The 144,179-nt window shown below is 44.8% G+C and overlaps 1 protein-coding gene across 1 annotated transcript; it reads right to left on the bottom strand.

Moving 5' to 3' along the window:
* Positions 1-28,004: 28,004 nt before the first annotated feature.
* On the bottom strand, positions 28,005-111,087 carry POLR1H (RNA polymerase I subunit H). Its single transcript, XM_053716332.1, has 5 exons — positions 110,980-111,087; positions 90,208-90,338; positions 66,943-67,046; positions 66,726-66,835; positions 28,005-28,921 (listed from the first exon to the last, which is right to left on the bottom strand). The coding sequence occupies exons 2-5, from the start codon at positions 90,335-90,337 to the stop codon at positions 28,897-28,899; spliced, it is 369 nt and encodes a 122-aa protein (XP_053572307.1). The 5' UTR covers position 90,338; positions 110,980-111,087; the 3' UTR covers positions 28,005-28,896.
* Positions 111,088-144,179: the final 33,092 nt, after the last annotated feature.

Genomic DNA, 144,179 nt, shown 5'->3' on the forward strand with positions numbered 1-144,179 from the left:
AGTAAACTGCAGAGAAAGGAAAAGGAATAGATCTTTGAAAATCTGACCTCTGATAGAATATTTTCCAAGATAGAGAAACTATTAAAGTTTCCAATAAATCACCCTTGTAGATGAAAACAAGGGAACTCTTCTCAAGATTTATTTCCCATCCATGGGAAAGAAAATTGGGCAAGATCTCTTGAAAGAGAGCCTGCTCGAATAAGGATGACACCTGAATAATAAATTGACCAAAAAGTCTTTCTAGGATAACAAGGCTCAGAAACTTGAGAAGATCCCAAATAATGGGAGCAATAAAAACTCATCCTTCAGGTCTATGTCCGTTATGCACAGGCCCTCTTGAACCAAAGGAGAATGGATACTATTTGAAGGTCAGAACCTGAAAAAGATAAATACCTAGATTCCATTCCCTGACTGGGACTGGATCTATCACTCCCAGAGAGGAAGGTCCTGAACCCAGTTCAAGGAATGCCTCTCGACCAGTCTGGAATACAGATACTCTTGATGGAAAAATCTGTCCCTGGAAGGAAATCTTAAATTTGACTTTAAAAGACAAGACTGACCCTGCAGAAAAAGGAAAAACCTTCCATTTAGTCTTACTCTCTTGACGCTTGGTAGAAAAATCTTTTTCCACCCTTAAAGTCAGAGGACAATTCTGCCAGGCCAAGTCCAAACAAGGTCCCATCCTTGAAAAGAAAAACCAGAAGCATTGATTAGGAGGAACATAAAATATTGAACCTGCAACTGCAGGACTATAAAGCCTAGGCTGTACCATTAAGACCCAGGTAGGCTTTTCGGCTGACCAGGTCTCAGCCACAATGCCCGGTGGGCCAGTACAGCAAGTCTAGTAAGACAAGGCATTGCTCTAATTGAACAGTTAACCCTCCAGCTTTTTATCCATGGATCCGGGAAGAACAACTACCCTCCCTAGGGATCGAAGTTCTCTGAGCCATAGCAGAACATCAGAGAAAAGATAAAGTTTACAAAACTTCCAAGGGTTGACAACGACAGGTGATCGATGTCGTCCAAGTAACTAAAACCTCCTTTAAAGTACACAAGGTGTGCAAGCATACATCTGAAGTAGACTACTTCAGTAGCAGATGAAGGAATTCTACTGTCCGAGTCTGAGATTTTTACCTAGCTACCGGCAAATCCCTCACCAGACCAGACTCCTTTCACAAAGAAATCCTAGTCTTATAAATGTTACTAGATTCTTTAGGATTGACGATGACAGGCGTATCAAAGTCGCTACAAATAGCCAAAACCTCCTTTCTCCAACATAGGTGTGTCCGGTCCACGGCGTCATCCTTACTTGTGGGATATTCTCCTCCCCAACAGGAAATGGCAAAGAGCCCAGCAAAGCTAGTCACATGATCCCTCCTAGGCTCCGCCTACCCCAGTCATTCTCTTTGCCGTTGCACAGGCAACATCTCCACGGAGATGGCTAAGAGTTTTTTGGTGTTTAAAAGTTGTTTCCAACAAAAATATTAACCAGGAGATAGTTGTACCTTCTTTGTGCCCGAATCCAGTTTCAAAGAAGGAACGTTTGTTACACAATTTGGACGTAGTCCATGCTCTAAAATTCTATTTAGAGGCCACTAAAGATTTCAGACAAACTTATTCTTTGTTTGTTGTTTATTCTGGTAAAAGGAGAGGTCAAAAAGCAACTTCTACCTCTCTTTCTTTTTGGCTTAAAAGCATTATCCGTTTGGCTTATGAGACTGCCGGACGGCAGCCTCCTGAAAGAATCACAGCTCACTCCACTAGGGCTGTGGCTTCCACATGGGCCTTCAAGAACGAGGCTTCTGTTGACCAGATATGTAAGGCAGCGACTTGGTCTTCACTGCACACTTTTGCCAAATTTTACAAATTTGATACTTTTGCTTCTTCAGAGGCTATTTTTGGGAGAAAGGTTTTGCAAGCCGTGGTGCCTTCCATTTAGGTGACCTGATTTGCTCCCTCCCTTCATCCGTGTCCTAAAGCTTTGGTATTGGTTCCCACAAGTAAGGATGACGCCGTGGACCGGACACACCTATGTTGGAGAAAACAGAATTTATGCTTACCTGATAAATTACTTTCTCCAACGGTGTGTCCGGTCCACGGCCCGCCCTGGTTTTTTTAATCAGGTCTGATGAATTATTTTCTCTAACTACAGTCACCACGGTATCATATGGTTTCTCCTATGCATATTTCCTTCTGTACGTCGGTCGAATGACTGGGGTAGGCGGAGCCTAGGAGGGATCATGTGACCAGCTTTGCTGGGCTCTTTGCCATTTCCTGTTGGGGAGGAGAATATCCCACAAGTAAGGATGACGCCGTGGACCGGACACACCGTTGGAGAAAGTAATTTATCAGGTAAGCATAAATTCTGTTTTTCGTACACAAAGATGTTTAAGCTTAAATCTGAAGGTTACTACTTCAGCATCAAACGAAGGAATTATACTGACCAAATCTGAGATTTCACCCTCAGATACTACTGGTGTATCATCATCACACCTATGAGTAAGGCAACCAGAGCAGTAGCAGGTGGTACAGAAACCTTACTATCTGAATCTCTAATTTTCCTCTTGCGATTTCCCTTAGTATAGGAAAAGCAGATAATGCCACACATACCACAGAGATACCTGGACAGAAAATTCTGCAGGTAAATACACTCCTCCAGGAGATTGAGAGGAACCACAGGGCACTGCATGTGACACCATTGAGGCTTGGGACGAATAAGGAGAAAACTGTGGCATTGCCTGAACAGTATCACCCTGATAGACCTTTGGTTCACCTAAGAAAAAACTAGCTAAGCAAGCAGCACATAACTGCATAGGAGATCAATTTGTGACTTAAAACATAACAATATAAAAACATACGTGATCAAACACAGAATTTACCATGTCGGGGGATCAAAATAAAAAACGAGAAAAATAAAATCCCTTTCTTTTAATATAAAAAAATAAAAAAATGTTGAACATGATACAACTGTTATTTGCTGTCATGACATTAATGTTTTCCATGTCTGGGGAAGAAAATGAGCCTTTTAAAGAGTCTACCTGTCCCTTTAAAAACACTGAAGAAATAATTTGCCAGTACAACCCTTGGATCTTGCTTGAATAAAACCACTTGTATTCCAAATTTCAACTTAAAAACATAGAAGACATTGTCATCCTTCACAAAGACACTTTCTCTAGGTATCAAAGTTTGCTTGTCATTTAGGCTGACGCGTTTCAGCTGTGTGGGCCGTAGTCATAGCAAAATTACTGGCAAACAAACCTTTGAAAACACTGTAATAAAGGACACTGAAACGGCTACTCATAATATGCCTCAAAACCTGGGCATTAAAAACCGGATTGAAAAAATACTAATTCAGCCATTGCCAGGGTTTTTTCCCTGCTTTGTTTGCCATGTGCTGCTGGCAGCCATTTTACTCATTTCTCTTGCTGACTCTGGTGCATACTGCGTGATACTGCTCATTTCCTGCACTTCCTTTTATGGCCAGATTGGTGTACATCATCCGTGTGAGACAGGATGCAGTCTCAGAATTGTGATGTCATCACTTATTATTTAAAAGGCCTCTGTTCAGTATGCTTTGCCCTTGTGTTGTTTCAGACCTGTTTGTGAGAGCTCCTGTGTATTACCTGGCTGTCTGACATCCCTCCTGGTTCCTGATCCTTGGCTTGTTCCTGACTCTGCTGTTCTCCTGGTTCCTGACTCAGCTCGTCTGACTACTCGCTTTGGCTCCTAACTCGGCTTGTCTGACTTCCAGCTCTGGTTTTGATTCCTGGCTTGTTATTTGACTTGTGGACTTATTATTATTTTTTGCTATTAATAAAGGTGTGATTATTTTTGCACTTCTCATCTCAGTCTGATTCCTGGCACCCTGACATTACGCAAGGGCCATGAATCCTGATGGTGCTAATAATCCACCTTTACCTGCCACCATTTCCAGGATGGATGAACAGGATCACCGCTTGGATCAATTTGCATTAGCCCTGCAAAAACTGCTGACTCGCACTGCACATTTGGACCAAAGTGTCCTGCAAGTTATGGCTGCTCCTGTTTCCGCTGCTGCACCTAGTCCTACCAGGAGCATGTCCGATTCTGCACCTCTACCTCAGCGATATGGAGGCGATCCTAATCAGTGCAGAGGGTTTTTGAACCAGGTGGGCATTTACTTTGAGATGTTACCTCAGGCGTTTCCCTCTGACAGAGCTAAGGTGGGATTTCTCATCTCGTTACTCTCTGACACAGCTCTTGCCTGGGCTAATCCTTTGTGGGAGACTAATAAACCTGTGATTTCAAATTACCCTGAATTTGTGGCCTCCTTTCGAAAGGGTATTTGGTGATCCGGCTCGCTCCTCCTCTGCTGCTAAACGACTCATGTTCATTCAGCAAGGTACAAGATCTGTTGCTCAGTATGCCATTGAGTTCCGTACGCTTGCCGCAGAGGTATGTTGAAACAATGAAGCCCTTGTTGCCGCCTCCTTTCATAGGCTCTCTGATGCGATTAAAGATGAAGTTGCTGCCAGAGATTTACCAGAAGATTTTGAGGCATTGATGTCTTTTTTGATCCTAATTGACATCAGACTAAGTGAGAGGTCCTCTTTCAAGGAGCGCTTGCAGAAGCCTCCTGTTCCGTTGTCTCCTACATGTTCATTCCCACCCATGCCTCCCTCTCCTCCCATGCCTCCTGGTCCAGAGTCACCAGGTACTGCTGAGCCGATGCAGTTGGGATTCACACGTCTCTCTGCGGCGGAGAGGGCCTTTAGGAGGAGGGAGGGGCTCTGCCTCTATTGTGGGTTACAGGGCCACCTTTTGAAGTCTTGTCCTACACGGCCGGGAAACGCTCACACCTAAGGACCTGTCAGGGGAAGACCTTGGGTGGTTTATCCTCGCCCCCGGAACCGCTAAAGGAAAAACCTTTGGTCACGGTTGTCCTTTCCTGGGTGGACTCCTCCATAGTCACCCAGGCTCTTGTTAACTCTGGTGCTGCGGGCTATTTCATTGACAGTGCTTTTGTATCAAAGCACTCCATTCCTGTTTTGCCTCGGTCCGTTCAGCTTGCTATTGAGGCCATTGATGGCAGGCCCCTTCAGCCCGCACTCGTTACTCACGAAACTGCTCCGTTGTCCATGGCTGCTGGGGCTCTCCATTTTGAAACCCTCCAGTTCCAGGTGATCAACTCTCTGCATTTTCCGGTTGTTCTGGGATATCCCTGGCTCCAAAAGCACAATCTCAGTCTCGACTGGCGCAGGTCCGAAATTTTGTCGTGGTCTCCACAATGTATTTCCACTTGTCTTCGGAAACCAGTTAAAGTCTTGTGCACTTCTTCGGTATCTCAATTGCCAGGGAAGTACCGAGAGTTCCTAGACGTTTTTGACAAGGTGCGTGCCGGTACGTTGCCTCCTCACCGGTCTTACGATTGTGCCATAGACCTGCAAACCGGAGCCATTCCTCCTCGGGCCGGGTTTAACCTCTGTCTGTTGCGGAGAATTGTGCTATGGAGGAGTATGTTGCCGATGCTCTGTTGCGGGGGATCATTTGCAAATCCTACTCTCCTGCAGGGGCTGGCTTCTTCTTTGTGAAGAAAAAGGGTGGTGAGTTAAGACCATGCATCGATTATAGGGGTCTTAATCATCTTAGCATTAAGAATGCTTACCCTATTCTGCTCATTACGGAACTCTTTGACCGTCTCAAGGGAGCTACGGTCTTTACTAAACTTGATTTGAGAGGAGCGTACAATCTAGTTAGGATCAAGGAGGGCCACGAATGGAAAACAGAATTTAACACCAGGAGCGGGCATTATGAGTATCTTGTAATGCCCTATGGCCTATGTAATGCTCCTGTTGTTTTTCAGGAATTTATTAATGATGTCCTATGAGATATGTTGCAACAGTGTGTTGTGGTGTACTTAGACGACATCCTCATACACTCACCCACACTTGAGGCTCATCGTTCTGATCTTACATGGGTTCTTCAGATACTACGTGACAACGGCCTGTTTTGTAAACTCGAGAAATGTGGGTTCCATCAGACTGAAATAACCTTCCTAGGTTATGTTATCTCCGTTGCAGGGTTCTCCATGGATCCTGACAAGTTATCTGCAGTTCTGCAGTGGCCTCCCACAGTTGGTCTTCGGTCTATTCAAAATTTTTTTGGGTTGGCCAATTACTATAGAAAGTTTATTAAAAAAAATTCTTCCTTGGTCAAACCTATCACAGACATGACCCGTAAAGAGAATGATCCATTTCATTGGTCACCTACTGCCATTAAGGCCTTTGATAGTCTTAAGACTGCCTTTGCTGCCGCTCCAGTTCTAGCTCATCCTAACCCTGTCCTGCCTTTCATTCTTGAGGTCGATGTGTCTGAGACTGGAGTAGGTGCCCTCTTGTCTCAACGTCCTACGCCTGATGGTTCCTTGCATCCGTGTGGTTTCTTCTCTAAGAAATTGTCTCCAGCGGAATGCAATTATGAAATTGGTGACAGGGAATTACTGGTCATAATTTTGTCACTCAAGGAATGGAGGCATCTTCTCGAGGGTACTAGCGTGTCAGTGCTCATTCTTACTGACCACAAGAATTTAACTTATCTTTCTGAAGCAAAACGTTTGTCGCCCCGACAGGCCAGATGGCCGCTATTTTTGTCTCGGTTTAATTATGTGGTCTCCTACTTGCCTGGTAGTAAGAATGTTAGGGCTGATGCCCTTTCTCAACAATTTTCGCCTCTGTCCAAGGAGGAGTCTGTACCTACTCCAGTTATACCTCCTGACCATATTTTGGCTACCATACGTACTAATTTGACTTCTCCCTTGGGGGAGGAGATCCTGGCTGCACAAACCAATGCACCTCCTGAGAAACCTAGTGGTAAGTGTTTTGTTCCTGAGAATCTTCGAACTAAACTTTTGCACACTTACACTATCCTAAAGTCACAGGTCACCCAGGCAAGAACCAAATGATTTGGTCTGTTACTCTACAATTCTGGTGGCCAGGTCTTCGTTCTGATGTTGCTGCGTGTGTTGCCTCCTGCTCAGTTTGTGCACAGAATAAGACTCCTCAACGTCTTCCTGTGGGTCTTCTTCAACCTATTGCTAATGGTGAGCATCCTTGGACACATCTTTCCATGGACTTCATTGTCGAGCTCCCTGTTTCCAATGGCAATACTGTTATCCTTATGGTGGTTGACTGTTTTTCTAAAATGTAACATTGCATTCCCTTGATGAAGTTGCCTACCGCTCAGGAGCTTGCTTCAATTTTTGCCCAGGAGGTCTTCCGTTTACATAGGTTATCCAAGGAGATAGTGTCGGACCAGGGTAGCCAGTTTGTCTCCAGAGTTTGGTGTTCATTTTGTGCTCAAATGGGGATCCAGCTTTCCTTCTCCTCTGCATATCATCCTCAATCCAATGGGGCTGCAGAACGGTCTAATCAAGCTCTGGAACAGTTCCTGCGTTGCTATGTCTCAGATCACCACAATAATTGGTCTGAACTGTTACCTTGAGCAGAGTTAGCTCGTATTAGTGCTATTAATGCTTCCTCCAAGTTATCCCCGTTCATGGCGAATTATGGGTTTCAACAATCCTTGTTGCCCGATTCATTCATGTTTCAGGGTATTCTGGCTTTAGAGGAGCATCTCCGGCAACTCCGTTCCACATGGGTGCAGATTCAGGATTGCCTTCATTGTTCTATGCAGTGCTAAAAGTTACAGGCTGATCATAGGCGTCTGCCCGCGCCTTCCTACCAGGTTGGTGAGAGTTTGGCTGTCCTCCCACAACTTGAACCTTTGTGTGCCTTCCAATAAACTGGCTCCCCGTTATGTTGGTCCTTTTCGATTACTTTGACGGGTCAATCCTGTGGCCTACGATCTTGACCTTCCTCCTGCAATGCCCATCTCCAATGTTTTTCCTGTCTCCCTCTTGAAACCATTGGTTTGTAATTAGTTTACCACTGTGTTGCCTCATCCCCGTCCTATCTTTGTTGACAACCATGAGGAGGTATGAGGTCAGCAGCATTATTGACTCTCGTATGTCCAGGGGCCGCGTACAGTATTTGGTTCACTGGAGGGGCTATGGTCCGGAGGAACGTTCATGGGTTCCCTCCTCTGATGTTCATGCTCCCGCCCTCCTCCATGTCTTCTATGCCCGTTTCTCCAATAAGCCTTTTGTCCTCCAACGGGGGAGGGGTCATTGAGTGGAGGGTACTGTCAGGGTTTTTTCCCTGCTTTGTTTGCCATGTGCTGCTGGCAGCCATTTTACTCACTTCTCTTGCTGACTCTGGTGTATACTGTGTGATGCTGCTCATTTCCTGCACTTCCTTTTATGACCAGACTGGTGTACATTATCCGTGTGAGACAGGATGCAGTCTCAGAATTGTGATGTCATCACATATTATTTAAAGGGCCTCTGTTCAGTATGTTTTGCCATTGCGTTGTCTCAGACCTGTTTGTTAGAGCTCCTGTGTATTACCTGGCTGTCTGACGTCCCTCCTGATTCCTGATCCTTGGCTTGTTCCTGACTCTGCTGTTCTCCTTGTTCCTGACTCGGCTTGTCTGACTACTGCCTTTGGCTCCTGACTCGGCTCGTCTGACTTCCAGCTCTGGTTTTGATTCCTGGCTTGTTATTTGACTTGTGGACTTTTTATTATTGTTTGCTATTGATAAAGGTGTGATTAATTTTGCACTTCTCGTCTCAGTCGGATTCCTGGCACCCTGACAGCCATCTCTTTCATTAAATAATATACAGGGAATGGTAATAATCCACTGCTCTATCATAGTATTAATAGATTAACTTAGGCTACCTATATTACAGTTGTCTGCAACACGGCAGAGCTCTCTGTCGATCGTAAACTATTAATATAAACAGGCGCCAATCCGCTGGCTCAAACTAAAGCGGAGAATCAGGTCACAAGACATTACTGAGCCGTAATGACCTCAAGCACATGCTTGCAAGTAAAAAAACTGAAACAAAGCAGCGTCCTTCCCGCCACGCAATGTGCAATGACGGAGACCGATAGATCTGGAGTGTCAATCTTCCCAAACACACTTCACATAAGAGACATGATCTCAAAACTGCGAGCCTCAGCAGTATTATAAGTATGAGCACAAACACCAATCACATGAAAACTTCACAAACTCACAGCAAACCGCTAAAATTTTTGATAGACAGTTCCCATAAGCACGATTGTGCATATTCAAAAACCTGCTTAGCTGAGCCCAAAGTAAAAAATAAGGGATAAACTTAATTATCAATAAAAGTTTAAACCCCAGCCTCAGTGTCACATGTATGCCTGCCCACTGCCATAAACTGATCCTGAACCCAGGATTCTAGTCCCATATAAAAAAATAGCATTTTTGGGTAGCTTCCCATCTAAACCCCTACATTGCCAGCCTCCTAGCCCCAGAAGACAAAAGGCACTTACCTGCACATCCAGCTGTCTGGCAGGAGGATAGCTACCTGACATGAGGGTAAGCCACTCCTCACAGAGACCTAGGATAGAAGAAATGAACAGAGTAACCCTACTCTGGTTTTTTGTTACAAGGGCAGCAACTTGTTAGGAAAACGCAGTGAGGCCCACCTCACAAGTTCTTAACTGCTTGAAAGCTACCACTTCCCTACTAACGTGGAGTACAGCTAGACCCTCTCAAACTAGGAAAGATCAGAGCAAGCCTGCCCTGGCTTTCAAAATAATAAAATCTTGATTGAAGAATTCAGACACCAAAACTTCACCTCCTCCTTGCACCGAAGGCAAAGAGAATGACTGGGGATTGTGGGAAGGGAAGTGATACTTAAACAGCTTTGCTGTGGTGCTCTTTGCCTCCTTCTGCTGGCCAGGAGTGATATTCCCAACAGTAATTGATTATTCCGTGGACTCACTGTGTCTTAAGAAAGAAAGTATATTATTATAACTGTGTTAGTTGTGCAAAACTGGGGAATAGGTAATAGAGGAATTATCTATCTTTATAAATAACAATTCGGGTGTTGACTGTCCCTTTTAAAGTGTAGGGAAACTAAGATAAATAGGTTATAGTTCCTTTTGAATTATTTGGAATGCAAGAGAACCTGACAAAGGGTCTGAACTCAGCTAAAGTCCGGCTCAGGATACGCAATAGTCCAGTGATACGTGCGTATGCAGCTCTAAAAGGGACAGTCTACACCAGAATTTTTATTGTTTTAAAAGATAGATAATCCCTTTATTACCCCTTCCCCAGTTTTGCATAACCAACACAGCTATATTAATATACTTTTAACCTCTGTGATTACCTTGCATCTAAGCCTCTGCAAACTGCCCCCTTATTTCAGTTCTTTTGACAGACTTGCAGCTTAGCCAATCAGTGCCTGCTCCCAGATAACTTCACGTGCACGAGCACAGTGTTATCTATATGAAATACGTGAACTAACACCCTCTAGTGGTGAAAAACTGTTAAAATGCATTCTGAAAAGAGGCGGCCTTCAAGGTCTAAGAAATTAGCATATGAACCTCCTAGGTTAAGCTTTCAACTAAGAATACCAAGAGAACAAAATAAAATTGGTAATAAAAGTAAATTGGAAAATTGTTTAAAATTACATGCCCTATCTGAATCATGAAAGTTTTTTTTGGCCTAGACTGTCCCTTTAAATGACTCACCATGTCCTACATTCAGATGTCTCTCCTATGAGGGTTTTTAGCTAAATGTTTATTTTGCACTAAAATGTCCATTTAACGGGACAAGCTACTCAAGATAAATGTATCTGATGCAAATGTGAAAAACAAAAAGGTTTATGATCTATACCTGCCTGGTTTTTCTTTATTCAAAATAAAGATCAACTCACTAAGGCCTAGATTTGGAGTTCGGCGGTAGCCGTCAAAACCAGCGTTAGAGGCTCCTAACGCTGGTTTTGGCCGCCCGCTGGTATTTGGAGTCAGTGATTAAAGGGTCTAACGCTCACTTTTCAGCCGCGACTTTTCCATACCGCAGATCCCCCTACGCCATTTGCGTATCCTATCTTTTCAATGGGATCTTTCTAACGCCGGTATTTAGAGTCGTTTCTGAAGTGAGCGTTAGAGCTCTAACGACAAAATTCCAGCCGCCTGAAAATAGCAGGAGTTAAGAGCTTTCTGGCTAACGCCGGTTCATAAAGCTCTTAACTACTGTACCCTAAAGTACACTAACACCCATAAACTACCTATGTACCCCTAAACCGAGCTCCCCCCACATCGCTGCCACTCGATTAAAATTTTTAACCCCTAATCTGCCGACCGCCACCTACGTTATACTTATGTACCCTTAATCTGCTGCCCCTAACCCCGCCGACCCCTGTATTACATTTATTAACCCCTAACCTGCCCCCCACAACGTCGCCGCCAGCTACTTAAAATAATTAACCCCTAATCTTCTGACCGCAAAGCGCCGCCACCTACGTTATCCCTATGTACCCCTAATCTGCTACCCCTAACACCGCCGACCCCTATATTATATTTATTAACCCCTAATCTGCCCCCCTCAACGTCGCCGACACCTGCCTACACTTATTAACCCCTAATCTGCCGAGCGGACCTGAGCGCTGCTATAATAAAGTTATTAACCCCTAACCCGCCTCACTAACCCTATCATAAATAGTATTAACCCCTAATCTGCCCTCCCTAACATCGCCGACACCTACCTTCAATTATTAACCCCTAATCTGACGACCGGAGCTCACCGCTATTCTAATAAATTGATTAACCCCTAAAGCTAAGTCTAACCCTAACACTAACACCCCCCTAACTTAAATATAATTTAAATCTAACGAAATTAATTAACTCTTATTAAATAAATGATTCCTATTTAAAGCTAAATACTTACCTGTAAAATAAATCCTAATATAGCTACAATATAAATTATAATTATATTGTAGCTATTTTAGGATTAATATTTATTTTACAGGCAACTTGGTATTTATTTTAACTAGGTACAATAGCTATTAAATAGTTAAGAACTATTTAATAGCTACCTAGTTAAAATAATAACAAATTTACCTGTAAAATAAATCCTAACCTAAGATATAATTAAACCTAACACTACCCTATCAATAAAATAATTAAATAAACTACCTACAATTACCTACAATTAACCTAACACTACACTATCAATAAATTAATTAAACACAATTCCTACAAATAAATACAATTAAATAAACTAGCTAAAGTACAAAAAATAAAAAAGAACTAAGTTACAAAAAATAAAAAAATATTTACAAACATAAGAAAAATATTACAACAATTTTAAACTAATTACACCTACTCTAAGCCCCCTAATAAAATAACAAAGCCCCCCAAAATAAAAAATTCCCTACCCTATTCTAAATTAAAAAAGTTACAAGCTCTTTTACCTTACCAGCCCTGAACAGGGCCCTTTGCGGGGCATGCCCCAAGAATTTCAGCTCTTTTGCCTGTAAAAGAATAAATACAATACCCCCCCCAACATTACAACCCACCACCCACATACCCCTAATCTAACCCAAACCCCCCTTAAATAAACCTAACACTAAGCCCCTGAAGATCTTCCTACCTTGTCTTCACCATCCAGGTTCACCGATCCGTCCTGAAGAGCTCCTCCGATGTCCTGATCCAAGCCCAAGCGGGGGGCTGAAGAGGTCCATGATCCGGTCAAAGTCTTCATCCAAGCGGGGCAGAAGAGGATCTTCCATCCGATTGAAGTCATCATCCAGGCGGCATCTTCTATGGTCTTCCATCCGGAGCGAAGCGGCAGGATCCTGAAGACCTCCAGCGCGGAACATCCATCCGGACCGACGACTGAACGACGAATGACTGTTCCTTTAAGGGACGTCATCCAAGATGGCGTCCCTCGAATTCCGATTGGCTGATAGGATTCTATCAGCCAATCGGAATTAAGTTAGGAATTTTCTGATTGGCTGATGGAATCAGCCAATCAGAATCTAGTTCAATCCGATTGGCTGATCCAATCAGCCAATCAGATTGAGCTCGCATTCTATTGGCTGTTCCGATCAGGTTAGGATTTCTTTTACAGGTAAATTTGTAATTATTTTAACTATTTTAGCTATTAAATAGTTCTTAACTATTTAATAGCTATTGTACATGGTTAAAATAAATACAAAATTACCTGTAAAATAAATATTAATCCTAAAATAGCTATAATATAATTATAATTTATATTGTAGCTATATTAGGATTTATTTTACAGGTAAGTATTTAGCTTTAAATTGGAATAAATTATTTAATAAGAGTTAATTAATTTCGTTAGATTTAAATTATATTTAACTTAGGGGGGTGTTAGTGTTAGGGTTAGACTTAGCTTTAGGGGTTAATACATTTATTAGAATAGCGGTGAGCTCCAGTCGGCAGATTAGGGGTTAATGTTTGAAGTTAGGTGTCGGTGATGTTAGGGAGGGCAGATTAGGGGTTAATACTATTTATGATAGGGTTAGTGAGGCGGATTAGGGGTTAATAACTTTATTATAGTAGCGCTCAGGTCCGGTCGGCAGATTAGTGGTTAATAAGTGTAGGCAGGTGTCGGCGACGTTGTGGGGGGCAGATTAGGGGTTAATAAATATAACATAGGGGTCGGCGGTGTTAGGGGCAGCAGATTAGGGGTATATAGGGATAACGTAGGTTGCGGCGGTTTACGGAGCGGCAGATTAGGGTTTAAAAAAAAATGCAGGGGTCAGCGATAGCGGGGGCGGCAGATTAGGGGTTAATAAGTGTAAGGTTAGGGTGTTTAGACTCGGGGTACATGTTAGAGTGTTAGGTGCAGACGTAGGAAGTGTTTCCCATAGGAAACAATGGGGCTGCGTTAGGAGCTGAACGCTGCTTTTTTGCAGGTGTTAGGTTTTTTTTCAGCTCAAACAGTTCCATTGTTTCCTATGGGAGAATCGTGCACGAGCACGTTTTTGAGGCTGGCCGCGTCCGTAAGCACCGCTGGTATCGAGAGTTGCATTTGCGGTACAAATGCTCTACGCTCCTTTTTTGGAGCCTAACGCAGCATTTGTTTGAACTCTCGATACCAGAGTTAAATTTATGGTGCGGCCAGAAAAAAGCCCGCGGAGCGTTAACAGCCCTTTTACCGCCGAACTCCAAATCTAGGCCTAAATCAACTATTCAATGAGCAGTTACCATCCAACTTCTGCTGTACCTGTCATCTCCAAGGTGTAAAAAACACAGCATCAGTTTGCGCTATTGTGATCTTGAGAGATTTCATGTTAAACTTCCTTAAAAGGAAAAGAAAAATAAAGTTACTGTGTCTACATATGTTTAATAAATGCTACAAATACGTGGCTCCTGAGGAAACTTTAAAAGGTAAAATATTTTTTTGTTCATGTGATATTTGCTACATGTACTATCGATACAGGCATTTACATCAACATTCCCTTTTCAAAAATATATAGGACGTTAGGCTACAGTACAGCCAAAGATGGCAGCACAATACCTACAATACAACCTGACCAGCTGTGTGCATATAAACCAGGCGGATACACTGGAACAGAGTTGTTTACTTGGTTACCCAAGGGCCCTTCTTCAATAACACAATAATATGTATCATTACTGTACCCAGCACACAAGCATGTACGTCTGTAGCACCAGAGGGTAGATCAGTACTGTCTGATATCATTTAGCTACTTCAGTAACACTATTGTGTATCATTACTGTACCCAGCACACAAGCATGTACGTCTGTAGCACTAGAGAGTAGATCAGTACTGTCTGATATCATTTAGCTACTTCAGTAACACTAATGTGTATCATTACTGTACCCAGCACACAAGCATGTACGTCTGTAGCACCAGAGGTTAGATTAGTACTGTCTGATATCATTTAGCTACTTCAGTAACACTGTGTATCATTACTGTACCCAGCACACAAGCATGTACGTCTGTAGCACCAGAGGGTAGATCAGTACTGTCTGATATCATTTAGCTACTTCAGTAACACTAATGTGTATCATTACTGTACCCAGCACACAAGCATGTACGTCTGTAGCACCAGAGGGTAGATCAGTACTGTCTGATATCATTTAGCTACTTCAGTAACACTAATGTGTATCATTACTGTACCCAGCACACAAGCATGTACGTCTGTAGCACCAGAGGTTAGATTAGTACTGTCTGATATCATTTAGCTACTTCAGTAACACTAATGTGTATCATTACTGTACCCAGCACACAAGCATGTACGTCTGTAGCACCAGAGGTTAGATTAGTACTGTCTGATATCATTTAGCTACTTCAGTAACACTAATGTGTATCATTACTGTACCCAGCACACAAGCATGTACGTCTGTAGCACCAGAGGGTAGATCAGTACTGTCTGATATCATTTAGCTACTTCAGTAACACTAATCTGTATCATTACTGTACCCAGCACACAAGCATGTACGTCTGTAGCACCAGAGGGTAGATCAGTACTGTCTGATATCATTTAGCTACTTCAGTAACACTGTATCATTACTGTACCCAGCACACAAGCATGTACGTCTGTAGCACCAGAGGGTAGATCAGTACTGTCTGATATCATTTAGCTTCTTCAGTAACACTAATGTGTATCATTACTGTACCCAGCACACAAGCATGTATGTCTGTAGCACCAGAGGGTAGATCAGTACTGTCTGATATCATTTAGCTACTTCAGTAACACTAATGTGTATCATTACTGTACCCAGCACACAAGCATGTACGTCTGTAGCACTAGAGAGTAGATCAGTACTGTCTGATATCATTTAGCTACTTCAGTAACACTAATGTGTATCATTACTGTACCCAGCACACAAGCATGTACGTCTGTAGCACCAGAGGTTAGATTAGTACTGTCTGATATCATTTAGCTACTTCAGTAACACTAATGTGTATCATTACTGTACCCAGCACACAAGCATGTACGTCTGTAGCAGCAGAGGTTAGATCAGTACTGTCTGATATCATTTAGCTACTTCAGTAACACTAATGTGTATCATTACTGTACCCAGCACACAAGCATGTACGTCTGTAGCACTAGAGGGTAGATCAGTACTGTCTGATATCATTTAGCTACTTCAGTAACACTAATGTGTATCATTACTGTACCCAGCACACAAGCATGTACGTCTGTAGCACTAGAGGGTAGATCAGTACTGTCTGATATCATTTAGCTACTTCAGTAACACTAATGTGTATCATTACTGTACCCAGCACACAAGCATGTACGTCTGTAGCACCAGAGGGTAGATCAGTACTGTCTGATATCATTTAGCTACTTCAGTAACACTAATGTGTATCATTACTGTACCCAGCACACAAGCATGTACGTCTGTAGCACCAGAGGGTAGATCAGTACTGTCTGATATCATTTAGCTACTTCAGTAACACTAATGTGTATCATTACTGTACCCAGCACACAAGCATGTACGTCTGTAGCACCAGAGGGTAGATCAGTACTGTCTGATATCATTTAGCTACTTCAGTAACACTGTGTATCATTACTGTACCCAGCACACAAGCATGTACGTCTGTAGCACCAGAGGGTAGATCAGTACTGTCTGATATCATTTAGCTACTTCAGTAACACTAATGTGTATCATTACTGTACCCAGCACACAAGCATGTACGTCTGTAGCAGCAGAGGGTAGATCAGTACTGTCTGATATCATTTAGCTACTTCAGTAACACTAATGTGTATCATTACTGTACCCAGCACACAAGCATGTACGTCTGTAGCACTAGAGGGTAGATCAGTACTGTCTGATATCATTTAGCTACTTCAGTAACACTAATGTGTATCATTACTGTACCCAGCACACAAGCATGTACGTCTGTAGCACCAGAGGGTAGATCAGTACTGTCTGATATCATTTAGCTACTTCAGTAACACTAATGTGTATCATTACTGTACCCAGCACACAAGCATGTACGTCTGTAGCACCAGAGGGTAGATCAGTAGTGTCTGATATCATTTAGCTACTTCAGTAACACTAATGTGTATCATTACTGTACACAGCACACAAGCATGTACGTCTGTAGCACTAGAGGGTAGATCAGTACTGTCTGATATTATTTAGCTACTTCAGTAACACTAATGTGTATCATTACTGTACCCAGCACACAAGCATGTACGTCTGTAGCACCAGAGGGTAGATCAGTACTGTCTGATATCATTTAGCTACTTCAGTAACACTAATGTGTATCATTACTGTACCCAGCACACAAGCATGTACGTCTGTAGCACCAGAGGGTAGATCAGTACTGTCTGATATCATTTAGCTACTTCAGTAACACTGTATCATTACTGTACCCAGCACACAAGCATGTACGTCTGTAGCACCAGAGGGTAGATCAGTACTGTCTGATATCATTTAGCTACTTCAGTAACACTAATGTGTATCATTACTGTACCCAGCACACAAGCATGTACGTCTGTAGCACCAGAGAGTAGATCAGTACTGTCTGATATCATTTAGCTACTTCAGTAACACTAATGTGTATCATTACTGTACCCAGCACACAAGCATGTACGTCTGTAGCACCAGAGGGTAGATCAGTACTGTCTGATATCATTTAGCTACTTCAGTAACACTAATGTGTATCATTACTGTACCCAGCACACAAGCATGCACGTCTGTAGCACCAGAGGGTAGATCAGTACTGTCTGATATCATTTAGCTACTTCAGTAACACTGTGTATCATTACTGTACCCAGCACACAAGCATGTACGTCTGTAGCACCAGAGGGTAGATCAGTACTGTCTGATATCATTTAGCTACTTCAGTAACACTGTGTATCATTACTGTACCCAGCACACAAGCATGTACGTCTGTAGCACCAGAGGGTAGATCAGTACTGTCTGATATCATTTAGCTACTTCAGTAACACTAATGTGTATCATTACTGTACCCAGCACACAAGCATGTACGTCTGTAGCACCAGAGGGTAGATCAGTACTGTCTGATATCATTTAGCTACTTCAGTAACACTAATGTGTATCATTACTGTACCCAGCACACAAGCATGTACGTCTGTAGCACCAGAGGGTAGATCAGTACTGTCTGATATCATTTAGCTACTTCAGTAACACTAATGTGTATCATTACTGTACCCAGCACACAAGCATGTACGTCTGTAGCACTAGAGGGTAGATCAGTACTGTCTGATATCATTTAGCTACTTCAGTAACACTAATGTGTATCATTACTGTACCCAGCACACAAGCATGTACGTCTGTAGCACCAGAAGGGTAGATCAGTACTGTCTGATATCATTTAGCTACTTCAGTAACACTAATGTGTATCATTACTGTACCCAGCACACAAGCATGTACGTCTGTAGCACCAGAGGGTAGATCAGTACTGTCTGATATCATTTAGCTACTTCAGTAACACTAATGTGTATCATTACTGTACCCAGCACACAAGCATGTACGTCTGTAGCACCAGAGGGTAGATCAGTACTGTCTGATATCATTTAGCTACTTCAGTAACACTGTATCATTACTGTACCCAGCACACAAGCATGTACGTCTGTAGCACCAGAGGGTAGATCAGTACTGTCTGATATCATTTAGCTACTTCAGTAACACTAATGTGTATCATTACTGTACCCAGCACACAAGCATGTACGTCTGTAGCACCAGAGGGTAGATCAGTATTGTCTGTTATCATTTAGCTACTTCAGTAACACTAATGTGTATCATTACTGTACCCAGCACACAAGCATGTACGTCTGTAGCACTGGAGGGTAGATCAGTACTGTCTGATATCATTTAGCTACTTCAGTAACACTAATGTGTATCATTACTGTACCCAGCACACAAGCATGTACGTCTGTAGCACCAGAGGGTAGATCAGTAGTGTCTGATATCATTTAGCTACTTCAGTAACACTAATGTGTATCATTACTGTACCCAGCACACAAGCATGTACGTCTGTAGCACCAGAGGGTAGATCAGTACTGTCTGATATCATTTAGCTACTTCAGTAACACTGTATCATTACTGTACCCAGCACACAAGCATGTACGTCTGTAGCACCAGAGGGTAGATCAGTACTGTCTGATATCATTTAGCTACTTCAGTAACACTAATGTGTATCATTACTGTACCCAGCACACAAGCATGTACGTCTGTAGCACCAGAAGGTAGATCAGTACTGTCTGATATCATTTAGCTACTTCAGTAACACTAATGTGTATCATTACTGTACCCAGCACACAAGCATGTACGTCTGTAGCACCAGAGGGTAGATCAGTACTGTCTGATATCATTTAGCTACTTCAGTAACACTAATGTGTATCATTACTGTACCCAGCACACAAGCATGTAAGTCTGTAGCAGCAGAGGGTAGATCAGTACTGTCTGATATCATTTAGCTACTTCAGTAACACTGTGTATCATTACTGTACCCAGCACACAAGCATGTACGTCTGTAGCACCAGAGGGTAGATCAGTACTGTCTGATATCATTTAGCTACTTCAGTAACACTAATGTGTATCATTACTGTACCCAGCGCACAAGCATGTACGTCTGTAGCACCAGAAGGTAGATCAGTACTGTCTGATATCATTTAGCTACATCAGTAACACTAATGTGTATCATTACTGTACCCAGCACACAAGCATGTACGTCTGTAGCACTAGAGGGTAGATCAGTACTGTCTGATATCATTTAGCTACTTCAGTAACACTAATGTGTATCATTACTGTACCCAGCACACAAGCATGTACGTCTGTAGCACCAGAGGGTAGATCAGTACTGTCTGATATCATTTAGCTACTTCAGTAACACTAATGTGTATCATTACTGTACCCAGCACACAAGCATGTACGTCTGTAGCACCAGAGGGTAGATCAGTACTGTCTGATATCATTTAGCTACTTCAGTAACACTGTATCATTACTGTACCCAGCACACAAGCATGTACGTCTGTAGCACCAGAGGGTAGATCAGTACTGTCTGATATCATTTAGCTACTTCAGTAACACTGTATCATTACTGTACCCAGCACACAAGCATGTACGTCTGTAGCACTAGACGGTAGATCAGTACTGTCTGATATCATTTAGCTACTTCAGTAACACTGTATCATTACTGTACCCAGCACACAAGCATGTACGTCTGTAGCACCAGAGGGTAGATCAGTACTGTCTGATATCATTTAGCTACTTCAGTAACACTAATGTGTATCATTACTGTACCCAGCACACAAGCATGTACGTCTGTAGCACCAGAGGGTAGATCAGTACTGTCTGATATCATTTAGCTACTTCAGTAACACTAATGTGTATCATTACTGTACCCAGCACACAAGCATGTACGTCTGTAGCACCAGAGGGTAGATCAGTACTGTCTGATATCATTTAGCTACTTCAGTAACACTAATGTGTATCATTACTGTACCCAGCACACAAGCATGTACGTCTGTAGCACTAGAGAGTAGATCAGTACTGTCTGATATCATTTAGCTACTTCAGTAACACTAATGTGTATCATTACTGTACCCAGCACACAAGCATGTACGTCTGTAGCACCAGAGGGTAGATCAGTACTGTCTGATTTCATTTAGCTACTTCAGTAACACTAATGTGTATCATTACTGTACCCAGCACACAAGCATGTACGTCTGTAGCACTAGAGGTTAGATCAGTACTGTCTGATATCATTTAGCTACTTCAGTAACACTAATGTGTATCATTACTGTACCCAGCACACAAGCATGTACGTCTGTAGCACCAGAGGGTAGATCAGTACTGTCTGATATCATTTAGCTACTTCAGTAACACTAATGTGTATCATTACTGTACCCAGCACACAAGCATGTACGTCTGTAGCACCAGAGGGTAGATCAGTACTGTCTGATATCATTTAGCTACTTCAGTAACACTAATGTGTATCATTACTGTACCCAGCACACAAGCATGTACGTCTGTAGCACCAGAGAGTAGATCAGTACTGTCTGATATCATTTAGCTACTTCAGTAACACTAATCTGTATCATTACTGTACCCAGCACACAAGCATGTACATCTGTAGCACCAGAGGGTAGATCAGTACTGTCTGATATCATTTAGCTACTTCAGTAACACTAATGTGTATCATTACTGTACCCAGCACACAAGCATGTACGTCTGTAGCACTAGAGGGTAGATCAGTACTGTCTGATATCATTTAGCTACTTCAGTAATACTAATGTGTATCATTACTGTACCCAGCACACAAGCATGTACGTCTGTAGCACTAGAGGGTAGATCAGTACTGTCTGATATAATTTAGCTACTTCAGTAACACTGTATCATTACTGTACCCAGCACACAAGCATGTACGTCTGTAGCACCAGAGGGTAGATCAGTACTGTCTGATATCATTTAGCTACTTCAGTAACACTAATGTGTATCATTACTGTACCCAGCACACAAGCATGTACGTCTGTAGCACCAGAGGGTAGATCAGTACTGTCTGATATCATTTAGCTACTTCAGTAACACTAATGTGTATCATTACTGTACCCAGCACACAAGCATGTATGTCTGTAGCATCAGAGGGTAGATCAGTACTGTCTGATATCATTTAGCTACTTCAGTAACACTGTGTATCATTACTGTACCCAGCACACAAGCATGTACGTCTGTAGCACTAGAGGGTAGATCAGTACTGTCTGATATCATTTAGCTACTTCAGTAACACTAATGTGTATCATTACTGTACCCAGCACACAAGCATGTACGTCTGTAGCACCAGAGGGTAGATCAGTACTGTCTGATATCATTTAGCTACTTCAGTAACACTAATGTGTATCATTACTGTACCCAGCACACAAGCATGTACGTCTGTAGCACCAGAGGGTAGATCAGTACTGTCTGATATCATTTAGCTAATTCAGTAACACTAATGTGTATCATTACTGTACCCAGCACACAAGCATGTATGTCTGTAGCAGCAGAGGGTAGATCAGTACTGTCTGATATCATTTAGCTACTTCAGTAACACTAATGTGTATCATTACTGTACCCAGCACACAAGCATGTACATCTGTAGCACCAGAGGGTAGATCAGTATTGTCTGATATCATTTAGCTACTTCAGTAACACTAATGTGTATCATTACTGTACCCAGCACACAAGCATGTACGTCTGTAGCACCAGAGGGTAGATCAGTACTGTCTGATATCATTTAGCTACTTCAGTAACACTAATGTGTATCATTACTGTACCCAGCACACAAGCATGTACGTCTGTAGCACCAGAGGGTAGATCAGTACTGTCTGATATCATTTAGCTACTTCAGTAACACTAATGTGTATCATTACTGTACCCAGCACACAAGCATGTACGTCTGTAGCACCAGAGGGTAGATTAGTACTGTCTGATATCATTTAGCTACTTCAGTAACACTAATGTGTATCATTACTGTACCCAGCACACAAGCATGTACGTCTGTAGCACCAGAGGGTAGATCAGTACTGTCTGATATCATTTAGCTACTTCAGTAACACTGTGTATCATTACTGTACCCAGCACACAAGCATGTACGTCTGTAGCACCAGAGGGTAGATCAGTACTGTCTGATATCATTTAGCTACTTCAGTAACACTAATGTGTATCATTACTGTACCCAGCACACAAGCATGTACGTCTGTAGCACCAGAGGGTAGATCAGTACTGTCTGATATCATTTAGCTACTTCAGTAACACTAATGTGTATCATTACTGTACCCAGCACACAAGCATGTACGTCTGTAGCACCAGAGGGTAGATCAGTATTGTCTCAGGAGTACAGTTACTGGCATCTGCGGTGTGCTGGGGCACTGAGCCTGCTGTCCCATTCAGGTGAAGCTTATAGACTATTATAAATAGCTTTTATTGGGCTGGCGTGAGGCTTATTTAAAATAAAATAAGAACAGACATTGCAGAAACCCACGTGGGAACAGGCGATTCCGTTTATATCACAGGCTGAGGGGAATCTTTTATTTAACGGAAAATTTGCCTCTTATCACCCCAGTATTGTGCTCTGTTACGGTACCAACAGGATACCAAGGGTTAATACCAGATGGAAGATGCCCTGAATGTGAGATCAGCAACTCACAACCCAGCGAATTCCCCCCTCAAACATGAGACCAGGCTCCACATTGAAGGTTAAAACAGAATGCACTTTATTGAAGGCTATATGCCCAGTATTTATGCAGGTCTGATCCCAGATGGGGGGTTGAAAGAATATTGTACATTAGATAGAGGGAAAACGCCCTTTGACATGCCACAATAGAATTACATTACTTAAGCAGATAAACAAGTTAAACACAAGACACACTTGAGCCTTTCTTATCACTTGGGCGTCTGCTCTCTGGATGGGATTAAACAATGTGAATGTTTATCACTTAAACTTAATTACAACACACAATAGCTGATGCCAGCAACCTTGTATTTAGAAAATAGCTTCTTAAAGCTGAACAAAGTTAACTCTTTCAGTACTGACAGAAGGGTCTGTCACATGGCTCCCCCCCTGGTGGAACACTCCGGCAGACCCGGCTTGACCCTTTGCCGGGTCAACTTGGGGATGACCGGACTAGGAGGTGGTAGGCATGTCAGTTTGCCGGGACAAGCCATCTGCATTCCCGTTTAGCTTACCGGGCCGGTAGCTGATGGTGAAGTTATAGGGTTGGAGGGCTAAACTCCACCGCAGCAATCTACCATTGTCTCCTGAGACCCGGTTAAGCCAGACTAAGGGATTGTGGTCCGTTATGAGGGAAAATTCCTGTCCGTATAGAGAAGGGTTCAACTTCTTCAGTGCCCAGACCAGGGCTAAACATTCCTTCTCTACTGCCGCATAACTTACTTCCCGAGGTAACAACTTTCTGCTTAGGTATGCGACAGGGTGCTCTCCTCCATCCTTCCCGACTTGACTCAGCACAGCCCCCAGTCCATACATGGAAGCATCTGTATGAATGAGAAAATGTTTGTTAGGGACTGGGGCAGCCAAGACAGGGGCATTCACAAGAGCCTGCTTCAGTGCCTGAAACGCGGCTTCACAAGCTGGAGACCACAGGACCTGTTTGGGGAGGTTCTTTTTAGTCAGGTCAGTCAGGGGCTTGGCGATAGTACTGTAGTCTGGGACAAAACGTCGGTAATACCCGGCCGTCCCCAGGAAGGCTAGCACTTGGGTCTTAGTGATAGGTGTGGGCCAGTTAGCCACAGCCTCTACCTTGGCTGGCTCCGGGTCTCTGGCTCCCACACCCCAATCGGTGACCCAAGTACTGTACTTCAGCCATACCTAGATGGCACTTGTCTGGTTTCAAGGTCAGGCTAGCGGCCCGAATCTTGTCCAGAACCACCCCTACATGGATAAGGTGTTCTTCCCAGGACTCACTGTAAACCGCAATGTCGTCCAGGTATGCACAAGCAAATTCCTGGAAGCCATCGAGGAGTCTATCCACCATACGCTGGAAGGTAGCCGGAGCATTCTTCATCCCAAAGGGCATGACCTTAAACTGGTACAGGCCGAATGGGGTGACGAATGCCGACTTGGGGATAGCATCCTCGGCCAGGGGAATCTGCCGATAGCCTTTACACAGGTCTATGGTGGTCAGATAGCGTCCCCTAGCAATACGGTCTAGTAATTCGTCTACCCGGGGCATCGGGTAAGCGTCAGTGGTGGTCCTCTCGTTGAGCCGCCTGTAGTCCACACAGAACCGGGTGGTCCCATCTTTCTTAGGTACCAGGACTACAGGTGAAGCCCAAGGACTATCGGAGTGCTCGATGACTCCCATCCGAGCCATCTCCTGTATCTCCTTCCGCATTCCTTCTCGGACTGCTTCGGGTATACGGTAGGGAGGCTGTCGCAGGGGATTCTGTCCAGGGGTCTCTACCTTATGTACAGCTAGAGTAGTGTAGCCGGGCTCTTGGGAGAACGTCGCCTGCTTGTCCCACAGGAGCTGTCTTGCCTGTACCCTCTCGATAGGGTTTAACCGGTCCCCTAGCTGCACAAGACTAGTGAGGTCAGTCTGGGGGTCCTTCTCTAATAAGTCGGGTAGGTGTAAATTCTCTGGGTCGTCTGCAGCAGGGGCACACACTGCAGTGACATCCTCTGGCCTCTCCTGATACTCCTTCAGCATGTTCACATGAAAGGATCGCTGGATCCTTTCATCTCTACAGCTGGCTATAAAATAGGTAGTATCACACACCTGAGATAACACCTTATATGGGCCCTGCCAAGATGCTTGCATCTTGTTGGTCTTCACAGGCTTGAGCACCAAAACTTTCTGTCCAACCTGGAAGACCCGCTGCCGGGCACCCCGATCGTACCACCCCTTCTGTCTCCCCTGGGCCACCTGGAGATTCTCTCTTACCATCAGGGACAGTTTCTCCATGCGGTCCCGGAGTTCCAGAACATATGGTACTATGGGGATCCCCTCCTGCTCTATCTCTCCCTCCCAGTGTTTTCTAATGAGATCCAGGGGGCCGCGGACCCTTCTCCCATAGAGTAACTCAAAGGGAGAGAACCCAGTAGATTCCTGGGGCACCTCTCTGTACGCAAATAGCAGATGAGGCAGGAATCGTTCCCAGTCTCTGCAAGTGTCAGTAAAGGTCCTCAGCATCTGCTTGAGGGTGCCATTAAAGCGCTCGCAGAGACCGTTAGTCTGTGGGTGATAAGGCGAACTGAGCAATGGTTTAATGCTGCACACCTTCCACAGCTGCTGGGTGAGCACAGCGGTGAACTGGGTCCCCTGATCAGAGACAATCTCCTTAGGGAACCAGACCCTAGTAAAAACCTTAACCAGGGCGTCAGCGACTGTCTCTGCCTCTATATTCGACAGTGATAGTGCCTCTGGGTAACGAGTGGCATAGTCCACCACAGTGAGAATATACTTCTTACCTGATGAACTAGCCCTGGCCAGTGGACCCACAATGTCAACGGCTATGCGGGAAAAGGGTTCCCCAATGACAGGCATAGTCATAAGCCTAGCTTTTGGGTGATACCCCCGCTTGCCCACCCGTTGACAGGTGTCACAAGTACTACAATATACCCTCACATCTCGGTTAAAATTGGGCCAGAAGAAATTTTGGGTGATCCTATGAGCTGTGCGGCGGGACCCTAGATGTCCAGCTAATGGTACATCGTGCCCAATCCGCAGAATCTCTTGCCGGTATTTCGCAGGCACCACCAGCTGCCGATTCTGTGGAGGGGCAGTACTTTTCTGGGCAGGTTTGGGGATTCTATATAGCCTATCCCCCACCCACTCATAACGTTCCCCATCTACCCCCTCTTCTCCAGCATCTCCCTAGCCCTGTACTTCTGAAGGGTCGGATCCTCCCGGGTTTCCCTCCCGTACGTCTCTGGGGTATCCCAGCCTAAGGGGGCCTGATCTAGGGTACAAGTCGGGGAAGAGAGTCTTACCTGGGTCTCAGCAGCAGGTGGGTCGGTCTCGGCGGCACGGGTCTGGGCACGGGTAGTCACAGGGTTAACATCAGCGGGACCCATGGGAGCGTAGGCAGAAACAAGGGGGGCCAAGTCATTTCCAAGGAGAACATCAGCTGGTAAATCCTTCATGACCCCCACATTCACATGTCTAGCGCCCACTCCCCAATCCAAATGTACCCGGGCAACAGGTAGGCGGAACACAGTGCCCCCTGCCACCCTCACAGCCACAGTGTCTCCGGTGTGCTGGTTCTCGGACACCAAGTTCTTTTGGAGCAAGGTCATAGTAGCGCCAGTATCCCGTAGACCACTGACCTCCTTCCCATTTACTTTAACCAGTTGCCGGTGCTGTTGTCGGTTATCCCGGTGGACAGCTTGCACGGGGTCTGCTTCATGTAGGATGCCCCAGCATTCTTCCCCCTCTACGCAGTGGGCAGCAGGCTGAGGGTTACGTGGGATTCCGCTGGCGGGTCTCCTCCAGGACTGTGCTTGGTTCGCAGTGTTTAGGGGACACTCCGATCTTTTGTGCCCTAGTTGCTTACATCCAAAGCACCGAATAGGCTGTGAGTAATCCCGTGAGGTGAACCGGGCTGTCTGAGGGTAGTTCGTGGCTGAAGGCGGTGTGGTATAGCGGTGCACCAGGGGTTGGTAATTGGCAGCTGCTGGGGTGACTGGGGGTCTGTACTCCACTCTAGCAGGGGGCTTAGTGGTAGCAGTATCCAGTTTGCGGGCATCCGTATACTCATCTGCCAGGCGAGCAGCTTCATGCAGGGTGGAGGGTTTACGGTCCCGAACCCACTCTCTAACTCCTGCGGATAACTTGTCAAAGCAATGTTCCAACAGGAATAGCTGCAGCACCTCTTCCCCGGATACGGCTTGGCACCCCGCCATCCAGTGAGCTTCTATGCGGTGCACCTTACATGCCCACTCAACGTAGGAATCACCAGCCAATTTAACAGTGTCTCTGAACCGCCTCCGGTATGCCTCCGGTGTAACCGCATACCTGGAGAGCAGAGCCTCTTTTACAGTATTATAATCCCCGACTTCATCTGGAATGGCCCGAAAAGCCTCACTGGCCCGGCCGGATAATTTTCCGGATAATATCGTGACCCAGTCCTCTACGGGTACCTTGTGTAGTGCACATTGCCTCTCAAAATCCGCAAGGTACCCATCAATCTCTCCTTCTGTTTCCAGGAAGTTTTTAAAAGCTGCAAAATGTACTTTTCTCTTTTCCACTGGGGTTGCTGTGACTTGGGCTGCTGCAGCGCCGCTTTGGCGAAGTAGGTTGGCCTCCACAGCTGCTATGACCCGGTCGATAATTTCGGCAGATGGGTTGGGGCCATAATGTGCCAGTCTAATTTCAACCGCCCAATCAAAGCTTGCTTCTTCGTGGGTTCTGTCTGATATGCTGGGCCCATTGGTTCCTTCGGTCCCTGGTACTCCTTCCATCTTGGTCAGTATTGTAATAATCCCCCTCTTCCTGAGGTTACTGGCTTGTGTAGTTGCTCTTCTGGGCGATGAGGATCATCCCGTCTCTTGCCACCAATTGTTACGGTACCAACAGGATACCAAGGGTTAATACCAGATGGAAGATGCCCTGAATGTGAGATCAGCAACTCACAACCCAGCGAATTCCCCCCTCAAACATGAGACCAGGCTCCACATTGAAGGTTAAAACAGAATGCACTTTATTGAAGGCTATATGCCCAGTATTTATGCAGGTCTGACCCCAGATGGGGGGTTGAAAGAATATTGTACATTAGATATAGGGAAAACGCCCTTTGACATGCCACAATAGAATTACATTAATTAAGTAGATAAACAAGTTAAACACAAGACACACTTGAGCCTTTCTCATCACTTGGGCGTCTGCTCTCTGGATGGGATTAAACAATGTGAATGTTTATCACTTAAACTTAATTACAACACACAATAGCTGATGCCAGCAACCTTGTATTTAGAAAATAGCTTCTTAAAGCTGAACAAAGTTAACTCTTTCAGTACTGACAGAAGGGTCTGTCACATGCTCCTTTCCCTTTAGCATTTTCTTACAGTGCATTGTATCGCAATAAAACGTACACACAGCAACCACAAGTGACACCGCAGTAATACATTTAAACAGACGTAGTTGTGCTATAAATTTGTATTATCCTGAGCTTTTATTGTGCAGTCAGGTGTGGTTGCTGTGTGTCTGCTTAGATACAGAGCTTGTGCCACATAAACAGCAATTGCCAAGTCTCTCATCACAAACACACTGTGTGGCTCTCTGCGCTTTAAGGTTAAACCTCTAAACTATATCAACTTAGTGATTTTGTGGAAAAGTTGAGCTGCCACGCTCCAGAGAAGCTAAAAAGCAAATGATTAGATTTTTTAGCTTATTAGGGAGCGTGGGACAAAGTGTAAGGTGTTTAATGTTCCTATATCAGCTGCAGTTACGGATAAAGTGCAGGAAACACAGATAAACAACATTTTATTAACAAGGATATACAAAGATATATGTGGCGAGAGATGAGCATTCTGGGACATCTTGTGTGGCATCAGTGAATACTCTCTGCATCATGAGTCCTCTTTCTCCTGGAAACTGTAAAAAGAAAAAAAAAAAGAAAAAAGTGTGTATTAAAAAAATTTGTAAGGAGAAAGTAAGAAGGGTGAGGTGTGTATACATATAATAAGCCAGAGTACAAGTAGAGCACCAGAGCACCAGAGCACAAGTAGAGCCAGAGCGTGAGGGGGGGGGGGGAGGAGAGCCAGAGCGAGGGGGGGCACACTCAGGAGAGCCAGAGCGAGGGGACGACACCCAGGAGAGCCAGAGCGAGGGGACGACACCCAGGAGAGCCAGAGCGAGGGGGGCACACCCAGCAGAGCCAGAGCGAGAGGGGGGGGAGGGGAGCCAGAGCGAGAGGGGGGGGAGGGGAGCCAGAGCGAGGGGGGGGAGGGGAGGAGAGCGAGAGGGGGGAGGGGAGGAGAGCGAGAGGGGGGAGGGGAGGAGAGCCAGAGCGAGGGGGGGCACACCCAGCAGAGCCAGAGCGAGAGGGGGGGAGGGGAGGAGAGCCAGAGCGAGAGGGGGGGGAAGGAGAGCACACCCAGGAGAGCCAGAGCGAGGGGGGCGACACCCAGGAGAGCCAGAGCGAGGGGGACGACACCCAGGAGAGCCAGAGCGAGGGGGGGCACACTCAGGAGAGCCAGAGCGAGGGGGGCGAAACCCAGGAGAGCCAGAGCGAGGGGGGCAACACCCAGGAGAGCCAGAGCGAGGGGGGCGACACCCAGGAGAGCCAGAGCGAGGGGGGCGACACCCAGAGTGAGGGGGGCGACACCCAGGAGAGCCAGAGCGAGGGGGACGACACCCAGGAGAGCCAGAGCGAGGGGGACGACACCCAGGAGAGCCAGAGCGAGGGGGACGACACCCAGGAGAGCCAGAGCGAGGGGGACGACACCCAGGAGAGCCAGAGCGAGGGGGACGACACCCAGGAGAGCCAGAGCGAAGGGGGCACACTCAGAGCCAGAGCGAAGGGGACGACACCCAGGAGAGCCAGAGCGAGGGGGACGACACCCAGGAGAGCCAGAGCGAGGGGGGCACACTCAGGAGAGCCAGAGCGAGGGGGGCACACTCAGGAGAGCCAGAGCGAGGGGGGCACACTCAGGAGAGCCAGAGCGAGGGGGGCACACTCAGGAGAGCCAGAGCGAGGGGGGCACACTCAGGAGAGCCAGAGCGAGGGGGGCACACTCAGGAGAGCCAGAGCGAGGGGGGCACACTCAGGAGAGCCAGAGCGAAAGGGGGCACACTCAGGAGAGCCAGAGCGAGGGGGGCACACTCAGGAGAGCCAGAGCGAGGGGGGCACACTCAGGAGAGCCAGAGCGAGGGGGGACGACACCCAGGAGAGCCAGAGCGAGGGGGGCACACTCAGAAGAGCCAGAGCAAGGGGGGGAAGGAGAGCAAGAGTGAGGGGGGACGACACCCAGGAGAGTCAGAGCGAGGGGGGCACACTCAGGAGAGCCAGAGCGAGGGGGGGGGGGGAGGAGAGCCAGAGCGAGGGGGGCACACTCAGGAGAGCCAGAGCGAGGGGGGCACACTCAGGAGAGCCAGAGCGAGGGGGGACGACAACCAGGAGAGCCAGAGCGAGGGTGGCACACTCAGGAGAGCCAGAGCGAGGGGGGCACCCTCAGGAGAGCCAGAGCGAGGGGGGACGACACCCAGGAGAGCCAGAGCGAGGGGGGACGACACCCAGGAGAGCCAGAGCAAGGGGGGATGACACCCAGGAGAGCCAGAGCAAGGGGGGGGAGGAGAGCACACCCAGGAGAGGGGGGCACACTCAGGAGAGCCAGAGCGAGGGGGGGGAAGGAGAGCCAGAGCGAGGGGGGACGACACCCAGGAGAGTCAGAGCGAGGGGGGCACACTCAGGAGAGCCAGAGCGGGGGGGGGGGAGGAGAGCCAGAGCGAGGGGGGCACACTCAGGAGAGCCAGAGCGAGGGGGGACGACAACCAGGAGAGCCAGAGCGAGGGGGGCACACTCAGGAGAGCCAGAGCGAGGGGGGCACACTCAGGAGAGCCAGAGCGAGGGGGGACGACACCCAGGAGAGCCAGAGCAAGGGGGGATGACACCCAGGAGAGCCAGAGCAAGGGGGGGGGAGGAGAGCACACCCAGGAGAGGGGGGCACACTCAGGAGAGCCAGAGCGAGGGGGGATGACAACCAGGAGAGCCAGAGCGAGGGGGGCACACTCAGGAGAGCCAGAGCGAGGGGGGCACACTCAGGAGAGCCAGAGCGAGGGGGGACGACACCCAGGAGAGCCAGAGCAAGGGGGGATGACACACAGGAGAGCCAGAGCGGGGGGGGGGGAGGAGAGCCAGAGCGAGGGGGGCACACTCAGGAGAGCCAGAGCGAGGGGGGACGACAACCAGGAGAGCCAGAGCGAAGGGGGCACACTCAGGAGACAGAGCGAGGGGGGCACACTCAGGAGAGCCAGAGCGAGGGGGGACGACACCCAGGAGAGCCAGAGCAAGGGGGGATGACACCCAGGAGAGCCAGAGCGAGGGGGGGGAGGAGAGCACACCCAGGAGAGATAGAGTCTGAGCGAGGGGGGGAACACAGGAGAGCCAGCACTAGAGCGAAGGGGGGGGGCAAAGGAGAGCCACTGTCTAAGTGAAGTGGGGTCACAGAGAGCAAGTGAACAGTGCTTTAGTGAAGGGGAGCCACACAAAACATAAATAAATTGTTATAGGAGTCTCACATTAACAACATTATGAAAATCCAGCAAGAAACACTGAGGATAGCACTCAAGTACTGTAAGGGGCGTAGTCAGTTATGTGAGTAAATAACAACTAGAACCTAATTGTACAAAAGTATACAACTTAGTAAAAAAGAGATAGGCTCAGCAAAAATAATAATAGGTAAACTCTGCAACTCTGATGTGGATATAAAGAGGATATTATTCCGTACCATTCATACTAATAATCTTTAATGTGAAAAAACTAGGAATAATCATTCATACAAAAGCTTAAGCTAAATTAAAAACACTTAAACCAAGGGGTAACGATAACGTATAGGTGCAAATAATATAGTCATATCATCAGCCAGCAGGCTATGGCAACAACTAAGCCCTTAAAATCCAAGGGCTAAATTAAAATGACTTCTATATTATGGTGTTTAATAACTGCTGAGCTGAGATTCACAAAGATAAATCTATCAATTTAACATAACCTTGGTAAGCAAGTTAAAAGAAATAAGAAGAGACGAAGCTGCTCCTAGGACCCCTAACGCGCGATTCACAAAAAACGCTTCCTCAGAGGGGGTGGGGCCGCTGCTAGTGTACGCTATTTGAGGCTTCATATATGATAAGACACAGACTACCAATATATTATTATATCTATGCTTCTTAGTAATATTCATTATCTTTAATGTTACAACTAGAGAAAATATACCCATAAATGATGAGGAACTGAATAATGTACTGTGCAAACTACACCAAACACTACACAAACAATCTAAAAGGTGGTGGAATTGGCATTTCTTTGAAAAATACGCAGAAAAAAATATAATTCCAAGGGGTCTAAGGATGAAGGTTTTTCCGGCCTTCACCCTTAACAATGAAGATCTTAGTCAACAGTGGGAAACTGCACTGAGTGCTCATTAAAGCTTATCCAAATATTAATCAAACATGATAAATTAGAGCTAACAAAACTAGATACTGAAATTGAAGAGTACAATGCCCAACTACCCAAATTCAATGATAAAATTGAATATAAAACTAAGTATGACAAATATCAGAAAGAACTGGATAAACTAGAGTTAGAACTCATAGCTACTAAAAAAAAGAAATTACAAAGAGATATTGAAGATTTTGAAAGTCAAAAAGTCTACCGCTGGGGCAACATTTAGGCGTAGAGGTAACAGGTATCTGGTTCAACAAGCCGAAAGCGAATCTGAAATTTCTGACAATGACACTGATATCAGTATTGTTAATGAGCCGACAGATAATGCCAATTACACCCCTATAGTGAGACCTAAAACATATAGCACGGTACAATCTGCAACTACTTCCTCTTCTTTTTTATCCAATGCTCCTCAGAACGTGAATCCCTCCATCACGCAGACCACAATATCTCACAACTCCAGAGGGAACTAACGCAAACTCTCAGGTCCTGTCAGACAATCCACAAGGAGGGAACTCAGTCTCTCCTCCAAGATAAAGATGAACAATTGAGAATCATTAATCTATCGGACCGTATACTTAATTCTGCACACAATTCAGTACTTTCTAGAGGGCTATCTTTTTGTCCAGTTAATTCACTGAACAAGTTTGAATTAAAGATGTTCATCTATTCTCTAGGAAACTATTACTGAAAAAGCTATATGCCCATAACCCTAATACTCTGAATGCAGAAAATTTGGTCACTGTAGACATTTTACAGGAATTAATGGATAATGTAAGGATTCCATTCCATCTATTTCTTCTCTCCTTTCAGTCACCTGATTTCCAGCTTCACCTGTACTTAAGGCATCATGTGACTGCAAACAGGTGCTTAATTATTGCTCATAGTTGCTATCGTATTTAGCATCGTTTTGCTCTCTGCTACTTATTTAGTTAACTACCTATCTTGGATTACAAACTAACAAGAGCCTGCCTGTCCCTTGGGATTTCTCATCAGCCAAGCACTACCTCCTGACAGTCTCAACCGTGCTGCTAAGAACCCCATCAGCTCATCTCCCGGCTCATCAGCGTGCACGCTACATTAGGAAGCCAGAACTTAAGGCTGCTGCCTTTCTCACAGAGAAACCCGTTACACTGGGTTTTCACTTATCCGCTCCGTTAGAGTAAGTGTCACGGCTTACCGGACTCCTCCCTCAGCTCATGTGCTAGCACTACTGGGCTTCAGTTCATACTGCGGTATTAGCACTAAGACCTCCCGGAGCTCCAATTCTCACTGCCTCTGCTGTACAGAACATTCAAGCAGTTAAAGGTAAAAGCCGTAGTTCTGCTGTAACGAGCAGTTTGTTTCCTACTGTGCTGGGTGCAGGTGTATTCCGGATTAGCACTGAAGACAGCCTCTGCAGCATACTGGGACTGACATATAAAATTAACCTCCTCCTAACTGCTGCACTGCCATTTGAAGTTATATACATATCTTGGCAGTATTTACACAGGTTCATTGCAATAAGGCTCTGTGACACTTTGACCACTCGGTCTTTAACTAGATATTTTGTTGTGCTGAAATAACAACCACCTCTACTTTATACCTTAAGTTGCAAAACAAGCCTTTGCTCTGCAACATATGTATTTATATAACAACTTCACTGAAAGCAGCTTGGTCTATGCAGATCAATAGCCCAATTGCTTAGGTGATACAACACTTTCATTTTTTCCAAGTCTGCAGTTGTGATCCACTCTCATTGTCTACAGACACATTACAGATAATGACAGATATTCAAACTGATATAACATCATCCGGTTCTAATATGTGGAAATCTAACTTGAAATCTAAGTCCACATATGTTCCCCCCTTATCTTTATCACCTGAGATACAAGTTTTTTGTAAAATGGTTTGCCAAAAAATTGAAGAACTGCCTACCTTTAAAACTAAGTATAATTTAACTCTCCCTGAATCACAGGCACTAAAAGAAATTGAATCCTGGCATGACATCATAATAAAACTGTCCGATAAGGGAGGAAATATAGTCCTCTGGTCACACCAGAAGTATACTGAGGAAGCCACTAAATTATCTAACTCTACCTGTTACAAACAAGTTATTTTTAACCCTCAGAGTTCATATGTGACTCAGTATAATAATCTGGTCCAAAAAGCATGGGAAGATAATATAATTTCTAACTCAGAAAAAAGTACCTGATAAAGGGATAATCCCAAAATAGCAACAATGTATTTCTTACCGAATATACATAAAGACTCTAAAATACCACCCGGTAAACCAATTGTTTCTGGGAATGAGAACCTAACAGAAAACACTAGTAAATTTGTAGACCAAAGATTGAGAGAGTACTTAACAACTCTACCTTCCTATGTACGTGACACCATGGAGGTACTCCAGATCTTACAGAACATAAAGTTAACAGATGAAATGTGGTTAGTAACAGCTAATGTTGAATCCCTGTATACCAATATCAGACACAAAGATGGAATGGAAGCCATTGAATATTTTCTATCAACTAATAAGTGTAATAACGGGGCACACAATACATTCATAATCCAACTGCTACAATTCATCCTAACTCATAACTTCTTCACATTTAATAACAGATACTATGTACAAATTCAGGGTACCGCAATGGGTACAGCCTGTGCGCCAACTTATGCTAATTATTCTTGGGGCATTGGGAACTTTTTTGTGTATTCTCTGAAGATTTAAAACTATATACTGAACATACACCATTATGGATAAGGTATATTGACAATGTTCTATTTATTTGGGAAGGTACATCCATTGAATTAGATAACTTTATGACCAGACTAAATATTAACAACAAGAACATTAAACTTACCTATTCAGCAAGCCAAAAGAAAATTTGTTTTTTAGATCTTACTATATTTAAGAATGATGATGGATTCATCAATACTACAATCTATCGGAAACAGCCACAAACACACTTCTACACAAATCCAGTGCCCATCCTCCTAATACCCTGACAGCTATACCCTATGGTGAATTTTTGCGTTTACGTCGTAATTGCTCCAGCACAGACATATACATTACAGAAAAGTAATACTCTAATGCAGAGATTGATTACACAAGGATATAGCAAAAAATCTGTCAAGAGAGCTAAATATAAGGCACTAAAAATTTAAAGAGAGGAATAATTAGTTCCTAAGGATAAAATCTCGAGTGAATCCCATCCTAGACTAATAACCACGTACAATCCTCATATGTCACAGGTGACCAAAATAATTAATGACCATTGGAAAATACTGCAAAATGGTCCAACCTTGAATTCAACAATAGGGGAGAGAATATCAGTAGGATATAAAAGACCTATTAACCTATGAGACAAATTAGTATCCAGTCATTATGTTCGAACTGTAAAGAAGAAAGATACAGATCCAGGGATGTACCCATGTAGTACATGCTCGGCATGTATGTATGTATGGAAAACCAAATCCGTAACAGAAAAAACAGGCAAGATATATAAACCAACATCTCGTTTTTCCTGTAGGACGATAGGAGTCATATACATACTTTTTTGTTCATGTAAAATGGCATACGTTGGGATGACCACAAGAGAGGTCAGAGTACGTATCCTAGAACATGCCAACAACATTAAGAATGCCACCAGAGATGAGAATTAAGGCAAAAAAATTACATCTGTGGCAAAACATTTTCAATTGCATCATAACAGTACAACGACTGGATTAAAATACACAGTAATCCAAAAAGCATCCTTAGGCATAAGAGGCGGCAATATAGAGAAGACTACTAAAAATGGAGTGCAGGTGGATTTATCTACTCAATTCAGTAAAACCGAAAGGTATGAATGATTTTTTGTATACATATAACAAACCACTACAGTGAATTATGTTTCTCCTTGTATATAATGATTCATGCCTAGCCTCACGTATATACACTTTAATTTACAATTTTTCATCATGACTTTCTCACTAATATAATATTTTATATAAATATTAATTTACATTATTATTATTATTCAGTATCACTGTTGTTTTGTTTTTTTTAAATGTCACAATCAACTTTACACACAGTCACTTTCAGGGCATTAAGCTATTTGTTCTTTATTTTAATGCTCTTAAACACTTCTTTTCAGTTTATATGAATTGATACATTATACACCTTGTCTATTTTCAAGTTTACAATCATAATCACTTTAATTGTTCTTCAATTGTATATTTTTTAGGAGTAGCTTATATGATATATTTTTGTGTTTTATCATAAAATATCTACTATTATGGTTTTTAGTGGATATCTGTTTCACCCATTTTTCGTTAAAATATGTCCTATTAAACTCTGCCCTCAATTACTATATTGGACATGAGTTGCCCCCTCATACCTAACTATTTATTAAGTAAAAAGTGGTTGACAGCAATATTGAAATAATATTGCATTCTTATAGTTTAGTTCGAATCGATGGTTTCGAATAATGTACCTACTAACATATTATATTAAGCAGACTAATGAATTTGATCCTACTTATAACTGATGGGATATTCTGCAATATAACATTTTATATCTGATTTTAACAACACAAACATTTGGAAACAAAGTGTACCATCATATTGCTTTAACACCAGAGTATCTCTACCTACCATTATTACTCACACTGTGAAAGCTAGGGGTTAATATGAGCAGTCAGTAATGGCAATTGATTATACATGTCATAATTATATCAAACATCTTGACACAACATGAATTTAAAAACATTTCTTGATCCCACTTTTTGCCTTTCATAAATCAGCTCGATGTGCTTACGGTTATAATGAATATTACTAAGAAGCATAGATATAATAATATATTGGTAGTCTGTGTCTTATCATATATGTTACTGCTCTATAAAGAATTTGATTGCGGATAGGCTGAAGATAATAAACTATATTCATTTTAGATTTTTTCTTCTGATAGATAAAAAAAACATTTGTGCTGTCAACTCTATTCGACACATATGTTTGTAAACATGATCAGCCAATCAATTCCATAACACGATAAGATGTAATTCTATAAACACACCCTCTTATGACGTTAGTACTCAGTCCGCTTTGGATTCGTTGAGGGATTTCTATGATCACGCCTGACATCTCACTCCCACAATTACGTTGCGTATCAGGTGTATTACTTACCTACATTTGACTATGTCACTGAATGACAGATCTTTGAACCAATAGTAAGGCATCAGTATTCCATATGGCTCCTATCACGTTCTGAGGGGGGACTTATGAAGCCTCAAATAGCATACACTAGCAGCGGCCCGCACCCCCTCTGAGGAAGTGTTTTTTTGTGAAACGCGCGTCAGGGTTCCTAGGAGCAGCTTCGGCTCTCCTTATTTCTTTTCACTTGCTTACCAAGGTTATGTTAAATTGATAGATTTATCTTTGTCAATCTCAGCTCAGCAGTTATTAAACACCATAATATAGAAGTAATTTTAATTTAGCCCTTGGATTTTAAGGGCTTAGTTTACTTGTTACCATAGTCTGCTGGCTGACAATATGACTATATTATTTGCACCTATACGTTATCATTACCCCTTGGTTTAAGTGTTTTAAATTTAGCTTAAGCTTTTGTATGAATGATTACTCATAGTTTTTTCGCATTAAAGATGGTACGGAATAATATCCTCTTTATATCCACATCATAGTTGCAGAGTTTACTTATTATTTTCGCTGAGCCTCTCTCTTTTTTACTAAGTTGTATACTTTTGTACAATTAGGTTCTAGTTGTTATTTGCTCTCAGTTTAGGCATCAGCGACAGGTTTAAATTCTTACTACACAGGAATACTATAACTATACAATTTAACACCCTATTATAGGGTAAATAATTCAATAGAATTACCTGTTTAATATAAACTCTGCTCCCCCTACCTACTGTGCAACCCTAACAGGTATGTAAGTGCCAGCTGGTTTGTAAACTTTTGATAAATTACTAGTTGACTAGACAGCCCGGGGGGGGGGGGGTGCTTGCATCAGGGGGATGTATCATCAGGGGGATTGCGTTGTCAGGGTGTGAGCTTGCATCAGGGGGATTGCGTTGTCAGGGTGTGAGCTTGCATCAGGGGGATTGCGTGGTCAGGGTGTGAGCTTGCATCAGGGGGATTGCATGGTCAGGGTGTGAGCTTGCATCAGGGGGATTGCGTCGTCAGGGTGTGAGCTTGCATCAGGGGGATTGCGTCGTCAGGGTGTGAGCTTGCATCAGGGGGATTGCGTCGTCAGGGTGTGAGCTTGCATCAGGGGGATTACGTCGTCAGGGTGTGAGCTTGCATCAGGGGGATGCGTCGTCAGGGTGTGAGCTTGCATCAGGGGGATGCGTCGTCAGGGTGTGAGCTTGCATCAGGGGGATGCGTCGTCAGGGTGTGAGCTTGCATCAGGGGGATGCGTCATCAGGGTGTGAGCTTGCATCAGGGGGTTGCGTCCTCAGGGTGTGAGCTTGCATCAGGGGGATGCGTCGTCAGGGTGTGAGCTTGCATCAGGGGGGTGCGTTGTCAGGGTGTGAGCTTGCATCAGGGGGATGCGTCGTCAGGGTGTGAGCTTGCATCAGGGGGATTGCGTCAGGGTTTGAGAGGGACAGATTCTCACTGGTTTCACTCTTGCATAAGTCACCACAACAAAGAAGCTTCTACAACTTAATGATTTTATCCATTTCTTCTACTAAACCTCCTGTTCAACCGTGCAAACTTATTTAAGGACCAGCGTTGGATACTCAGACATAAGTCTTGACCGGATCTTAAGAGTAACCTTGTGCAAGTGCAGGCACGCTTCTGGTCATGAAACTTTAAAGAAAAAAAAAAAGCCTGGCATGTCTTTTCCATCTATTCTTGAGGCAAACTAAGAATCTTAAGAATTACTTTCAGATTTCCAGTATTTCACCCGTACATGGCCTCAGGTAGCAGCGTTCTCTCTCTGAAAATATCCAGATGCAGCTATCAGTGGCCATATCTGGCAATTGTTTTATAATAACAAATGCTGAATGCATGCGTGTTACGGTATAACCCGGATACCAAGGGTTAATACCAGATGAAAGATGTCCTGAATATGGGATCAGCAAATCACAACCCAGCGAATTCCCCCCCTCAAACATGAGACCAGGCTCCACATTGAAGGTTAAAACAGAATGCACTTTATTGAAGGCTATATGCCCAGTATTTATGCAGGTCTGACCCCAGATGGGGGGTTGAAAGAATATTGTACATTAGATAGGGGGAAAACGCTCTTTGACATGATACAATAGAATTACATTACTTAAGCAAATAAACAATTTAGTCTTTCTTATCACTTGGGCGTCTGCTCTCTGGATGTGAGTAAACAATGTGAATGTTTATCACTAAACTTAATTACAGTACACAATAGCTGAGGCTAGCAACCTTGTCTTCAGAAAATAGCTTCTTAAAGCTGAACAAAGTTAACTCTTTCAGTACTGACAGAAGGGTCTGTCACATAGCTCCCTCCTAGTGGAACACTCCGGCAGACCCGGCTTGACCCTTTTGCGGGTCAAACTGGGGATGACCGGACTAGGAGGTGATAGGCATGTCAGTTTGCCGGGACAATCCATCTGTATTCCCATTATGTGAGAGAATTCCTGCCCGTATAAATAAGGGTTCAACTTCTTCAGTGCCCAGACCAGGGCTAAACAGTCCTTCAAAATCTCATCAGCTTCTTTACGTGGTTTTTGTACCTGCTCTTTATAGGTATCCACAATCCCTTCATACTGACATAGGGTGCCCTTGAGTTGCTGCACCTCACTATGAGCCAGCGTCAGCTTCTCCTCCAGTGTCGCTAAGTTTGTCTTTAATGTTTCATGTTCCACTCTCAAGCTGGTGTTTTCTGCAGTCTGTCGGTGCAGCTTGTCTAGCAGAGATTCCCGTGCTAAACGTGCTTTTTCCTCTGCGCTCCTCTTCTCTCCCGCTAGCACTCTTACGTGATTGTTTAACATGACCATTTCATCCTCTATTTGACTCTTCTCCTTCATCAGCGCATTGTAACGGGACTCCCACGTATCAATAGCGGATAGAGATTTACTGAGCTCAGCGTCCTGGGGCTCAGCAGCAGGTGGGTCAGTCTTTGCGGCACGGATCTGGGCACGGGTAGTCACAGGGTTAATAACAGTGGGACCCATGGGAGCGTAGGCAGAAACAAGGGGGGCCAAGTTATTTCCAAGGAGAACATCAGCAGATAAGTCCTTCATGACCCCCACATTCACAGGTCTAGCGCCCCCTCTCCAATCCAAATGTATCTGGGCAACAGGTAGGCGGAACACAGTGCCCCCTGCTACCCTCACAGCCACAGTGTCTCCAGTGTGCTGTTTCTCAGACACCAAGTTCTTTTGAAGCAAGGTCATGGTAGCACCAGTATCCCGTAGACCACTGACCTCTTTCCCATTCACTTTAACCAGTTGCCGGTTATTCCGGTGGGCAGCTTGCACGGGGTCTGCTTCATGTAGGATGCCCCAGCATTCTTGCTCCTCTACGTAATGGGCCGCAGGCTGAGGGTTACGTGGGATTCTGCCGGCGGGTCTTCTCCAGGACTGTGCTTGGTTCGCTGCGTTTAGGGGACACTCTGGTCTTTTGTGCCCTAGTTGCTTACATCCAAAGCACCGAATAGGTTGTGAGTAGTCCCTTGAATTGAACCGGGCTCTCTGAGGATAGTTCGTGGCCGGAGGCCGTGTGGTATAGCGGTGCGCCGGGGGTTGGTAACTGGCAGCTGCTGGGGTGACTGGGGGTCTGTACTCCACTCTAGCAGGGGGCTTAGGGGTAGCAGTGTCCAGTTTGCGGGCATCCGTATACTCATCTGCCAGGCGAGCAGCTTCATGCAGGGTGGAGGGTTTACAGTCCCGAACCCACTCTCTAACTCCTGCTGATAACTTGTCAAAGCAATGTTCCAACAGGAATAGCTGCAGCACCTCTTCCCCAGATACGGCTTGGCACCTCGCCATCCAGTAAGATGCTGTGCGGTGCACCTTATATGCCCACTCAACGTAGGAATCACCAGCTAATTTAAAAGTGTCTCTGAACCGCCTCCGGAGTAACCGCATACCTGGAGAGCAGAGCCTCTTTTACAGTATTATAATCCCTGACTTCCTCATCTGGAATGGCCCGAAAAGCCTCTCTGGCCCGGCCGGATAATTTTCTGGATAATATCATGACCCAGTCCTCTGCGGGTACCTTGTGTAGTGCACATTGCCTCTCAAAATCCGCAAGGTACCCATCAATCTCTCCTTCTGTTTCCAGGAAGTTTTTAAAAGCTGCAAAATTTACTTTTCTCTTTTCCACTGGGGTTTCTGTGACTTCGGCTGCTGCAGCGCTGCTTTGGCGAAGTAGGTTGGCCTCCACAGCTGTTATGACCCGGTCGATAATTTCCGCAGATGGGTTGGGGCCATAATGTGCCAGTCTTATTTTAACCGCCCGATCAAAGCTTGCTTCTACGGGGGTTCTGTCTGATATGCTGAGCCCATTGGTTCCTACGGTCCCTGGTACTCTTTCCATCTTGGTCAGTATTGTAATAATCCCCCTCTTCCTGAGGTTACTGGCTTGTGTAGTTGCTCTTCTGGGCGATGAGGATCATCCCGTCACTTGCCACCAATTGTTACGGTATAACCCGTATACCAAGGGTTAATACCAGATGAAAGATGTCCTGAATATGGGATCAGCAACTCACAACCCAGCGAATTCCCCCCTCAAACATGAGACCAGGCTCCACATTGAAGGTTAAAACAGAATGCACTTTATTGAAGGCTATATGCCCAGTATTTATGCAGGTCTGACCCCAGATGGGGGGTTGAATGAATATTGTACATTAGATAGAGGGAAAACGCCCTTTGACATGATACAATAGAATTACATTACTTAAGCAGATAAACAATTTAGTCTTTCTTATCACTTGGGCGTCTGCTCTCTGGATGTGAGTAAACAATGTGAATGTTTATCACTAAACTTAATTACAGTACACAATAGCTGAGGCTAGAAACCTTGTCTTTAGAAAATAGCTTCTTAAAGCTGAACAAAGTTAACTCTTTCAGTACTGACAGAAGGGTCTGTCACAATGCGTGTCTATGAAATACTTTTTTCCTATGAGCACACACATATATATATACATACATACACACACATATATCTATATATATACACACACACATACATATATATATATATATATATATATATATATATACTGTATATAATTAATATTAGGGATGCACCGAAATGAAAATTGTGGACCAAAACCGAAAATTCAGGATGCCCTTGGCCAAAAAAACGAAACCGAAAATGACTTTTTCACAAAATGATTTTAAAATAGTTAAAGGTATTCTTTAATTGCCTTGTTTGTTTGGCACTAGCACAGAAACAGATGTTGCTTTGCTGTGCTAGATATTTAATTTACTGTACCTCATGGTGCAGAATGGAAAGCATCCTAAGTTACCCAGCTGGTCTGTTAGTAGCACTTGCTTGTGTCAACTCCAAGAGAAGGCTGCAGGTTTGTCATTTCTTTTTTTTTTTTCTTGTGTATATCCTTGTACCCTCGCCCCTGTTTAGAATGCTGTCTTTTTTATTTTTATGCTAGACAGCGGACCTAAATAAATATTGTTCTTTGTTGATCATTATGTGACTCATTACTTTTGTCATCTAATTATTATCGGCATGATCGCTTGTCTGTACTGGATATAACACACGTGTGTGATTTTTAATGATTGCTATACCGCTTCCTGCTACACAGGGAAACTTGGGAATCGCGCAACTTTTTTTTTTCTAATTGGGATGAGAAGACAGGACTCTGGGCTTAGTGAAACGGCCCCTTTTGCTTGATTTTACAATAGCCATGGCATTCCCTAAGTTACAAACAAGATATATGGTATTTCTCGTCCATGGTTTTTATCATGTGACGCTTCATTCATTTTTATAAAAATGTGACATATTTCTTAAGCAATATAATACCACTATTTTAGGGCAGTATGACACCACTCATTCATTTGTTTGCATTAAATATGCTACCCTCATTTGTTTTTGCATTTACATTTGATATGATATCTCCCTAGTTCTTAAGTCAGTATTTACAATCAATATATGACACCCTCATGCATTTCTTAATTTAAAATGACACCCCTCATTCATTTCTTAAGTCAGTATGACACCCCCTCATTGATTTTTTTTAACAAACAAAATGACACAGCTAATTAATTTCATAATTATGACAGCCTTCAACTTTTTGCAACAAATATGACACCACATTCATTTTTAAGGTAGTATAACACACTTCATTAATTTTCTACAAACATGACACCCTTAAAGGGCCATAATACCCAAATGTTTAAACACTTGAAAGTGATGCAGCATAGCTGTAAAAAGCTGACTAGAAAATATCACCTGAACATCTCTATGTAAAAAAGAAAGATATTTTACCTCAAAAGTTCCTCAGTAGCCACATCCCATTGTAAAGGATTTCTAAGCAGCATATTAGTGTGTCTGTCCTGGGACAGCTGAAAGGATGAGCCTCATGAACTCTCATATTATTTCACCAATCAGGTAAAGGAAGCTTACTATGAAATCTCATGAGAGTTAAGTCAAATCTCATGAGATCACAGTAAGAGTGACTGCTCTTCATTTCTTCATTTTTTTAAAAAAAATTTTTTACCTGCAGCTGGGAGCAGCTGAGTATAACTTTTTACAAAGAACTTACTCTGCTGAGCTGAGGAGATTGTGAGGTAAAATATCTTCCTTTTTTACATAGAGATGTTCAGGTGATATTTTCCTGTCAGCTTTTTACAGTTATACTGCATCAGTTTCAAGTGATTTAGCATATGAGTATTATGTCCCTTTAATGTCTTAAGTCAGTATAGCATCCCGACAATGATTTTTTTAACATACAAATTACAATATGACACCCTTAATTTCTTTATGACACCCTTCAACTTTTTGCATCAAATATGACACCTCATTCATTTTTAAGGAAGTATGACACACTTCAATCATTTTTTTTAAACAATATTGACAATTTGTGCAATAAATATGACACTCCTCATTCATACTGATTTAACTGAGTGTTATAGAAACATGTCACATTTTTATAAAAATGCAGCATCAAATGTTAAAAACATGGACGAGAAATGTAACTTAGGGAAATGCCATGGATATTGTAAAACTAAGAAGAAGGGGCCGTTTTACTTAGTCCAGAAGTCAACCCTTTCGCCTTCCCAATCAGAAAAAAATATATACGTTGCGTGATTTCCAAGTGCCCTGGTGTAGCGTGATAATTAATTGTTAAAAATCACGCGCATGTATGTTAAACAGGGTCCAGGAATTTGACTGAAGCCCTGACGCATGCGGGCAGGAATTTATGCGCATTCAAAGGAAGTGACACGGTTCTCTGTTTTGTCCGAACACAAGCTCCTGGTATAAATACAAAACGCGCTGGAAGCGCACTAAGGGCAGAAGCTGCATCTCCTCCCTCACAGCCTACCGCATGTGTCCATATAACCAGATGTTTTCATTATTTCTAAGGAGGAGTAATATTCGGTCGGTTTGCCTCTCTTTCAACTGAAATGGGATAGGCCAATTTTCAGCCGAAAGTTTTGGTGCATCCCTAATTTATATATATATCTTCACAACAACAGCAAACAAACCAGGATTTCTTCAAAGTGAGTCAAGTTTACTGACGTTCCGGGGAGTGAACCTCCCCTTCCTCAGAACATAATGTGTACAAATACACACAAGTTTATATAAGTGAACTAATACACAGTAACCTCCTACATCCTGTTAAAAAAAGGCGCCAACATTACATCATGTCCGGTTACCCCCTAGCAAGACCCAGAAGTTTACATATCAACCATTTCCGGTGTCGTTACACCATTTATTATAAACCAAGTGTTCAACATCAAACATATTCATTAGCATAATCAATTTAAAATTGAAATATACAAATTTCTGTATCTACACAAGTATGCATCAAAATAAAATAAAATATCAGGAAACATCTTTTATTACCTCTATCACCTCAGTGATCGCTACTTACTACTAGCGTGTATCCAGATTCAGAAGTTATTTTACTTCCGGATCCGGTTCATGCGGATGTACGTCAGTACTGGCGTCATTCCGTCTTAATGTTTATCAACAATCTCGTGTCATATCGGTGCCTCCTACACATCACAAAATGTGTCATAAATGAAAACATTTACACCTTCACTGAACAGGTAGTATAATGTGGACACTACACTTGTGGACCAATGGGAATAGTGTCATCAAAAACAATAGTGAATCAAGCATACATAACATTGAAAGTTGTGACAAAAATGAACTAACAGACTGAACAAACAGGAAAGACAGGTAACAGCTTGTGCCATATACTTAATCACATGGACACCAGCACTGTACCTTCCAGCGAGGTTCAATGCTATTTCTAACGTGTCTCCAGCCCTACTTAGTTTCGCTTCATATAATGCAGAATACACATCACTTGTATAAATTCAAATACAACCACATGTTAGAATTTTAGGTATACAACTCTTCATTTAATTATCACATGCTGACTAATATGATGAAAGGCATGCGTAAACTTAATGCCTTTCATCATATTAGTCAGCACGTGATATATATATGTGTGTGTGTGTGTATGTATGTATATATATATATATATGTGTGTGTGTGTGTGTATGTATGTATGTATATATATATGTGTGTATATATATGTGTGTGTACATATATATATATATATATGTGTGTGTGTGTGTGTGTACATATATATATATATATATATATATATATATATATATGTGTGTGTGTGTGTGTGTATAACATAATTTATGCTTACCTGATAAATTCCTTTCTTCTGTTGTGTGATCAGTCCACGGGTCATCATTACTTCTGGGATATAACTCCTCCCCAACAGGAAATGCAAGAGGATTCACCCAGCAGAGCTGCATATAGCTCCTCCCCTCTACGTCAGTCCCAGTCATTCGACCAAGAATCAACGAGAAAGGAGTAACCAAGGGTGAAGTGGTGACTGGAGTATAATTTAAAAGATATTTACCTGCCTTAAAACAGGGCGGGCCGTGGACTGATCACACAACAGAAGAAAGGAATTTATCAGGTAAGCATAAATTATGTTTTCTTCTGTTATGTGTGATCAGTCCACGGGTCATCATTACTTCTGGGATACCAATACCAAAGCAAAAGTACACGGATGACGGGAGGGATAGGCAGGCTCATTATACAGAAGGAACCACTGCCTGAAGAACCTTTCTCCCAAAAATAGCCTCCGAAGAAGCAAAAGTGTCAAATTTGTAAAATTTGGAAAAAGTATGAAGCGAAGACCAAGTTGCAGCCTTGCAAATCTGTTCAACAGAGGCCTCATTCTTAAAGGCCCAAGTGGAAGCCACAGCTCTAGTGGAGTGAGCTGTAATTCTTTCAGGAGGCTGCTGTCCAGCAGTCTCATAGGCTAAACGTATTATGCTACGAAGCCAAAAAGAGAGAGAGGTAGCGGAAGCTTTTTGACCTCTCCTCTGTCCAGAATAAACGACAAACAGGGAAGAAGTTTGGCGAAAATCTTTAGTTGCCTGCAAGTAGAACTTGAGGGCACGAACTACATCTAGATTGTGTAGAAGACGTTCCTTCTTTGAAGAAGGATTTGGGCACAAGGATGGAACAACAATCTCTTGATTGATATTCCTGTTAGTGACTACCTTAGGTAAGAACCCAGGTTTAGTACGCAGAACCACCTTGTCTGAGTGAAAAATCAGATAAGGAGAATCACAATGTAAGGCTGATAACTCAGAGACTCTTCGAGCCGAGGAAATAGCCATTAAAAACAGAACTTTCCAAGATAACAATTTTATATCAATGGAATGAAGGGGTTCAAACGGAACACCCTGTAAAACGTTAAGAACTAAGTTTAAACTCCATGGCGGAGCAACAGCTTTAAACACAGGCTTGATCCTAGCTAAAGCCTGACAAAAAGCCTGGACGTCTGGATTTTCTGACAGACGCCTGTGTAACAAGATGGACAGAGCTGAAATCTGTCCCTTTAATGAACTAGCTGATAAACCCTTTTCTAACCCTTCTTGTAGAAAAGACAATATCCTAGGGATCCTAACCTTACTCCAGGAGTAACGTTTGGATTCGCACCAGTATAGGTATTTACGCCATATTTTATGGTAAATCTTTCTGGTAACAGGCTTTCTAGCCTGTATCAGGGTATCAATAACTGACTCAGAAAAACCACGTTTTGATAAAATCAAGCGTTCAATTTCCAAGCAGTCAGCTTCAGAGAAGTTAGATTTTGATGTTTGAATGGACCCTGTATCAGAAGGTCCTGTCTTAGAGGTAGAGACCAAGGCGGACAGGATGACATGTCCACTAGATCTGCATACCAAGTCCTGCGTGGCCATGCAGGCGCTATTAGAATCACTGATGCTCTCTCCTGTTTGATTCTGGCAATCAATCGAGGAAGCATCGGGAAGGGTGGAAACACATAAGCCATCCCGAATTTCCAAGGTGCTGTCAAAGCATCTATCAGAACCGCTCCCGGATCCCTGGATCTGGACCCGTAGCGAGGAAGTTTGGCGTTCTGGCGAGACGCCATGAGATCTATCTCTGGTTTGCCCCAACGTCGAAGTATTTGGGCAAAGACCTCCGGATGAAGATCCCACTCCCCCGGATGAAAAGTCTGGCGACTCAAGAAATCCGCCTCCCAGTTCTCCACTCCCGGGATGTGGATTGCTGACAGGTGGCAAGAGTGTGACTCTGCCCAGCGAATTATCTTTGATACTTCCACCATTGCTAGGGAGCTTCTTGTCCCTCCCTGATGGTTGATGTAAGCTACAGTCGTGATGTTGTCCGACTGAAACCTGATGAACCCCCGAGTTGTTAATTGGGGCCAAGCCAGAAGGGCATTGAGAACTGCTCTCAATTCCAGAATGTTTATTGGAAGGAGACTCTCCTCCTGATTCCATAGTCCCTGAGCCTTCAGAGAATTCCAGACAGCGCCCCAACCTAGTAGGCTGGCGTCTGTTGTTACGATTGTCCAGTCTGGCCTGCTGAATGGCATCCCCCTGGACAGGTGTGGCTGATGAAGCCACCATAGAAGAGAATTTCTGGTCTCTTGATTCAGATTCAGAGTAGGGGACAAATCTGAGTAATCCCCATTCCACTGACTTAGCATGCATAATTGCAGAGGTCTGAGGTGTAGGCGTGCAAAAAGGTACTATGTCCATTGCCGCTACCATTAAGCCGATCACCTCCATACATTGAGCTACTGACGGGTGTTGAATGGAATGAAGGGCACGGCATGCATTTTGAAGCTTTGTTAACCTGTCCTCTGTCAGGTAAATCTTCATTTCTACAGAATCTATAAGAGTCCCCAAGAATGGAACTCTTGTGAGAGGAAAAAGAGAACTCTTCTTTTCGTTCACTTTCCATCCATGCGACCTTAGAAATGCCAGAACTAACTCTGTATGAGACTTGGCAGTTTGAAAGCTTGAAGCTTGTATTAGAATGTCGTCTAGGTATGGAGCTACCGAAATCCCTCGCGGCCTTAGTACCGCCAGAAGGGCACCCAGAACCTTTGTGAAGATTCTTGGAGCCGTAGCCAATCTGAATGGAAGAGCTACAAACTGGTAGTGCCTGTCTAAGAAGGCAAACCTTAGATACCGGTGATGATCCTTGTGGATCGGTATGTGAAGGTAAGCATCCTTTAAATCCACTGTGGTCATGTACTGACCCTCTTGGATCATGGGAAGGATTGTCCGAATAGTTTCCATTTTGAACGATGGAACTCTTAGGAATTTGTTTAGAATCTTTAAATCTAAGATTGGCCTGAAAGTTCCCTCTTTTTTGGGAACCACGAACAGGTTTGAGTAGAACCCTTGTCCTAGTTCCGACCGCGGAACCGGATGGATCACTCCCATTGTTAACAGATCTTGTACGCAGCGTAGAAACGCTTCTTTCTTTATCTGGTTTGTTGACAACCTTGACAGATGAAATCTCCCTCTTGGGGGAGATAATTTGAAGTCTAGAAGGTATCCCTGAGATATGATCTCTAGTGCCCAGGGATCCTGAACATCTCTTGCCCAGACCTGGGCGAAGAGAGAGAGTCTGCCCCCCACTAGATCCGGTCCCGGATCGGGGGCTCTCGGTTCATGCTGTCTTTGGGGCAGCAGCAGGTTTCCTGGCCTGCTTGCTCTTGTTCCAGGACTGGTTAGGCTTCCAGCCTTGCCTGTAACGAGCAACAGCTCCTTCCTGTTTTGGTGCAGTGGAGGTTGATGCTGCTCCTGTTTTGAAATTCCGAAAGGGACGAAAATTAGACTGTCTAGCCTTAGCTTTGGCCTTGTCCTGAGGTAGGGCGTGGCCCTTACCTCCCGTAATGTCAGCGATAATTTCTTTCAAACCGGGCCCGAATAAGGACTGCCCCTTGAAAGGTATATTAAGTAATTTGGACTTAGAAGTAACATCAGCTGACCAGGATTTTAGCCACAGCGCCCTGCGTGCCTGTATGGCGAATCCTGAGTTCTTAGCCGTAAGTTTGGTTAAATGTACTACGGCCTCCGAAATGAAAGAATTAGCTAGTTTAAGGACTCTAAGCCTGTCCGTAATGTCGTCTAGCGTAGAGGAACTAAGGTTCTCTTCAAGCGACTCAATCCAAAATGCTGCCGCAGCCGTAATCGGCGCGATACATGCAAGGGGTTGTAATATAAAACCTTGTTGAACAAACATTTTCTTAAGGTAACCCTCTAATTTCTTATCCATTGGATCTGAGAAAGCACAGCTATCCTCCACCGGGATAGTGGTACGCTTAGCTAAAGTAGAAACTGCTCCCTCCACCTTGGGGACCGTTTGCCATAAGTCCCGAGTGGTGGCGTCTATTGGAAACATCTTTCTAAATATAGGAGGGGGTGAGAACGGCACACCGGGTCTATCCCACTCCTTAGTAACAATTTCAGTTAGTCTCTTAGGTATAGGAAAAACGTCAGTACTCGCCGGTACCGCAAAGTATTTATCCAACCTACACAGCTTCTCTGGTATTGCAACGGTGTTACAATCGTTGAGAGCTGCTAAGACCTCCCCTAGTAGTACACGGAGGTTCTCCAATTTAAATTTAAAATTTGAAATATCTGAGTCCAATCTGTTTGGATCAGAACCGTCACCCACAGAATGAAGCTCTCCGTCCTCATGCTCTGCGAGCTGTGACGCAGTATCAGACATGGCCCTAGCATTGTCAGCGCACTCTGTTCTCACCCCAGAGTGATCACGCTTGCCTCTTAGTTCTGGTAATTTAGACAAAACTTCAGTCATAACAGTAGCCATATCTTGTAATGTTATCTGTAATGGCCGCCCAGATGTACTAGGCGCCAAAATATCACGCACCTCCCGGGCGGGAGATGCAGGTACTGCCGCGTGAGGCGAGTTAGTCGGCATAACTCTCCCCTCGCTGTTTGGTGAAATTTGTTCACATTGTACAGATTGACTTTTATTTAAAGTAGCATCAATACAGTTAGTACATAAATTTCTATTGGGCTCCACCTTGGCATTGGAACAAATGACACAGATATCTTCCTCTGAGTCAGACATGTTTAACACACTAGCAAAAAACTTACAACTTGGTTATAATCTTTTTTAGCAAAAAAACGCACTGTGCCTCAAAGAGGTACTAACGATTAAATGACAGTTGAAATAATGAACTGAAAAACAGTTATAGCATCAAGCTTTAAAACAACACAACTTTTAGCAAAGGTTTGTTCCCATTAGTAAAAACAACACTAATTAAATTTGTACATAAGAAATAAAACAACGTTTTTATTCACAGTCACTATAAGGATTCTCACAGCTCTGCTGAGAGAATTTACCTCCCTTCAAAGAAGTTTGAAGACCCCTGAGATCTGTCAGAGATGAACCGGATCATGCAGGAAATATAAAAGTAACTGACTGGAATTTTTTGATGCGTAGCAAAGAGCGTCAAAAACGGCCCCTCCCTCTCCCACACAGCAGTGAAGAGAAAAGAAACTGTCACAATTAAAGCAAAAAACTGCCAAGTGGAAAATAATGCCCAAATATTTATTCACACAGTACCTCAGCAATGTAAACGATTCTACATTCCAGCAAAAACGTTTAACATGAGAATAGTTATTAAAAGGATTAGTGACCTTTAACAGAGTAGTTCCGGTGAAATACCATCCCCAGAATACTGAAGTGTATACATACATGTCATTTTAACGGTATGGCAGGCTTTTCTCATCAATTCCATTCAGAAAATAAAAACTGCCACATACCTCAATGCAGATTCATCTGCCCGCTGTCCCCTGATCTGAAGCCTTTACCTCCCTCAGATGGTCGAGAACAGCAATATGATCTTAACGACTCCGGTTAAAATCATAGTAAAAATCTCTGTCAGATTCTTCCTCAAACTCTGTCAGAGAAGTAATAACACGCTCCGGTGCTATTTTAAAATAACAAACTTTTGATTGAAGTCATAAAAACTAAGTATAATCACCATAGTCCTCTCACACATCCTATCTAGTCGTTGGGTGCAAGAGAATGACTGGGACTGACGTAGAGGGGAGGAGCTATATGCAGCTCTGCTGGGTGAATCCTCTTGCATTTCCTGTTGGGGAGGAGTTATATCCCAGAAGTAATGATGACCCGTGGACTGATCACACATAACAGAAGAAATATATATATATATATATATATATATATATATATATATATATATATGTGTGTGTTTAATTTTATATATATATATATATATATATATATATATATATATATCAATATTTGTAGAATGAAGGGCATTCTCAGGTTTTTTAGTATTTGCAAAACAAAGTTATTTATTTTTAGTATCAACAATTCTTCATAGTCGACGTTTCGGCTTTGACTGAAGCCTTCCTCAAGACAAACAACATCAATATCTGTAGTAGGACAGTAGGATGCTGTAAATGTACAGGGTGCACAACTTGCAGTGCACTAACTCAATGTACGGAGTTCATACATCCATGGACTAATAAGAAATTTTAGATTAAATATCGGGTGACCTGTACCACTAAATTTGTGATATATCTGTTACATTGTATATGTGGCAGATTTTATGTAGGCAAAACGACTGATTACCTGCGAACAAGAATGGCAAATCACAGGGCAGCCATACGGGCTGCAATTGTTAAAGGAGACTCTGATCAGCCTGTGGCAAGATATTTTGCCAAATATAAGCACACTGTTGTGGGCTTGAAATATGTCATCATTGATCATGTCCCCCCCACTCACAAGGGGAGGGGACAGGGGAAGGCTTCTGTTGCAAAAAATATCCAGATGGATTCATACTCTGGACACACTAATGCCAAAGGGCCTAAATACTCACTTTGATCTACAGTGTTTTAGCCTGTTAGTAGTTTGTAATATGTAGATCATGGGATACCTATTTTTGGGTATAAGTGTTTATAACATGCCAATGTACTTAAGGTGAGCAGTATATATTTACCTTGTTTTAATATGAACACAAAGTGTTTTTACCTGTTGTGTGGAATCTATATAGATTACACACCGGATAACACACATATGTCACATACTTGTATTTATTTATATAATTCAAGTTACAAATATTTATCATTGAAATGTTTATATTCCAGGTAATATATATACGACATAGATGTTTTCTGACTGATGTATAGTATTAATTGTGGCTGATAACATCGTTCGTGGCATATCCATTTTACAGACTTGCAGTAGTCTCAAAGGTATAGTGTTAAATAAGCATTATATGTGTGATGAAAAAAGATAAGACTATTGTAGAATGTTTAAGTGTTCTACAATAAAAGCATTTCATTTGTTATAGATCCATGATATACTAAGAATGGTGATGAACTTTCTTCTGTTTTCTGTTATGTGTATTATTACGTATCTTAGTTACGGTAATTTTTACTTTGCTTTCTCAGTTGGCCAAGTCGGGCTTCCATGGTGCTGCTCCACGCATGCGCAGTAGCAAGGGGGAGACGCCACCGGAAGTTCTGCTTGACAGAGCTGGATAGAGATATCGATGTGGGGTATAAAGTAAGGTATGTCACGTTTTCTTTTTGTGTTTGATAAAGGGGGAAACCCCGAAATGTTACTGGGAATAAATTTCACTTTGGTGGAACTATAAGACCTATGAGTGCGGTCTCTCATTTTGGATTATATATATAATATAATATATATTTATGTACCGGCACCTGGGCATGAAAGAGCGAGAGTGCTTGGTACAGGAAATTTGGCTATATATAACCAAGGGAAAAAAATTGCACTTACAGGACTTTTTCAACAAGTAGTCAATATACTTTAATGAAACATTTTCAGGGATCTTGTCCCCTTCATCAGCATAACAAGTGAGAGAAAATCACACAATTTATAGTGAATGCTAAACAAACAAATCTCATACCTAGCATGAAAGTGGCGCCAAAGTTTCGTACTGGAACGCATCTTGTGCATCAATGTTTAGCTAAAAAATGTTACAAACTATATACATTCAAAAAATTACACTTTCGGACTACACTGTGTTGTGTCATACTCATTGTATCATGGTGCTATGTTACATACTCATTGTATCATGGTGCTATGTTACATACTCATTGTATCATGGTGCTATGTTACACACTCATTGTATCATGGTGCTATGTTACATACTCATTGTATCATGGTGCTATGTTACATACTCATTGTATCATGGTGCTATGTTACATACTCATTGTATCATGGTGCTATGTTACATACTCATTGTATCATGGTGCTATGTTACATACTCATTGTATCATGGTGCTATGTTACATACTCATTGTATCATGGTGCTATGTTACATACTCATTGTATCATGGTGCTATGTTACATACTCATTGTATCATGGTGCTATGTTACATACTCATTGTATCATGGTGCTATGTTACATACTCATTGTATCATGGTGCTATGTTACATACTCATTGTATCATGGTGCTATGTTACATACTCATTGTATCATGGTGCTATGTTACATACTCATTGTATCATGGTGCTATGTTACATACTCATTGTATCATGGTGCTATGTTACACACTCATTGTATCATGGTGCTATGTTACACACTCATTGTATCATGGTGCTATGTTACACACTCATTGTATCATGGTGCTATGTTACACACTCATTGTATCATGGTGCTATGTTACACACTCATTGTATCATGGTGCTATGTTACATACTCATTGTATCATGGTGCTATGTTACATACTCATTGTATCATGGTGCTATGTTACATACTCATTGTATCATGGTGCTATGTTACATACTCATTATATCATGGTGCTATGTTACATACTCATTGTATCATGGTGCTATGTTACATACTCATTGTATCATGGTGCTATGTTACATACTCATTGTATCATGGTGCTATGTTACATACTCATTGTATCATGGTGCTATGTTACATACTCATTATATCATGGTGCTATGTTACATACTCATTGTATCATGGTGCTATGTTACATACTCATTGTATCATGGTGCTATGTTACATACTCATTGTATCATGGTGCTATGTTACATACTAATTGAACCTCTCATATGGCCAACATTATCTGAGCGCATATATTATCTTCTAGTGTGTTAAATATACCATACTAAAGCTCATGTCTGAGGATTTGCAACTAATGTATTCGGTGTATAACCCACCTAGATCACAGCCCATGATATATTACAAGCCATGCTCATAAGCTTGATATTTAAGCCAACTCTTAGTATAATCATATATATATCCAAAACTTAAAAGTTCATATACACTCGAATCTCCATATCCAAAACCACAGTGTCCTTATGCATGCTCATCCATACAATGATCATTTGGACACCTGATTGGGCACACCTTGTTCTGTTTAAACAGAGCATGAACAAATGAAATGATGCATATGTATGGAAAAGTAACTTGCTGTCCATGAACCGGTAGTGTGTATAATTTAGTGACCACCCACGTACACCTAAACTTCCACCCAGCAATCAGGATACAAAATGCTCCCAATGCTGTGTGCTGTCAGCACAGGGAAGACAGCGGCCCCAACAAGTGGGACCACCAGACTACCCTACGCCCAACAGAGTCCCAGCGCCATGAGGATGGAGTTACATTAGTGCTTTAAAATCCGGTACTGCATTCAATCCACCAGGATATATCGTGCCCAATCGATATATCCATCGAGCCTCAAGCAGCAAAAGCATCCTGTTTCTGTCTCCCCCTCTATCCAAGGCAGGGACATGGTCGATAAGAATGTACCGGATTGAAGACACTGGATGGCCTTCTCTGGCACAATGCCTTGCTACCGGTTGGTCACAGTCACCCTGTTGTAACGCCAATCGAATTGAATGCCTATGGTTTGCCATGCGTTCACTTAGTGTTCCTGAGGTTTAACCCACATAAAAACTGGAACATGAGCAAAACAATAAGTACACAACGTGTGTAGTGGTACATGATAGAGAGTGTCTGATGACATAGTTCTGGTTGGTATGTGGATGATGAAAGGATTTGGTGTTGATCAGTCCATTACATGTAGTACAAACCAATAAGCGATAGGATCCTTTTATGTTAGCCTTATCCTTGGTGGTATAACTCAGTTTGGGATCTGTTTTCACCAGCAGAGCCTTCAAATTGGTTCCCCGTTTGAAACCCACTATAGGGTCTAGGTTATTGGCAAAGTGGAGTTTTCGGTCCGATGTCACAATTGGACAGTGGGTTCGAAGTATTTGTCCAGTTTTCCTGGTACTTGGTGTAAATGTAGTAGCCATAATCAGCTTTTCCCTGGATTCAAGCTTTGGTTTCACAGTGATTAGGTCGGACTGGGTTAGGAGTGACACTTCCTCAATCATTTCTTTAACCAATCTTGGTCTGTATCCTCTTTGTAGAAACTTGTCACCCACTCCGGTCAGCTGGGAGATACCTGTGGATAAAACCTCAGGAACACTAAGGGAACGCATGGCAAACCATAGGCATGCAATTCGATTGGCATTACAACAGGGTGACTGTGACCAACCGGTAGCAAGGCATTGTGCCAGAGAAGGCCATCCAGTGTCTTCAATCCGGTACATTCTTATCGACCATGTCCCTGCCCTGGATAGAGGGGGAGACAGAAACAGGATGCTTTTGCTGCTTGAGGCTCGATGGATATATCGATTGGGCACGATACATCCTGGTGGATTGAATGCAGTACCGGATTTTAAAGCACTAATGTAACTCCATCCTCATGGCGCTGGGACTCTGTTGGGCGTAGGGTAGTCTGGTGGTCCCACTTGTTGGGGCCGCTGTCTTCCCTGTGCTGACTGCACACAGCATTGGGAGCATTTTGTATCCTGATTGCTGGGTGGAAGTCTAGGTGTACGTGGGTGGTCACTAAATTATACACACTACCGGTTCATGGACAGCAAGTTACTTTTCCATACATATGCATCATTTCATTTGTTCATGCTCTGTTTAAACAGAACAAGGTGTGCCCAATCAGGTGTCCAAATGATCATTGTATGGATGAGCATGCATAAGGACACTGTGGTTTTGGATATGGAGATTCGAGTGTATATGAACTTTTAACTTTTGGAAATATGTATAATTATGCTAAGAGTTGGTTTAAATATCAAGCTTATGAGCATGGCTTGCAATATATCATGGGCTGTGATCTAGGTGGGTCATACACCGAATACATTAGTTGCAAATCCTCAGACATGAGCTTTAGTATGGTATATTTAACACACTAGAAGATAATATATGCGCTCAGATAATGTTGGCCATATGAGAGGTTCAATGAGTATGTAACATAGCACCATGATACAATGAGTATGTAACATAGCACCATGATACAATGAGTATGTAACATAGCACCATGATACAATGAGTATGTAACATAGCACCATGATACAATGAGTATGTAACATAGCACCATGATACAATGAGTATGTAACATAGCACCATGATACAATGAGTATGTAACATAGCACCATGATACAATGAGTATGTAACATAGCACCATGATACAATGAGTATGTAACGTAGCACCATGATACAATGAGTATGTAACATAGCACCATGATACAATGAGTATGTAACGTAGCACCATGATACAATGAGTATGTAACATAGCACCATGATACAATGAGTATGTAACATAGCACCATGATACAATGAGTATGTAACGTAGCACCATGATACAATGAGTATGTAACGTAGCACCATGATACAATGAGTATGTAACGTAGCACCATGATACAATGAGTATGTAACGTAGCACCATGATACAATGAGTATGTAACGTAGCACCATGATACAATGAGTATGTAACGTAGCACCATGATACAATGAGTATGTAACGTAGCACCATGATACAATGAGTATGTAACGTAGCACCATGATACAATGAGTATGTAACGTAGCACCATGATATAATGAGTATGTAACATAGCACCATGATACAATGAGTATGTAACATAGCACCATGATACAATGAGTATGTAACATAGCACCATGATACAATGAGTATGTAACATAGCACCATGATACAATGAGTATGTAACATAGCACCATGATACAATGAGTATGTAACATAGCACCATGATACAATGAGTGTGTAACATAGCACCATGATACAATTAGTATGTAACATAGCACCATGATACAATGAGTGTGTAACATAGCACCATGATACAATGAGTGTGTAACATAGCACCATGATACAATGAGTATGTAACATAGCACCATGATACAATTAGTATGTAACATAGCACCATGATACAATGAGTATGTAACATAGCACCATGATACACTGAGTATGTAACATAGCACCATGATACAATGAGTATGTAACATAGCACCATGATACAATGAGTATGTAACATAGCACCATGATACAATGAGTATGTAACATAGCACCATGATACAATGAGTATGTAACATAGCACCATGATACAATGAGTATGTAACATAGCACCATGATACACTGAGCATGTAACATAGCACCATGATACAATGAGCATGTAACATAGCACCATGATACAATGAGTATGTAACATAGCACCATGATACAATTAGTATGTAACATAGCACCATGATACAATGAGTATGTAACATAGCACCATGATACAATGAGTATGTAACATAGCACCATGATACACTGAGTATGTAACATAGCACCATGATACAATGAGTATGTAACATAGCACCATGATACAATGAGTATGTAACATAGCACCATGATACAATGAGTATGTAACATAGCACCATGATACAATGAGTGTGTAACATAGCACCATGATACAATGAGTGTGTAACATAGCACCATGATACAATGAGTGTGTAACATAGCACCATGATACAATGAGTATGTAACATAGCACCATGATACAATGAGTATGTAACATAGCACCATGATACAATGAGTATGTAACATAGCACCATGATACAATGAGTATGTAACATAGCACCATGATACAATGAGTATGTAACATAGCACCATGATACAATGAGTGTGTAACATAGCACCATGATACAATTAGTATGTAACATAGCACCATGATACAATGAGTATGTAACATAGCACCATGATACAATGAGTATGTAACATAGCACCATGATACAATGAGTATGTAACATAGCACCATGATACAATGAGTATGTAACATAGCACCATGATACAATGAGTATGTAACATAGCACCATGATACAATGAGTATGTAACATAGCACCATGATACAATGAGTATGTAACATAGCACCATGATACAATGAGTATGTAACATAGCACCATGATACAATGAGTATGTAACATAGCACCATGATACAATGAGTATGTAACATAGCACCATGATACAATGAGTATGTAACATAGCACCATGATACAATGAGTGTGTAACATAGCACCATGATACAATGAGTATGTAACATAGCACCATGATACAATGAGTATGTAACATAGCACCATGATACAATGAGTATGTAACATAGCACCATGATACAATGAGTATGTAACATAGCACCATGATACAATGAGTATGTAACATAGCACCATGATACAATGAGTGTGTAACATAGCACCATGATACAATGAGTATGTAACATAGCACCATGATACAATGAGTATGTAACATAGCACCATGATACAATGAGTGTGTAACATAGCACCATGATACAATGAGTATGTAACATAGCACCATGATACAATGAGTATGTAACATAGCACCATGATACACTGAGTATGTAACATAGCACCATGATACACTGAGTATGTAACATAGCACCATGATACAATGAGTATGTAACATAGCACCATGATACAATGAGTATGTAACATAGCACCATGATACACTGAGTATGTAACAAAGCACCATGATACAATGAGTATGTAACATAGCACCATGATACACTGAGTATGTAACATAGCACCATGATACAATGAGTATGTAACATAGCACCATGATACAATGAGTATGTAACATAGCACCATGATACAATGAGTATGACACAACACAGTGTAGCCCAGAAGTGTAATTTTTTGAATGTATATAGTTTGTAACATTTTTTAGCTTACATTGATGCACAATTCACGTGTGAATTGCACATATTTAAATACAATTATGAGGAGACTCAGTGCATATGCCTGCAGCACAATATTGTGTCCACTATCATTTTGACTTAGCCACTAAGGTGGTTCAATCTTGTAGGTAGGCACCTACTAGGAGTCAAGATATGACAGCTTTTGTATTTATTTACTTATATTCTCATAGTTACCAGTGCATGTTTACTATACTTCTAATGTATGTACCGATGCTATGAGCACAGGGTTATAAATCAACTTGTTGGTAGATTTTGAGGCGTGCACTGGTACTTTAAGAATATCATTAGTAGCTGTCTATGTGGTTATTGCACTAATATAAAGTAATACATGTGAAGTATGCGAAATCCACTATCACTTGAGACACTGGTATAGTGTAGCTTTAGTACTATTTCTTTGTGATAACACCGATCAGTATAAGTAGATGACGGCAGCATTTTAATGTTGATTGTGGTTTCCATGGTAACAGAGTAACTTATCTGATTGGTAGGACATTCTTTACTTGTGGTATTATACACAGCCTTCTTTTTATGGCATCATTATATTTTGCACTACGGTGTGACAATTTGTATACACAATTGATGTTGTTTTATTTTCTTTGTTACACTACGATATGTTACATACACAGTTCCGGAAGTCATGTGATTACACTTCCGGTTCTAAGAGACAGTGGAACGCAAGATGCGTTCCAGTATGAAACGTTGGCACCACTTACACGCTAGGTATGAGATTTGTTTGTTTAGCATTCACTATAAATTGTATGATTTTCTCTCACTTGTTATGCTGACGAAGGGGACAAGATCCCCAAAAACGTTTAATTAAAGTATATTGACTACTTGTTGAAAAAGTCCTGTGAGTGCAATTTTTTTCCCTTGGTTATTACTTTGTATCATTGCACCCAGGCAGGTGACTGTTGGTGGGTCGTGCTGCAGTTTTGTATCTTTATCTATATATATACAATATAAGAGAACAAGAAAGGAGGTGAGGGGAAAGGGGGAATTAGGATACAGTATGCTCTATGCCATCACAAATCATATGAACTAAATCAACAGATATAAGCCCTCAAAGTGGATGTCAAACCTGTGAGTCCAGGGAGATATAGGCCCCTCTATATGCATGAAAAAACGCTAGTCATAGGTATATACAAAAAAACCATATATAACTTTAATATTGCAAAAATGTATAAGAGCGAGTAAAATATCCAATAAAAATTCTATAACCTAAGTATAGCAAGAATTACCGATCTACCAATGGCCATTGGGAAAAAGAGAAAAAATATACACAATGTCCGTGATGAACAATCAGATGTTGTCAGATGGTGTGAAGAGACAAGTCTATGTCATAAGTATGCAACATTTGAGTCCAAGGCATGCAGACAGTATTCAAAATGTATTTATGAGAGGCAGCAGCAGCAATTTATGTAAGTAATGTTATGCCAAGCAAGATGAAAATGAAGTACAGCAGTACAGCATAGCAGAATGGCAAACAGATGGTGTTATGAGTCAGGAAACGGTCATATAGCATTACAAAGCATAGTAACAGTTCCCAGAAGTACTTACTACAGGGTGCTACCTACTGAGGGATATATACATTATGAATACTGTCTGCATGCCTTGGACTCAAATGTTGCATACTTATGACATAGACTTGTCTCTTCACACCATCTGACAACATTTGATTGTTCATCACGGACATTGTGTATATTTTTTCTCTTTTTCCCAATGGCCATTGGTAGATCGGTAATTCTTGCTATACTTAGGTTATAGAATTTTTATTGGATATTTTACTCGCTCTTATACATTTTTGCAATATTAAAGTTATATATGTTTTTTTTTTGTATATACCTATGACTAGCGTTTTTAATGCATATAGAGGAGGGGCCTATATCTCCCTGGACTCACAGGTTTGACATCCACTTTGAGGGCTTATATCTATTGATTTAGTTGATATGATTTGTGCTGGCATAGAGCATACTGTATCCTAATTCCCCTTCCCTCCTTTCTTGTTCTCCTCATATTGTATAAATTACATTTCTATGCTCCCGTGCACCCCCAGATATACTTATTTACATATCAGAGGTTTATATACATTTTACTAAATTGGGTTTAGCTGGCTTACCGTTTGCTTTTTACATATATATATAAACACACACACATACAGTATATACACACACATATATACATTTTGACTTGGCAAGATTTGCCCACTTTTCTTTGCGAAAACACTCCAAATCTGTCAGAATGCGAGGGCATCTCCTGTGCACAGCCCTCTTCAGATCACCCCACAGATTTTGAATTGGATTCAGGTCTGGGCTCTGGCTGGGCCATTCCAAAACTTTAATCTTCTTCTGGTGAAGCCATTCCTTTGTTGATTTGGATGTATGCTTTGGGTCGTTGTCATAATGAAAGATGAAGTTCCTCTTCATGTTCAGATTTCTAGCAGAAGCCTGAAGGTTTTGTGCCAATATTGTCTGGTATTTGCAACTGTTCATTATTCCCTCTACCTTGACTAAGGCCCCAGTTCCAGCTGAAGAAAAACAGCCCCAAAGCATGATGCTGACACCACCATGCTTCACTGTGGGTATGGTGTTCTTTTGGTGATATGCAATGTTGTTTTTGCGCCAAACATATCTTTTGGAATTATGGCCAAAAAGTTCAAGTTTGGTTTCATCAGACCAGAACACCTTTTGCAACATGCTTTTGGGAAACTTCAGATGTGTTTTTGCTAAAATTAGCCGGGCTTGGATGTTTTTCTTCGTAAGAAAAGGCTTTTGTCTTGCCACTCTACCCCATAGCCCAGACATATGAAGAATACGTGCGATTGTTGTCACATGTACCACACAGCCAGTACTTGCCAGATATTCCTGCAGCTCCTTTAATGTTGCTGTAGGCCTCTTGGCAGCCTCCCAGATCAGTTTTCTTCTTGTCTTTTCATCAATTTTGGAGGGAAGTCCAGTTCTTGGTAATGTCACTGTTGTGCCATATTTTCTTCACTTGATGATGACTGTCTTCACTGTGTTCCATGGTATATCTAATGCCTTGGAAATTCTTTTGTACCCTTCTCCTGACTGATACCTTTTAACAATGAGATCCCTCTGATGCTTTAGAAGCTCTCTGCGGACCATGGCTTTTGCTGTAGGATGCGACTAACAAAATGTCAGGAAAGACCGACTAGAGCAGCTGAACTTTATTTGGGGTTAATCAGAGGCACATTAAATGATGACAGGTGTGTGATGACTCCTATTTAACATGGTTTTGAATGTGATTGCTTAATTCTGAACACAGCTACATCCCCAGTTATATAGTTTCTTCCCTCAGCCTAAAAGATTTCAGTTTGTTTTTCAATTGAGTTGTACAGTTTAAAGGTCACATTAAAGGTGGAAAAAGTTCTGAAATGATTTATCTTTGTCTCATATTTTTACATCGCAGAAACCTGACATTTTAACAGGGGTGTGTAGACTTTTTATATCCACTGTATGTGTATGTATGTATATATATATGTGTATGTATGTATACATACATTATATATATATATATATACATACACACACACACATATATATATTTGACTTGCCCTCTAGGCTGGCATTTTAGTTAAGGTCTAAGGTCTTGTCTGACACACTGTCCCTTGTCTAGTACAATGTACAAGGGAAACTTTTACACAATTATTTAAAGGTACATAATAATCTTAAAATGCTCTAAGCCAGGTATGACCAGTTGGCTCAACTACGGATTTGTGCCTTACTTTTTGTGGCTGGTATCAGGGAAAAAAAAGGGGAAATAAAAATGTGTGCTTTGGGATAACCACAACTCAAAAGGATCCCTTTGGAGTGGAGGCCGACAGCAGACAGAGGACACCTGGCAATGTTTAATAGCTATAAATGTTTTTGCGGCCCCCATGAGTAATGAAGTGGCCGTCACTTCTCTATCCATATTTAATTATTGCCCAAATGCTCTGCAAAAAGATTAGTTAACAGCAAAGAGTCCCGCGATAATAAACACTTATAGCGCATTACCACATTTTTATTAATGCATTACAGAGTCCTCATCTGCAATGACTTAATATCACTAGACTTTATTTTCCTTATTGCTTTTAGCACAATAAGTTTCATGACCTAGAAGCTGTATATATGTTTATATACAGTATCTCACAAAAGTGACTACACCACTCACATTTTTGTAAATATTTTATTATATCATTTCATGTGACAACACTGAAGAAATGACACTTTACTACAATGTAAAGTAGTGAGTGTACAGCCTGTATAACAGTGTAAATATTTTATTATATCTTTTCATGTAACAACACTGAAGAAATGACACTTTGCTACAATGTAAAGTAGTGAGTGTACAGCCTGTATAACAGTGTAAATTTGCTGTCCCCTCAAAATAACTCAACACACAGCCATTAATGTCTAAACCATTGGCAACAAAAGTGAGTACACCCCTAAGTGGAAATGTCCAAATTGGGCCCAAAGTGTCAATATTTTGTGTGGCCACCATTATTTATTTATTTTTAGTCTTGGAGGTGTGTTAATAAAATATTTACAAAAATGCAAAGTTACATATACTGGGCAGCAATGCACACAGCCCTCCGGCCCAAAACTCTTTAAGCAAGAGGAGAGTTGTTATTAAGTAGCAGATAAGCAGGACAGAATGCAGCGCAGCGGCAAAGGGTGACTGGCGTTATAGAGACAGGTATACAACATCAGGCACGGGAAGAACAATGAACAAATAAGCCCAGACCGGCCGGGTCAACAGGGACACAATGTAAGAAGCTGTAGATCTTACCAACCCGGCATCCAGCTCGATGCCGATCCCCCCCGGGTGTAGCTAGGCCTCGAATCCAGAGATAGATATAGATACAGTCGGGCAAAAAAGTATTTAGTCAGCCACCAATTGTGCAAGTTCTCCCACTTAAGAAGATGAGAGAGGCCTGTAATTTTTATCATAGGTATACCTCAACTATGAGAGACAAAATGTGTAAACAAATCCAGACAATCACATTGCAAATTATGGTTGAAAATAAGTATTTGGTCAATATTAAAAGTTCATCTCAATACTTTGTTATATATCCTTTGTTGGCAATGACAGAGGTCAAACGTTTTCTGTAAGTCTTCACAAGGTTGTCACACACTGCTGCTGGTATGTTGGCCCATTCCTGCATGCAGATCTCCTCTAGAGCAGTGATGTTTTGGGGCTGTCGCTGGGCAGCACGGACTTTCAACTCCCTCCAAAGGTTTTCTATGGGGTTGAGATCTGGAGACTGGCTTGGCCACTCCAGGACCTTGAAATGCTTCTTACGAAGCCACTCCTTCGTTGCCCGGGCGGTGTGTTTGGGATCATTGTCATGCTGAAAGGCCCAGCCACGTTTTATCTTCAATGCCCTTGCTGATGGAAGAAGGTTTGCACTCAAAATCTCACAATACATGGCCCCATTCATTCTTTCATGTACACGGATCAGTCCTCCTGTTCCCTTTGCAGAGAAACAGCCCCAAAGCATGATGTTGCCACCCCCATGCTTCACAGTAGGTATGGTGTTCTTTGGTTGCAACTCAGTATTCTCTCTACTCCAAACACGACGAGTTGTGTTTCTACCAAACAGTTCTACTTTGGTTTCATCTGACCTTATGACATTCTCCCAATCCGCTTCTGGATCATCCAAATGCTCTCTAGCATACTTCAGATGGGCCCGGACATGTACTGGCTTAAGCAGGGGAACACGTCTGTCACTGCAGGATCTGAGTCCCTGGCGGCGTAGTGTGTTACTGATGGTAGCCTTTGTTACGTTGGTCCCAGCTCTCTGCAGGTCATTCACTAGGTCCCCCCGTGTGGTTCTGAGATGTTTGCTCACCGTTCTTGTGATCATTTTGACCCCACGGGGTGAGATCTTGCGTGGAGCCCCAGATCGAGGGAGATCATCAGTGGTCTTGTATGTCTTCCATTTTCTAATTATTGCTCCCACAGTTGATTTCTTTACACCAAGCTGCTTGCCTATTGCAGATTCAGTCTTCCCAGCCTGGTGCAGGTCTACAATTTTGTTTCTGGTGTCCTTCGACAGCTCTTTGGTCTTCACCATAGTGGAGTTTGGAGTGTGACTGTTTGGTTGAGGTTGTGGACAGGTGTCTTTTATACTGATAACAAGTTCAAACAGGTGCCATTAATACAGGTAATGAGTGGAGGACAGAGGAGCCTCTTAAAGAAGAAGATACAGGTCTGTGAGAGCCAGAAATCTTGCTTGTTTGTAGGTGACCAAATACTTATTTTCCACCATAATATGCAAATAAATTATTTCCAAATCAGACAATGTGATTGTCTGGATTTGTTTCCACATTTTGTCTCTCATAGTTGAGGTATACCTATGATGAAAATTACAGGCCTCTCTCATCTTCTTAAGTGGGAGAACTTGCACAATTGGTGGCTGACTAAATATTTTTTTGCCCCACTGTATATACAGAGATATAGATTATATATATATATATATATATATATATAAATATATATACACACACACACACATACAAAATATGTGTGGGTGTGTTTGTTTATTATCAGTGAAATCTGGGTATGGTTGTTACAATTCTTACCGCACCATAGATACCTGGGACCACAAATTCTCATTAAAGGTAAACAAGTGAGTGTGAGCAGTAGTTCACTCACCGGCACTGCGCACACGTGTAGAAGACCGTCTGCCCTTCGTCTGCAGAGCGCATCTGTCTCGTATGATACACCATCTTCTCACACCCACAGCGGGGGCAGCGCCTGTCAATCTGAGAAACACAAAACATAACAGCGGTTACAGGGGTCAGGTTGGTGACAATAGACTTCATCTCTCCCAGCAAAACAACCATTAACTGTACGAAGACAGAGAATTTACCAATGGTCCCTTCAGAGCAGCCACCTCTTCGGTCTCATTTGACAGTGCAATGGTATCAAGTTTGTTAAATACTACAGACGACTGGACACATTTTCCCAGGAACTCTAAAAATGTGAGAGAGTGAGACAATCAAACCAACTCAGCACAGGCAAATCAACATAGTTTTTACTGCAATTTGTCCTTAGCCAAACAGGAGCCAACCCAGGCTTTAGTCAGCAGACAACAAGGCTAAGTAGGAAAGCAACTATCTAATATTTTCATAATTGATTAAAATCGGTCAATTGTTTTTTCGATTAATCGGATAAAAAAAAAAAATTTCAATTCAATTTTTAGGTATATTTAAAATAATATCCACAAACAGTTAGAAATAGAAACGTCAGACGAAAACTTTACAATAACACAACTGTTTAAGCAGCAAAACACATTTTTATAATTAAAGGGACATTTGTTCTGTCATGATTTAGGAAGAGAATGTCATTTTAAACAACTTTCTAATTTACTCCCATTATCTAATTTGCTTCATTCTCATGATATCTTTAGCTGAAAAGCATATCTAGATAGGCTCAGTAGCTGCTGATTGGTGGCTGCACATAGATGGCTCACCCATGTGCATTGCTATTTCTTCAACAAAGGATATCTAATGAATGAAGCAAATAATTTGAATGTTCAAAATATGTATTCTCTAAGAGTCTGATAAAAAAATGAGAGTTTAGTGTCCCTTTAAGCAAAACAAAACCACAAAACTGTTTCAAAAGAGTTGGAACTAAAAGAGGTAAATGGCAACGGTTTGTAAACAGCCTGTTATTCAGCAGAGAGGAAACGCTCAGATGGTGCTGAGGTGCCTGAGATGCTCCTGGCTGAGGCTGGCGCTCTTTTTACAGCTATATTACCTGCAGCAGAGAGGAAGCGCTCAGATGGTGCTGAGGTGCCTGAGATGCTCCTGGCTGAGGCTGGCGCTCTTTTTACAGCTATATTGTCTGCAGCAGAGAGGAAGCGCTCAGATGGTGCTGAGGTGCCTGAGATGCTCCTGGCTGAGGCTGGTGCTCTTTTTACAGCTATATTGTCTGCAGCAGAGGGGAAGTGCTCAGATGGTGCTGAGGTGCCTGAGATGCTCCTGGCTGAGGCTGGCGCTCTTTTTACAGCTATATTGTCTGCAGCAGAGAGGAAGCGCTCAGATGGTGCTGAGGTGCCTGAGATGCTCCTGGCTAAGGCTGGTGCTCTTTTTACAGCTATATTGTCTGCAGCAGAGAGGAAGCGCTCAGATGGTGCTGAGGTGCCTGAGAAGCTCCTGGCTAAGGCTGGTGCACTTTTTACAGCTATATTGTCTGCAGCAGAGAGGAAGCGCTCAGATGGTGCTGAGGTGCCTGAGATGCTTCAGGCTAAGGCTGGTGCACTTTTTACAGCTATATTGTCTGCAGCAGAGAGGAAGCGCTCAGATGGTGCTGAGGTGCCTGAGATGCTCCTGGCTGAGGCTGGTGCTCTTTTTACAGCTATATTGTCTGCAGCAGAGAGGAAGCGCTCAGATGGTGCTGAGGTGCCTGAGAAGCTCCTGGCTAAGGCTGGTGCTCTTTTTACAGCTATAGTGTCTGCAGCAGAGAGGAAGCGCTCAGATGGTGCTGAGGTGCCTGAGATGCTTCAGGCTAAGGCTGGTGCTCTTTTTACAGCTATATTGTCTGCAGCAGAGAGGAAGCGCTCAGATGGTGCTGAGGTGCCTGAGATGTTACTGGCTAAGGCTGGTGCTCTTTTTACAGCTATAGTGTCTGCAGCAGAGGGGAAGTGCTCAGATGGTGCTGAGGTGCCTGAGATGCTCCTGGCTGAGGCTGGCGCTCTTTTTACAGCTATATTACCTGCAGCAGAGAGTAAGCGCTCAGATGGTGCTGAGGTGCCTGAGATGTTCCTGGCTAAGGCTGGTGCTCTTTTTACAGCTATATTGTCTGCAGCAGAGAGGAAGTGCTCAGATGGTGCTGAGGTGCCTGAGATGCTTCAGGCTAAGGCTGGTGCACTTTTTACAGCTATATTGTCTGCAGCAGAGGGGAAGCGCTCAGATGGTGCTGAGGTGCCTGAGATGCTCCTGGCTAAGGCTGGTGCTCTTTTTACAGCTATATTGTCTGCAGCAGAGATGAAGCGCTCAGATGGTGCTGAGGTGCCTGAGAAGCTCCTGGCTAAGGCTGGTGCTCTTTTTACAGCTATATTGTCTGCAGCAGAGGGGAAGTGCTCAGATGGTGCTGAGGTGCCTGAGATGCTCCTGGCTAAGGCTGGTGCTCTTTTTACAGCTATATTACCTGCAGCAGAGAGGAAGCGCTCAGATGGTGCTGAGGTGCCTGAGAAGCTCCTGGCTAAGGCTGGTGCTCTTTTTACAGCTATATTGTCTGCAGCAGAGATGAAGCGCTCAGATGGTGCTGAGGTGCCTGAGATGCTCCTGGCTAAGGCTGACTCTCTTTTTACAGCTATATTGTCTGCAGCAGAGAGGAAGTGCTCAGATGGTGCTGAGGTGCCTGAGATGCTCCTGGCTAAGGCTGGTGCTCTTTTTACAGCTATATTGTCTGCAGCAGAGAGGAAGCGCTCAGATGGTGCTGAGGTGCCTGAGATGCTCCTGGCTGAGGCTGGCGCTCTTTTTACAGCTATATTGTCTGCAGCAGAGAGGAAGCGCTCAGATGGTGCTGAGGTGCCTGAGAAGCTCCTGGCTAAGGCTGGTGCACTTTTTACAGCTATATTGTCTGCAGCAGAGAGGAAGCTCTCAGATGGTGCTGAGGTGCCTGAGATGCTCCTGGCTGAGGCTGGTGCTCTTTTTACAGCTATATTGTCTGCAGCAGAGAGGAAGCGCTCAGATGGTGCTGAGGTGCCTGAGATGCTCCTGGCTGAGGCTGGCGCTCTTTTTACAGCTATATTGTCTGCAGCAGAGAGGAAGCGCTCAGATGGTGCTGAGGTGCCTGAGAAGCTCCTGGCTAAGGCTGGTGCACTTTTTACAGCTATATTGTCTGCAGCAGAGAGGAAGCTCTCAGATGGTGCTGAGGTGCCTGAGATGCTCCTGGCTGAGGCTGGCGCTCTTTTTACAGCTATATTACCTGCAGCAGAGAGGAAGCACTAAGATGGTGCTGAGGTGCCTGAGATGCTCCTGGCTAAGGCTGGTGCTCTTTTTACAGCTATATTGTCTGCAGCAGAGGGGAAGTGCTCAGATGGTGCTGAGGTGCCTGAGATGCTCCTGGCTAAGGCTGGTGCTCTTTTTACAGCTATATTGTCTGCAGCAGAGGGGAAGTGCTCAGATGGTGCTGAGGTGCCTGAGATGCTCCTGGCTGAGGCTGGTGCTCTTTTTACAGCTATATTACCTGCAGCAGAGAGGAAGCGCTCAGATGGTGCTGAGGTGCCTGAGATGCTTCAGGCTAAGGCTGGTGCTCTTTTTACAGCTATATTGTCTGCAGCAGAGAGGAAGCGCTCAGATGGTGCTGAGATGCCTGAGATGCTCCTGGCTAAGGCTGTTGCTCTTTTTACAGCTATATTGTCTGCAGCAGAGGGGAAGTGCTCAGATGGTGCTGAGGTGCCTGAGAAGCTCCTGGCTAAGGCTGGTGCTCTTTTTACAGCTATATTGTCTGCAGCAGAGGGGAAGCGCTCAGATGGTGCTGAGGTGCCTGAGATGCTCCTGGCTAAGGCTGGTGCTCTTTTTACAGCTATATTGTCTGCAGCAGAGAGGAAGCACTCAGATGGTGCTGAGGTGCCTGAGAAGCTCCTGGCTGAGGCTGGCGCTCTTTTTACAGCTATATTGTCTGCAGCAGAGAGGAAGCGCTCAGATGGTGCTGAGGTGCCTGAGATGCTCCTGGCTGAGGCTGGCGCTCTTTTTACAGCTATATTACCTGCAGCAGAGAGGAAGCGCTCAGATGGTGCTGAGGTGCCTGAGATGCTCCTGGCTAAGGCTGGTGCTCTTTTACAGCTATATTGTCTGCAGCAGAGATGAAGCGCTCAGATGGTGCTGAGGTGCCTGAGATGCTCCTGGCTAAGGCTGGTGCTCTTTTTACAGCTATATTGTCTGCAGCAGAGAGGAAGCGCTCAGATGGTGCTGAGGTGCCTGAGAAGCTCCTGGCTAAGGCTGACTCTCTTTTTACAGCTATATTGTCTGCAGCAGAGAGGAAGCGCTCAGATGGTGCTGAGGTGCCTGAGATGCTCCTGGCTGAGGCTGGTGTTTTTTTTACAGCTATATTGTCTGCAGCAGAGAGGAAGCGCTCAGATGGTGCTGAGGTGCCTGAGATGCTCCTGGCTAAGGCTGGTGCTCTTTTTACAGCTATATTGTCTGCAGCAGAGAGGAAGCTCTCAGATGGTGCTGAGGTGCCTGAGATGCTCCTGGCTAAGGCTGGTGCTCTTTTTACAGCTATATTGTCTGCAGCAGAGGGGAAGTGCTCAGATGGTGCTGAGGTGCCTGAGATGCTCCTGGCTGAGGCTGGCGCTCTTTTTACAGCTATATTACCTGCAGCAGAGAGTAAGCGCTCAGATGGTGCTGAGGTGCCTGAGATGTTCCTGGCTAAGGCTGGTGCTCTTTTTACAGCTATATTGTCTGCAGCAGAGAGGAAGTGCTCAGATGGTGCTGAGGTGCCTGAGATGTTCCTGGCTAAGGCTGGTGCTCTTTTTACAGCTATATTGTCTGCAGCAGAGGGGAAGTGCTCAGATGGTGCTGAGGTGCCTGAGATGCTTCAGGCTAAGGCTGGTGCACTTTTTACAGCTATATTGTCTGCAGCAGAGGGGAAGCGCTCAGATGGTGCTGAGGTGCCTGAGAAGCTCCTGGCTAAGGTTGGCGCTCTTTTTACAGCTATATTGTCTGCAGCAGAGGGGAAGCGCTCAGATGGTGCTGAGGTGCCTGAGAAGCTCCTGGCTAAGGCTGGTGCTCTTTTTACAGCTATATTGTCTGCAGCAGAGAGGAAGCTCTCAGATGGTGCTGAGGTGCCTGAGATGCTTCAGGCTAAGGCTGGTGCTCTTTTTACAGCTATATTGTCTGCAGCAGAGAGGAAACGCTCAGATGGTGCTGAGGTGCCTGAGATGCTCCTGGCTAAGGCTGGCGCTCTTTTTACAGCTATATTGTCTGCAGCAGAGATGAAGCGCTCAGATGGTGCTGAGGTGCCTGAGATGCTTCAGGCTAAGGCTGGTGCTCTTTTTACAGCTATATTGTCTGCAGTAGAGAGGAAACGCTCAGATGGTGCTGAGGTGCCTGAGATGTTCCTGGCTGAGGCTGGCGCTCTTTTTACAGCTATATTGTCTGCAGCAGAGAGGAAACGCTCAGATGGTGCTGAGGTGCCTGAGATGCTCCTGGCTGAGGCTGGCGCTCTTTTTACAGCTATATTACCTGCAGCAGAGAGGAAGCGCTCAGATGGTGCTGAGGTGCCTGAGATGCTCCTGGCTGAGGCTGGCGCTCTTTTTACAGCTATATTGTCTGCAGCAGAGAGGAAACGCTCAGATGGTGCTGAGGTGCCTGAGATGCTCCTGGCTGAGGCTGGCGCTCTTTTTACAGCTATATTACCTGCAGCAGAGAGGAAGCGCTCAGATGGTGCTGAGGTGCCTGAGATGCTCCTGGCTGAGGCTGGCGCTCTTTTTACAGCTATATTGTCTGCAGCAGAAAGGAAACGCTCAGATGGTGCTGAGGTGCCTGAGATGCTCCTGGCTGAGGCTGGCGCTCTTTTTACAGCTATATTGTCTGCAGCAGAGAGGAAGTGCTCAGATGGTGCTGAGGTGCCTGAGATGCTCCTGGCTAAGGCTGGCGCTCTTTTTACAGCTATATTACCTGCAGCAGAGAGGAAGCGCTCAGATGGTGCTGAGGTGCCTGAGATGCTCCTGGCTAAGGCTGGTGCTCTTTTTACAGCTATATTGTCTGCAGCAGAGAGGAAGCGCTCAGATGGTGCTGAGGTGCCTGAGAAGCTCCTGGCTAAGGCTGGTGCTCTTTTTACAGCTATATTACCTGCAGCAGAGAGGAAGCACTAAGATGGTGCTGAGGTGCCTGAGATGCTCCTGGCTGAGGCTAGTGCTCTTTTTACAGCTATATTACCTGCAGCAGAGAGGAAGCGCTCAGATGGTGCTGAGGTGCCTGAGATGCTCCTGGCTAAGGCTGACTCTCTTTTTACAGCTATATTGTCTGCAGCAGAGAGGAAGCGCTAAGATGGTGCTGAGGTGCCTGAGATGCTCCTGGCTAAGGCTGACTCTCTTTTTACAGCTATATTGTCTGCAGCAGAGAGGAAGCGCTAAGATGGTGCTGAGGTGCCTGAGATGCTCCTGGCTAAGGCTGACTCTCTTTTTACAGCTATATTGTCTGCAGCAGAGAGGAAGCGCTAAGATGGTGCTGAGGTGCCTGAGATGCTCCTGGCTAAGGCTGACTCTCTTTTTACAAGCTATATTGTCTGCAGCAGAGAGGAAGCGCTAAGATGGTGCTGAGGTGCCTGAGATGCTCCTGGCTAAGGCTGACTCTCTTTTTACAAGCTATGTTACCTGCAGCAGAGAAGAGGGGCTCAGATGGTGCTGAGGTACTTGAGATGCATAAGTAGGATTTTGACAATTTCACAAAGGTGGGATCTTTGTTAGCTCTCAACCAAGGTTTTCCAAGTTGGCAAGAGGCCTCTCAACAAAGTAAGCCTGGACTTCATTTGTAACTTAAATATCGATATATGCAGTGATAAAAAATCAGCTATTAGGTTAGGGAAAAAATGTCATCCACTCTTAAAGTAAGATATATATCCTTATAGAGGTTGAATCGGGTACATTATCACAATTTATTGAAAATATAAATAAAATCAAAAAAAGGTCCAAAGTGCTAAGTACTAAAAAAAAAACCTCAAAATAGTTAGATATGAGCGCAGAGCGAATTCACCAAGCTCCTGATAAAACCTAAGAGTCCCTAATATAGGTTATAAACAATAATAGTGTTTGCTCATTTATCAGCCGATTGCTGATTGATGTATACTGTATAACTGCGTAAGACTTTTTTTTTTAGTAATACAAATAAATGAAAGCAGGAGCGCTGTAGCTAAAGGTGAAACAAATTAAGTGATATTGCGTTTGTCTAGTAAAAAGTGATATCAATAATATTAAACGTGACTAAAGAACTAACATTGACTATATACCAAGTGTATTACTTCATATACCAAGTGTATAACTTGTGAGGATATCCTAAACCACTGCGTACATATATAAATTAAGAAATAAAGACTGACCAGTAAAACAATATATAAATATGGCTATGCCAAATTTATTAAAATACTAACACAGTAAAAAACAGACGTCTCCGTTAAAAAAGTAATAGGTTGCCACCATATATAAAAACAAATAAAAAATAAAATACGGCCTTGATATAGAACAAATTAGAACTTGACTCAGTCCAAGATAAGCATCCAAGGTGAAAGTTCCAAAGTGGAATATTAAGTATAGGATTGCAGGCAACCGCAAGCTTACCTCCAGCCTGTGTGTACTTATCGGTCTCTGCAAGTGAAATTACCGCCGTAGCGGGATGACGTCACCTTTATGGGCGCTGTCCTGGATCAACCGCTTGATTGGTCCTTTAGCGTAGCGGCTCCAAATGTAAATTTAAACTTCCAGCAACAAAGTATCTGCTCTTAAGTGCCTGTCGGCACGCAAGATACCTTATAGAGGATGGTGTGTGGGAGGAAACAGATTGTTAGCTTTCAGTCCCCAAATACAGAGAATCTGTGGTATCGCTGTGCGATGCAATAATCTGTCCTGTGCTACCTGTTAGACCTTGCTGACCTTATTTCCAATTTTGTCAGTTTCTTTCAGCAGGCTTTACAGGCTTCAGATAATCACTTGTGTTGCTGTACTACACAACTTGCATTGAATTGGATATCTCTGCCCAGTACGTGCAAGAGGAGCCTATTTGAAAATGGAAAGTAAAGCTACAGATGGAACAAAAATGTTTGCCTACACAGAATTTGATGCGGCCAGAATCACGGCCTTATCTAAAGGATCGAGAGACTTTTTGCATGCAGCACCTGCTGAAAATGTAAGTAAAACACTTGAACAGATGACATATAAAAATGCAAAATGGAGCCTGCACGTAAGCACCTTATCAGAATATTATAGAGTAAAAAGGATACCGAGAGGTCTTAGGATGAGCATCTGTCCCACATTACTAAGGGATAAAAAAAAGAGTATTGTGACAAATTTGAATCTATAATAAACAAATGCTCCTACGACCTAATGGTTCTGACAGTGGAGTCCCTAATTGAAGAAATAGCAATACAGGAGGGAAAGATTAAACAGAGCCGGGAGGAGCTGTCAAAAAGCTTAACATCGGAAGACTTTGAAACCCTGATTAAACAGATTGAAAATAAAACAACTGAACTGCAGAAAGTAATTAAAGATAGGAAACGACAAAAATTTCAAAGAGATGAAGCGGACTATCTTACCGGGAGAGTTTATAAGTGGAGAAACGGTTCCCATGGTAACAGTAACAACAATTATGGCAACAGAAGAGCTGGAGCACGCAGAGCCAATAGGGTTCGTGAACAAGGAGCACAACCGGAAGGGGATATGACAACGTCACAAGCCGAATCAGATGACTCCTCCCCTTTAGACTCAAGCAACGAAAGTCTTGGCATAGAGGTGGGAGGAAACACCGTAAGAAGCAGAGGCCGGGGCAGAGGTGGCCCGAGGAGATCGAGCAGGAGAGGGAGACAATTCCGTCACTAGTTACGGAAACAGAAGGGAGTAAAGACAAAGATGATACTTCAATTGGAAAACGGACTGAACTGCATAAAGGGGTAAGATCTGAACTGTCCACTATATTAAACATATCTGGGAAAGAACTGACTAAAGAAGAGCTAAGCTTGTTAGAGAAAGGACTTTCTTTTTGCCCTTATGCAAATACCAATTTCTTTGAATTAAATAAAGATCTGCAGAGGTTTTTTAGGAACATCAAATTGAAAACGTGGTTCCATGAGAACAAATATTTAGTATCTGAAAATATGGATGTGGAAATTGAAAGATTTATCTTTAAAAAATAAAAGCATGTTTAACCCATCTTCTAACAATCACAGTGTTAATACATTTATCAATCTGGTATGTAATGATATAGATAAATTGAAAATTAAGGATGAAAGAAGAATTCTAAAAAAACAGTATAAGAACAAAGTTGGAGGGTTTAATCTGACTAAAGGTGAACATAAGGCCATAAAAGAGCTGAAAAGTAAAACAAGAGAGCTTACCATTAAAATGGCTGATAAGGGTGGAGCTACCATAGTGTTAGATAGAACATACTATATAAATGAAATAGAGAACCAACTTAGGGATGATGAAACATATCAGAAATTAAATTACAACCCTGTAAGTAAAATTCAGAAAGAAATTGAATTAACATTAAATAAGGCTTTTGAGAACAAATTAATAGATAAGAAACTAAGGGAATATTTGTTTAATAAAGAACCTAAGAACCCGGTCTTCTATACTGTGCCTAAGGTACACAAGAATTTAGCTACACCACCAGGGAGGCCCATAGTCTCCAGTGTTAATTCTGCTTTAACAAATATCTCAACATTTCTGGATAAAATATTACAGCCAGAGGTTAAACAGATATCATCATATCTTAAGGATACAGGAGACTTTATGAACAAAGCTAAAGAGTTATGCTTAGAAACAGATACATTTTTGCTCTATACCATGGATGTAAAAAGCCTCTACACGGCTATTAAGCATGAAACAGGAATTGGTATAATTAAAAAAGTATGTAAAGTAAATAAGAAATGTTCAGATCTACAAGTAGAATTTATTGAGAATTTATTGAGGCTTATCCTTTATTGGAATCATTTTTTATTCCAAGATGATTGGTATATCCAAGTGAAAGGGACAGCCATGGGGACCAACGTTGCCCCATCATATGCCAACCTATTCATGAGTGAAATAGAAGAAAGAATAGTGTATGAAAATGAGAAATTCCGTCTGTATGACGCCACCTGGTGGAGATTTATAGACGATGTATTTGGCATATGGTGGGGCAGCGTTGAGTCCCTTATGGAGTTTGTTAATGAAATCAATGGAGCAGTCAAAGGATTAGAATTCTCTATAGAGTGGAGTGAGGAATCAGTAACATTCCTGGATACTAGAGTAACCAAAGAGGGAAATAAGCTAGTATTTGATCTGTATAAAAAGATACAGATAGAAATACATTACTAAGCTATGATAGTTTCCATCCAAGAGGGTAAATAAATTCATTACCCAAGAGTCAGCTACTCAGGGTGGACAGGATTGTCACTAACCCAGAAATTAAACAAACAAGAATAAAGGAAATGCAGAAAAAATTCCTAGATAGAGGGTACCCAAGTACATTAATTGAAAAGCACACTAACAATATGAGGAACAGAGAACAAAGTTCAAGAGAAAGGGCTAAAGAGGATAAGTTGATATTAGTCACACAGTTTAACCCTAACAGTGAAGAAATTAAACGTATTGTGACAAAGCACTGGCACATATTAAGAGAGTGTAATAAGGAAATTGAGTTGTTTAAAAATCCTCCGTTAATGGCTTACAAGAGAGTAAAAAACTTAAGAGATCAACTCACTAGTACAGATGTAGGGCCTAAGAAACAGGCGAGACAAACACTCATAGGCAATAAAAATAAAGGATCATTTCCATGTCTAGGGTGTATGAGTTGCCACTCTGTAATCAAAGGTAAATATTTTTTCCATCCAAGAACAGGGAAGAAATATGAGATAAGAGAACATTACACATGTGAGTCAAAGTACGTTATCTACCTAATAAAATGTGCCTGTTCTCTAATCTACATAGGGGAAACCACACGTATGGTTAGGGACAGGATATGTCAGCACCGTTCAAATATACGGTGCAAAAATCTTGAAGCCCCAGTGTCCCATCATTTTTTAAAATGTGGACACCAGATAAGCCAATTACGATGGCAAGTCATAGACAGTGTGGGTCCCCAGAGAAATGGTAGTAATCGGGGAAAAAATATTGAAAGAAAAAGAAATGTAATGGATATTTGAGCTAGGATGTATGGAACCAAATGGCCTCAATAGAGACTATGATTGGTCAATTTTCCTGTAATGAAATATATTGTAAAATTAATTCTATCATTCTCACTATTGTAAATATATGTATTGCTAATGTTCAAATCATGTAAATTTATTGTAAACAGGTCTGCATAAATTTAAAATGTAGTAATTCTCAAGATAGATATATAGGCAAACAGGTACTGATACTTGGTTATAGTAAATGTAACTAAGTAATGTTTTTAAGGTGTCATCATTTTGTTGCTCAGTAGATGGCAGCAGAGCCACTTAATGAAGTGGTTGGCGCCAAACTGAGGGCTTTAAATTTGTTTCAAATGACACAATGTATTAGCATGAATAAGAGTGGCAACACTCGAAACGTCGCATTTTATGTCTGTAACTTAAACAGAAAATAAAGAATATTTGATATAATAGTGCTGTGGACAATACTATTTGTATCATTGATGTTGGGGGACCCTGGCAGAACCCCTGTCTTCACGAGCATTATTCTCCGGTTGGTTGCTGTACTACACAACTTGCATTGAAGTGCATAAGATAGTTGGTCCCAACGGTGATCAAGTCCAAACTGATCGTTCCAGCTTCAAATGGAAAACAATCTCAAGAGTTGTAACACAGATGTGTTACAACTCTTGAGATTGTTTTCCATTTGAAGCTGGAACGATCAGTTTGGACTTGATCACCGTTGGGACCAACTATCTTATGCACGAGTGATTATCTGAAGCCTGTAAAGCCTGCTGAAAGAAACTGACAAAATTGGAAATAAGGTCAGCAAGGTCTAACAGGTAGCACAGGACAGATTATTGCATCGCACAGCGATACCACAGATTCTCTGTATTTGGGGACTGAAAGCTAACAATCTGTTTCCTCCCACACACCATCCTCTATAAGGTATCTTGCGTGCCGACAGGCACTTAAGAGCAGATACTTTGTTGCTGGAAGTTTAAATTTACATTTGGAGCCGCTAAGCTAAAGGACCAATCAAGCGGTTGATCCAGAACAGCACCCATAAAGGTGACGTCATCCCGCTACGGCGGTAATTTCACTTGCAGAGACCGATAAGTACACACAGGCTGGAGGTAAGCTTGCGGTTGCCTGCAATCCTATACTTAATATTCCACTTTGGAACTTTCACCTTGGATGCTTATCTTGGACTGAGTCAAGTTCTAATTTGTTCTATATCAAGGCCGTATTTTATTTTTTATTTGTTTTTATATATGGTGGCAACCTATTACTTTTTTAACGGAGACGTCCATTTTTTACTGTGTTAGTATTTTAATAAATTTGGCATAGCCATATTTATATATTGTTTTACTGGTCAGTCTTTATTTCTTAATTTATATATGTACGCAGTGGTTTAGGATATCCTCACAAGTTATACACTTGGTATATGAAGTAATACACTTGGTATATAGTCAATGTTAGTTCTTTAGTCACGTTTAATATTATTGATATCACTTTTTACTAGACAAACGCAATATCACTTTAAATTTGTTTCACCTTTAGCTACAGCGCTCCTGCTTTCATTTATTTGTATTACTAAAAAAAAAAGTCTTACGCAGTTATACAGTATACATCAATCAGCAATCGGCTGATAAATGAGCAAACATCCCTAGATTGCTGGGAGTTATTTGAATTGATGTGCACTATTATCCAAGTATAAATAATAAGCTTGGTACTAGATCATGCAAAGCGTAGTCCTAAATCGCTTGATTATAAAGAATCCTAATGATGACTCCTATTATTTCTGGGTTGCACAGGTGATCTAATGCACATAAGCCAGGGGTAGTTGAAAGCTAAAAAAACCAAACCCCCAAAACCTTCTACTGTCCTGAGAGAAAAGTAAACGTCTGCAGACGTCCTTTAGGCTAAGGACATAACCATAAAACACAATACCATCTGCAGGAGGAGTTCATGGGGGTGAGGCCACTGGCGCCGTGCGCAGAGCAAGTAATAGAGATTCTTTGACAACTATTTTTATAACCGATTATTAGGGATTATGTTTGTGATGTGAGTCACCAAGATCTGAGGGCCTGTTATGGAACATTCTTTGGGCTGGAGGTCCATGGGCTTAAGGATACCCAGAGACTGCATGGAAATGTGGAATTTTATATGCTGGACACCCCATGCATTTTCATAACTCTGTCTTATGTCCATGTCACCCTGTATCCATAAATACAGGATGGGTACAGGGTGTGAGTGCCCCTTGTGGGAGCAATTGTGACTCTATAAGCCAAGTGGGCATAAATGACTTAATAGTTAATAAGAGCTGTTCTTGTATTCTGTAATAAGATGTATTTTATTTACGTTGCAGATCTGATTGTGTCTCAGGAGTCTGTCTGGGTAAACTGATTGTGTTCCTGTGTGATTATGTTAACTAGACTGCCCAACATCAGATTGCCTGAGTAAACTCTCTTCCCCAGTTAATTAACTTGATATGTTAATCTGATTTACCTGTGAGTAGACAATTGTTAGAGGTTTGATGTATTGTTCATATGTTTGTTTTACTATTTAACCAATTCCCTCTGTTTGCTGAAGCTCTGTGACTCTGGAATGCCAGGCTGTATAAATCTGTGTGCTGCTTTCAAATAAAGTGTTCATTTTTGTGTTCAGACCACTGAGTGTTGCCTCAGTTCTGTTCCCCTCCATAACTTTAGACTGCGGTCAAAGGGGGGTACCAGGAGCTATTGCTCAGGATAAAGGGATGTCCAGGACAAGTGTTCTGACTGAGGTACTCATTCGGGGTACAATGTTGATTAGTTGTTGCAGCTCGAGGATAAAGTGCTTTGTTTTGCAGTGGTTAACCGTCTGATACCTGCAGTGTAACCCAGGTTCCATGATGGCAGCACACACAATTATAGGGGGTGCATGAAATGTATTTACTGTTTAGGGTCCCTTTAAGAGGAGCTCACTAATGTGCCTTTTGTGGAGGACAGACACTACAATAATAATGCTCAGTGACATAAGCTGATCATTTCTCTCCATGTCAGCAAGTTTTTGAGAATCAGGCCCTGAGAATCAAATAGGTCAGGGAGCAGAGCAGGATACGGTGCCTCAGGGGCAGGTGTAAAGAAACCTATACAGACAACAGATAAGAGTATACACCTAGAGCTAATGAGCAGGCTACATTGACAGTTTAATAAGTCACCATGTACTGGTTTAATGTTTTTACCAGTGTCACTGTAAAATCCAGGTCATAAAGAGACAACTCCTTATATACCCAGCCCTCTCCAGTACAACCACTCCTCCTGTTATCAGGGTGGATAAAAAAATCAATGATTTATAAAAAAAAAATTGTTTTTAAATAGGATTATTTTTTTATTTTTTTTAAATAAAATGCTTTTGGAGGAAAATCTATTTAAAGATAGTTTCTATTTAAGATACATTATAATCTAAAGCTTATTCTTTCTAAAAAAATAGATTACAAATTTTTTATGTCCCTTTAAAAACTGGTCTAAAAAGAAGGGATACATAGAAAGCGCTAAAAACAACAGAACGAACTTGATAGGATACAAACAACACTATTTATTGTAAATGCAAAGTTTATCTATATAGTGACCGGTCACTTAATTTAAAGAATATATCAGGAATTCAGAAAAGGTTTCAGATACCAAACGACCCTAGAAGCTCCAGCTCAAATGGCAAGTACGGATTATAATGCAGGACGCACTCATTTTATAGAGGTGATCTTATCCTAGAGGCTGGACAAGAATACATTGCAGGCACCCATTAAAGGGACACTGAACCCAAATTTTTTATTTTGTGAATCAGATAGAGCATACAATTTTAAGCAATTTTCTAATTTACTCCTAGTATAAATTTTTCTTCTCTCTCTTGCTATCTTTATTTAAAAAAGAAGACATCTAAGCTATTTTTTTGGTTCAGTACCCTGGACAGCACTTGTTTATTGGCCGGTTAAATTAATCCACCAATCAGAAAGAACAACCCAGGTTGTTCACCAAAAATGGGCCGGCATCTAAACTTACATTCTTGCTTTTCAAATAAAGATACAAAGAGAATGAAGAAAAGTTGATAATAGGAGTAAATTAGAAAGTTGCTTAAAATTGCATACTCTGATTTATGAAAGAAAAAAATTGAGTTCAGTGTCCATTTAATAACTGTTGGGTGACAGTTTAGGATAGAATTTATAACTAATTTTGATCATAGTTATTTTAAAGGTATTTGTATTCAACCACTCAGTCATATATATGTTTTACAGACCGCGTTATATTTTCAGTCGATGTTGCAGTTACTCTCTCATGTTAATGCTAGTTCAACGCTTCTCTAAGTAGCATTATTTCATTATATGTGGCAAACCTAATCCCACGCACTCTCTAATATAATCCTAAAATAAAAAAAAGCAATTTTAACAGATCTCACCATTCCGATGAACTTCATAATTATACTAGTAGTGGAGGCTTGTAAGCTTAAATTATGTTTTGTTACCTGCCCCGTATCCATTGGCAGAGGCCGCAGGATGAGATGGCATATTAGAATATCTTATCTTATTGAAGGGATTATAAGGGATTATATTGATGAGCATATTCGTGTAAACAAGATTATGAGTTCTAATCAGCATGGCTTTAGGAGAAATAGATCATGTCAAACTAATCTAATTAGATTCTACGAGGAAGTAAGTAAAAATATAGATAAAGGGGAATCAGTTGATGTGATATACTTAGATTTTGCAAAGGCATTTGATACAGTGCCACATGAGAGATTAATGCACAAATTAAGGGACTGGGAATAGCTGAAAATGTTAGCTCATGGATAAATAACTGGATAAAAGATAGGGAGCAACGAGTAGCAGTAAATGGATCATACTCAGATTGGACAAAGGTAATCAGTGGCGTCCCCCAGGGATCAGTACTGGGCCCTGTTCTTTTTAATATTTTTATAAATGACTTGGAGCAAGGATTAAATAGCGACATCTCTATTTTTGCAGATGATACTAAGTTAAGTAAGGTCATTAGGTCAGAGCAGGATGAACTCTCTTTGCAAAGGGATTTGCTAAAATTAGAACTATGGGCAAGTGAATGGAAAATGAGATTTAATACGAAAAAATGTAAGGTTCTACATTTTGGAAGTAAAAATAAGCAGGCTATGTATTTTTTAAATGGGACAAGACTTAGCCAAACACAGGAGGAAAGGGATTTGGGAGTAGTAATAGATAACAAGCTAAAGATGAGTGCACAATGCAGGGCAGCGGCTTCAAAGGCTAATAAGATACTAGCATGTATTAAAAGAGGCATTGATTCAAGGGAGGAAAGCATAATTCTGTCATTATATAAAGCCCTGGTAAGACCTCACCTTGAGTTTGGAGTGCAGTTCTGGGGACCGATTGCTAAAAAAGATATTGCAGAACTAGAAAAAGTTCAGAGAAGGGCCACAAAGCTAATAAGGGGATTGGAGAAATTAACCTATGAGGAGAGGCTAGCCAAACTGGGTCTGTTCTCTTTAGAAAAAAGGCGCTTGAGAGGTGACATGATTACTTTATATAAATATATTCAAGGCCCATATACAGAGATGGCAGAAGCTCTTTTTATTCCAAGAAAATTGGTTCTGACAAGAGGTCATAATTTAAGGTTGGAGGAAAGGAGATTTAATCTCCTGCAACGGAAACGTTTTTTCACTATAAGAGCAATAAAATTGTGGAACTCATTACCAAAGGAGGTAGTGAATGCCAATACCATAGATACATTTAAAAATAGTCTGGATAAATTTCTGTATATAAACAAAATTCATGGATATGATTGCTAGTATTAAATGGGTCACATTTTAATGGGGTTATTTAAGCTTAACTGGAGCTTTTTGTAAGTATTTTAGATTTGTATAGGTTGAACTCGATGGACTTCAGTCTTTTTTCAACCTTATCTACTATGTTATCTACTATGTTTATAGAAGCATAGAATGCCATTATTAACCTCAATACAAAAGGACAATGTTTGTGTAACTTAAAGGAACATTAAACCCCAAAATTGTCTTTCATGAATCAGTTAGAGAATACCATTGTAAACAACATTCTAAAGAAAAATCAATCTTGATCCAGCAGGTAAAACAGTAATCAGCTTTATTCTTAAACAGTTCATATAAAAGGAACAACACACACAGTTAAAGGTTGTGCAGGTTCAGTCTTACGCGTTTCGGTGGTAAACTTACGCCTTAATCATAGACCGTAGTTGAACCCTTAGCACCTGAGACTTATAAAGGTGAGCTCACGCACTCCATTTTTTCCTCTTACTTTTACCGTATGCCTTTGGATTTCTTAAAGGGACCGATTCATTTATGAATCATCATTTCTATTGATTCTAAAACTAGAACCATACATATTTTTCTATATAGCAGTAAATACATCATTACATAGGCTTTCATTATTTTCAGAATGTATCTTTTAAATGAAAAGGGAGAATCAGTGTTTATTCACATAGATGAACTTAGGTTTCAATATAGTATACAAATGTTCTTTGGTCATTTCATGCAAGCATTGACCATATTCAGATATAAATATTTCTCTCATATGTCTTTTTAAATTTTTTTTTTTTAAAATACCCTATGTAGACAGAAATAAATATTTAACCAGCAAGCAAACTTGCAAACCAAGGGAAGAAAAAGAAACAAGTTTATACTTTTCCTAAGCACTCTGTATGTTGTCAAATCATTTATAAATGGTGGAATAAATATTGTTACTAACATAATATAGAATATGCTACAGTGCACACTATCAAATGCACTGGAGTACATGCTACATATAGTAAGGAAAGACAGATTTATCTGTTTCCAAAATCAAGGACAGTGATTTTAAAATCTCTTTATACTATTCTCAAAGGATGTTTAGTGAATAGATACAGATATTATACAAAGCAGTTTATGACAATGTTCAGAATTGAACCCAAGGGGGACCTGAGTCTTAAACAAAAATATCCAGTATGCTTCTTGTTTTTTTAGGGTATTTAAACGATCTCCTCCTCTATGGGATCTAGGTATATGTTCTATTGCTGACCATCTAAAGCAATTTAATTCTTGGTTATGTTCCTCAATAAAATGAGTTGCAAGAGCAGAGCAAGCAATATTTTTTTCAATATTATACATGTGCTCACGAATACGGGTCCTCACGTCCCTAGTGGTCATGCCAATATACTGCTTTCTGTGCTCTTTACACTCAATGAGATATACTACATAGTCCGTGGAACATTTAATACATCCCTTTATGTCATACTCCATTTCTGTAACATATGACTTACATTTCTGGGTAACCTTGATATATCCACAGGCCCTACATCTCTTATTCACACATTTATATGTGCCATTGGTCTGTAACCATGCACTTTTCTCTCTTTCAACTTTTTGTTTATTTGTCCTTATTTCACTAGGAGATATAATGATGGCTAATGATTTACTTTTTCTATATACAAATTTGCATCCCCTTTCAACTACCGGTTTCAGAATCTCATCACCATAAATCAGAGGCAGATATTTTTTAACTGTTTCACAGATCTTATTATAATGATTAGAATACTGGGTTATGAACATGGGTCTGTCATCTTTACAAACATTTTTTGGTTTCTCCAACAGTAGGTTTGTCCTTTCCATATTATCTACTTTTTTGCTGACACTTTGAATGTGTTTGATATTATAGCCTCTATTTTTCATTCTCTTGGTTGGCTCAGTTTTTGCTTTTTCATAACTATGCTTTTGCGAGCAGTTCCTCTTAGCTTGAATTAGTTGCCCTTTTATTATCCCTTTTGTGACGTGCTTTGGGTGGTTGCTTTTTGAATGCAACAAAGCATTCCCCGCTATGGGCTTTCTGTATAGATCTGTCTCTACTCTACTTCTTTTTAAATCAGCTATCAGGATTAAATCCAGATAGTTGATTCTTTCTCTGTTCCATTCAGATGTAAAACTCATGCAAAAATCATTTTTGTTTAGGTAAGACAGAAACTGATTTTTCTCTTCCTCCTCCCCATCCCATACAAACAGTAAATCGTCTATATACCTCTTAAATAGACGTATAGACTGTCTGTATGGGTTGTCATCATTACTGATAAGGGACCTTTCGAGCCAACCCATGAAAAGGTTCGCATATGAGGGCGCAAAACGTGCCCCCATAGCGGTCCCTTTTTTCTGCATGTAAAACTCCCCCTCAAACATAAAATAGTTATGCTCTAGGAGGAATTTAATTACTTCCAAAATATAATTTTGGAAGTATGGATCCAATGAAGTTTCAAGATTCAAAAAGTATTCTATTGCTTTTAACCCTAGAGTATGGGGGATCATAGAATACAACGACACCACGTCTATAGATAACCAACTATAGGTTTCATGCCATTCTAAATTCTCAAATATCTGTAAAACATGTTTAGTGTCTTTAAGATGGCTTTCTAATTTTTGTACAATAGGTTTTAAAATGTCATCAACCCAGTTAGATAAAGGCTCAAGAATTGATTCTATGCCTGATATAATGGGTCTACCCTTAATATTATATAAACCTTTGTGGGTCTTTGGCAGATGGTAGAATATGGGTATCCTAGGATTTTCAACATAGAGTGAATAAAACGCATCTCTATTTATATACCCATATTCTAGACCATCATCCAACAGAGACAGGAGTTTTTCTTGAATTTTTAATGTGGGATCAGATGGTAGTTTCTCATATACACTGCAGTCATTTAGCTGTCGATGGGATTTGTTTATGTACCATTCAGTGTCACATGCCACTATACTGTTCCCCTTGTCAGATCTTTTTATTACAATTTGTTCATTTGATTCCAAGCTCTTTAATGCTTCTCTTTAATAGAGAGATTGTTTTTACAAAAGATTTCTTTTTCAGTTTCTTTCAGTTTAAAACTGCTCCCTCCATTTTTATTTCTCCTTTTGATTCATTTGCCTCAATTGGTATCTGTTCTTTGCTATTTTTTGATTTTCTATATCTCTTAGCTGCCCTCCCCCTTTGTTTATATCCACTTCTTTCTGAAAACTGCTTATTTGCTTGTGTGTTGCTTCTTACCAGTTCAGATTGTATTTTATTTCTAGCTCCAACATCCTTTTCTTTTTCTCTAGACCTTTGTGGTTTAGGAATTTCAATATTAGGATTTATGTGGCCTGTGGCTTCTGACTCAGATTGTGAAAATTCTTCAGATCTGTTTCACATCTTTCACTATCTATCGCTTCATTTCCTGAATCATTAAAGGTAACCTTTTTATTTTTGTTCTTATTATTTTTACCTTTATATTGCCATTTTTGGTTCTTATGCATTACTGCCGTTTCAGTTCCAATAAGCCCAGTTTCAGCTGAGGTTTCATCTTTATTTTGTCCTCTAGTATAATTACCATTACCTCTCCTGTATCTTCTCTGCCATAAATAGACTCTATTGTTTGCATAGTCCTTGCTATCCCTTAAAAACTTTGAATGCTTTATATTTACTACTAGTTTTTTTGCTTCTTCTAATGCCTCTTGGAGCACGGTATCATAATCTGCATATTCAGAGACTTCAACATATTTATTCATCTCTGCTTGGACTTTTAGTATTTCATCTTTCATTTCAGCAATCTGTTGTGTTTTATATTTAATTAGAAGTCCCATCAGCCTAATGGCACATTCAGTCAGTATATTGTTCCATTCCTTAATGAAATCCTTATCTTCCACTTCAAAGGAGGGGTATTTTCTTAATCTTAATACCTCTTGGTACCATTCCTCTCTTTATATACTTATCAAATAACCAGTTATCCAATCGTAGTCTTTGTTCCTTAGTTTTCAGTTTTTCCATAGTCTGAAACAGGTCAGTCAGCTTAACATTATCTGTGTCACAATTGAACAATTCCTCCAAGTCAAGATTATCAATGTCCCATTCATCCGTAGTTTTTAAAGAATAAAAGTCAGTATGTGTTTCCATTGTCATGTTTTTATATATTCACAGTCCGATATAAACAAATGCCCAGTTTTACTGTAAGTGGCAGTTATAGCACTGAAAAACGACTTTCCTCAAAACTTCACCTTTAAACCTTATAACCTTTTAAAGCTTTCCAGCGGCTAACGGAGTAAAACGAGGAGAAAACACCAAGTACCAAACACAAATGTATCACTCCGTTTATAGCCAGGTATAAAAATAAGGTAGGTGAAAAAAAAGACAGCGCCTCATAGTGCAAGTAGGTTCCAACAATAATGGATCACACTGAACAAATGGCAGATGGTAGTATACTCACAAGGTTATTGGCACCTTTATTGAAAGAGGTGCAAAAAGGCAGACTGACGTTTAAATCAGCAGTCAGTACGCTGGAGCCAACTCGATTCAACTTTCCTGGGTGGGCCGCTGTGGACTCTCCACTTTTAGACAGGAGCAGAATACTCTGGTGTTGTGATGTATAAATGAACAGCGGACGGTGTTGTATTTGGCAGGCAAAGTAAAAAGCAATTAATGCTGGGATAGATAAAGTTTAAAAACACTTTATTGTATGAGCTTTATTGTACTGACTGCTGATTTAAACGTCAGTCTGCCTTTTTGCACCTCTTTCAATAAAGGTGCCAATAACCTTGTGAGTATATTACCATCTGCCATTTGTTCAGTGTGATCCATTATTGTTGGAACCTACTTGCACTATGAGGCGCAGTCTTTCTTTTCACCTATTTTAGAAACTGTGTTACTCGATCAGACACACCCAAGACCAGCTGCCTGTTTTTTGGTGAATTTCCACTGACTACAAAACATCTACAAGTTTCAAAGAAAACATTCTCGCAGAGACATTGACATTTGTCGACTTCACCTGTCAGCACTATCTGCTATGGGACTTATACCACGATAAGTTTGTTTGGTTATATATTAAGAACTGTTTGATTACTAGCATATACACCTTGGATATATACATTTTTTCTGTTTTTGTTTTCTCATAGAGATATATATACTTTCTTATATGGATTGATTTCACTATCAAGTTCTTTATTTTGCACCTATTGTATTAGCGATATCATCTCCTTTTTCCACACACCACCCACCAGGGTTTAGTCAATTTTACTTACACTTCAAGAAAAATAATTTTTTTATATATATATACATATATATATATATGTATATATATTTTATTTCACATCAGTTTTTAATCAATTTTTTCCCCTCACAAAAACCACTTTTTTCATTTTTCAGTCTCACGTATGTGTCACTTTATTAATATACACTAATACTTTTTCTTTCATATTCCAAACATATTTGGCGCATGCTATTACCTATTTTCTAATAGGGTTTTCTCTATAAAAATAAGGTAGGTTTTCACGGTGTCAGATTAGCAAACCAATTGTGCAATAAAGCAAAGCCGTACTCAGCCTATGTGTTCAATACAGCTTCGGTGGATATTATAATATATATACAGCAGCCTTCTATAGGCACTCACCGCTCTCGTCGGACGCCTCTATCATATACTTCCACTTTCAGGTCAGAGGTCTTACCCGTACCGGTGAGTCAAAAATCCTTCGTATATAGAACCACCTCCACTTCCGCGGACGCTGCTTCAAACGGCTGTACTTGGCTATCGTTTGGTTGCTCTGACACCTTTTACTTTTGCGTTTTTTCAGCCTGTCACATCAACTTGCTCGGATCCAAAAAGCGGGCTCCTCCTCTCCCGCAAGTAGCAAACAGAACCTGCACAACCTTTTACCTGTGTGTGTTGTTCCTGTTATATGAACTGTTTAAGAATAAAGCTGATTACTGTTTTACCTGCTGGATCAAGATTGATTTTTCTTCTCTCCAACTCTTCCAATACTTTTAAGGTGTTTACTCTCCTAATATAAGACAGACTTACAATAAACCGTCTATTACTTAGTATATAGCAAAACTTTACAGTGATTTATCTTGCCAACATATGGAGAGATCAAATTATTGGCCAACCTTGCCACATAAACCATAACTCATTATATTTCCAAATACAGGAAGGATTTACTTTCATTAAACCGCCTACAACTCAAAAGTATGAGCAGTTAGTGCAGTTACGGCCCTTGGTTTAGCATCCCGTAAAGATCATATTTGTATGTTTATATAGTATTATCTATGTTTTACTATCATTATTGTGAAAGCTTTCCTAATCGATTAATCAGTATACTCACAAGTCTTGTAATTACCAGGTACTTTATGTCCGTGTACCTAGGAGAAACCACTAGCTGTGTGTAATATATACAGAAGATAAAGCAATGATTCCGATAGGCCATTTATTTAATAAAATATACATATTTATAAGAGTAGATGACAGCACTTAGTGTATGGTTCAGTGATACACAGTACCTGTTACAAGTGTGCGGTGCGAGCAGCGAGGGCAGGTTACCGTGTCCTGGGCACCTGGGGCGGGCAGCACTGACCCACAGTCTGAGCAGAAATCAGATACTGATGAGAAGCAAGAGGCAGAAACATCCATCCTATAACACAAGTATATAATGTCACACATGGCAGGGGACAGAAGCAGCGCACATTGGCACTAACTGTAGGAGATAGAGAGAGGAAGGACTGGAGGCTACAAGGTAACCTTTATTTATTATACAGGGTCCCATGTACTCCCATCTTGCAGTGACACCGCACTGGCCTACAGTTTCTCTCAGTTACCCAGCATCACACGCACAAATCCACCTGCAATGTCATACACGCACCCCCTCCCTGCATTGTCATACACGCACTCACCCCCTCCCTGCACTCTCACGCACCCCCTGCTGGTATTATCTCGCTCTCTTTTGCACACCCCCCCTGCTTGCCCTGTCTCGCTCTCTCTTGTGCCCCACCTTGCCTGCCCTGTCTCGCTCTCTCTCGCGCCCCCCCTTGCCTGCCCTGTCTCGCGCTCTCTCACGCCCCCCTTGCCTGCCCTGTCTCGCTCCCCCCTTGCCTGCCCTGTCTCGCTTTCTCTCGCGCGCCCCCTGCCCTGTCTCGCTCTCTCTCGCGCCCCCGCGCCTGCCCTGTCTCGCTCTCTCTCGCGCCCCCCCCCTTGCCTGCCCTGTCTCGCTCTCTCTCGCGCCCCCCTTGCTTGCCCTGTCTCACTCTCTCTCACGCTACCCCCCCTGCTTGCCCTGTCTCGCTCTCTCTCAAGCGAGCCGCCCCCCCCCCCTTGCCTGGCTTGTCTGGCTCTCTCTTGTGCCCCACCTTGCTTGCCCTGTCTCGCTCTCTCTAGTGCCCCACCTTGCCTGCCCTGTCTCGCTCTCTCACGTATCTCCCCCCTTGCCTGCCCTGTCTTACTCTCTCTCGAGCCCCCCCCTTGCTTGCCCTATCTCGCGCCCCCCCCCTTGCCTGCCCTGTCTCGCTCTCTCTCGCGCCCCCCCCTTGCTTGCCCTGTCTCGCTCTCTCTCACGCTGCCCCCCCCCTTGCCTGCCCTATCTGGCTCTCTCTTGTGCCCCACCTTGCTTGCCCTGTCTCGCTCTCTCTCACCCCACCCCCTTGCCTGCCCTGTCTCGCTCTCTCTTGTGCCCCACCTTGCTTGCCCTGTCTCGCTCTCTCGCGCATCCCCCCCTTGCCTGCTCTCTCACGCGCACACCTGCATGCTGTATGTCTCACGCGCACACCTGCATGCTGTATGTCTCACGCGCACACCTGCCTGTTGCATGTCTCACGCGCACCCCTGCACGCTGCATGTCTCACGCGCACACCGGCATGCTGTATGTCTCACGCGCACACCGGCATGCTGTCTGTTTCACGCGCACACCGGCATGTTGTATGTCTCACGCGCACACCTGCATGCTGTCTGTTTCACGCGCACACCGGCATGTTGTATGTCTCACGCGCACACCTGCATGCTGTATGTCTCACGCGCACACCTGCATGCCGTATGTCTCACGCGCACACCTGCATGCCGTATGTCTCAAGCGCACCCCTGCATGCTGTATGTCACACGCGCACACCTGCATGCTGTATGTCTCACGTGCACACCTGCATGCCGTATGTCTCACGCGCACACCTGCATGCCGTATGTCTCACGTGCACACCTGCATGCCGTATGTCACACGCGCACACCTGCATGCCGTATGTCTCACGCGCACAACTGCATGCTGTATGTCTCACGCGCACACCTGCATGCTGTATGTCTCACGCGCACACCTGCATGCTGTATGTCTCACGCGCACACCTGCCTGCTGTATGTCTCACGCGCACACCTGCCTGCTGTATGTCTCACGCGCACACCTGCCTGCTGTATGTCTCACGCGCACACCTGCCTGCTGTATGTCTCACGCGCACACCTGCATGCTTTATGTCTCACGCACACACCTGCATGCCGTATGTCTCAAGCGCACCCCTGCATGCCGTATGTCACACGCGCACACCTGCATGCTGTATGTCTCACGTGCACACCTGCATGCCGTATGTCTCACGCGCACACCTGCATGCCGTATGTCTCATGTGCACACCTGCATGCCGTATGTCTCACGCGCACCCCTGCATGCTGTATGTCTCACGCGCACCCCTGCATGTTGTATGTCTCACGCGCACACCTGCATGCTGTATGTCTCACGCGCACACCTGCATACTGTATGTCTCACGCGCACACCTGCATACTGTATGTCTCACGCGCACACCTGCATGCTGTATGTCTCACGCGCACACCTGCCTGCTGTATGTCTCACGCGCACCCCTGCATGCTGTATGTCTCACGCGCACCCCTGCATGCTGTATGTCTCACGCGCACACCTGCATGCTGTATGTCTCACGCGCACACCTGCATGCTGTATGTCTCACGCGCACACCTGCATGCTGTATGTCTCACGCGCACACCTGCATGCTGTATGTCTCACGCGCACACCTGCCTGCTGTATGTCTCACGCGCACACCTGCATGCTGTATGTCTCACGCGCACACCTGCATGCTGTATGTCTCACGCGCACACCTGCATGTCTCACGCGCACACCTGCATGCTGTATGTCACACGCGCACACCTGCATGCTGTATGTCACACGCGCACACCTGCATGCTGTATGTCACACGCGCACACCTGCATGCTGTATGTCACACGCGCACACCTGCATGCTGTATGTCACACGCGCACACCTGCCTGTTGTATGTCTCACGCGCACCCCTGCATGTTGTATGTCTCACGCGCACCCCTGCATGCTGTATGTCACACGCGCACACCTGCATGCTGTATGTCACACGCGCACACCTGCATGCTGTATGTCACACGCGCACACCTGCCTGTTGTATGTCTCACGCGCACCCCTGCATGTTGTATGTCTCACGCGCACCCCTGCATGTTGTATGTCTCACGCGCACACCTGCATGCTGTATGTCTCACGCGCACACCTGCATGCTGTATGTCTCACGCGCACACCTGCATGCTGTATGTCTCACGCGCACACCTGCCTGCTGTATGTCTCACGCGCACACCTGCCTGCTGTATGTCTCACGCGCACACCGGCCTGCTGTATGTCTCACGCGCACACCTGCCTGCTGTATGTCTCACGCGCACACCGGCCTGCTGTATGTCTCACGCGCACACCGGCCTGCTGTATGTCTCACGCGCACACCTGCCTGCTGTATGTCTCACGCGCACACCTGCCTGCTGTATGTCTCACGCGCACACCTGCCTGCTGTATGTCTCACGCGCACACCTGCATGCTGTATGTCTCACGCGCACACCTGCCTGCTGTATGTCTCACGCGCACACCTGCCTGCTGTATGTCTCACGCGCACACCGGCCTGCTGTATGTCTCACGCGCACACCTGCCTGCTGTATGTCTCACGCGCACACCTGCATGCTGTATGTCTCACGCGCACACCTGCATGCTGTATGTCTCACGCGCACACCTGCCTGTTGTATGTCTCACGCGCACACCTGCCTGTTGTATGTCTCACGCGCACCCCTGCCTGCTGTATGTCTCACGCGCACACCTGCCTGCTGTATGTCTCACGCGCACACCTGCCTGCTGTATGTCTCACGCGCACACCTGCCTGCTGTATGTCTCACGCGCACACCTGCATACTGTATGTCTCACGCGCACACCTGCATGCCGTATGTCTCACGCGCACACCTGCATACTGTATGTCTCACGCGCACACCTGCATGTCTCACGCGCACACCTGCATGCTGTATGTCTCACGCGCACACCTGCATGCTGTATGTCTCACGCGCACACCTGCATGCTGTATGTCTCACGCGCACACCTGCATGCTGTATGTCTCACGCGCACACCTGCATGCTGTATGTCTCACGCGCACACCTGTATGCTGTATGTCTCACGCGCACACCTGCATACTGTATGTCTCACGCGCACACCTGCATGTCTCACGCGCACACCTGCATGCTGTATGTCTCACGCGCACACCTGCATACTGTATGTCTCACGCGCACACCTGCATACTGTATGTCTCACGCGCACACCTGCATACTGTATGTCTCACGCGCACACCTGCATGTCTCACGCGCACACCTGCCTGCTGTATGTCTCACGCGCACACCTGCCTGCTGTATGTCACACGCGCACACCGGCATGTTGTATGTCACACGCGCACACCTGCATGCTGTATGTCTCACGCGCACACCTGCATGCTGTATGTCTCACGCGCACACCTGCATGCTGTATGTCTCACGCGCACACCTGCATGCTGTATGTCACACGCGCTCACCTGCATGCTGTATGTCACACGCGCACACCTGCATGCTGTATGTCACACGCGCACACCTGCATGCTGTATGTCACACGCGCACACCTGCATGCTGTATGTCTCACGCGCACCCCTGCATGTTGTATGTCTCACGCGCACCCCTGCATGTTGTATGTCTCACGCGCACCCCTGCATGTTGTATGTCTCACGCGCACACCTGCATGCTGTATGTCACACGCGCACACCTGCATGCTGTATGTCACACGCGCACACCTGCATGTTGTATGTCTCACGCGCACCCCTGCATGCCGTATGTCTCACGCGCACACCTGCATGCCGTATGTCTCACGCGCACCCCTGCATGTTGTATGTCACACGCGCACACCTGCATGCTGTATGTCACACGCGCACACCTGCATGCTGTATGTCACACGCGCACACCTGCATGCTGTATGTCTCACGCGCACCCCTGCATGCTGTATGTCTCACGCGCACCCCTGCATGCTGTATGTCAGACGCGCACACCTGCATGCTGTATGTCTCACGCGCACCCCTGCATGCTGTATGTCTCACGCGCACCCCTGCATGCTGTATGTCTCACGCGCACACCTGCATGCTGTATGTCTCACGCGCACACCTGCCTGCTGTATGTCTCACGCGCACCCCTGCATGCTGTATGTCTCACGCGCACACCTGCCTGCTGTATGTCTCACGCGCACCCCTGCATGCTGTATGTCTCACGCGCACACCTGCCTGCTGTATGTCTCACGCGCACACCGGCATGCTGTATGTCTCACGCGCACACCTGCATGCTGTATGTCTCACGCGCACACCTGCATGCTGTATGTCTCACGCGCACACCTGCATGCTGTATGTCACACGCGCACACCTGCATGCTGTATGTCACACGCGCACACCTGCATGCTGTATGTCTCACGCGCACACCTGCATGCTGTATGTCTCACGCGCACACCTGCCTGCTGTATGTCTCACGCGCACACCTGCATGCTGTATGTCACACGCGCACACCTGCATGCTGTATGTCACACGCGCACACCTGCATGCTGTATGTCACACGCGCACACCTGCATGCTGTATGTCACACGCGCACACCTGCATGCTGTATGTCACACGCGCACACCTGCCTGTTGTATGTCTCACGCGCACCCCTGCATGTTGTATGTCTCACGCGCACCCCTGCATGTTGTATGTCTCACGCGCACCCCTGCATGTTGTATGTCTCACGCGCACCCCTGCATGTTGTATGTCTCACGCGCACCCCTGCATGTTGTATGTCTCACGCGCACCCCTGCATGTTGTATGTCTCACGCGCACACCTGCATGCTGTATGTCACACGCGCACACCTGCCTGCTGTATGTCTCACGCGCACACCTGCCTGCTGTATGTCTCACGCGCACACCTGCCTGCTGTATGTCTCACGCGCACACCTGCATGCTGTATGTCTCACGCGCACACCTGCATGCTGTATGTCTCACGCGCACACCTGTTGTATGTCTCACGCGCACCCCTGCCTGCTGTATGTCTCACGCGCACACCTGTATGTCTCACGCGCACACCTGCATGTCTCACGCGCACACCTGCATGCTGTATGTCTCACGCGCACACCTGCATGCTGTATGTCTCACGCGCACACCTGCATGCTGTATGTCTCACGCGCACACCTGCATGCTGTATGTCTCACGCGCACACCTGCATACTGTATGTCTCACGCGCACACCTGCATGTCTCACGCGCACACCTGCATGCTGTATGTCTCACGCGCACACCTGCATGCTGTATGTCTCACGCGCACACCTGCATACTGTATGTCTCACGCGCACACCTGCATACTGTATGTCTCACGCGCACACCTGCCTGCTGTATGTCTCACGCGCACCCCTGCATGCTGTATGTCTCACGCGCACCCCTGCATGCTGTATGTCTCACGCGCACACCTGCATGCTGTATGTCTCACGCGCACACCTGCCTGCTGTATGTCTCACGCGCACACCTGCATGCTGTATGTCTCACGCGCACACCTGCATGCTGTATGTCTCACGCGCACACCTGCATGCTGTATGTCTCACGCGCACACCTGCATGCTGTATGTCTCACGCGCACACCTGCATGTCACACGCGCACACCTGCATGTCACACGCGCACACCTGCATGCTGTATGTCACACGCGCACACCTGCATGCTGTATGTCACACGCGCACACCTGCATGCTGTATGTCACACGCGCACACCTGCATGCTGTATGTCTCACGCGCACACCTGCCTGTTGTATGTCTCACGCGCACCCCTGCATGTTGTATGTCTCACGCGCACCCCTGCATGCTGTATGTCACACGCGCACACCTGCATGCTGTATGTCACACGCGCACACCTGCATGCTGTATGTCACACGCGCACACCTGCCTGTTGTATGTCTCACGCGCACCCCTGCATGTTGTATGTCTCACGCGCACCCCTGCATGTTGTATGTCTCACGCGCACACCTGCATGCTGTATGTCTCACGCGCACACCTGCATGCTGTATGTCTCACGCGCACACCTGCCTGCTGTATGTCTCACGCGCACACCTGCCTGCTGTATGTCTCACGCGCACACCTGCCTGCTGTATGTCTCACGCGCACACCGGCCTGCTGTATGTCTCACGCGCACACCTGCCTGCTGTATGTCTCACGCGCACACCGGCCTGCTGTATGTCTCACGCGCACACCGGCCTGCTGTATGTCTCACGCGCACACCTGCATGCTGTATGTCTCACGCGCACACCTGCATGCTGTATGTCTCACGCGCACACCTGCCTGCTGTATGTCTCACGCGCACACCTGCCTGCTGTATGTCTCACGCGCACACCTGCCTGCTGTATGTCTCACGCGCACACCTGCATGTCTCACGCGCACACCTGCATGCTGTATGTCTCACGCGCACACCTGCATGTCTCACGCGCACACCTGCCTGCTGTATGTCTCACGCGCACACCGGCCTGCTGTATGTCTCACGCGCACACCTGCCTGTTGTATGTCTCACGCGCACACCTGCATGCCGTATGTCTCACGCGCACACCTGCCTGTTGTATGTCTCACGCGCACCCCTGCATACTGTATGTCTCACGCGCACACCTGCCTGTTGTATGTCTCACGCGCACACCTGCCTGCTGTATGTCTCACGCGCACAACTGCATGCTGTATGTCTCACGCGCACACCTGCATGCCGTATGTCTCACGCGCACACCTGCATGCTGTATGTCTCACGCGCACACCTGCCTGCTGTATGTCTCACGCGCACACCTGCATGTTGTATGTCTCACGCGCACACCTGCATGTTGTATGTCTCACGCGCACACCTGCATACTGTATGTCTCACGCGCACACCTGCCTGCTGTATGTCTCACGCGCACACCTGCCTGCTGTATGTCTCACGCGCACACCTGCATGTTGTATGTCTCACGAGCACACCTGCCTGCTGTATGTCTCACGCGCACACCTGCCTGCTGTATGTCTCACGCGCACACCTGCATGTTGTATGTCTCACGAGCACACCTGCCTGCTGTATGTCTCACGCGCACACCTGCATGTTGTATGTCTCACGCGCACACCTGCATGTTGTATGTCTCACGCGCACACCTGCATACTGTATGTCTCACGCGCACACCTGCATACTGTATGTCTCACGCGCACACCTGCCTGCTGTATGTCTCACGCGCACACCTGCCTGCTGTATGTCTCACGCGCACACCTGCCTGCTGTATGTCTCACGCGCACACCTGCATGTCTCACGCGCACACCTGCATGCTGTATGTCTCACGCGCACACCTGCATGTCTCACGCGCACACCTGCCTGCTGTATGTCTCACGCGCACACCGGCCTGCTGTATGTCTCACGCGCACACCTGCCTGTTGTATGTCTCACGCGCACACCTGCATGCCGTATGTCTCACGCGCACACCTGCCTGTTGTATGTCTCACGCGCACCCCTGCATACTGTATGTCTCACGCGCACACCTGCCTGTTGTATGTCTCACGCGCACACCTGCCTGCTGTATGTCTCACGCGCACAACTGCATGCTGTATGTCTCACGCGCACACCTGCATGCCGTATGTCTCACGCGCACACCTGCATGCTGTATGTCTCACGCGCACACCTGCCTGCTGTATGTCTCACGCGCACACCTGCATGTTGTATGTCTCACGCGCACACCTGCATGTTGTATGTCTCACGCGCACACCTGCATACTGTATGTCTCACGCGCACACCTGCCTGCTGTATGTCTCACGCGCACACCTGCCTGCTGTATGTCTCACGCGCACACCTGCATGTTGTATGTCTCACGAGCACACCTGCCTGCTGTATGTCTCACGCGCACACCTGCCTGCTGTATGTCTCACGCGCACACCTGCATGTTGTATGTCTCACGAGCACACCTGCCTGCTGTATGTCTCACGCGCACACCTGCATGTTGTATGTCTCACGCGCACACCTGCATGTTGTATGTCTCACGCGCACACCTGCATACTGTATGTCTCACGCGCACACCTGCATACTGTATGTCTCACGCGCACACCTGCCTGCTGTATGTCTCACGCGCACACCTGCCTGCTGTATGTCTCACGCGCACACCTGCCTGCTGTATGTCTCACGTGCACACCTGCCTGCTGTATGTCTCACGCGCACACCTGCATGCTGTATGTCTCACGCGCACACCTGCATGCTTTATGTCTCACGCGCACACCTGCCTGCTGTATGTCTCACGCGCACACCTGCATGCTGTATGTCTCACGCGCACACCTGCATGCTGTATGTCTCACGCGCACACCTGTTGTATGTCTCACGCGCACACCTGCATGCTGTATGTCTCACGCGCACACCTGCCTGCTGTATGTCTCACGCGCACACCTGCATGCTGTATGTCTCACGCGCACACCTGCATGCTGTATGTCTCACGCGCACACCTGCATGTTGTATGTCTCACGCGCACACCTGTTGTATGTCTCACGCGCACACCTGCATGCTGTATGCCTCACGCGCACACCTGTTGTATGTCTCACGCGCACACCTGCATGTTGTATGTCTCACGCGCACACCTGTTGTATGTCTCACGCGCACACCTGCATGTTGTATGTCTCACGCGCACACCTGCATGCTGTATGTCTCACGCGCACACCTGCATGTTGTATGTCTCACGCGCACACCTGCATGTTGTATGTCTCACGCGCACACCTGTTGTATGTCTCACGCGCACACCTGCCTGTTGTATGTCTCACGCGCACACCTGCCTGCTGTATGTCTCACGCGCACACCGGCCTGCTGTATGTCTCACGCGCACACCTGCCTGCTGTATGTCTCACGCGCACACCGGCCTGCTGTATGTCTCACGCGCACACCGGCCTGCTGTATGTCTCACGCGCACACCTGCATGCTGTATGTCTCACGCGCACACCTGCATGCTGTATGTCTCACGCGCACACCTGCCTGCTGTATGTCTCACGCGCACACCTGTCTGCTGTATGTCTCACGCGCACACCTGCCTGCTGTATGTCTCACGCGCACACCTGCATGTCTCACGCGCACACCTGCATGCTGTATGTCTCACGCGCACACCTGCATGTCTCACGCGCACACCTGCCTGCTGTATGTCTCACGCGCACACCGGCCTGCTGTATGTCTCACGCGCACACCTGCCTGTTGTATGTCTCACGCGCACACCTGCCTGTTGTATGTCTCACGCGCACACCTGCATGCTGTATGTCTCACGCGCACACCTGCATGTTGTATGTCTCACGCGCACACCTGTTGTATGTCTCACGCGCACACCTGCATGCTGTATGTCTCACGCGCACACCTGTTGTATGTCTCACGCGCACACCTGCATGTTGTATGTCTCACGCGCACACCTGCATGCTGTATGTCTCACGCGCACACCTGCATGTTGTATGTCTCACGCGCACACCTGCATGTTGTATGTCTCACGCGCACACCTGTTGTATGTCTCACGCGCACACCTGCCTGTTGTATGTCTCACGCGCACACCTGCCTGTTGTATGTCTCACGCGCACACCTGCCTGCTGTATGTCTCACGCGCACACCGGCCTGCTGTATGTCTCACGCGCACACCTGCCTGCTGTATGTCTCACGCGCACACCGGCCTGCTGTATGTCTCACGCGCACACCGGCCTGCTGTATGTCTCACGCGCACACCTGCATGCTGTATGTCTCACGCGCACACCTGCATGCTGTATGTCTCACGCGCACACCTGCCTGCTGTATGTCTCACGCGCACACCTGCCTGCTGTATGTCTCACGCGCACACCTGCCTGCTGTATGTCTCACGCGCACACCTGCATGTCTCACGCGCACACCTGCATGCTGTATGTCTCACGCGCACACCTGCATGTCTCACGCGCACACCTGCCTGCTGTATGTCTCACGCGCACACCGGCCTGCTGTATGTCTCACGCGCACCCCTGCATACTGTATGTCTCACGCGCACACCTGCCTGTTGTATGTCTCACGTGCACACCTGCCTGCTGTATGTCTCACGCGCACAACTGCATGCTGTATGTCTCACGCGCACACCTGCATGCCGTATGTCTCACGCGCACACCTGCCTGCCGTATGTCTCACGCGCACACCTGCCTGCCGTATGTCTCACGCGCACACCTGCATGCTGTATGTCTCACGCGCACACCTGCATGCTGTATGTCTCACGCGCACACCTGCCTGCTGTATGTCTCACGCGCACACCTGCCTGCTGTATGTCTCACGCGCACAACTGCATGCTGTATGTCTCACGCGCACACCGGCATGCTGTATGTCTCACGCGCACACCTGCATGCTGTATGTCTCACGCGCACACCTGCATGCTGTATGTCTCACGCGCACACCTGCATGCTGTATGTCTCACGCGCACACCTGTATGTCTCACGCGCACACCTGTATGTCTCACGCGCACACCTGCCTGCTGTATGTCTCACGCGCACACCTGCATGCTGTATGTCTCACGCGCACACCTGCATGCTGTATGTCTCACGCGCACACCTGCCTGCTGTATGTCTCACGCGCACACCGGCATGCTGTATGTCTCACGCGCACACCTGCCTGCTGTATGTCTCACGCGCACACCGGCATGCTGTATGTCTCACGCGCACACCTGCATGCTGTATGTCTCACGCGCACCCCTGCCTGCTGTATGTCTCACGCGCACACCGGCATGCTGTATGTCTCACGCGCACACCTGCCTGCTGTATGTCTCACGCGCACACCTGCCTGCTGTATGTCTCACGCGCACACCTGCCTGCTGTATGTCTCACGCGCACACCTGCCTGCTGTATGTCTCACGCGCACACCGGCATGCTGTATGTCTCACGCGCACACCTGCCTGCTGTATGTCTCACGCGCACACCTGCCTGCTGTATGTCTCACGCGCACACCTGCCTGCTGTATGTCTCACGCGCACACCTGCATGCTGTATGTCTCACGCGCACACCTGCATGCTGTATGTCTCACGCGCACACCTGCATGCTGTATGTCTCACGCGCGCACACCTGCCTGCTGTATGTCTCACGCGCGCACACCTGCCTGCTGTATGTCTCACGCGCGCACCTGCCTGCTGTATGTCTCACGCGCGCACCTGCCTGCTGTATGTCTCACGCGCGCACCTGCCTGCTGTATGTCTCAGGCGCGCACACCTGCCTGCTGTATGTCTCAGGCGCGCACACCTGCCTGCTGTATGTCTCACGCGCGCACACCTGCCTGCTGTATGTCTCACGCGCACACCTGCCTGCTGTATGGCTCACGCGCGCACCTGCATGCTGTATGGCTCAACGCGCGCACCTGCATGCTGTATGGCCTCACTGCGCGCACCCTGCATGCTGTATGGCTCGCGCGCGCACCTGCATGCTGTATGGCTCGCGCGCGCACCTGCATGCTGTATGGCTCGCGCGCGCACCTGCATGCTGTATGGCTCGCGCGCGCACCTGCATGCTGTATGGCTCGCGCGCGCACCTGCATGCTGTATGGCTCACGCGCGCACCTGCATGCTGTATGGCTCACGCGCGCACCTGCATGCTGTATGGCTCACGCGCGCACCTGCATGCTGTATGGCTCACGCGCGCACCTGCATGCTGTATGGCTCACGCGCGCACCTGCATGCTGTATGGCTCACGCGCGCACCTGCATGCTGGTATGGCTCACGCGTAGCACCTGCATGCTGTATGGCTCACGCGCGCACCTGCATGCTGTATGGCTCACGCGCGCACCTGCATGCTGTATGGCTCACGCGCGCACCTGCATGCTGTATGGCTCTCGCGCGCACCTGCATGCTGTATGGCTCACGCGCGCATGCTGTATGGCTCACGCGCACACCTGTATGTCACACGCGCACCCCTGCATGCTGTATGTCTCACGCGCACACCTGCATGCTGTATGTCTCACGCGCACACCTGCCTGCTGTATGTCTCACGCGCACACCTGCATGCTGTATGTCTCACGCGCACACCTGCATGCTGTATGTCACACGCGCACACCTGCATGCTGTATGTCTCACGCGCACACCTGCCTGCTGTATGTCTCACGCGCACACCTGCCTGCTGTATGTCTCACGCGCACACCTGCATGCTGTATGTCTCACGCGCACACCTGCCTGCTGTATGTCTCACGCGCACACCTGCCTGCTGTATGTCTCACGCGCACACCTGCATGCCGTATGTCTCACGCGCACACCTGCATGCCGTATGTCTCACGCGCACACCTGCATGCCGTATGTCTCACGCGCACACCTGCATGCCGTATGTCTCACGCGCACACCTGCATGCCGTATGTCTCACGCGCACACCTGCATGCCGTATGTCACACGCGCACACCTGCATGCCGTATGTCACACGCGCACACCTGCATGCCGTATGTCACACGCGCACACCTGCATGCTGTATGTCTCACGCGCACACCTGCATGTTGTATGTCTCACGCGCACACCTGCATGTTGTATGTCACACGCGCGCACCTGCATGCTGTATGTCTCACGCGCGCACCTGCATGCTGTATGTCTCACGCGCGCACCTGCATGCTGTATGTCTCACGCGCACACCTGCATGCTGTATGTCTCACGCGCACACCTGCATGCTGTATGTCTCACGCGCACACCTGCATGCTGTATGTCTCACGCGCACACCTGCATGCTGTATGTCTCACGCGCACACCTGCCTGCTGTATGTCTCACGCGCACACCTGCCTGTTGTATGTCACACGCGCACACCTGCCTGCTGTATGTCTCACGCGCACACCTGCATGCTGTATGTCTCACGCGCACACCTGCATGCTGTATGTCTCACGCGCACACCTGTATGTCACACGCGCACACCTGCATGCTGTATGTCTCACGCGCACACCTGCATGCTGTATGTCTCACGCGCACACCTGCATGCTGTATGTCTCACGCGCACACCTGCATGCTGTATGTCTCACGCGCACACCTGCCTGCTGTATGTCTCACGCGCACACCTGCATGCTGTATGTCTCACGCGCACACCTGCATGCTGTATGTCTCACGCGCACCCCTGCATGCTGTATGTCTCACGCGCACACCTGCCTGCTGTATGTCTCACGCGCACACCTGCATGCTGTATGTCTCACGCGCACACCGGCATGCTGTATGTCTCACGCGCACCCCCTGCATGCTGTATGTCTCACGCGCACACCTGCATGCTGTATGTCTCACGCGCACACCTGTATGTCTCACGCGCACACCTGCCTGCTGTATGTCTCACGCGCACACCTGTATGTCTCACGCGCACACCTGCCTGCTGTATGTCTCACGCGCACACCGGCATGCTGTATGTCTCACGCGCACACCTGCATACTGTATGTCTCACGCGCACACCTGCCTGCTGTATGTCTCACGCGCACACCTGCATGCTGTATGTCTCACGCGCACACCGGCATGCTGTATGTCTCACGCGCACACCTGCCTGCTGTATGTCTCACGCGCACACCTGCCTGCTGTATGTCTCACGCGCACACCTGCATGCTGTATGTCTCACGCGCACACCTGCCTGCTGTATGTCTCACGCGCACACCTGTATGTCTCACGCGCACACCTGTATGTCTCACGCGCACACCTGCCTGCTGTATGTCTCACGCGCACACCTGCATGCTGTATGTCTCACGCGCACACCTGTATGTCTCACGCGCACACCTGTATGTCTCACGCGCACACCTGCATGTCTCACGCGCACACCTGCATGTCTCACGCGCACACCTGCATGTCTCACGCGCACACCTGTATGTCTCACGCGCACACCTGCATGCTGTATGTCTCACGCGCACACCTGCATGCTGTATGTCTCACGCGCACACCGGCATGCTGTATGTCTCACGCGCACACCTGCATACTGTATGTCTCACGCGCACACCTGCATGCCGTATGTCTCACGCGCACACCTGCATGCCGTATGTCTCACGCGCACACCTGCATACCGTATGTCTCACGCGCACACCGGCATGCTGTATGTCTCACGCGCACACCTGCATACTGTATGTCTCACGCGCACACCTGCCTGCTGTATGTCTCACGCGCACACCTGCATGCTGTATGTCTCACGCGCACACCTGTATGTCTCACGCGCACACCTGTATGTCTCACGCGCACACCTGCATGCTGTATGTCTCACGCGCACACCTGCATGCTGTATGTCTCACGCGCACACCGGCATGCTGTATGTCTCACGCGCACACCTGCATACTGTATGTCTCACGCGCACACCTGCATACTGTATGTCTCACGCGCACACCTGTATGTCTCACGCGCACACCTGTATGTCTCACGCGCACACCTGCATGCTGTATGTCTCACGCGCACACCTGCATGCTGTATGTCTCACGCGCACACCGGCATGCTGTATGTCTCACGCGCACACCTGCCTGCTGTATGTCTCACGCGCACACCTGCATGTCTCACGCGCACACCTGCATGTCTCACGCGCACACCTGCATGTCTCACGCGCGCACCGGCCTGCTGTATGTCTCACGCGCGCACCTGCCTGCTGTATGTCTCACGCGCGCACCTGCATGCTGTATGTCTCACGCGCGCACCTGCCTGCTGTATGTCTCACGCGCGCACACCTGCCTGCTGTATGTCTCACGCGCGCACCTGCCTGCTGTATGTCTCACGCGCACACCTGCATGCTGTATGTCTCACGCGCACACCTGCCTGCTGTATGTCTCACTCGCACACCTGCATGCTGTATGTCTCACGCGCACACCTGCATGCTGTATGTCTCACGCGCACACCTGCCTGCTGTATGTCTCACGCGCACACCTGCCTGCTGTATGTCTCACGCGCACACCTGCATGTCTCACGCGCACACCTGCCTGCTGTATGTCTCACGCGCACACCTGCATGTCTCACGCGCACACCTGCATGTCTCACGCGCGCACCGGCCTGCCGTATGTCTCACGCGCGCACCGGCATGCCGTATGGCTCACGCGCGCACCGGCATGCCGTATGGCTCACGCGCGCACCTGCCTGCCGTATGGCTCACGCGCGCACCTGCCTGCCGTATGGCTCACGCGCGCACCTGCATGCCGTATGGCTCACGCGCGCACCTGCCTGCCGTATGGCTCACGCGCGCACCTGCCTGCCGTATGGCTCACGCGCGCACCTGCATGCCGTATGGCTCACGCGCGCACCTGCATGCCGTATGGCTCACGCGCGCACCTGCATGCCGTATGGCTCACGCGCGCACCTGCATGCCGTATGGCTCACGCGCGCACCTGCATGCCGTATGGCTCACGCGCGCACCTGCATGCCGTATGGCTCACGCGCGCACCTGCATGCCGTATGGCTCACGCGCGCACCTGCATGCCGTATGGCTCACGCGCGCACCTGCATGCCGAATGGCTCACGCGCGCACCTGCATGCCTGATGGCTCACGCGCGCACCTGCATGCCGTATGGCTCACGCGCGCACCTGCATGCCGTATGTCTCACGCGCGCACCTGCATGCTGTATGGCTCACGCGCGCACCTGCATGCTGTATGGCTCACGCGCGCACCTGCATGCCGTATGGCTCACGCGCGCACCTGCATGCCGTATGGCTCACGCGCGCACCTGCATGCTGTATGGCTCACGCGCGCACCTGCATGCAGTATGGCTCACGCGCGCACCTGCATGCCGTATGGCTCACGCGCGCACCTGCATGCCGTATGGCTCACGCGCGCACCTGCATGCCGTATGGCTCACGCGCGCACCTGCATGCTGTATGGCTCACGCGCGCACCTGCATGCCGTATGGCTCACGCGCGCACCTGCATGCCGTATGGCTCACGCGCGCACCTGCATGCCGTATGGCTCACGCGCGCACCTGCATGCTGTATGGCTCACGCGCGCACCTGCATGCTGTATGGCTCACGCGCGCACCTGCATGCTGTATGGCTCACGCGCGCACCTGCATGCTGTATGGCTCACGCGCGCACCTGCATGCTGTATGGCTCACGCGCGCACCTGCCTGCTGTATGGCTCACGCGCGCACCTGCATGCTGTATGGCTCACGCGCGCACCTGCATGCTGTATGGCTCACGCGCGCACCTGCATGCTGTATGGCTCACGCGCGCACCTGCATGCTGTATGGCTCACGCGCGCACCTGCATGCTGTATGGCTCACGCGCGCACCTGCATGCTGTATGGCTCACGCGCGCACCTGCATGCTGTATGGCTCACGCGCGCACCTGCATGCTGTATGGCTCACGCGCGCACCTGCATGCCTGTATGGCTCACGCGCGCACCTGCATGCTGTATGGCTCACGCGCGCACCTGCATGCTGTATGGCTCACGCGCGCACCTGCATGCTGTATGTCTCACGCGCGCACCTGCATGCTGTATGGCTCACGCGCGCACCTGCATGCCGTATGGCTCACGCGCGCACCTGCATGCCGTATGGCTCACGCGCGCACCTGCATGCCGTATGGCTCACGCGCGCACCTGCATGCCGTATGGCTCACGCGCGCACCTGCATGCCGTATGGCTCACGCGCGCACCTGCATGCCGTATGGCTCACGCGCGCACCTGCATGCCGTATGGCTCACGCGCGCACCTGCATGCCGTATGGCTCACGCGCGCACCTGCATGCCGTATGGCTCACGCGCGCACCTGCATGCCGTATGGCTCACGCGCGCACCTGCATGCCGTATGGCTCACGCGCGCACCTGCATGCCGTATGGCTCACGCGCGCACCTGCATGCCGTATGGCTCACGCGCGCACCTGCATGCCGTATGGCTCACGCGCGCACCTGCATGCCGTATGGCTCACGCGCGCACCTGCATGCCGTATGGCTCACGCGCGCACCTGCATGCCGTATGGCTCACGCGCGCACCTGCATGCCGTATGGCTCACGCGCGCACCTGCATGCCGTATGGCTCACGCGCGCACCTGCATGCCGTATGGCTCACGCGCGCACCTGCATGCCGTATGGCTCACGCGCGCACCTGCATGCCGTATGGCTCACGCGCGCACCTGCATGCCGTATGGCTCACGCGCGCACCTGCATGCCGTATGGCTCACGCGCGCACCTGCATGCCGTATGGCTCACGCGCGCACCTGCATGCCGTATGGCTCACGCGCGCACCTGCATGCCGTATGGCTCACGCGCGCACCTGCATGCCGTATGGCTCACGCGCGCACCTGCATGCCGTATGGCTCACGCGCGCACCTGCATGCCGTATGGCTCACGCGCGCACCTGCATGCCGTATGGCTCACGCGCGCACCTGCATGCCGTATGGCTCACGCGCGCACCTGCATGCCGTATGGCTCACGCGCGCACCTGCATGCCGTATGGCTCACGCGCGCACCTGCATGCCGTATGGCTCACGCGCGCACCTGCATGCCGTATGGCTCACGCGCGCACCTGCATGCCGTATGGCTCACGCGCGCACCTGCATGCCGTATGGCTCACGCGCGCACCTGCATGCCGTATGGCTCACGCGCGCACCTGCATGCCGTATGGCTCACGCGCGCACCTGCATGCCGTATGGCTCACGCGCGCACCTGCATGCCGTATGGCTCACGCGCGCACCTGCATGCCGTATGGCTCACGCGCGCACCTGCATGCCGTATGGCTCACGCGCGCACCTGCATGCCGTATGGCTCACGCGCGCACCTGCATGCCGTATGGCTCACGCGCGCACCTGCATGCCGTATGGCTCACGCGCGCACCTGCATGCCGTATGGCTCACGCGCGCACCTGCATGCCGTATGGCTCACGCGCGCACCTGCATGCCGTATGGCTCACGCGCGCACCTGCATGCCGTATGGCTCACGCGCGCACCTGCATGCCGTATGGCTCACGCGCGCACCTGCATGCCGTATGGCTCACGCGCGCACCTGCATGCCGTATGGCTCACGCGCGCACCGGCATGCCGTATGGCTCACGCGCGCACCTGCATGCCGTATGGCTCACGCGCGCACCTGCATGGCGTATGGCTCACCGCGCGCACCTGCATGCCGTATGGCTCACGCGCGCACCTGCATGCCGTATGGCTCACGCGCGCACCTGCATGCCGTATGGCTCACGCGCGCACCTGCATGCCGTATGGCTCACGCGCGCACCTGCATGCCGTATGGCTCACGCGCGCACCTGCATGCCGTATGGCTCACGCGCGCACCTGCATGCCGTATGGCTCACGCGCGCACCCTGCATGCCGTATGGCTCACGCGCGCACCTGCATGCCGTATGGCTCACGCGCGCACCTGCATGCCGTATGGCTCACGCGCGCACCTGCATGCCGTATGGCTCACGCGCGCACCTGCATGCCGTATGGCTCACGCGCGCACCTGCATGCCGTATGGCTCACGCGCGCACCTGCATGCCGTATGGCTCACGCGCGCACCTGCATGCCGTATGGCTCACGCGCGCACCTGCATGCCGTATGGCCTCACGCGCGCAACCTGCATGCCGTATGGCTCACGCGCGCACCTGCATGCCGTATGGCTCACGCGCGCACCTGCATGCCGTATGGCTCCGCGGCGCACCTGCATGCCGTGATGGCTCACGCGCGCACCTGCATGCCGTATGGCTCCACGCGCGCAACCTGCATGCCGTATGGCTCACGCGCGCACCTGCATGCCGTATGGCTCACGCGCGCCACTGCTGCCGTATGGCTCACGCGCGCACCTGCATGCCGTATGGCCTCACGCGAGCACCTGCATGCCGTATGGCTCACGCGCGCCACCTGCATGCCGTATGGCTCACGCGCGCACCTGCATGCCGTATGGCTCACGCGAGCAACCTGCATGCCGTATGGCTCACGCGCGCCACCTGCATGCCGTATGGCTCACGCGCGCACCTGCATGCCGTATGGCTCACGCGCGCACCTGCATGCCGTATGGCTCACGCGCGCACCTGCATGCCGTATGGCTCACGCGCGCACCTGCATGCCGTATGGCTCACGCGCGCACCTGCATGCCGTATGGCTCACGCGCGCACCTGCATGCCGTATGGCTCACGCGCGCACCTGCATGCCGTATGGCTCACGCGCGCACCTGCATGCCGTATGGCTCACGCGCGCACCTGCATGCCGTATGGCTCACGCGCGCACCTGCATGCCGTATGGCTCACGCGCGCACCTGCATGCCGTATGGCTCACGCGCGCACCTGCATGCCGTATGGCTCACGCGCGCACCTGCATGCCGTATGGCTCACGCGCGCACCTGCATGCCGTATGGCTCACGCGCGCACCTGCATGCCGTATGGCTCACGCGCGCACCTGCATGCCGTATGGCTCACGCGCGCACCTGCATGCCGTATGGCTCACGCGCGCACCTGCATGCCGTATGGCTCACGCGCGCACCTGCATGCCACACGCGCACCCCTGCATGCTGTATGTCTCACGCGCACACCTGCATGCTGTATGTCTCACGCGCACACCTGCATGCTGTATGTCTCACGCGCACACCTGTATGTCACACGCGCACACCTGCATGCTGTATGTCTCACGCGCACACCTGTATGTCACACGCGCACACCTGCATGCTGTATGTCTCACGCGCACACCTGTATGTCACACGCGCACACCTGCATGCTGTATGTCTCACGCGCACACCTGTATGTCACACGCGCACACCTGCATGCTGTATGTCTCACGCGCACACCTGTATGTCACACGCGCACACCTGCATGCTGTATGTCACACGCGCACACCTGCATGCTGTATGTCTCACGCGCACACCTGCATGCTGTATGTCTCACGCGCACACCTGCCTGCTGTATGTCTCACGCGCACACCTGCATGCTGTATGTCTCACGCGCACACCTGCATGCTGTATGTCTCACGCGCACCCCTGCATGCTGTATGTCTCACGCGCACACCTGCCTGCTGTATGTCTCACGCGCACACCTGCATGCTGTATGTCTCACGCGCACACCTGCCTGCTGTATGTCTCACGCGCACACCGGCATGCTGTATGTCTCACGCGCACCTACCTGTCTCCGCTCAGTGGGTTTATGTTGCTGTATTAAACGCACGTGTTTTTGGAAGCAGCCATAGAGACTGATTGTACCGGTGGTCACAGCGCCACCTACAGGCGGGAGGTCAGACCTACGGGTCAATCTCGCTGTAATTATTATTCTCCGTTCTATTCTTTATTTTATATAGACAGCTGCTCAGCATCCAATCATAGCACTGTGTATACGTCCGTATGGCAGCCCATTGGCTGCTGCTCAGGTGCTTTGTATAAAATCATTTTAGGGTTTAGGTCTTTACAACATTTGTGCATTTACATTAAAGGGACATTAACTGCTCTTTGTCTTCCCCTGAGCAGTATTTAGTTAATACCTGTAAAGGAGTTAAATGCATAAACTGCCACCCCTGTCCTCCACTCATTATCAGACATATAAAGATACTGTTTAAAGCTAAAATAAAATGTTCTAAGAAACTGTTGGTGCTCAGTACTTGCAATCTGTTGTAGCTACCATCCATGCAGGCCTTTAACTATATGTTTAACCCTTGAGACCAAGAACACAAACTGCTCACAGCTAGAAAACATAAATATATACTGCTAATGGCTAGAGACCAGGAACTAATAAAGAGCAGAGACCATAAACACAAGCCTGCTGGCAGCAGGAGACCAAGAACACAGGCTGTTTATGTCTGTAGACCAGGAGCACAGCCTGCTGATGTCTGAGACCAGGAGCACAGCCTGCTGATGTCTGAGACCAGGAGCACAGCCTGCTGATGTCTGTAGACCAGGAGCACAGCCTGCTGATGTCTGAGACCAGGAGCACAGCCTGCTGATGTCTGAGACCAGGAGCACAGCCTGCTGATGTCTGTAGACCAGGAGCACAGCCTGCGGATGTCTGTAGACCAGGAGCACAGCCTGCTGATGTCTGAGACCAGGAGCACAGCCTGCTGATGTCTGAGACCAGGAGCACAGCCTGCTGATGTCTGTAGACCAGGAGCACAGCCTGCTGATGTCTGAGACGAGGAGCACAGCCTGCTGATGTCTGAGACAAGGAGCACAGCCTGCTGATGTCTGAGACCAGGAGCACAGCCTGCTGATGTCTGAGACCAGGAGCACACCCTGCTGATGTCTGAGACCAGGAGCACAGCCTGTTGATGTCTGTAGACCAGGAGCACAGCCTGCTGATGTCTGAGACCAGGAGCACAGCCTGCTGATGTCTGGAGACCAGGAGCACAGCCTGCTGATGTCTGAGACCAGGAGCACAGCCTGCTGATGTCTGAGACCAGGAGCACAGCCTCCTGATGTCTGGAGACCAGGAGCACAGCCTGCTGATGTCTGAGACCAGGAGCACAGCTTGCTGATGTCTGGAGAACAGGAGCACAGCCTGCTGATGTCTGGAGACCAGGAGTACAGCCTGCTGATGTCTGAGATCAGGAGCACAACCTGCTGATGTCTGAGACCAGGAGCACAGCCTGCTGATGTCTGGAGACCAGGAGCACAGCCTGCTGATGTCTGGAGACCAGGAGCACAGCCTGCTGATGTCTGGAGACCAGGAGACCAGTCTGCTGATGTCTGGAGACCAGGATCACAGCCTGCTGATGTCTGGAGACCAGGATCACAGCCTGCTGATGTCTGGAGACCAGGTTCACAGCCTGCTGATGTATGGAGACCAGGAGCCCAGCCTGCTGGTGTCTGGAGACCAGGAGCCCAGCCTGCTGGTGTCTGGAGACCAGGAGCACAGCCTGCTGATTTCTGGAGACCAGGATCACAGCCTGCTGATGTCTGGAAACCAGGTTCACAGCCTGCTGATGTTTGGAGACCAGGAGCACAGCCAGCTGATGTCTGGAGACCAGGAGCATAGCCTGCTGATGTCTGGAGACCAGGAGAACAGCCTGCCGATGTCTGGAGACCAGGAGCACAGCCTGCTGATGCCTGGAGACCAGGATCACAGCCTGCTGATGTCTGGAGACCAGGATCATAGCCTGCTGATGTCTGGAGACCAGGATCATAGCCTGCTGATGTCTGGAGACCAGGAGCACAGCCAGCTAATGTCTGGAGACCAGGAGCACAGCCTGCTGATGTCTGGAGACCAGGAGCACAGCCTGCTGATGTATGGAGACCAGGAGCACAGCCTGCTGATGTCTGGAGACCAGGAGCACAGCCTGCTGATGTCTGGAGACCAGGTTCATAGCCTGCTGATTTCTGGAGAACAGGAGCCCAGTCTGCTGATGTTTGGAGACCAGAAGCCCAGCCTGCTGATGTCTGGAGACCAGGATCACAGCCTGCTGATGTCTGGAGACCAGGAGCCCAGCTTGCTGATGTCCGGAAACCAGGAGCAAAGCCTGCTGATGTCTGGAGACCAGGATCACAGCCTGCTGATGTCTGGAGACCAGGGTCACAACCTGCTGATGTCTGGAGACCAGGAGCACAGCCTGCTGATGTCTGGAGACCAGGAGCACAGCCTGCTGATGTCTGGAGACCAGGAGCCCAGCCTGCTGATGTCTAGAGACCAGAATCACAGCCTGCTGATGTCTGGAAACGAGGTTCACAGCCTGCTGATGTCTGAGACCAGTAGCACAGCCTGCTGATGTCTGGAGACCAGGAGCACAGCCTGCTGATGTCTGGAGACCAGGAGCCCAGCCTGCTGATGTCTGGGACCAGGAGCACAGCCTTCTAATGTCTGAAACCAGGAGCACAGCCTGCTGATGTCTGAGACCAGGAGCACAGCCTGCTGATGTCTGGAGACCAGGAGCACAGCCTGCTGATTACTGAGACCAGGAGCACAGCCTGCTGATGTTTGGAGACCAGGAGCACAGCCTGCTGATGTCTGGAGACCAGGAGCACAGCCTGCTGATGTCTGTAGACCAGGAGCACAGCCTGCTGATGTCTGAGACCAGGAGCACAGCCTGCTGATGTCTGGAGACCAGGAGCACAGCCTGCTGATGTCTGAGACCAGGAGCACAGCTTGCTGATGTCTGAGACTAGGAGCACAGCCTGCTGATGTCTGAGACCAGGAGCACAGCCTGCTGATGTCTGAGACCAGGAGCACAGCCTGCTGATGTCTGGAGACCAGGAGCACAGCCTGCTGATTACTGAGACCAGGAGCACAGCCTGCTGATGTTTGGAGATCAGGAGCACAGCCTGCTGATGTCTGGAGACCAGGAGCACAGCCTGCTGATGTCTGGAGACCAGGAGCACAGCCTGCTGATGTCTGCAGACCAGGAGCCCAGCCTGCTGATTTCTGGAGAACAGGAGCCCAGTCTGGTGATGTCTGGAGAACAGGAGCCCAGCCTGCTAATGTCTGGAGACCAGTAGCACAGCCTGCTGATGTCTGGAGACCAGGAGCACAGCCTGCTGATGTCTGGAGACCAGGAGCACAGCCTGCTGATTACTGAGACCAGGAGCACAGCCTGCTGATGTTTGGAGATCAGGAGCACAGCCTGCTGATGTCTGGAGACCAGGAGCACAGCCTGCTGATGTCTGCAGACCAGGAGCCCAGCCTGCTGATTTCTGGAGAACAGGAGCCCAGTCTGGTGATGTCTGGAGAACAGGAGCCCAGCCTGCTAATGTCTGGAGACCAGTAGCACAGCCTGCTGATGTCTGTGACCAGGAGCACAGCCTGCTGATGTCTGGAGACCAGGAGCCCAGCCTGCTGATGTCTGGAGACCAGGAGCCCAGCCTGCTGATGTCTGGAGACCAGGAGACCAGCCTGCTGATGTCTGGAGACCAGGATCACAGCCTGCTGATGTCTGGAGACCAGGTTCACAGCCTGCTGATGTCTGGAGACCAGTAGCACAGCCTGCTGATGTCTGGAGACCAGGAGCACAGCCTGCTGATGTCTGAGATCAGGAGCACAACCTGCTGATGTCTGAGACCAGGAGCACAGCCTGCTGATGTCTGGAGACCAGGAGCACAGCCTGCTGATGTCTGGAGACCAGGAGCACAGCCTGCTGATGTCTGGAGACCAGGAGACCAGTCTGCTGATGTCTGGAGACCAGGATCACAGCCTGCTGATGTCTGGAGACCAGGATCACAGCCTGCTGATGTCTGGAGACCAGGTTCACAGCCTGCTGATGTATGGAGACCAGGAGCCCAGCCTGCTGGTGTCTGGAGACCAGGAGCCCAGCCTGCTGGTGTCTGGAGACCAGGAGCACAGCCTGCTGATGTCTGGAGACCAGGATCACAGCCTGCTGATGTCTGGAAACCAGGTTCACAGCCTGCTGATGTTTGGAGACCAGGAGCACAGCCAGCTAATGTCTGGAGACCAGGAGCATAGCCTGCTGATGTCTGGAGACCAGGAGAACAGCCTGCCGATGTCTGGAGACCAGGAGCACAGCCTGCTGATGCCTGGAGACCAGGATCACAGCCTGCTGATGTCTGGAGACCAGGATCATAGCCTGCTGATGTCTGGAGACCAGGATCATAGCCTGCTGATGTCTGGAGACCAGGAGCACAGCCAGCTAATGTCTGGAGACCAGGAGCACAGCCTGCTGATGTCTGGAGACCAGGAGCACAGCCTGCTGATGTATGGAGACCAGGAGCACAGCCTGCTGATGTCTGGAGACCAGGAGCACAGCCTGCTGATGTCTGGAGACCAGGTTCATAGCCTGCTGATTTCTGGAGAACAGGAGCCCAGTCTGCTGATGTTTGGAGACCAGAAGCCCAGCCTGCTGATGTCTGGAGACCAGGATCACAGCCTGCTGATGTCTGGAGACCAGGAGCCCAGCTTGCTGATGTCCGGAAACCAGGAGCAAAGCCTGCTGATGTCTGGAGACCAGGATCACAGCCTGCTGATGTCTGGAGACCAGGGTCACAACCTGCTGATGTCTGGAGACCAGGAGCACAGCCTGCTGATGTCTGGAGACCAGGAGCACAGCCTGCTGATGTCTGGAGACCAGGAGCCCAGCCTGCTGATGTCTAGAGACCAGAATCACAGCCTGCTGATGTCTGGAAACGAGGTTCACAGCCTGCTGATGTCTGAGACCAGTAGCACAGCCTGCTGATGTCTGGAGACCAGGAGCACAGCCTGCTGATGTCTGGAGACCAGTAGCACAGCCTGCTGATGTCTGGAGACCAGGTTCACAGCCTGCTGATGTCTGGAGAACAGGAGCCCAGCCTGCTGATGTCTGGAGACCAGGAGTACAGCCTGCTGATGTCTGGAGACCAGCAGCACAGCTTGCTGATGTCTGGAGACCAGCAGCACAGCCTGCTGATGTCTGGAGACCAAGAGCACAGCCTGCTGATGTCTGGAGACCAGGAGCACATCCTGCTGATGTCTGGAGACCAGGAGCACAGCCTGCTGATGTCTGGAGACCAGGAGCACAGCCTGCTGATGTCTGGAGACCAGGAGCACAGCCTGCTGCTATCTGGAGACCAGGAGCACAACCATCTAATGACTGTAGACAGCAACAAAGGAACAGAAGCAGAGCAATCTTTAGCTGCTTCCTTAATAAAGGGATACTAAATAGTAAATACATGCTAGACATAATAATGTATACAAAGCAAAGATTAACCTGAGAATAGTATGTAGATGTATTTTTACAATTATATCATTCCCTGATTCTTAGCTCTATCCCACTGTCCCTCTGAGACTGGCTTATGTCCCTATTTGCAGAATTTCCCTTAGCCCCACCCACAGAGCACCCAGACACACCCACAAACTTCCAAGACATACACACCCACAAACCAGACACACCCAAATCCCACCCTCTAACCACTCACAATGCTACCTTCCCAACATGGCTCTGCCAACAAACAGGTGAAGGGCCCCCATCAGCCTCCTGAGTCCCTGATACCCAGCCACACATGTTGGGAGGTATGTTATATTAGAGTTTAAATATTTAAGCTAAGTATAAAGGTTTAGTTTCTATAAACTACTTTAGTTTCTAAAGTAATGGGTGCAGCCATGTTTAATCTCAAGTTTTTCCCGTATCTATCTCTTCTTCTTACATCTGTCTCTAATTGTCCTTCGCAGGAGAGATAAATAAGAGCGAAAACTTAAGTTTAAACATGGTGGCATCCAATACTTTAGAAAACCAACACTTTTTAGAGTTTAATTAAAGGAAAGGGGGACAAAATAAATTAATATAAGTATATTGCAACACATAATTAAACATTTTATATTACAATCTCGTATTGTTTAATACCTCATGTAAGTGAAACTCTACACTCTTTAGGAGAGCTGAATTGTACGCAACGTGAATCTATAAGTACAGCACATAACCATCACATTTTCCTATTTTTGGTAGATGGGGCTCAGGCTGCTGTTATGTCTCCTTCGTAAACGTCATAAAACTGATTGGTCCATACATTTCAGGATGGAGAGGTTAAGGAACATGTGTGCAGGGCTTGGAGGGAGGGTGGACTCAGATTTGAGTGGGCCTTGTGTTATGTGAGTGTGGCTTGGTGGTTCATAGTAGGAAAAGAGAGGGGCCTGGCAGAGCTGGGTAGTTCCTGAACTTCAAGAAGCTGCAGGACCCTGGACTGTTGGGAGGTTGGGAACTTGGGTCATGGGCATGGCTTGTCAGATCATGGGTGGGATTTATGGCAGGCGAGGAATTGAAAACTCCAAGATGACGTCACTTCCGGTGATTCTATACATCTAATTGGTTGTGCATCCTGTCACTCACTGAGACACGGACCAATCAGATAGGCACTGTAATCGGCTATCTTCACTATCTATTTTCCCTCTGCCTGGGGTGTTCAAGGGGGCAAAGCCCCCCTTGTAAACCTCATTCCCCAAGGTTTACTTGGGGTGGATGCCAGAGGCAAAAGTAAACAGTGAAAATAAAGAGTCACTGGAAGTGACGTCATTTTGGAGGTTTTGATTTCTTGGATTTTTCGACAGAACACAGTCGCTTAAAACTGAGACACCAAGAAGCTGTGCACAGGATGCAGGTCAGACCTCCCAACCGGATTATGGACGACTGGGAGGGCTGGGATTCTACCTGCTCTTGATTTCATATAATCATTCAAATAATGGGAAGGGACAGACTCAGCTTTAATGCGTTTCAAACTTTAATGACCAGAAAAAAAGACTAAACAGTGGGTAAGATCTGAGAAAAATTTAGATAGATTTAGTGGTATCTTGTGGGCTAATTTTGCCATCTTTGCTCTAGCAATAATCTGTTTTTATCCTCCAGTTTTGTTTGTTTCCTGCCAGTGACACAAATAACAGCTCCCTTTTTTTACACAGCGAGCAGGAACATTTGCTATTTGCTTAAAAAATGAACATATGTTTCCAAAAATTAAGCAAATACCAACTGCTCAAGCTTTTATCATTTTAATCATGATCTGGGACTGTTCCAATTGCTTCATCAGAAAAACAGAAGCTTTGAAGGAATCACAAGGACCATATGAGTTTTAATTAACTGATACTAAAGTTATTAATAGAGACTGACAGCTGAAAACCAATTCTCTTTGTTTTGACATGAAAATAGCTTAAAAGACTTCATTAGTCTAATGGCGGTAAACACTCTGATCTTTAATGGTTCACCAAATTCAACTTTTTATATAATAATAATAAGGGCTAGATTACACTTGGCGCAGTATTTTGCGTTTCCGCTAGAGCGTAATTAGCGTTAGCGCAATATCATTTGCACGAGTATTGTGATAGCTACTAGCTACTTAGAGATGGTATTACAAGTTGAAATTAAAAAGCGGTATTCGAGCGCAATCAGGTTTGCACAAGACTGGTTTCGTGCAAAATGTTTTTTCTTTTTATTTGATACCTGTAATTTGTGCACGCTCAAAATTATGTAATCACATTCCACACATTGAGAGAGCCCAATAGAGGGAGGAGAGGTATACCATGGAGGAGAAGAAGACTCTGATAAGGGTGTATAAGCAGAGGGCTAAAAGAATGGAGTCCACAGCGACCAGCGGGTCAGCTAGGCAGAAGATCTGGCAGGAGGTCATGGATGCCGTGAACACAGTGGGAGATCGCAGGAGGAAGCTTCTGTCCATAAAGCACCACTACCAGGACTATAAGAGGCAACTAAAGAAGAAGCTTGCCAAGGAGAGGGAAGTGGCTTCCAGGACTGGTGGTGGTCCCCTGAAGGTCTTCACGTACTGTCAGTGGGAAGAGATGCTGCGGGAGAGCATCTCTGAGTTGTGTGTAGTCAGTATCGGAGGAGGGATTGATACCGGGGATAGGTACCACAGTTCTTCTGGTAAGGAAAACAATATTAACTTTTTTACAACTTCATTACATCTTTACAGTTATCGCATTTATTGGACGTAACCATAACATGCTGATTAGATAGAAACAAATTATGCTTTGAAAGTCTTTGGTTTCTTTGACAGTTTGCATCGTCAACTTTACATACTGGGGAATTGTATATGTCTACATTGTGTTATTACATATTGTTTAAATCAATTACAATGAGTAGCGTTTAAATATCTAATTTATTTCAAATACAAGAATTAAAAAATTTATTATTATTATTATCAGGTATTTGTAGAGCACACACAGATTCCGCAGCGCTATACAATATAACATTTAAAGGGATCAAATGGGTAGAGGGCCCTGCCGAGAGTTGCACTGTTACAGTCTGCTCTTATGAGGGTGATATACAAACAGCTGGGCTCATAGGCTTACATGCTAAGTGGTTCAAAGGGATAGCAATGAGTTAGGAAAGGTTAGTGTAGGTTGTATGCATCCCTGAATAGTACAGACTTTAGGGAGCACTTGAAGCTTTCAAAACTAGGGGAGAGTCTTGGGGAATGAGGCAGAGAGTTTCATAAGATGGGAGCGAGTCTGGAGAAGTCCTGTAAATGGGAATGTGAGGAGGTAACATGAGAGGAGGAGAGTAGGAGATCATAAACAGAATGAAGGGGTCGGGAGGGAGAGTATCTGGAGACAAGGTTTGAGATATAGGGGGGAGCAGTACAGTTGAGGGCTTTGTATGTCAGAGTGATGATTTTGTGTTTAATCCTGGATGCAAGAGGAAGCCAGTGAAGGGATTGGCAGAGAGGTGCAGCAGATGAAGAGCGACGTGTAAGGAAGATGAGCCTGGCATAGGCATTCATTATGGATTGTAAAGGATCTAGGTGGCAGCTAAGGAGACCAGAGAGGATGGAGTTGCAGTAGTCGAGGCGGGAAAGGATTAGAGAGTGGATTAAAATCTTAGTTGTGTCTTGTGCAAGGAAATGTCTAATTTTAGAGATGTTTTTAAGGTGGAAGCGGCAGGCTTTAGCCAAGGACTGAATGTGAGCAGTGAAAGAAATATCTGAGTCAAGTGTGACCCCAAGAAATCGGTCATGTTGGGTAGGGGTAATGATGGAGTTATCGACAGTTATAGAGAAGTGGAGGTGGAGATTTTGGAAGAAGGGTTGAAAATAATGAGTTCAGTTTTGGAGAGATTGAACTCAAGGTAGTGAGTAGACATCCAAGATGAGATATGAGAAAGACAGTGACACAGGATTGCAAGGAAGGAGATAGGTCTGGTGCAGAGAGGTAGATTTGGGTGTCATCTGCATACAAATGATATTGAAACCCATGGGACTTTATTAAGGAACCTAATGATGACATGTAGATTGAGAAGAGAAGGGGACTGAGGACAGAGCCTTGCGGTACCCCAAAAGAAAGGGGTAATGGGGCAGAGGATGCCCCAGAGAAGGTTACACTAAAGGTACGGTTAGACAGATACAAAGAGACCTACGAGAGAGCTGTGTCGCAAATGCAGAAGGAGTGGAGGGTTTGGAGCAAAAGAGGGTGGTCGACAGTATCAAAGGCTGCAGACAGATGAAGGAGGAAAAGCAAAGAGAAGTGGCCTTTGGATTTTGCTGTAAGTAGTTTGTTGGTAACCTTAATAATTGCTGTCTCTGTAGAGTGATGGGGGCAAAATCCAGATTGCATTGAGTCAAGGAGGGAGTTTAGTGTAAGGAAATAGGATAGGCGTGCATATACTAGCTTTTCAAGATTTGAGGCAAGAGGGAGTAGGGAAATAGGGCAGTAGTTGGATGGGGAGGTTGGATCGAGAGAAGGTTTTTTTGAGGATAGGTGTGATCAGTGCATGTTTTAGAGATGTGGGAACTATACCAGTGCTGAGGGAGAGGTTGAAGATGTGTGTGAGTATAGGGGTAAGGGTAGAAGGGAGGAAGGGGAGTAACTGTGAGGGGATGGGGTCGAGGGGACAGGTAGTGAGGTGAGCGGATAGTATAAGGGCAGAAACTTCTTCCTCTGTAACAAGGGCAAAAGAGCAAATTTTATAGCTATGTGGGTTTTGGATGATTATGAACTAACTTTTGAGGGCGTGGAAGAGCATGTTGAGAGCTGATTTAATTTCTGATGGAGTTGATTTTGTTATTGAAGTAGCTGGCAAAATCTTAAGCTGAGAGAGAAGTTGTAGTAGGCGGTAAGAGTGGGCAGAGAAGAGTATTGAACGTGGAGAACAGACATTTTGAGTTTGCAGAAAGAGTAGAGATACGAGTGGAGAAGTAATGTTGCTTATATAGATTTAGGGCAGGATAGTAAGAGTTCAAGATGAACTTGTAGTAAAGTGTCAGAGGAGTATGCCAGGGCTGAGGATGAGGATGTATGATTTCAAAGCTAGTGGGATTGTCAACAGGGAGGTTGAGTCGCCAAGAATGAGGGCAGGGGTGTCTGAGGAAAGGAAATAAGGTAGCCAGTCAGCAAAGTGATCTAGAAATAAAATTGAGGAGTCAGGGGGGGGCGGTATATAACTGCAATACATATAGAGAGGGGAGAGAATAAGCGAATTGTGTGTTTCAAATGAAGAAAATGTGAGGGAAGAGAAGGGCTGTATTTGTTGAAAGGTGCAACGAGAGGAAAGTAAAATACCAACATCACCTCCTTGTCTATTACCAGACCTAGGAGTGTGGTTGAAGTGGAGACCCCCATGTGACAGAGCAGAAGTGAAAGCTGTGTCTGAAGGAGAGAGCCAGGTTTCTGTGAGAGCCAGAAGGTTGAGAGAGTGGGAGATAAAGAGGTCATGTATAGAAGTGAGCTTGTTGCAAAAAGAGTGAGAGTTCCAGAGAGCACAAGTGAAGGGGGTGGTGGCTTAACTATCCACAACATCATTTCTGATAATGCTATATTTTAAAGTGAATGCAAATGAGTCTTTGCAAATGCAAAATGTACTTTTTATAAATTAGTCTGAGCACAATCATGCGTTGTGTCAGGGTACAGGTCAATGACATATACTAATATATATATATATGAAAATAATATAAAAAGGATGTGTGTATATATGAGGCCGTATATTTTATCAGATGTGCTGTAGATCTTGGATGACGTCATTTAAAGGAACCGTCATTCGGCGAGTAGGCGTCAGTAGAAGAGGATGGCTCCGCGTCGGCTGGAAGAAGATGGCTCCGCTCCGCTCCGGATGGATGAAGATAGAAGATGTGGCTTGGATGAAGATGTCTACCGGTCCAGATGTCCTCTTCTGCCCGGATAGGATGAAGATTTCTGCCCGATGATGGACCTCTTCAGCCGCCGCTTGAATCAAGACTTCAGCCAGATGATGGACCTCTTCAGCCTGATGATGGACCTCTTCAGCCCGATGATAGATCTCTTCAGCCCCCGCTTGGGCTTGGATGAAGACTTCGGAGGCTCTTCTGGACCGATCGGTGATACCCGGCGTGGTGAAGATAAGGTAGGAAGATCTTCAGGGGCTTAGTGTTAGGTTTATTTAAGGGGGGTTTGGGTTAGATTAGGGGTATGTGGGTGGTGGGTTGTAATGTTGGGGGGGTAGTGTATGTTTTTTTTTCAGGCAAAAGAGCAGAATTCTTTGGGGCATGCCCCGCAAAAGGCCCTTTCAAGGGCTGGTAAGGTAAAAGAGCTTTTCTATTTTTATTTTAGAATAGGGTAGGGAATTTTTTTATTTTGGTTGCTTTGTTATTTTATTAGGGGGCTTAGAGTAGGTGTAATTAGCTTAAAATTGTTGTAATCTTTTTCTAATGTTTGTAAATTATTTTTTTATTTTTTGTAACTTAGTTCTTTTTTATTTTTTGTACTTTAGTTAGTGTATTTATTTGTATTTATTTGTAGGTATTTGTATTTAATTTATTTATTGATAGTGTAGTGTTAGGTTTAATTGTAACTTAGGTTAGGATTTATTTTACAGGTAATTTTGTAATTATTTTAACTAGGTAGCTATTAAATAGTTATTAACTATTTAATAGCTATTGTACCTGGTTAAAATAAATACAGAGTTGCCTGTAAAATAAATATTAATCCTAAAATAGCTACAATATAATTATTATTTATATTGTAGCTATATTAGGGTTTATTTTACAGGTAAGTATTTAGCTTTAAATAGGAATAATTTATTTAATAAGAGTTAATTTATTTCGTTAGATAAAAATTATATTTAACTTAGGGGGGTGTTAGTGCTAGGGTTAGACTTAGATTTAGGGGTTAATAAATTTATTAGAGTAGCGGTGAGGTCCGGTCGGCAGATTAGGGGTTAATAAGTGTAGGTAGGTGGCGGCGACGTTGGGGGCGGCAGATTAGGGGTTAATAAATATAATATAGGGGTCGGCGGTGTTAGGGGCAGCAGATTAGGGGTACATAGGGATAACGTAGGTGGCGGCTGTGTACGGAGCAGCAGATTAGGGGTTAAAAAAAATATGCAGGGGTCAGCGATAGCGGGGCCAGCAGATTAGGGGTTAATAAGTGTAAGGTTAGGGGTGTTTAGACTCGGGGTACATGTTAGGGTGTTAGGTGCAGACATAGGAAGTGTTTTCCCATAGGAAACAATGGGGCTGCGTTAGGAGCTGAACGCTGCTTTTTTGCAGGTGTTAGGTTTTTTTTCAGCTCAAACGGCCCCATTGTTTCCTATGGGGAAATCGTGCACGAGCACGTTTTTTAAGCTGGCCACGTCCGTAAGCACCGCTGGTATTGAGAGTTGCAGTGGCGGTAAATTATGCTCGCAGCCCTTCTGTGAACTCTAAATACCAGCGGTATTTAAAAGGTGCGGGGGGGAAAAAAACAGCGTTAGCTACACGGGTCGTTACCGACAAAACTCTAAATCTAGCCGTAAGAATTTGTTCCAGTTTAAATAAATAGACATTTTAAAGTAACGGTTTACAGTAAGAATATATGTATATTTAGTATCCTAATTAGAATTGTATTAGAATAAATTGCAGCTAAATAGCTGAGTATATACAGGGAGTGCAGAATTATTAGGCAAATGAGTATTTTGACCACATCATCCTCTTTATGCATGTTGTCTTACTCCAAGCTGTATAGGCTCGAAAGCCTACTACCAATTAAACATATTAGGTGATGTGCATCTCTGTAATGAGAAGGGGTGTGGTCTAATGACATCAACACCCTATATCAGGTGTGCATAATTATTAACAACATAACCACTTTGATGGAAAGGATTGCAATCTGCACTGTAGATGGATGATTAAAACAACAATTTATTAGTTACAATTTAAAAATGTGAGCACACATCATAGTAATTACACCCAAGCACACAGGAGAGGCTGCTCTCCGACGCGTTTCCTGCTACAAAAAGCACTTCATCAGGGATAGCAGCTGATTCCCTGTACTGCCCTTTATACCGGTATATTTGATTTAACCCCTTCGGCACCTTAACACATTTCAATTCTCACAACAATGTGTGATGTGTTATTGGCAGATAGATATCAATTTGTTTTTAGTGTCAGAAGGGCCATATCATTACCGGACTAAATGGCTTATATTCATACTCTATTAAGAACAAAGGTAATAGAAATAACAAAAATAAGAATAAAAACATTGTTATACTATTCTAGATGTCAAATAAGGAGAAATGTTTACATAATTCGATTTATGGGGTAAACTTATTATATAAAAAGGCAGATATTATGAGATGAAAAAGAATGTTAGAAGCATTACCTAAGTGCAGTTTGTTACTTTTTCCTTTATATTTTTTGCTATTCAGTGTGTATGGAACAGAGTGACACAGTTTTTATATTTCTTATTGTTTATACTAATTTCCTGCATATATTAGTTATAAGATACTGTATGCCTTAATCATTACATTTCAGGCTTCATGATACTAGATTAATGGATAGGGATTGGAAATGTATTCTACATAATTCAAATTGTATCTATATGCCTGTGTATAATTTAAGGTCCCAAATTTTATTCATTCCTTTAGGGCTGCCAGTTTCTAATTTAAAAATCCAAAAGGCTTCCTTTTTGTTTAGTTTAGCTAATCTATCCCCTCCTGTGTTTAATTTGGGAATCCTATCTATTACTTGAAACTGAAAAAATGACAGAATCTGTTCAAGCATTGCTTTAGTGTATGATTGGCCTACTCGATGTCTCGCAAAATGCTTGGCCACCGGTGTTTTAGGATCCAAAGCTTCCAAAGACAAGAGATGTTCTCGTATGCAATCCTTTATGGGTCTTATAGTTCTTCCTGTATACTGACAGCCACACAATGTGCAGGAGATCAAGTAGACCACATAGTCAGACTGGCAAGTAAAATGTTTATAAATTCGGAATTCACATTTAGTAATGTGAGACACAAAAAATTCACCTGGTTTCACATATTGACAAGACTTGCAAGGTCTTACTCCACACTTAAAGGTCCCATTCTTAGATCTAAGCCAACTTTCTGTCCTAGGCATAGATAGTGTATCTGATTCTGAGAAATTCCTATTTACATATTGACTCAACGTCTTAGCCCGTCTAGAAACAAATTTGACCCCATTGGTTGAAATGTTAGTTAGTGTAGGTTCTTTCTCCAAAATTGGAAGGTATCTTTTGACTATATTACATATTTTATTATATTGTTGGCTATATTGTGTAGAAAATACAATAGTCTCCTCAGAGTTCTTAATTCTAGGTTTGTATTTGTCCTGAAGTAATTCATTCCTATCCATTAGCCTTACATTCTCTTGTGTGGTCAATAAGAGATTCTTATTATAGCCTCTCTTTGTTAGACGTGTTTTTAGGAGATTTGCATGTTTATCATAATCCAAATTCGGTCACACTGGATTGTCAAAATCTACGCGTTTCAGCGCTGGATATGCGCCTTTATCAAGACTTCCTATTCTTGTGTGTTATCTGTGGCTCTATTTCTAGTATTCTGGGCGTTAGAAAACTCCTCCCAAGGTGTCATATATCAAGCGATGTTATCGCTTACTTGTCTATGCCTATATTTAAAATCAGTGATATTCAAAAACTAATAATATCAGACTAGCACATTATTATGCATTTAAAAACAACAGTGACAGTGTTGCACTCAAACATTATTGGAACTATGTGATTAATATTAATCCAAAATGTGGAATTTGTATGTATTTGCTGTCACACAAATTGAAATATATGAAACATATATGAGACATATAAAACAATTCGAAATATATGAACAAAGTAAAGCAAAATTAGAGGAATAAGACGTTTTGAAAGGTGTTTATAGTTGAAAGGTAATGATTAGGGTTTGTATCTTTATTCGATGAGGATATGCCAAATAATTATAAAAAGACCCGATGTGTTCCAATATGTAAGGATAGCAGTGTTTGGGGATCTTAAATATTGCGATATGGATAGTTGGAGATATATCTATACTTATTCATGTTGGTGCAGATTGATAGATTAATAAAAACAAAAATAAAAATAAAAACAAAGATAATTCTATTGGGATATGTTAGGAGATGAATTTTAACTATTGCGTATCGATTGGATATCTGTTTTGATTTTAATTTTATATAAAGGGGTTTAAGTTGAGTTCTGCATTGAGACCATTAGGTGTCAATGTATTGAATTTGAATATTAGTTCTGCTTCTTTTAATAGTAAAATGTTTTCTATATCTCCTCCTCTATTATTGAAGAATTTTTTGATACCCCAATATTTGAAACCTGTTGGTTTCTTGTGATGTATTTCTGTAAAATGTTTTGATAGTAAGTGCTTACAGTTATCACGTCTAATATTTGAGAGATGTTCCCTTATTCTGTCATGTAGAGGTCTACTGGTTTGTCCTAAATATTGTAATTTGCATTGGCACTGTATTAGATAGATTACATTAATATCTGAACATCTGATTGTCTCTCTTATCAGATGCTTATAATTGTTATTGGATGATGTCACTTCTTTGTCTTTTTTACCAAATTTGCAAGCTTTACAGCTATTACAAGGATAGAAACCATGAATTATAAAAAAGATCTTAGACAAACACTGGCACATAATTAAAAAAGATCCAATTCTGTCAGACATTATAGACCAACACCCTACTATAATATATAGAAAAACTAAAAATTTAAAGAGCATATTAGCACCTAGCCAGTTCAATAAAAATACTAAATCAAAACAACAAGACTTACTTGGAAACAATCTTCATGGTTTCTATCCTTGTAATAGCTGTAAAGCTTGCAAATTTGGTAAAAAAGACAAAGAAGTGACATCATCCAATAACAATTATAAGCATCTGATAAGAGAGACAATCAGATGTTCAGATATTAATGTAATCTATCTAATACAGTGCCAATGCAAATTACAATATTTAGGACAAACCAGTAGACCTCTACATGACAGAATAAGGGAACATCTCTCAAATATTAGACGTGGTAACTGTAAGCACTTACTATCAAAACATTTTACAGAAATACATCACAAGAAACCAACAGGTTTCAAATATTGGGGTATCAAAAAAGTCTTCAATAATAGAGGAGGAGATATAGAAAACATTTTACTATTAAAAGAAGCAGAACTAATATTCAAATTCAATACATTGACACCTAATGGTCTCAATGCAGAACTCAACTTAAACCCCTTTATATAAAATTAAAATCAAAACAGATATCCAATCGATACGCAATAGTTAAAATTCATCTCCTAACATATCCCAATAGAATTATCTTTGTTTTTATTTTTATTTTTGTTTTTATTAATCTATCAATCTGCACCAACATGAATAAGTATAGATATATCTCCAACTATCCATATCGCAATATTTAAGATCCCCAAACACTGCTATCCTTACATATTGGAACACATCGGGTCTTTTTATAATTATTTGGCATATCCTCATCGAATAAAGATACAAACCCTAATCATTACCTTTCAACTATAAACACCTTTCAAAACGTCTTATTCCTCTAATTTTGCTTTACTTTGTTCATATATTTCGAATTGTTTTATATGTCTCATATATGTTTCATATATTTCAATTTGTGTGACAGCAAATACATACAAATTCCACATTTTGGATTAATATTAATCACATAGTTCCAATAATGTTTGAGTGCAACACTGTCACTGTTGTTTTTAAATGCATAATAATGTGCTAGTCTGATATTATTAGTTTTTGAATATCACTGATTTTAAATATAGGCATAGACAAGTAAGCGATAACATCGCTTGATATATGACACCTTGGGAGGAGTTTTCTAACGCCCAGAATACTAGAAATAGAGCCACAGATAACACACAAGAATAGGAAGTCTTGATAAAGGCGCATATCCAGCGCTGAAACGCGTAGATTTTGACAATCCAGTGTGACCGAATTTGGCTCCAGCAAACAAATCCGATAGAACCGCTATCGCACCACTCCCCCCAACGACCCGGCTATCCGATTGGACCTCCGAGGACCACGTGACTACTCTACGTAGACGTCAGGGTAGGAAGGACTGACCGGGAAATTTGAAAGTGAGACGCTCACATACTACCACAGCTACACAGCAACACGCCGAACTGAGACACATCCCGGGTCAATTACAAACCTTCCCATAACCCACGCTAGTAGAAGAGGAGGTAAGGGATATCGGTAGTCCGGTAGGGGTGAGCATCATAAGAACTCCGTATACTTCTTTTTTAATAACGGGACATTACAAGCTACACAAGCTACCCTAACAGGAAACAGCTCTTTGGAGCTCTTTGGATCCCTTACAAATAGTTGTGGCCACAACTTTTAACTTTTATATTTTACGCTGAACTATAATCTTCATATCCTTTCAAGGACATATTTTGTCTAAAAGTGTCTATCAACATATCAGCCAAATCCCAGTATTTTTGTCTATGCTGATAAGTTAGTTTTACCGACACCATTTTCACTTACTTAGTGAATTATTTGTTATACTCCATTGCAAAGATATGATCATTTTATTTGTTGTCATTTGTTTTTATTTGCTTATATCTATAAACTGAATAATAATTCAATTGAATATTTGTTTTGTTTTAATTAGGAAGTATCTGTTTTTTATACACCACATATTGTTGGTTGTTTCCACCATATATATTGCACTTTAAGTATTGTTCCTTGCAACATATTGTATTACAATTTGAAACAAACCACATCAACCATATCGCACACACACCTTGTACCTTATCCTATTGAGGATTCACATATAATATCCCCCCACCATATAATCATATGTTACCACGACAATATATGTTCCTGAACTAGGTTACCCAAGTATATAAATATAAATTAGACTAAGTCCCACTCACAGCTCTGTATTTGAGCGCACCCCTCCCCCAACTTGTTTCAATCATACACTAAAGCAATGCTTGAACAGATTCTGTCATTTTTTCAGTTTCAAGTAATAGATAGGATTCCCAAATTAAACACAGGAGGGGATAGATTAGCTAAACTAAACAAAAAGGAAGCCTTTTGGATTTTTAAATTAGAAACTGGCAGCCCTAAAGGAATGAATAAAATTTGGGACCTTAAATTATACACAGGCATATAGATACAATTTGAATTATGTAGAATAAATTTCCAATCCCTATCCATTAATCTAGTATCATGAAGCCTGAAATGTAATGATTAAGGCATACAGTATCTTATAACTAATATATGCAGGAAATTAGTATAAACAATAAGAAATATAAAAACTGTGTCACTCTGTTCCATACACACTGAATAGCAAAAAATATAAAGGAAAAAGTAACAAACTGCACTTAGGTAATGCTTCTAACATTCTTTTTCATCTCATAATATCTGCCTTTTTATATAATAAGTTTACCCCATAAATCGAATTATGTAAACATTTCTCCTTATTTGACATCTAGAATAGTATAACAATGTTTTTATTCTTATTTTTGTTATTTCTATTACCTTTGTTCTTAATAGAGTATGAATATAAGCCATTTAGTCCGGTAATGATATGGCCCTTCTGACACTAAAAACAAATTGATATCTATCTGCCAATAACACATCACACATTGTTGTGAGAATTGAAATGTGTTAAGGTGCCGAAGGGGTTAAATCAAATATACCGGTATAAAGGGCAGTACAGGGAATCAGCTGCTATCCCTGATGAAGTGCTTTTTGTAGCAGGAAACGCGTCGGAGAGCAGCCTCTCCTGTGTGCTTGGGTGTAATTACTATGATGTGTGCTCACATTTTTAAATTGTAACTAATAAATTGTTGTTTTAATCATCCATCTACAGTGCAGATTGCAATCCTTTCCATCAAAGTGGTTATGTTGTTCGTTATTTCAGCGTTGGGAAATCGCTGTACTGAAAGGATTGTGCACCCAGCCTAGTCTCTGAGGTGATAGTGCAAGTGTAAGTGTTGCTGGTAACGTGCAATCAATCGAGCTGAACACCAGGTGCGTACAGCGTTCCAAACACAAGGAGAGTAACAGAGCTTGCTAGCATCACGCTTCCCCTCCCTGCAGTGAGTAGGACCGACAGGACGAATAGTCTGAAGTTATAAGGTACTGTCCGGTGTGGGGGTATATTGCCTGAACTTTGTGAAGAACGTGTTTGTACTTTGTGAAAAAAAGAAAAGGAATTTTTTGCCATTGACTGTACTTTAATACAACAGTGAATTTATACCTGCTGGTTCATATGCTCTATATGTTCACTTATACCTTGAAGTTTTTCTACTGAAACGTCACTTACATTGTGTATACCAGGTTGTGATACGAATCAAGAGTTGAAAGTGAAGTCATCTATCTTTCTATGCACACAGCATATATATATTATTCAAAATCACTGTACGCTTGCACACAAACATCACTCAGAGTGAACCTAGTGATTAATACCGTTTTGCCGATAATGGTGTATTGTGGAATTCTTGTATGAATGTTGATGCTGCATAATTATTAGGCAACTTCCTTTCCTTTGGCAAAATGGGTCAAAAGAAGGACTTGACAGGCTCAGAAAAGTCAAAAATAGTGAGATATCTTACAGAGGGATGCATCACTCTTAAAATTGCAAAGCTTCTGAAGCGTGATCATTGAACAATCAAGCGTTTCATTCAAAATAGTCAACAGGGTCGCAAGAAGCGTGTGGAAAAACCAAGGCGCAAAATAACTGCCCATGAACTGAGAAAAGTCAAGCGTGCAGCTGCCAAGATGCCACTTGCCACCAGTTTGGCCATATTTCAGAGCTGCAACATCACTGGAGTGCCCAAAAGCACAAGGTGTGCAATACTCAGAGACATGGCCAAGGTAAGAAAGGCTGAAAGACGACCACCACTGAACAAGACACACAAGCTGAAACGTCAAGACTGGGCCAAGAAATATCTCAAGACTGATTTTTCTAAGGTTTTATGGACTGATGAAATGAGAGTGAGTCTTGATGGGCCAGATGGATGGGCCCGTGGCTGGATTGGTAAAGGGCAGAGAGCTCCAGTCCGACTCAGACGCCAGCAAGGTGGAGGTGGAGTACTGGTTTGGGCTGGTATCATCAAAGATGAGCTTGTGGGGCCTTTTCGGGTTGAGGATGGAGTCAAGCTCAACTCCCAGTCCTACTGCCAGTTTCTGGAAGACACCTTCTTCAAGCAGTGGTACATGAAGAAGTCTGCATCCTTCAAGAAAAACATGATTTTCATGCAGGACAATGCTCCATCACACACGTCCAAGTACTCCACAGCGTGGCTGGCAAGAAAGGGTATAAAAGAAGAAAATCTAATGACATGGCCTCCTTGTTCACCTGATCTGAACCGCATTGAGAACCTGTGGTCCATCATCAAATGTGAGATTTACAAGGAGGGAAAACAGTACAAGGAGGGAAAACAGTACACCTCTCTGAACAGTGTCTGGGAGGCTGTGGTTGCTGCTGCACGCAATGTTGATGGTGAACAGATCAAAACACTGACAGAATCCATGGATGGCAGGCTTTTGAGTGTCCTTGCAAAGAAAGGTGGCTATATTGGTTATTTTAACTAGATTGGCTGATGGAATCAGCCAATCAGATTCAAGTTCAATCCGATTGGCTGATCCAATCAGCCAATCAGATTGAGATCGCATTCTATTGGCTGTTCCGATCAGCCAATAGAATGCGAGCTCATTCTGATTGGCTGATAAGTTATAACCCTGCCATATACTCACATATTATTTGGAGAGTACTGCTAAGATTCTTATAAATATACTGACATATTATATGGAGGCATTGCGTGAGATATTATAAATATTTATCATATTGATATAACATATTTGTAGTATATAGAAATTATTATAAAAGAGAGAAAGGAATTTCATATTTCGAAATTGATATTTTGAAAATATATTTTTTTTTGTTGAAAATTTAAATATTGATTTTCATGTTCAAGATTAATATTAATATTTTGAAATATTATTAAAAATTTATTTTGAAAAATTAATAAAAAATATAAATTTTTCATATTTCAAAATTAATCAAAAATATAATTTTTTCATATTTCAAAATTCATAAAAATATTAATTTTTCAAATTTCAAAATTCATAAAAATATACATTTTTCATATTTCAAAATTAATCAAAAATATTAATTTTTCATATTTCAAAATTCATAAAAATATAAATTTTTTCATATTTCAAAATTAATATTGATATTTTGAAAATATAATTATTATTTTTTTACTCTCTCTTATTGGTCAAAATTGTATTAGCATTTTTATCTTATTAAGAACAACACTAGAATAACGATGTCTTCAGCAAAAAGTAATGCTAGCGTTTCTGCACATGATGAAATTGTACCCTCCCCAAGATCCTCTGTCCATGAAGTGGTTCAGGGAAAAACTCTCAAATTAGAATCCATGAACCACATCATGACTAGACTTGATGTTGGGGACGATGTGTCCATGTATATTAAGGAGTGTAAAGATAAGGCCAAAGATTTAGTTAGAGATATGTGGTTTGAAGATGGTGAATTATACCAAATGTTAATGCAATTTAATGAATGCACGGAACTTAGAGGGCGTGATGAATTAATTTTCGAAACTTGGCCGATCCTAATGTATTTGAGCTGTGAGATGTCTAGCCAAATGGCAGGACAGTACAGACAATTAGGACGGCTAAGGGATGAAAATGATTCATTAAAAGAGTTTGAAGAAGCTTTTATTCAAGCAAAGGTAGATGTTTTCGAAGCTAACCAAAAGGTTTCTGACTTAAATAAATATAATCAGAAATTAGTGGCTGAATTTAAAGCTTTCGAAGAAGAACATGAAAAATGCCAAGATGAAACTAAAACTCTAAAGACTAGATACTGAGAGGCTGAAAAAGGGTATGAAAAGGCAATAAATAAATTAAAGAGACAAATTAGCAGTCATAAGGAGTAATAACACTAATGCTGAAAGGTTTAACTCCATTAAGGACTGGGGCAGAAATGAGTTCCAAGATACCAGATGTGAGGATAGACAAAGATACCCAAGCTATAGCCCTAATTCAGGTCCAGAGGTAACTTTTTCCCCTAGGCAATTAGCTAACTCTGGGGGACCAGAAGATTATTAAGCCGCAGATGAAGAGGGCAGTTACTATAACGGGTCAGAAAGGGGGGCTAGATTCTCAGACAGCCCAGATAAAAATACACGGGTAAGATTTCAGCAAAATAAAGATAGGACAGATGAAAGGCACCCTAACTCAAACAATAAGTTTCCAATGAGATCCAGTATTGTACCAAATAAGGTGTATGACACCCCCACAATAACTAAATTCCTAAAGAATGCAGTACGCCCATTTTCCAAAGTGGAGTCCACTTCCATAATTGACCACTTAGAGGCCTTTGAAAATGCTTTATCTATAGTGAGTGTTACAAGTGAGCAGTTAAAAATTGAATTTCTACCCTGGGTATTTGAAGGTAAACATCACAAATTATTTGCTTCACTAAAGGATATGAATATTCATTCCTGGAGTGAAACGAAATGACAGTGCAAAAAGGAATTCGGGCAACATCGCACTAAGACCGCAGCGAGAATAGCTGTATACGGTTTAAAATGTAGTGCAACTCAAAGCCCCATCGAGTTGCTTTCTCTACTAAAAAGTGCTACAGTATGGCTGAAGATAATCCCATATTTGAATTCTCAGAGTTTGTGAATCTATTTTTTGAAGCACTGCCCGTACCCATCAAAATTAACTTAGCTAGAGATTTTGATGAAAACTGCTCATTGGAATGGCTAATCAAAGAGAGTACAAAGTTATACTCTATTCAGCAGTCCAGTGAACAGGGGGATAAAAGGGAGAAAAAGCCCAATCCTAAAATAGTGGCCAAAACTAGGGTGTCACCTAGCCCCCTAATTTTGGAAAACCTACGCGGAAGTGGCCAGAGAAAACAGGCCATCTCCACAGAGGTTTAACTCTACCCCTCCCCCAACACGGGCTGATGCGCAGAGAGACTATAGCCAAAGCGGGGGACATACTCAGGCGAATAATTAAGCCCAAAGAGAATACCCGTAGAATAATTGGTACCCCTGCAAAGGTAGTTACAATAGATGGCGAAGATATTCTCAGGATAACCAGACACCCCAAGTAAATAATGCTCCCCAAAATAATAATGCAGAACAAATTGAACCCCACGGGCAACCACGCCAGGATAGAAATAGCGGCTCTGATTCTGAGGGGAATAAATGGTCCTGGAATCATTATTATGGGGCATCAAGAGATAGGCCCAGGAGTAGAGGTAACTTGCATGATCAAGTAGATCAGCATAGTACCCAGCTAATTCGGTTGAGCGAACAAGTCGCTAATATGAGTCAAAAACTTACGGCTAAGCAACCGAACAATACTTTTTTAGGGGTACAGCCAGTGGCCAGCAGTGGGCCACAGGCACAGTCATAAATACTGCAGTATCACCTGAAAGGGAGGGGAGAGATATGCAAAATAAAATGATAACTGTCAAAAATGGTACTAATCATGTTCTCTCCCCACAGACTGGAAACGGACGATTTAGCTGTGATGACGAGCAACCTCAGCCAGGAAAAATTAACCAAATTCTTCCTTTGCAGCATTCTCTTAACCTTATTTCCACAGATGCAGTACTCAAGAATCTGGCCGACCCTGTCAAAGAGGGGACCGGTAGGTATGAAGTTCCTTCTGCATCGGAAAACATGGCAGATTCAGGTAACACGTGGCGATGCCCACAGATGTATGATAATGCCAATATTATGTGTGAAATGGTAGAAACTGCAGGGAGATATTATGTATTAGCTGAGCTGCAAGATTCAGTCTCCCACCCTATCATTGGATTAATTGATACTGGATCTCAGGCAACTATTTTATCCCACAGGTACTACACACAGCTAAATGAGCTAACACCCCACAAACCTAAAATAAAAGAATTTGATGGTTCTCTAATAGGTGTTGGGGGTGACTCTCTAAAAGTCTACGGTACGGTCTGGTTAAAATTTAAATTAGGGAACAGGGTCATAAGACACCCTGTCATTATAGTGGATCTGCCAACTGATCGTTTAATTATTGGTAGTGATCTCCTGAAGCAATTAAGCACCATAATTGATTGCATAAATAATGTAATTTGGTCACAAGTTAAAAGGCCTATCAATTATGAGAAATCTGGTATATCTCACCCCCGACATAACTGTCACATGGTGGAAGAGAAACCAGATGCTGTGGAGATTCATTTCAGGAATAACTCTGTACCTGAAATCACTATTTTACAAATAGATCATCAGACCCCTTTAAATGGCTCTGATGGTAATACTTTTAAAATTTCGCCTGGAAAGATAGCGAATCTTTCCTTAGACGGCGATGTATTAACCATATCTCTCCACAAGGGGATCATAAAATCCCTAAAGGGGGGTGCACGCTCAATACCTCGCAGGGATTGAAAGAGTTCAAGAGGATCTATTTATCCCTATACAAGTGCATGACCTTGGTACAACAAAATATGCCAAATTGAACTTAAAACAGGAAGCTATTTATATAAGCGAAGGCTTGTTAGCACAGATAGCTGAACCTAAAGTGATTAAATATCTTTCTCCCCAAGACCACTGTGTCCACAACCTGGATAACAGGTTTGAAAGCTATAACATCACAGCTAAATGCTTATTATCTGTATCTATAGGTAATAAATCAGTGAAGCACCTGTTTTTAGTTTTAAATACTCCCCATAATCAAATATACATTGGCAATGATATCTTACATAGATATGCCATACAAATAGATTTGATTAACTTTTGCCTCTGGAGCAGGTTAAAGGGGGACCCTGAAGTATTTCAGGATGAAAGTGCAGCCCTGAAGTCAAACCAGCAATTGACATATGCTGTGAATATGCAGGTGTCTAGCGATGTTATAATTCCTGCCGGGGCTGATAAATTTCTTTTACCCTTACAGGTAAAGAGAGGTCAGAAATTAAAAACTTCTGAAACACTAATTTGCTTCTCCCATAGAATACAAAATCTGGGTGTCACAGTGACCTACACTCCTTTGGTAAATATTGGAACTATTCCAATACATGTTATTGTGCATAACATGACCCCACAGGATATAAACTTATCCAAGGGGACTACCATAGGATACGCGCTGGAATCAAGTTATTACACTTTTGGATTCCAGAATAATGTAATTGAACTAATACCGGAAGGATACTTAACTGAAGAACAATTAATAGAACAATCCTTTACATCTATGCCAGAGGGTCTATTTAATATTCAGTCTATTTATCCCTTCAGCTCAGAGGAAGGCATCTGTAAAATTGAAGAAGCCTCTCTAGTGTTTGATCAGCCAATCAAACAGCAAGATTACCCCAATACCCAGAGTCAGGGCCGCCATCAGGGGGTGACAGGGGTGACTCCTGTCAGGGGCCCAATGGGCCAGGGGGGCCCCATGAGGCAAGAACTAAAAACAAAATATATATTTATTTTTTTAAAATTTTGGCACCACCAGTGGGTACTACAGCAGAGTGCTATTGAGCATGGGAAATGTTATTACAAGGAGTAAAGTATTAGCATTTGAGAGGTTTTCTGATTGTGCACTAAACCACTATGCACAGTGTGAGACAGACTTGGCACTTGGCACCTCCTCAATACACAAATGGTAGGTGCCCTTTTGGCTGATATGCATTTTATATATATATATATATATATATATATTACATTCCAGTTTACTGCCACTTTATGCAAGGACTTTCCAGATGCAAGGATGCATTTTATCTAAGATTTTTTACATCTGCATAAAATGTTATACTCTCAGACTAAGATTGCTCAGTGTTTGAAATGAGTCAGGTTAACTTAAAACTGTTCAGTTTACACTACTGCTGACCAAGACCATATAGAGTACAGCATTTTCAAAATCCATAAGTACAGCTGACAGATGGGAACTTTTGTACACTATATTTGAAGTTGTGCTTTTGGTTGGGGAAAATGGGGAAAAAACAAACATGTGTCAACCTTTTAAAAGTACTTTTCTTCATCTAGCCATCTACCCAGATCATTAATGTACAATTTTGAATTCACAGAATTATTTTTGTTTGCACATTTACAAATATGATTCTTTAAAGAGTGATCTCTTAATTTCTGCATTTTTTTTTATCATGCATGTCACCCAACGTTGATTTAGGGGATGCAAGGTGCATCAATGTTTCCTCCTGTGAGTGTTTCTGTGGGTGTCTGTGTTTATGTCTTTGTGCTTTGGTTTGTGTCTCTATGAGTGTGTTTGTATTTTTTTTTCTGTGGGTCTCTCTGTGAGGGTGGGTGTGTATGTCTTTGTGCATTTTCTTTGGTTGTCTGTGAGGGTGTGTGCATATGTCTTTGAGCTTTTTCTATGGGTGTCTCTGTGAGGGTGTGTGTATGTTTGTCTTTGTGTATTTTCTCTGGATGCCTCTGTGAGGGTGGGTGTGTATGTCTGTGTTTTCTGTGGATGTGTCTGTGAGGGTGTGTGAGGGTGTATGTATGTATGTCTGTGCTTTCTGTGGATGTCTCTGTGAGAGTGTGTGTTTTCTGTGGGTGTCTCTGTGAGGGTGTGTGTATATCTTTGTGTGTTTTCTGTGAATGTCTCAGTGAGGGTGTGTGTATGTATGTCTTTCTGTGTTTTATGTGGTTGTCTCTCTGTGTGTGTATGTCTTTGTGTGTTTTCTGTGAGTTTCTGTGTGTGTGTGTCTTTGTGTGTTTTCTGAGGCTGTCTCTGTTGGTGTTTCCTTGGTTGTATGTGCAAGTTTGAGTTTGTGTGTGTGTCCATTGTCTGTTCCTTTTTAGGACATTTTGACCTTACTACTGATTATTCACATCTTTCTACAGACTTTGAGACTAATAAGACCTTTCCGGAAGTCACCAATCCATAATTTAACCTTTAAATTATTGTTTAGGCAGTTCAGGGCCCTTCCTTTCAGCCACTGCATGCTGTTGTCATCATTTAGTTGGCATCTTCCCTTACAAAAAGATCATCAGAACTCCATATTTTGTTTTCTAAATCTCCTTTTTTTTTTTTTACAAAACTTTAGTCTACCTCATTACTTGTCAGGTCAATGTAAACAAGTGCTGAGTGTCTGTTTGGGTGTCTGTGTCTGAGTGTGTTTCTTTGCATGTCCACTAGAGTGTCTATATGTGAATCCTTATGTGTGAGTGTGAGTGTGTGTTTCAGTGTATGAGTGTGTCTGTGTGTTTGTATGTTACTACCTGTGGCAAACCTAGCCACTTCTGGACTATAACGTAAGAAAGGTTGTCTATAGGCTGTATATTGTGCTATGTAGATGTGACAGACCCTTCTGTCAGCACTGAAAGAGTTAACTGTGTTCAGCTTTAGCCTCAGCGATTGTGCACTGTCATTAATGTTATTGATAAACAGTCCATTGTTTAATCACCCTCAGAGAGCAAATGCTTAGGTGATAAGAAAAGCCAAATGTGTCTTGTGTTTAAATTGTTATCAGCTTAAGCACGGTAAATCTATTGTATCATGTCAAGGGTGTGTTCCCTTCATCTAATGTACAGCATTCTTTCAACCCCCCCCCGATCTGGGGGGGGTCAAACCTGCATAAATACTAGGCATAGCCTTTTAATAAATGTCATTCTGTTTTAAACCTGAAAACTGGTTGGTTGTGAATTGCTGATTCCCTATGCAGGACATTGTTCCCTGGTGTTAACCCTTGGTATCCGGTTGGTACCGTTACAATTGGTGGCAAGCGACGGGATGAACCTTATCGCCCAGAAGAGCAACTACACAAGCCAGTAACCTCAGGAAGAGGGGGATTACTACAATACTGACTAAGATGGAAGGAGTACCAGGGACCAAAGTGAATGGAGATGGATTATTCTAAGCTAAAGAGACAAACGTAAAAGGAACTGCTAGAAGCCAGGGGAAAGATAGGCAGCAGCAAACCCAAGGCTATATTAATTGCTGAGCTGATGGAGGGAGACAGAGCTCGCAGCGCTACGCCTCCAGCAGCCATGGAGGAGACCCTATACCAGAGGGAAATGAGGACCAGGCTGGAATTTTTACCCCAACCTGTACCACGGGATATGCTATCCGTGGTAATGGCAGATGTGCAGGAGTACGTGATGGCACACAGTCCGCGGAATGCATCCTCCCGAGCAGAATCCATTTTGGACGCACTCAGCAACCCAGTAAGACCCAAAATCCCATACCATGCATTTAAAATGTTTTGTGAGGAGAAGGATGAGATTGATGGGTATTTACAGGATTTTGAGAGACTGTGCGAGTTACATGATTTGGAGCAGTCCGTATGGGTGCCGGTGCTAGCAGGCAAGCTAGCCGGTAGGGCAGCGGAAGCGTATCGCGCTGTACCCAGGGAGGACAGCAAGGATTACGCTAAAGTGAAGAGAGCGATCTTGGAAAGATATGCCATTACCTCAGAGGCATACCGGCGCAAGTTTAGAGGCCTGCGCAAGCCAGAAAGAGATTCACATGCAGAGTGGGCCCACAAGCTGGATCAAGCATCTCAAGGGTGGATACAGGCCAGCCAAGCTACCACCATGGAAGAATTGCGACAACTGATGCTGTTGGAGCAATTCTTTAACGGCTTGTCCCCAGAAGCCCAAGAATGGGTGAGAGATCGAAAACCCCTCACCTTAACCGAAGCAGCCAGATTAGCAGACCAGTATTTTGATGCCAGGAGGCACCATGGACTACAGCCTAACAACGGACGGGCTAATATACAATGCCACACCTGCAAGCAGTGGGGACATATGGCACGTGAGTGCACCCAAAATCGGAGCAGACAAGCTTGGAACCAGGTCAGACAGAACCTGGCCCCAAGGGCGGCTGCTCACCATTACCAAACGGAGCCAGCCGCTCATGAGGTGTTGAGCACCCAAGCCGAGGAACCCCTGGGAATTCTGCATGAGGTGATGTCGGTCCAAGGACTTCGGGATTCGGGAGCTACTTTAACCCTGATAGCTCCCCATTTGGTGCCGGATACAGCACCCACTGGCGGATCCGTGGCAGTACGAGGGGCAGGGGGAGCAGTATACCGATTGCCCACTGCTAGAGTGGAGTACAGACCCCCAGTCACCCCAGCAGCTGCCAGTTACCAACCCCCGGCGCACCGCTATACCACACGGCCTCCGGCCACGAACTACCCTCAGAGAGGCCGGTTCAATTCGCGGGGCTACTCACAACCTATTCGGTGCTTTGGATGTAAGCGACTAGGGCACAAAAGACCAGAGTGTCCCCTAAACGCAGCAAATCAAGCACAGTCCTGGAGAAGACCCGCCGGCGGAATCCCACATAATCCTCAGCCTGCGGCCCGCTACGTAGAGGCGCCAGAATGCTGGGGCAGCCTACATGAAGCAGACCCCGTGCAAGCTGCCCACCGGAATAACCGGCAGCGGGTTAAAGTGAATGGGAAGGAGGTCAGTGGTCTACGGGATACTGGTGCTACCATGACCTTGCTTCAAGAGAACTTGGTGTCTGAGAAACAGCACACTGGAGACACTATGGCTGTGAGGGTAGCAGGGGGCACTGTGTTCCGCCTACCCGTTGCCAGGGTACATTTGGATTGGGGAGTGGGCGCTAGACTTGTGAATGTGGGGGTCAAGAAGGACTTACCTGCTGATGTTCTCCTTGGAAATGACTTGGCCCCCCTTGTTTCTGCCTATGCTCCCATGGATCCCGCTGATGTTAACCCTGTGACTACACAAGCCCAGTCCCTCCGGGAAGAGACGCTTCCATGTTTGGGGTGGGGGCAGTACTGAGCCAAGTTGGAGCAGATGGCGGAGAACACCCCGTAGCTTACTTGAGCCGAAAGTTGTTGCCCCGGACATCCCCAAGCCGATCCGTTGGGATCAGACTGTGTATGCCGGCTTGGTTCTGGGGGAGCATTGTGGCAAACCTAGCCACTTCTGGACTATAACGTAAGAAAGGTTGTCTATAGGCTGTATATTGTGCTATGTAGATGTGACAGACCCTTCTGTCAGCACTGAAAGAGTTAACTGTGTTCAGCTTTAGCCTCAGCGATTGTGCACTGTCATTAATGTTATTGATAAACAGTCCATTGTTTAATCACCCTCAGAGAGCAAATGCTTAGGTGATAAGAAAAGCCAAATGTGTCTTGTGTTTAAATTGTTATCAGCTTAAGCAAGGTAAATCTATTGTATCATGTCAAGGGTGTGTTCCCTTCATCTAATGTACAGCATTCTTTCAACCCCCCCCCCCCCCGATCTGGGGGGGGTCAAACCTGCATAAATACTAGGCATAGCCTTTTAATAAATGTCATTCTGTTTTAAACCTGAAAACTGGTTGGTTGTGAATTGCTGATTCCCTATGCAGGACATTGTTCCCTGGTGTTAACCCTTGGTATCCGGTTGGTACCGTTACACTACCTTTACAACATTTCCAAGTTTATATAGAAACTTAAGAATAAAGTGCATATACGTTTTAGTAACGTGGTCAAAAATTGCACATGTCAAGGGGGGGGGGCCCTGATCAATGGTTAAGTCAGGGGCCCCAAAATTCTTAGTGGCGGCCCTGCCCAGAGTCATGGGGGCAATGTAAATTATAATCAAGGGGATCTCACCGCTAGGTTGGAAGAAGCCTATGAAATTGGACAGCCTGAAATCTTTCCAGGATTTCAGCAAATAGTCGAAGAGCAAATATCCTTAGCTAATGGCTGTTCCAGCGATGATGAACGCCAACAGCTGCGAGAACTCCTGTTGGAGTACAAGGATATTTTTGCTAGGGATTCTTATGACTGTGGTACTACAGACTTGCACATTGAAAGAATACAAACAGACCCCAAAGCACCACCTGTCTTTGTTAAACAATACAGACTTCCTTTAGCCTCATATGATTCGCTTGCAGAAATCATAAGGAACTTGGAAGAAAGAGGTATTATCAGACAGGTGCACAGCTCTTACAACAATCCTATTCTAGGTGTTCTCAAGCCCAATGGACAATGGTGTTTGCGTGCTGATTTAAGACAGCTAAACAAACGAGTGTACATGTCTGACTGGCCTGTACCATACATTGACCAATGCCTAGCTCAGATGCATGGATCCAAAATTTTCACTGCCATTGATTGTGCACAGGGATATTGGACCATAAAAGTACATCAGGAGGACCAGTATAAGCTGGCATTCTCATTCCAAAAGGTCCAATATGCATTTCAGAGACTTCCTTTTGGATACATAAATTCTGGGCATGAATTTGCGGTATTCATGCATAAGGCTGTGCCTAATGCACTGGAAAGGGGGACCTTATCTTATGTTGATGATGTTTTAATCAAAAGCACAGACTTTGAAAAACACATTGCAGAGCTTAAACACGTCCTCAGCCAACTTAAAAGGGCAGGTGTCAAATTATCCCTACAAAAAGCTCAATGGTGCCGCACTCGTGTAAACTCCTTGGGACATAAAGTTACTTCTGAAGGGCTAAATCCTCAGAAGAAAAAGGTGGAAGCTATAGTAAATTCTAAAAACCCAACTAACTTAAAGGAATTAAGATCATTCCTGTGTATGACAAATTAATCTCACAAATTCATTGATAATTATGCAGAGTTAGCTAAACCACTACTACTTATTCTAAAGAAGGATGTGAAATGGCACTGGAGTGAGTCTCAAGAGACAGCCATGAAAGAGCTGAAGAGAAAACTCACACAAGTAGAAATAAAAGTTAGCGATTGCGAAAAAGCCGTCTTATTTACTGTGTGGGCTCTACAAAATTTCCGCAGCTATATACAGGGCGAGAAAATTATTGTAGAAACGGCCCACCAGCCTTTGCTATATTTGCAAAGTGAAAGAATAAGAGATGGGAATTTGTGAAATAGCCGCATAACAGTGTGGACTCTTTCCTTACAAGGCTGGCCTTTAGAAATTCGCTACAAGCAGAATAAAAAGAATCCAGTCGCACAGGGGCTTGCTGAGCTCCACGACTGTACTGCTAAGGATCCTGGGGAAGAATTGTCAGAAGATGATTTCCTGGAGTAACAATTGCTTTCCCCATATAAAATGTACAATGAGGACAATTGTCAAACATTACCTTGGGTATATTTTGATGGTTGTTCTTACCATGCCACTATTGATAATGAGCGCAGATTAGTCGCTGGCATTGGTATAACTTGGGCAAAGGGATTCTCAAATATATCTATAAGTTTCAACATTGGACCAAGATCCAGTCAAGTTGCAGAACTCACTACTGTTCTAAAAACCATTGAAATGGCTATTGAACATGGTATTCATGAATTTGTGATCATAACTGACTCAAATTATGTGCGTGACAGTTTTGTTGAATACCTGCCAACTTGGAAAAGAAATGGCATGCAGAAAAGCAAATACAAACCAGTCAAGCATGGCAAGTTGTTCTGCGAGATTGATAATCTGGTGGTATCCAATGATTTGACAATACACTTGAAAAAGACCAAGGGTCATTCCAGGGTTCTAGGCCCAGATAAGGAAGGCAATGACCTTGCGGATTCATTAGCCAAACAAGGAGCCATAACTGGATAACTCCTTAATATTGACCACTTAATGGGTGCAATTCAGGTAGAAGCCATTACCAGAAACCAGGAAAAACAACAGAGTGAGCCTAACTTGGTACAATGGAGTCAGGATTCTCCTAGTGAGGACCTTATCACTAGTCAAAAAGAAGACCCCATTGTAGGCATCTTCTATAAACACATAGAAGATCCTGAAAGCAACCCCA

This window comes from Bombina bombina, chromosome 6 (genome assembly GCF_027579735.1).
Source record: "Bombina bombina isolate aBomBom1 chromosome 6, aBomBom1.pri, whole genome shotgun sequence".
NCBI classification, from domain to species: Eukaryota; Metazoa; Chordata; class Amphibia; order Anura; family Bombinatoridae; genus Bombina; species Bombina bombina.

Bases quoted from the DNA above. Each gene is read 5' to 3' on its own strand.
- POLR1H (XM_053716332.1), bottom strand. From the start codon at position 90,337: ATGGATGTTTCTGCCTCTTGCTTCTCATCAGTATCTGATTTCTGCTCA. The intron at 67,047-90,207 runs GTACTGTGTATC...TCACATTTTTAG, and splicing joins GCACCGCACACTTGTAACAG to AGTTCCTGGGAAAATGTGTC. The intron at 28,922-66,725 runs GTGAGTGAACTA...TTCTTTTTACAG, and splicing joins TACACGTGTGCGCAGTGCCG to TTTCCAGGAGAAAGAGGACT.